The 129,321-nt window shown below is 39.5% G+C and overlaps 3 protein-coding genes across 9 annotated transcripts; 1 reads left to right on the top strand and 2 right to left on the bottom strand.

Annotated features, from left to right (window-relative positions):
- Window positions 1-11,905: 11,905 nt before the first annotated feature.
- Window positions 11,906-29,272, bottom strand: LOC121860878 (histidine ammonia-lyase-like). Its single transcript, XM_042358242.1, has 16 exons — window positions 28,808-29,272; window positions 24,770-24,955; window positions 24,415-24,481; window positions 23,944-24,046; window positions 22,773-22,867; window positions 20,948-21,093; window positions 19,999-20,138; window positions 17,823-18,018; window positions 16,673-16,768; window positions 16,285-16,424; window positions 15,928-16,072; window positions 15,190-15,276; window positions 14,539-14,651; window positions 13,218-13,348; window positions 12,899-13,016; window positions 11,906-12,577 (listed from the first exon to the last, which is right to left on the bottom strand). Exons 1-16 carry the CDS (start codon window positions 28,860-28,862, stop codon window positions 12,428-12,430), a joined length of 1,968 nt encoding a protein of 655 aa, XP_042214176.1. The 5' UTR covers window positions 28,863-29,272; the 3' UTR covers window positions 11,906-12,427.
- Window positions 27,032-120,248, top strand: LOC121861070 (inward rectifier potassium channel 2-like). Of its 7 annotated transcripts, none has more exons than XM_042358606.1 (8): window positions 89,894-89,941; window positions 95,083-95,385; window positions 111,019-111,193; window positions 112,350-112,508; window positions 114,944-115,190; window positions 115,298-115,479; window positions 116,661-116,841; window positions 118,389-120,248. In XM_042358606.1, the coding sequence occupies exons 2-8, from the start codon at window positions 95,253-95,255 to the stop codon at window positions 118,539-118,541; spliced, it is 1,230 nt and encodes a 409-aa protein (XP_042214540.1). In that variant the 5' UTR covers window positions 89,894-89,941; window positions 95,083-95,252; the 3' UTR covers window positions 118,542-120,248. The 7 variants fall into 7 exon arrangements, with proteins under 7 accessions (XP_042214546.1, XP_042214543.1, XP_042214547.1 ...); XM_042358607.1 differs by having other exon boundaries at window positions 89,903-89,956; XM_042358612.1 differs by lacking the exons at window positions 89,894-89,941; window positions 95,083-95,385 and adding an exon at window positions 27,032-27,135.
- On the bottom strand, window positions 34,001-57,542 carry LOC121861071. The gene is made up of 4 exons (XM_042358614.1): window positions 57,459-57,542; window positions 41,438-41,527; window positions 37,045-37,224; window positions 34,001-35,886 (listed from the first exon to the last, which is right to left on the bottom strand). The coding sequence occupies exons 2-4, from the start codon at window positions 41,525-41,527 to the stop codon at window positions 35,746-35,748; spliced, it is 411 nt and encodes a 136-aa protein (XP_042214548.1). The 5' UTR covers window positions 57,459-57,542; the 3' UTR covers window positions 34,001-35,745.
- Window positions 120,249-129,321: the final 9,073 nt, after the last annotated feature.

Raw genomic sequence — 129,321 nt, 5'->3', positions numbered from 1 at the left:
TCCAAGAGTATTTCCTTCAGGTTATTGCGTCAGAATTCAATCCTCCCCCCAACACACACACACACACACACACACACACACACACACACACACACACACACACACGCGCACACATACCGTCTAATTTATTCATATTTATTTATTGACATGTTGATATATTTCTCCATGTATTTATTTGTTTCGTCATTATTTATTCATTTTATTATTTACATTATTCATGCGGTTTAATTACATTGTATGAAGTTAACTTGACATACACGACTCCCCAACTTGTTAATGTCATTGTCTAGTCTATCTTTCATAAGTAGTTATCAACACGAGGGTGGGCAGAGGTGGGTTGGTGGTGTGGGTGAGAGTGGGTCAGGGTGGGCGGATAGAGGAGTTAGTGTTTGGTGGGTTATTGGTGTGGGTGAGAGTGGGTCTGGGTGGGCGGATAGAGGAGTTAGTGTTTGGTGGGTTATTGGTGTGGGTGAGAGTGGGTCAGGGTGGGCGGGTAGAGTTAGTGCTGGTGTCGAGATACCAGTGAGATAGTGTAAAGTAAGTAATACAGTATAGACCGGAGTGGGGTGAGAGGGAGGATGAGTGGGGGAAGGCGTTGAGTGTATGCAGGAAGACCCGACCAAGTGTTTGAGCTGTGTGTGCCAAGGATACTCTAACTGCGTAGCTTAAATAATTACTGAAGAAACAGGTGTTGATTTTAAAGGCCAGTCGCTCGATACATCTCAAACGAAAATAACAGATAACATGAAGATTAGACACCCAGCTTAATTTTTTTTTTCACCTGAAGATTTTACAACGCTAACGCAAACCTAATCTAACCTAACCTAACCTAACCTAACCTAACCTAACCTAACCTAACCTTCCCTAGTTAGCGTTACGTTGGTTAATATTAAGGTAAATTAAACAGTGTTGTCAAAAGTTTTACGTGATCAAAAATAACCAGAATTGTTTTTGTTTTCTGCTAGACAAAACAACACATTTGCTGTAATTACCTGATTGTATCGCACTCATTGTAGGAATTTATGGTGTCAAATATACATCACAAACATTAATAGACTTTTGTGTTAGTTTTACCTGTTAAATCTTACTTTTATCTTACCTGTTAAATGTTAAATCATACTTCTTTTGTTGTCGTTGTAAAGGTGTCCTGTGTGTTAATCCCATGTTAATCTTCGTTAAATTCCATTGTATTGGCTCTTGTTGTCTCTTGTGAGGTCCAGTGATTATATATTTAACCAACTCGACGGAATAAATATTGTTGTTGTTGTCTTCTTTTTGTTTTTATTCTTTGTTATCTTATTTTCCTTTCTTCTTCTTCTTTCTTCCCTTTCTTTCTTCTTCTTGTTCTTCTTCTTCATCATCATCATCATCATCATCATATTATTATTATTATTATTATTATTACATGTATAATAGAGTACTAAATACATAACCACTACAAATTAATACAGAAACTACATTATATAAGGTAATACAAAGTGAGGCAAATACAGTATACATACATACATACATACATACATACATACATACATACATACATACATACATACATACATACATACATACATGAAGACAAGAAGATAGTCATACTTAATGTGTGATATAATTTGAGTGAAAATATGTATTACAGTTAATTAATACATAAGAATATACATATGTGGATGAGGGAAAAGTATACATGAATACACATAGGTTAAGTGATGGTAAAATATGTACCTATAGAGTTCAATAGTAAATAAAAGTATACATTTTCATACAGATACGTGAAATTAACTAAATATATTATGTCGATACGATATTGTAATGTTAATGAATATAAATACAAACATGTATAAAGATTATTAGTGAAGGAAAAATATATTAGCTCTGTCTATAAAGTATAAGTAGGTTGGTGAAAGTATATCTTAACATACACCTGAGTTAATTATCTACGTATAACACAAATGTATATAAAGTATAACATTGTATTCTATTAACACAGTTCGCTGCCCTGTATTGTCAGTAAAGTGTATAAAATGTTAAGCCACGAATAACATTATACATTATGCGATTCAAAAATACCTGGGGATTGAAAAAAAAATATAGTGAAATACAAAAGTTAAATATATGTTGAGAATTAACTTAGGGAATTTATTAAACCAATTGATACCCCCTAAAAAATAGGGCGTATGTTCGTGAAGTGTATAGTGTGTGTAGTACAAGCTGGGAAGGAGAGAGAGTATGATAGAGAGAGAGAGAAAACCAAGATGGCGTCCCACGTGTGTGCCTCAGGGGTGAGTCATGGCGGGCGAAGCAACAGACAGGCAAGCAAGACAGAGTATCACAACTGACACGTGCAAGTAATTTGGTGTGTGTGTGGGGGAGGGGGCGGGCGGTAGAAGAGGGAGGGAGGAGCGAGTGTCTGGGAGGGAGGGGGAGGGAAGGAGGAGGGGGAATCGACACGTGTATCCCCCCTCCTCCCCTCTGCTGCTTCTAGTCGCTCCTCCCCCTCCCAGCCCACCACTACCGTCTGCCGCCCATGCGCTGTCTGAAAATCGGTAACCTTTGTGTGTTCCATTTTAGTCCTGCACTTGGCAACAGTGATACAACCTGAACCCCACCTGGCCGTGTCTACTGCTTCTTGTTGCTTCTGTAAGAGTCAGGAAGCAATGATAGTTTAATCTAAATCAAGTCAAGACGAAGGCATCTCATCCTGATGTCAACACCGATACTGAGAGAGGGACGAAAATGAATGACACCCCTCAAACATCATGCACACGAGGGGAGTGCATGCCGGGTGACTGAATGCTCGGTGCAGGGCCCGCCATGCACACGCCAGCTGCTGTGGTGCTTGGTGCGGGGCCCTCTCATGCACACACGGGGGACCACCTCCTCCTGCCTGACCCATTTCGCCGGGCCAGGAAGAGTAAGAGAGGGACAGAGAGAGAGAGAGAGAGAGAGAGAGAGAGAGAGAGAGGAGGTCGTGTTGCCGGGTGGACTATGGCTGTGCTTGGGTAAGGGAGAGTTGTGAGTGTATCAGATAGGCATGGGAAGCGGAGGTGGACGATGGTGTGGGTGTCTGCGAGGTCCGGGGCGTGTAGATACTGTTAAAGATTGGGTACCTGCGTCGGGGGCGTGTGGGTGTACGAGGGAAGTGGAGGTGTATCAGACAGGTATAATTTGTGTTGGCATATGAGGCAGCTGTAGGTGTATAAGTAAATGTGTAAGGAACTTTGGGTGTCTTTTTGAGTGTAGGTGTACGAGGGAGGTGTGTGTGTGTGAGAGGGGTGGGACGTGGGTGTAGCGAGGTGGGTTTGTAGGTCAGAGTTAGAGATGAATGAGTTATTAAGCTAAATAACAGCCAGAAATAAAACAATATGAGTGGATTGAACTAGCTGGTACTCTGTCAGTGTGTATGTTTGTGTATGCTAGTGTTTGTATTTTTCAGTGGATATGTTGTTTGTTTTTGTTGTGAGAGTATGGTATATCTGTCTGTAGGTTGAGCCAAATTTAAGAGTACAGTTTACTTAGAGCAATTAGACTCAGGCATTGAGACACATTTGTTTATTTTTACCTGACGGGGGATGTTGTTAGTCTTGTTGTGGTCTTTGGATTTAATTTGTCACTTGTTTTGTCTGTTTTAGCCTCGTGCTTTGTAAGTGCTTTAACTTCCAAACATCTTGAGCTGTTACCACTAGAGTTTGAAGATCAAATTAATTCCGTGGATATCGTTGTTATATTAACTCTATTTCTAGATATCCAATCATAGTTCTAGGATTAGTGTTTTACTAATACGTAACTCTTTTAGAAATTCAATCGTATTTCTAGGAACAGTCTAGTGTGCTATCTGTCATTCCTTGGAAATCGAATCTCAAGGAACAGGTTAAAGGTCAAGGTTTACAAGATTCGGTGTCACTCAAGGCAGATTCAAGTTTCAGCGTTAGTTTTCACCTACAGATGAAAGCTTCACCCGGATGATTGATCTCATGAATCACTAACGACATATTTCATCAAGTTTCTGTCCGGTGTTGACCTTTGATTTTGTTTTTAACTTTAGGAGATCATATTTAACACTGTGTTTATATTATTAACTATCTACTGTTAGTATTAATGTTATTACTCTTGTTATTATTATTATCATTATTGTCATTGCAGGATGTGGAGGAGAGGGGAATTTATATGTGAAAGGGGGTGATAAATATGGAGGAGGGGGGAGAGGGTGGGGGGAAGATGGAGTCACTGTAGGAGAGGTAGTAGGGTTAAATATGGAAGGGGTAAGTGGTGTATTAAATTTGTTGGTTAAGGCGGGATTAATGTAGAGTGGGGGGAAGAGGAGGTTAAAAGTGGAGGGAAGAGGAGGTTAAAAGTGGAGGGAAGGAAGGAGGGAAAATTGAATGTAGGAAAGACAGAATGCAATGTAATAAGGAATGCGAGGATCAAAGCGGAATAGAAGGAGAAAGAAAAGATAAAACGTGGGGTGAATTAAAGATAAGAGAGAGAGAGAGAGAGAGGTCATAGGTGGAGGATGAATGGAACATAATAATGAATTAAACATGGAATGGGAATGAAAAGGGAACACCACTACATCATCATCATCATCATCATCATCATCATCATCATCAAATAACCGATATACATAGGAAGAAAATATTAGCAATCCCCTAAAAAAAAATCTTATCTTGTTCTTAACTTTTATATCGTATTGAGAATCGAGTTTGTTTTATCGATATGGGGTCTCCGATCGTCTCTTATCTTCAGGAAAAACTTGGGAAAACTTGAGAAATATTTTGTTGTTGTTTGTCCTTGGTGCTTTGTAGTCTGTATATCTCTTTTATCTCTCTCTTTCTCTCTCAGGATTTTTTTATTTATTGTCGTCCTTGGGTGTATCTCTCTCTCTCTCTCTCTCTCTCTCTCTCTCTCTCTCTCTCTGATACATAAATGTCCATTGGGTCACGTTGATACAGACACATATATACATACGTGCTAGGCTGCATGTATACTTATTTGGTTACAATTATACACGTACATGTATACTTGATTAGTGATACGCACACATGTATGCTTCGTTACGGTTGTATGTACATATTTAGAGACACAGTAATGCTTTCAGACAGTCAGAAGTCTAGAGCCCCGGGTATAATTTTACTCCCACTAGTAATTTTAGAAGATTACGCTTATAATTTCATACCATCACACAGTAGTAATTTCAGACCCACCATACTTGCAGTTTTAACATGTGTACATCAATCCACAGACACAAAGATACGTACTCACACACAGACGTACATAGAACCAGACATGTACACACAAACGCATACAGTGTCACCCCCCCCACCCCCACACGATTGTAACACTTTCCAACAGTGTTATATTTTTCCTTATGTGTACGTAATAACAGACCACACACACACACACACACACACACACACACACACACACACAAGAGATAACATAACATACACAAAAACACTCCAGACAGTTAAGTCACACTAACAGTCAGAGCCAGACAGTCTACAGTCACTCACTGGCTGCATTATTAGGGGGGATAGGGAGGGGGGGGGGGTGGCAGTCACTCAGTCGTTTGCTGCAGGTAATCGATCGTCTGCTGTCTCCCCTCTCTCTTCCTCTTTCTCTTTCCAATTGTGTCTGTCTGCTTCTCTCTCTTTCTCTCTTTCCCCCCTTTCTTTTTATTCATCTTTTATCACCTCTCTGTCTGGTGAATGTCTCTCTCTCTCTCTCTTGTCTGACTCCCACCTCCCCCCCCCCCCTCCCCACCACCCTCTCCACCCCACACCTCTCCACCATCCCCACCTCTCCACCACCCACACCTCTCCACCACCCACACCTCCACACCCACCCACCACCCACACCTCTCCATCACCCACACCTCCTCCACACCCACACCCTCCGCCACACCCACACCCTCTCTCCACTGCCCACACCTCTCCACCATCCACACCTCTCCACCCACCCTCTCACCACACCTCTCCACCACCCATCCTCCACCACCCACACCTCCACCACCACCTCCACCACCTCTCCACCACCCACACCTCCACCACCCACCCTCCACCACCCACACCTCTCCCCACCCACACCTCTCCACCACCCACACCTCTCCATCACCACACCACCCCACACCTCCACCACCCACACCTCTCCACCACCCACACCTCTCCACCACCCACACCTCTCCACCACCCACACCTCTCCACCACCCACACCTCTCCACCACCCACACCTCTCACATCCCTCTCTCTCAGGTGTTTCTCACAGGATCATTACCAGGTATTCTCCTCAGTTTTGTCTTGTTCTTCTATCTTCACGTATTTCAATGTTTTATTTTATTATTGGACATTGTTTATCTTGATCTTTCTTTCTTTGTTACGTTTTCTTTTTTCATTTATCTAGTCCATTCTTTATTTTTCTTCCTCTTTATCTCTTCCTTCAGTCTCTCTCTCTTCCTCCCTGTTTCTTTATCTCTTCCTTTGGTACGTCCTTACTATCTTTCTTCCTTAGTCCTCCCTCCTATTTTCCTTCCCCAGTCCCTTCCTCCCTCCTATCTCTCTCCTTCTGTCCTACGCCCCTTCCTTTTTTCCTGCGTCTCTTCGTCTCTCCCACCTTCCCTTCCTCTTTCTCTCTCCGTGTCAATCTTTCCTCCCTTCCTTCAAGCTCTTTTTCCTTAGTTCCCTCTTCCTTAGCTCCTTCTCATCCTCCCCCCTTCCTCCCTCTAGCTCTTCCTCCTTCCCTCACCCCTTCCTCCCCCCAGTCCTTCCCTCACTCCTTCCTCCCCCCAGCCCTTCCTCCTTCCCTCACTCCTTCCTCCCCCCAGCCCTTCCTCCTTCCCTACCCCCTTCCTCCCCCAGCCCTTCCTCCTTCTCTCACTCCTTCCTCTCTCCAGTCCTTCCTCCTTCCCTCCGTCCTTCACAAAGAGGTGGTTCCCCTGGCAACACGTCCCGGCCCCAGTGTGACTCTTAACGCACGTGTGTGTGTGTGTGTGTGTGTGTGTGTGTGTGTGTGTGTGTGTGTGTGTGTGTGTGTGTGTGTGTGTGTGTGTGTGTGGCAGCCGGCTGAGCTCAGGTCAGACTGGGTGACAGGGTACAGGAGTAAGATGAAAGAGAGAGAGAGAGAGAGCTGATCATGCCATAACCACATCCAAGTTTACTACGTCGAAGTTATGTGACTGTACCAGAAGTTTGCACGGAGGGAAAATGGGGTAGACAGACATAGAGGAGAAGAGATTGATAGACAGAATCAGAGCAGACAGACAGCAGATAGAATAAACTAAAGAGACAGATAGAGTATAACATAGACAGGGAGGAGCCTGAACCTGAATTCACAATGATTCGTATGTTGAAATTTCCTTCGTAATTGGAGATTTGCGACCCGCTTGATTGGCTGACTTAAACTACAGCATAAACCTAACCCCCAAAATGCCATCCAAATTACAGTATTGTTGGACAGTGACTTAGCATTAGTTAGGACAGTATTATTGGACAGTGACTTAGCATTAGTTAGAACAGTATTATTGGACAGTGACTTAGCATTAGTTAGGACAGTATTATTGGACAGTGACTTAGCATTAGTTAGGACAGTATTATTGACAGTGACTTAGCATTAGTTAGACAGTATTAATGGACAGTGACTTAGCATTAGTAGGACAGTATATTGGACAGTGACTTAAATAGTTAGGACAGTATTAATGGACAGTGACTTAGCATTAGTTAGGACAGTAAATGGACAGTGATTAGTAAGTATTGTTAATGGACAGTAACTTAGCATTAGTTAGGACAGTATTATTGACAGTGACTTAGCATTAGTGACAGTATTATTGGACAGTGACTTAGCATTAGTTAGGACAGTATTATTGGACAGTGACTTAGCAATAGTTAGGACAGTATTAATGGACAGTGACTTAGCAATAAGTTAGGACAGTATAGGACAGTGACTTAGCATTAGTTAGAATAGTATTAATGGACAGTGACTTAGCATTAGTTAGACAGTATTATTGGACAGTGACTTAGCATTAGTTAGGACAGTATTATTGGACAGTGACTTAGCATTAATGGACAGTGACTAGCATTAGTGACAGTATTGACAGTGACTTAGCATTAGGGACAGTATTATTGGACAGTGACTCTAGGACAGTATTAATGGACGGTGACTTGGCATTAGTTAGGACGGTATTGTTGGACGGTGACTTGGCAATAGTTAGGACAGTATTAATGGACAGTGACAGCATTAGTTAGGACAGTATTAATGGACAGTGACTTGGCATTAGTTAGGACAGTATTAATGGCCGAGTGACAACATTAGTTAGGACAGTATTATTGGACAGTGAGCTTAGCATTAGTTAGGACAGTCATTATTGGACGGTGACTTGGCAATAGTTAGGACAGTATTATTGGACTGATTGACAGCAATAGTTAGGACAGTATTGGACGGTGACTTAGCATTAGTTAGGACAGTATTGGACAGTGACAGCAATGGATTAGGACAGTGATGTGGTTGACTTATAATTAGGACAGTATTAATGGACAGTGACTTAGCATTAGTTAGGACAGTATTATTGGACAGTGACTTAGCATTAGTTAGGACAGTATTATTGGACAGTGACTTAGCAATAGTTAGGACAGTATTATTGGACAGTGACTTAGCAATAGTTAGGACAGTATTATTGGACAGTGACTTAGCAATAGTTAGGACAGTATTATTGGACAGTGACTTAGCAATAGTTAGGACAGTATTAATGGACAGTGACTTAGCAATAGTTAGGACAGTATTAATGGACAGTGACTTGGCGATGGATTAGGACAGTGTTAATGGTTGATTGACTTAGCATTAGTTAGGACAGTATTAATGGACAGTGACTTAGCAATAGTTAGGACAGTATTAATGGACAGTAACTTAGCAATAGTTAGGACAGTATTAATGGACAGTAACTTAGCAATAGTTAGGACAGTATTATTGGACAGTGACTTAGCAATAGTTAGGACAGTATTAATGGACAGTGACTTAGCATTAGTTAGGACAGTATTAATGGACAGTGACTTAGCAATAGTTAGAACAGTATTATTGGACAGTGACTTAGCATTAGTTAGAACAGTATTATTGGACAGTGACTTAGCATTAGTTAGAACAGTATTATTGGACAGTAACTTAGCAATAGTTAGGACAGTATTAATGGACAGTGACTTAGCAATAGTTAGGACAGTATTAATGGACAGTGACTTAGCATTAGTTAGAACAGTATTATTGGACAGTAACTTAGCAATAGTTAGGACAGTATTAATGGACAGTAACTTAGCAATAGTTAGGACAGTATTATTGGACAGTGACTTAGCAATAGTTAGGACAGTATTAATGGACAGTGACTTAGCAATAGTTAGAACAGTATTATTGGACAGTGACTTAGCATTAGTTAGAACAGTATTATTGGACAGTAACTTAGCAATAGTTAGGACAGTATTAATGGACAGTAACTTAGCAATAGTTAGGACAGTATTAATGGACAGTGACTTAGCAATAGTTAGGACAGTATTATTGGACAGTAACTTAGCAATAGTTAGGACAGTATTAATGGACAGTAACTTAGCAATAGTTAGGACAGTATTATTGGACAGTAACTTAGCATAAGTTAGGACAGTATTATTGGACAGTAACTTAGCATTATTTAGGACAGTATTAATGGACAGTGACTTAGCATTAGTTAGGACAGTATTAATGGACAGTGACTTAGCATTAGTTAGGACAGTATTAATGGACAGTAACTTAGCATTAGTTAGGACAGTATTAATGGACAGTGACTTAGCATTAGTTAGGACAGTATTAATGGACAGTAACTTAGCATTAGTTAGAACAGTATTAATGGACAGTGACTTAGCATTAGTTAGAACAGTATTATTGGACAGTGACTTAGCATTAGTTAGAACAGTATTAATGGACAGTGACTTAGCATTAGTTAGGACAAGTTAAACACACATCCCTATATACAATATGTACTTCTTCTCACACCAATAACACTTATTTACTGTTATAAAAACCCCTTATATCACCCATCACATTAATTTGTACTGTGATAGATTCTGTAGTCTTATAATTACACTGTAGGATCTAATAATAGTAATGATGTACTTTATATTTCAGCAAGGGCGCGTCATACAGAGGCTACACATAAGAGCAATTCATTGTTATAGAGAAGCTTTATAAGTAACTGTTTTGGTTTATTGATACAATGAGTGGATTTGGAAGGGTGTTGTTGTAAGAATATTTAAATACACGTGGAAAAGGTACTGCCAATAGGCCCGCTGTAGTTTCCTTCACTCTTATGTTCTCTTAATTCTCGGTAATACACAGTTAAAGGGTTTTTATTAGTTGGTGCTCAAGATGGAGAAATATATTCATTTTCTTTGAAGTGTTTTCTGTTTTAGGGTAACTTGTTCATTCTGATCTGACGGCAATAGTGTTTTTTGAATAGATTGAATTGCACTTTTCACTCATTTTATCACTCATTGACTTCAATTGTGACCTTCTCTTCACGTGATCAGATATTATGGACTTACACAACACCTCAAGACAGCCTCCCATCTCTCTTAATGCAAGTATATGTCGTACCCTTTCGCCCTCAGTCACCTCTCTCATAGATGTGGTGTTAAATCATATTATTGATGGTTATGTTAGCTCTCAAAAATGTGTTGAGGGACATTCAAAAGTCCAAAATGGTATCAAACTAAAAAAAATATATAATTACTGTTTTAATTTGTCCAAAATTTAAGTGAATCCGGACTCAGATCTTTATTACACAGAAAATCTTATTTTTGGTGAAACACTTATGGCAACATCTCCACTTAGACGGAGAATAGAGACGGTAATATTTCTGAGAGATCTGTGTGGTGGTTGAAGTGATCCTTGTATTCAGCTTTATAACTTGTTCTTAATGTTCCCCACTAAGATTGTTCCTTTTCATTTTCTCTGAGTAACTATTTTCTGTGAGAGGTCTTCTGAGGTTTGCGAGGAGTAACTTGCTTTAATTTACCCACTTGTGCACTAGAGGGCTGGGTGTATGCTGCTGTTGGTTATTGTTGTTTGTATTGTATATCTGGAATAAATCTGTGTAAGAGGAGTGGTGTTATGGCGTCCTCTACTGCTGCCTTATGGTCAGTCATCATCAGCAACTATGGCAGTAAGAGGTCAGCCTTTGCCCGCTTCTTGTCCAATCAGCGAAGTTAAGCAGCGTTGGATTTGTCAGCTGTCCTTGGTGAAATTGACTGAATATCAATTATTATTAATAAGATTTATCCTCTTCGCCACTGATCGGCGAAGTTATGGGTAGAGGCAGGCTGAGATGAATTGGGCACGTGGAGAGAATAGATGAGACTAATTGGGTTAAGAGGAACATAATCCTAAGTGTGGAGGGTAGGAGAGCCAGGGGTCAGCCAAGAATGACACGGCGAGAGGTTATAAGAAATGACATTAGAGTAAATAACCTGACAAGAGAGAGACTGCAAGAGACCCAAACAAGCGTGGAAAATGGCCGTAAAACGTGGATGACATTTAATATAATATAGAAAACTAAGATGAGTTGTGGTCGATACTGTTTATCATCCAATAGAGGTTCCAACACTAGTATTTAGTCAGGACCACCGTCTGTTAATCAGTTCACTGTTCACAATGACAACACAGAATTGTATAGTGATCGTGCTTCAGAAACTGTTAGAGAGGAAAACTCGGTGTATGCTGGTAACTTTATTAAATCAACCTTTTTTAAAGCAGAAGGTTATGTTGTGTTGATACGGTAGCAGTCATTTCAAAACAATGTATATTTACTGTATGTGTCTATAATCTCAAGGTGATGCAGAAGCCTCAAAGAAGGGGAGAATATAGGGAGAGTAACGCAAGCCACGTTACAGGGAAGTGACACAACAAGTAGAAACATCCACATGTATTTGCCCATCTCCTCAACTTATATGTTGTACAGTACACATCGCGAATATCAACATATTCATTGATTTACATCAGTCGAGTATTCCATGTGTTACCAAAAACAATGGTGACCAAGATGTGTTATTGGTCCATGTAAGCCGTACAGTACTTTAAAAAGGAGGAAAGAAAAAGAAAACATTGCTTGACTTAACAAAGCCAGGCAATTTATTTTATATAAAAAAAAACTACTGTGGGTGTAAGCTTATAGATGTAACAATATTTTCAATTACATAGCGTGTGAGATTTATATAAGTTTCCTGTCTGGCGGCTTTTTTTTTACTACTATTTATCGTTCTTGTTTCTCCAACAAATTATTAATTATGGCATTGGTCTGTATTAATTGTCCAGGGCTGATGTTGTTACACTTGGTCTTGTCGTTCCTGTACTGCAGCTGACGCTCCTTCCCTCAGCATCGGTGTTTGGCGCTGGTACTTGTTGTCCATATTAGTTACAGGTTGGTGTCGGTCTAGGGGTTGTTCCTGCTGGAGGTGCGCTGCCTCTTTAGGTGTGCAGGGGAGCGTGGACCCCCACCGTTGTTGATCCCCCGCTTGAGGGGCCGAGGGGGACCACTGCCGATGAAACTCATGCTGGGGGAGAACACACGAGTCTCCACGTCCTGAGGGAGGAGACATTTGTTAGAGAAGTCTTGTAATGGAATCTTCTTATTTTGATGCATTTATTTTCATCCTGCTACTGTTAGGGGAAGTTCCGGGACATGTTATTAATTTGTTTTACTCCTTTTTCCCTACGTTTTATCTTTGTCTCTCTGTCGTGTTCTCTCTGTATGTCTGTCTATTTGTCTGTTTTTCTGTCTTTCACTTTCTGTCTCTGTCTCTCAGCCTGCTTGTCTCTGCCTCTCTCTTTCTGTCTCTGTCTCACGATCTCTTTCTGACACTATCTGTCTCACGGTCTTTCACACACTCTCTCTCTCACTCACCTGGACGTGGTGGTAGTGTTCTATGTGGTGTTTCACAGCATTCCAGATCTTGTTGTCCTTAATCAGCTCGGTGGTGATGTTGATCTCTGGGGCCATGAAGCGGTCTTTATCGAAGGCACTGCGGGAGACATACAGGTGACACTCATACAGACACAATTTACATTTTTATTGACGTTTTATACTCACGTACTCCCTCTTTCTCCCTCTTAATCCCTCTCTATCCCTCCCTCTCCCTCTCTATCCCTCCCCTTCCGTTCTTCCTTCCCTCTCCTTCCCTCCCTCCTTCCCTCCCTCTCTCTGCTCCCCTTCCCTCCCTCACCTGGAGACGGAGCGAACGACCCTGATGACCTCCTCCAGGGGGGTGGTGGTCTTGAGTGGTCGGAGGAACTCGATAGCCTGACAAGCGGCCAAGAGTTCTATGGCGATTACCCGCTCTACGTTTTCTACCACCTGTGAGGAAGAGGAATGGTGGTAGTGCTGGTTGGGATGGTGGTAGTGCTGGTTGGGATGGTGGTAGTGCTGGTTGGGATGGTGGTAATGCAGGTTGGAGATGGTGGTAGTGTTAGTTGGGATTGATTTATAGTGCTGGTTGGAAATCGTGGCAGGCTACAAGATTGCGGATTGTGGTGGTTGTTTGGGGAGCATCTGGTGATAGTAGTTGTAGTAGGTAATGGATCTTGTAGTCGCTTATGGTACACTTGGAGATTGAGTGATTAATGGTGCATTTGATGTATGGTGATTAATGTGGTCTTAATTATGCCTTGGTGATGGTGAACTAAGTCATATGGTGATAGTTGTGCTCTCTCTCTCTCTCTCTCTCTCTCTCTCTCTCTCTCTCTCTCTCTCTCTCTCTCTCTCTCTCTCTCTCTCTCTCTCTCTCTCTCTCTCTCTCTCTCTCTCTCTCTCTCTCTCTCTCCCCTCTCTCTCTCTCTCTCTCTCTCTCTCTCTCTTTCTCTCTCTCTCTCTCTCTCTCTCTCTCTCTCTCTCTCTCTCTCTCTCTCTCTCTCTCTCTCTCCTCTCTCTCTCTCTCTCTCTCTCCTCTCTCTCTCTCTCTCTCTCTCTCTCTCTCTCTCTCTCTCTCTCTCTCTCTCTCTCTCTCCTCTCTCTCTCTCTCTCCCTCTCTCTCTCTCTCTCTCTCTCTCTCTCTCTCTCTCTCTCTCTCTCTCTCTCTCTCTCTCTCTCTCCCCTCCTCTCTCTCTCTCTCTCTCTCTCTCTCTCTCTCTCTCTCTCTCTCTCTCTCTCTCTCCTCTCTCTCTCTCTCCTCTCTCTCTCTCTCTCTCTCTCTCTCTCTCTCTCTCTCTCTCTCTCTCTCTCTCTGTCTCTCTCTCTCTTCTCTCTCTCTCTCTCTCTCTCTCTCTCTCTCTCTCTCTCTCCTCTCTCTCTCTATCTCCTCTCTCTCTCTCTCTCTCTCTCTCTCTCTCTCTCTCTCTCTCTCTCTCCTCTCTCTCTCTCTCTCTCTCTCTCTCTCTCTCTCTCTCTCTCTCTCTCTCTCTCTCTCTCTCTCTCTCTCTCTCTCTCTCTCTCTCTCTCTCTCTCTCTCATATGGAAAACTACATCACAAGAATTTTCCCGCTAGCTTTTTACCTGTAGTGACACTCTTGTATTAGGAGGACTACTGGTGGAGTCTATTAGAGACTTACCATGAGAGCCTTACGTGCAGCGAACCCTCCCATAGATACGTGGTCCTCTGTGCCTGCCGAAGTGGTGAGGGAGTCTACGCTGGCCGGATGACACAACACCTTGTTCTCCGACACTGTACAGAACATCAACACCAGCAGGAGGATACGTCAGTAGTGGTTTATGTCGTATGGTAAATAGAGAATAAGTATGAGATTTTATTTTATCTAAGGTTATTGTAAAAAGTTAACGAAGGTGTGTGTGTGTGTGTGTGTGTGTGTGTGTGTGTGTGCGTGCGTGCGTGCGTGCGTGCGTGCGAACAAATATATGAGAGACCGTTACAAGTGGTAGAAATATACTTATTGTTTGTCTGAAAGAATTAAAATACTGATGTTAACTAGACATAGATTAAAGAAAGACAAAAAAAAAGATCCTAAAATCTCAAATATATATCATTATCTTTTTCCTTAATAGAAGATACAAAAGAACATCTAACATACATAAAATTAAGATACAAAATAAAGATATTACCTACAGTGACGCCAAACATAGACACTCTTGATCAGTAATTAAGATAAGTGTTCCCATCTCAAGAGTCACTGGGGAGAAAACTTACTAATGTCTTAAGAGGGAGGTTGAGGGTTGGGATATAGAACAGTGGGTGTATACAGTACCTAGAGAGGCAGCCGTACAGTGAGCCAACATAAAACCCGAGTTGAGACCTCCATCCTTCACTAAGAACGCTGGCAGCTCGCTCAAGGCTACAAGAAATAGGAACCAAACACACACACACAGATTAGGTCTATCATAAATTAATAAATTATGCTTTCACCTGACATACTATAGGAGCTCCAGGTATAACACAGGTATATTTGATAGTGATATATCCATGAATAATTTAAGATCAATATTAAATCTTAGGTGAGCGGACGTTTGCAATCAGGGTGTGAAGGTGAGAACTATCAAGCACTATCAAGAGACGCTGGTTAATACGAGGGATTTATTAAAAAACTATTTGTTGATATTGTAATTTAGTGAAGTATTAACAACATGTAGATACTGTTTATATAGTAGAGACCCCCCCCTCACCCACCCACCCACCCGACCCCTCCCACTCTCCTCACCCATCCACCCCCCCCCTCTCACCCATCCAACCCTCCCCCCTCACCCACTTCCCTCATCCCCTCATCCCCCACCACCAGGTACCTGTGTTAATAGTAATGGAAGCTTTGTTATATCCCTCAGTAGATGGTTAATTAACTTCCATTGTTTCCTGGATTAACATTTTATATTAAATCTCTTGCTATGTAATATGAGTAGACTCTTCTTTTGTACCTGGATTAACGAGTCTCCTCATTTACCTGGATTAACGAGTCTCCTTATTACCTGGATTAACGAGTCTTCTCATTTACCTGGATTAACGAGACGCTCAATCCTCCTCTCAGACATACTGGCTATTTCATGTATACCAATAGCGAGATAGTCGGCGGCTTTAGCTGGATACTCGCCGTGGAAATTCCCCGCACTGATGATCTCCTTCCTCTCCGACAGTACCAGCTGGTGGGGGATAAACAGCTGGTTATTTTATGGTGCAGGTGTCAAGGGATTTTTTGGGTGGGGGAAATTTCGTTAAAGATCATACCTATAAACTATTGATATTTCGTTATTATATACTGTAGTTTGTTTGGTACGAATATATGATGATTATTATTATTATTAGTAGTAGTAGTAGTAGTAGTAGTAGTAGTAGTAGCCTTTTAAAATCTTACGGGGTTGTCAGTAGCAGAGTTCATTTCGTCAGTAAGGATGCCACGGACAAAGTGAAGTGTGTCATGAACGATGCCGTGGACCTGGGGAGTGCAGCGGAGGGTGTAGGCATCTTGTACGCGATCGCAAAACCTGTGTGACTCTGTGAATGGTGAGGGAGAGAGAGATGGGGGCAAGGAAAGGTGTTTAGGTGTTTATTAAAGGTGATTGATCTTTGTTCACGAGATTGTTTTTTTATTTTTCTGGTTTAGACTGGTTGAGAGATAGAGAGAGAGAGAGTTAGGGGATGGAACTGATTAATCTCTCTCTTTTTCTTTCTATTGTAATATCTCTAACTCACTCGCTTTCTCTAACTCTCTCCATCCCTCCCTCCCTCCCTCACTCTGGTACCTGCAATCTCGGAGGAGTATGTGTCGTTGTGCAGCAGCGCCCTGATTCTCCTGGCAACCTCAATCTGGCCCTTGTGGTGACGCAGCTTGTGTACATCTGTAAAGATTGCATACCTGTTAATTACTGTCATTACTAGTCAACCTACCTGGCTTCTCACAGGTTGCAGTAATCAAATGCAACCTGACCTGACCTAACCTAACCTAATCTAACCTAACCTAATCCAGCCTAAACTAACCAAAGTCAACTCACACCAACCCTGCTTAAAGTAATCCAACCCAACCCAACCCAACCCAACCCAACCCTTATCAGCTCAACATAACCAAAACTAACTCAACCCAATTACATCAACTTACTATGATCTTTACATAATCATCTTCACTACATCACTAACATGCATTATGGATCCTTGCACTCCTCCCTCTCAATTATTTTTGTATTTATTTGTATTTACTTTTTTTATATTTCTACTTTTGTCAAATCTAAAAAGTAACAATGAGGTGTACTTCCCCAGGGACCCCTTAGTGTGTATGCAAAGTTGCAGGTGTTAAAGTTTCATGGTCTTGGAGGTACGGCACTGACTGACTGACTGACACACAGGCAGACACTTTTATTATTGTAGATAAAGGTAACCTACATAGTGTTTATTGACACACTAAAGGTAACTACATTCCTAATTTTTATTACAAAAGTCACTTATATGTTAATTATCATCATAAAAGTTACCCTGCATATAATCATAATAGTAATTACTGTACTTTATATTATTAGCATTGTTGTAAAGTTTAATTCATACCAAATATTATTATTATAAAGATCACATGCCTGGGAATTATTGTCTTTTCAAAGATATTCTGCCTTGTAAATATTATGGCAAAGGTCAGTTGGCTAGCAGTTAATGTCTTTGTAAGTTTCATTAACAATTATTTATAAATACAGCACCACTCCGTAGTGGGGGGAATTCATAATTACCTCTGTGAATTATTATTGTAGTTGTGGATTACACTTTGCGTTCCTCAGTATTTCATTAGGTGTAAGTTGCATGTTTAGCAAGTAAGCCAGAAAGAAATAATCGGGTGAGAGAGAGGGAAAAGACAGAGAGGGGGGGGCGGGAGAGAGAGGAAAGAAAGAAAAGATAGGGGGGGGGACTCACCACTGTCGAAGGCCCTGGAGGTGCCTTTCAGCACCTCCAACGTGAGGGCGGCCACCACGTCCGCCTGTTTGGCTACTATTTCAGCTCTCTCCAGGGCCTCGGCTCCGAGAGAGGTAATAAGCTGCGTCCCGTTGATGAGTGCAATACCTTCCTTGGCATTCAGCTTGACGGGCTTCAGGTTGTGAGCCTCCAATACCTGGTGGCCAAATGGGGAGAAGAACTTATTTGTTGAACTCAGAGTACGAGAACGACCCCATGAAGTACTGAGATCTCCCTCATGAGTGCGATGACTTAACCTCTTGAGCACTAGGATTTAGCAACGTTGGTTTAGTTCAGCCTTAAGTTTATAGTAAGTGAATCTGGTAGGCGGGTATGGGAGCCGATCACTGGAAAAAAATTTCCTACGAAAGATTGTTTTAGGAACACAGATAAATTCTACAACTAATATTGTGTTGTTTTACAGACGTGTTCACGACGCTCCAAGAAAGGGTTAAGGTAAGTGCAAGTTTACCAGTTTAAAAGCTTAACTATTTAATGTAACATTGCATTAGATTGATATGTCATTTAATTTGAATTTTAATACAGTATTGCAGATCCATAAATTACAGATTTGTGATTTGTTGACCCGCGAGCCTTGGTGTGTCAGGGGAGGATATTAGATGTTCTCTGTCTGCCATACTGTATTGTACTAACACCTGCCCCGCCAGTACTGGAAACGTATAACGGTGCCAACTTCAGGTAGTGAGACACATCGAGGCTTGTTAAATGTTCAGCTTTAGGGATCTGTTTTACTAACACACATTTACAGGGTAGATCCTAGTGTCTGTGTTGTGTTGTAGTCGACACAGATGAGTATCTTATTTATCCCATGTCACATATTAAGATTCAAAGAAGACAACATGAAGAAACAGTAAGAAAGTATGATGGCAGAAGTAAAGGGACTGAATCTGATGACGTCAACACCGCTGAGAATACAGGTATTACCATCTCTATCTGACACACACAAGGTAACTATGTTTTGTTTACATAACAGAAGGTTGAGGCATATGTTCACTTAATAACTTAACCCGGAACAGTTAAACGTGTCAACCACCTTCATGATTTCTACTTTAAATCTCATAATAATTCACGGTCCATTAAAATATCAACGGTTTCCAAGATTTTATTAAGTAGAACAATGTCACCAATCTCTCTGTAAAAATTTGGTAACAGTATTCCTAGTTATTTAATTGTCCTGCTTCAGTTCCAACAATATTTACTCGAGGAATATACACACCATTTATGCTGCACAGTCATAATCACATTAAGGGAATTTCTGTAAACTTTTGAGAATTATGCTTCTTGCTGTCACACACTCATACAGTCACGTAGAGCAGGTCACATATGACCAGAAAAAAAAATCGCTAAGTGTCGTCATCATACTGAAGTGCTTAGGGTAGAGAAAACTAAAGGTATTATCTTTACTGTAAACTGTAGAATTTCAATAAACATGAGAGTTTTGGCTGCACTAGCAAGTTCACATAGAACAGTGGTTCTCAACCTTGTTTGCCCCATGCACTCCTTTCACCATATGTCAGAATGTCATTCCTCCGTCCTTTCCAAGATTGTCTGCCTCAAAAAGTGCATTCCAAATAATATGCATATAATACTGAAAATCCTTTATTTTTTCCATATTAGTATCAGTTTCCTGAAAACCTGAGGGGGAAATTCCCCCCTGGTTGAGAACCCCTGACATAGAAGGTTTTAATCGATCTGGTCATAGAAAAGTCGTGAAATATAAAAGTCTGATTTTTGTGGGAACCCTGATTAAAGGATGATGACTTAATCCCATGACTATGGTGACGCCTTAAATAGTAAGATGCAATAACTGAACCCTGTGTGCGTGACAACTTTGACTCTTAATATGTTATCCCCTGAATACAATGTCTTTAGTTCTGCTCAGTATGAGGATTTAGTGCTACGAGTACGTTACTTAATCTCAAGAATAAGTCTGTTTATACACACGATTACAATTACTGATGCTTTGAGCACAATTATTTTTTTTAACCTCTTGTGCACGTTGACTCTACCTCTTGAAGATAATGAGCTCCTTGACTCGAAACCTTAGTCTTTTTCCTTCTACCCTCCTATTCTCCCCCTCTCTCCCCAACACACACACACACACATTAATACTTACATATTTAGCATTTCCCCAGCCAGTTTTTGGGCTCCACATCTTGCCCTCACCCATCATGCCTAGTGCTAAGTGAGACAAAGGTGCCAGATCTCCTGATGCCCCCACTGTCCCCTTCTCTGGTACCCACGGCAGACAAGACTCTTAAAGGGAACACACAAAAAATTGAAGTTAACAAACATCATTTATGCTTTTATATCGAAATAAGATAAACATTAGAGAATTATATAAGGCTGATCATATGATAACTAATGATAACTGTTAAGGCTAACTAGTTGTTAAAGGACTGTATGAGACTGATCATTAGGTAACTATTATGATGACTAAGATAACAATTAGATGACTATGAGATAACCGTTAGAGATTTATAATAACTATAAAGTTTAACTATTGACATAACCATTAGATATTTACGATAACAGTAAAGATTGATCACAGAGATACGTATTTAGAAACGATAACTATTAATGATTTACGATAACTATTAAGACTGACCATTACGATAACTATTAGAGATTTACGATAACTATTAAGACTGACCATTACGATAACTATTAGAGATTTACGATAACTATTAAGACTGACCATTACGATAACTATTGGAGATTTACGATAACTATTAAGACTGACCATTACGATAACTATTGGAGATTTACGATAACTATTAAGACTGACCATTACGATAACTATTGGAGATTTACGATAACTATTAAGACTGACCATTACGATAACTATTAAGACTGACCATTACGATAACTATTAAGACTGACCATTACGATAACTATTAAGACTGACCATTACGATAACTATTAAGACTGACCATTACGATAACTATTGGAGATTTACGATAACTATTAAGACTGACCATTACGATAACTATTAGTGATTTACGATAACTATTAAGACTGACCATGATAACTATTAGTGATTTACGATAACTATTAAGACTGACCATTGAAAGCCTCGATGTATTGTAAGATGACCTCGTGACTGATGCCTGAACACCCCTTGGCTAGTACGTTGATCCTGAGGGCCAGCAACATCCTGTCTCTTGAGTGGGTTGCCCACACCAGCAAAGTGGACTGGACTGTCAGCTCTCTGTAAGGGGGATAGAGAGGAGAAGAGGGTGAGAGAGAGAGAGGAGAGAGAGCATAATATAACAGCCCAGTACCAGGCAGGAAATAACACTTGGCAACTCTAATTGTTCCTTCCACACTCCAATGACACACTTCTGATTCCCACCCTACACACACACACACACACACACACACACACACACACACACACACACACACACACACACACACACACACACACACACACACACACACACACACACACCACAGGAATAAACAAACGGACATATATAACACCAAGACATCCAACACCTGTTTAACTCACTGCCTTAATTTACAGTAATATAGTGGGTGGGGGGGGGACGTCCAGGTGAGTAATCTTGACATTATTAATTATGTCATTTACTGTAGAACACCGGCTCTAGGATGATGTGGGAGACTGAGACTATGATTATTACAACAACACAATGATAACAAGTCTGGTGTGTTTTAGATTTGGTTAGGTTAGGTTAGTTAAGGTTAGATTAGAGTAGATTATGCTCGGTTAGGTTACGTTAGATTACATTAGTTAAGGTTAGATTAGAGTAGATTACGCTCTGTTAGGCTAGGTTAGATTAGGTTAGTTAAGGTTAGATTAGAGTAGATTACGCTTAGTTAGGTTAGGTTACGTTTGGGTTTACGTTCAATTAGGTTAGCGTTAGGTTTTGTTGCGTTCAGTTAGGTTAAGTTAGCATTAGGGTGTCTATTATACAGGTGATCCACAAACTGTAATCACACTATGGGAGGAAAATATAAACACCAAAAGCTTCAGATTAATCCAACGAATCCTGTGGTGGTTGATTACATAACAGATATACAGTACAGCTTAGGGGTTATGTGATAGCGTGTGGGATGCGGAGGAATTTTTTGCTCTGTTTGTCCTCAGAATGATCGTGCGGGCGAACTTGCCAAATCCGTCGTGATGCCACACCACTGTAACAAATAAACACATAAACTAGCAATCAGTCACTATATCTCCCCCACATAACATAATAGGGTCACAAAGCGCACCGAGGATTTTCCAGTTACATATTGTATGTTTTGAATTGTTTTTTGGGGGTCCATTCTATCTACCTACTGTAGTATATTAACCTAACCGAACCGAACCTAACCTAACCTAACCTAACCCAACCTAACCCAACATAACCTAACCTAACCTAACCGAACCTAACCTAACCCAACATAACCTAACCTAACCGAACCTAACCTAACCTAACCGAACCTAACCTAACATAACCTAACCAAATACATGGATTAATATATTCTTTGTTAATTAAGTATTTATGTTGATGGTACTAAGAATAACAATAATAATGAAGATATATGCTGTTGATAGTCATAATAATAATAATGGTGAATTAAATGCGGTATTTATAGTTGTAAAGTAATAATCCTACAATACTTATTTTATACCTATGGCCGGCGGTGGTCAGGGTTGGAATTTTTTTTATTTTTTTTATTATTTTTTATTTTATTTATTTATTTATTTATTTATTTATTTATATATTTATTTATTTATTTAACTAGACATTACTGACTAACTCTTCCTTTATATCTTTATATTTGGGTATTTTTTATTAGAAAACCTTTTTTTTTAAATAACTGAATTGTACGTCAATATAGAACAGTCTACAAACATGACATAACAAGACCCAGATTCACATTTGACCTCTCGTGACCTGACCTTTCTTCTCCTTGATGATCTCCTCTACCAACACACGAGCAGCTTTCACCGCCACCTCCGACTCCTGACTCAGCTGTGGGTGAAGGAGGGAAGGAAAGGTCATGATATGGTTTCAATTGATATGTAGTGGAACCTCCTCTCTATTTAACGGACTATATGGAGAGGGGAGTCCGTTATATTGAGGGTTTGTTAGATGTGAATCCTCTATTTAACGGACTGTGTGGAGAGGGAAGTCCGTTATATCGAGGGTCTGTTAGATGTGAATCCTCTATTTAACGGACTGTGTGGTGAGGAAAGTCCGTTATATCGAGGGTCTGTTAGATGTGGGAGAAAGAGAGGGGGGCGGGAGAGAGAGGGAGAGAAAGGAAAAGGAAAGGAAAGAGAGAGGGGGAGAGAGATGATTAAATGAATAACAAAATAGATGGACGATATGAAAGATAGAAAAACACACACACACACACACACACACACACACACACACACACACACACACACACACACACACACACACACTAGATTGGTATTACATAATCAACCATTGAATAAGAGTCAACGTTAAAACGCACACCTTTGTTTAATTAAAATATAATCTAAAGAGTGTCGATAATACAGTGCCCAGGTGTTGTGTCTTTAATTATAGGCAGGTACAGGTAAGCACAGGTAATTACGTCTCACAGTGATGTTTTGTCGTATTACCTGTCAGGTGTTACCATTAATTTGCTAATAATTATAATTATTAGTTGTATTATTATTATTGTTATTTTGTTGTCGTATTATTATTTTTTTTGTAAACTTGACGATACTACCATATATATATATATATATATATATATATATATATATATATATATATATATATATATATATATATACTATTAAACATAGCTAATCTATTCTGTATAATTATTGCTAGAGAATGCTATTAAATCATTGTCATCATAGTATACTTTGTGAGAGTATTGTTACCAGATTAGAGAAGGTTCTCAAGTCATAATCGGTAGTGTTGAAGTTCCTCAGATTTAACGTTTATTTCAGACACCCCAAGGTTCCCATAACAACGAAGAAACAGCCTGACTTTTTTTATTCAAGTATCTCAAGATTTCTGGTATGGGCACCCCGAAGGTTTCCGGCAGATGTATCGACACTCACCCTGATCTTATAGGCGCCCTTCCCCAGCGCTATGAGGTCCTCCGGCGTGAGGGTGGCGCCATCCAGCGTCAGGTACTCGTCCGGGGGTGTGTAGAGACCTGGCCTGAGACTTGTTAAGGAAATTACGGTTTTGTCTCTTTATATTATTATTATTTACTTTCCAATGTTTTTTTTAGTGTGTGTGTGTGTGTGTGTGTGTGTGTGTGTGTGTGTGTGTGTGTGTGTGTGACTGAAATACTAAAATTTTTATGAATTTTGGTGAAATACTGTCGAGTAATTAGTCTTATGATGTATTTTCGGCGAATGTTGCTTTGTAGGGATGAAAGAATAAGCAAGGATATTATGAGAGTTTTTTGTGATGTAGTGTTTGTTTTGGTCAGCTAGTGTCAGGAATAGAGTAACATCAAGGTGGTGGAAGAGACCTGGGGAAAGACTTGTCATAGTGTAGTGTAGTGGCCGAGGGAAGGATACACTTGCTCCGTCACGTACTTCACCTCCGCCTGCTCCGTTATAGGATTGGGTCGGTCGCTGTCCAGAACTAAGTCAGTAAATAAACAAAATAATAAGATGTAATAATTATAATGATATTGGTGATAAGAGAAGAAACTTGATGAAAGGTAACTTAATAACAGAAGAAGGAACTATTGATAAGTTGTTAGGTTCAGTTGATATTTCTTACAGTTAACTTAGTAAATACTGTATATCTTTATCATTTGATGTGAGAGAAAAATACAATGCTCACAGTATATTTTAATGGTCCTATACTGTAATTATGTTTCTCAATAAAGGTTTAATATACAACAACGACGATCATCAGTCGTCTCACCAACAGACACGAAGTCATTATCATCCAAGACGTCGCTGACATTATCTGAAGGATCCAAGATGGCACCGCCTCGAGTCTTGCGGACGCTGGCCACTGCTTCAGTCTTGTTGGGGACGTGGGTGGCGGGCTTGAGCTTCATGTATCTCCTCAGGGTCTCCTCCCCGAGCCATGACACTGTCTCCTTCCCTGTCACACACACGTATGAGAGTTAGTTAACAAGATCAATTTTAGATTAAATGTCGGCATTCCCTAGTTGAGATTTTGAAAGCTTGTTTCGTGCTGAGGAATACGTTTTTCGTAAAGCACTGAGACATGTTGTTTATAAATTATAATAATTGTAATTCAAGTACAGAGCAGTACAATACAGTCAGGGTACTAATTAAAAAAATGGTAGTTCTATCTTGTTAAGTCTTTAAAACTTATCTAAATGACACTCAGTAACTTTCTGATATTCTGTCCATAAGGATATTTTCCAGTATGACTGTGATATATTGCCTGACCTACGATCATTGTCCCGTTTGTGTGTTTAGTGAGGTGGGGGAGGGATGGACCCAGCCAAGTTGCTGGTTAGGAATTTCAAGGCCGCCAATCTGTGTGGCTCATAAGCGGCGTGGACTGTACTGCAACTATCAAGTTTTTTTAGCACTTCACTAAGTGTTAGTTTCAAGATTTATTAAGTAATGATCTTGTATAGACATAAACAAAATATGAAATAAAACCCTCTAAATACAGTATCTGTACTGTTGGTGATATAGAGAGGTAAACGAGCATAACATAACAATAATTGCCATCACAGCATGGTTGGTCGCCATCACAGGGAACGTGATCTGACCTGATTACCTGTGATGCCTCCCTATTGTTGCTTTGATGTTCAGTTAGAATATGTATCACTATGCTCGAGACAAAGTCATGTTATTTTTTTTCATAAACAGGTAAGTTTATTTTATAATTAGTTCATAAAGATATGAACATTAAGTAATAATATTCATGCTAGTGCTACTACTTTAAATTGTAATATTTTGAAAAATGCAAGATTCTTTATATCCAGCGTCTGTGTTAGTTCATCCTTCTACGTCTATGCTTGATACACCCGGACCTGTGAGCCTACTTACCGTCAGACTTAACAGGTCGGGTGTTGGTATATCACGTTAAACATGCATGTAATGTGTTGTTTGTGTCAGGTACCCTGTGGTTTAAGCTTCAGTGGTTTAATTTGTTGCAGACTATAAATTTTATCATCGATATTCAATTCGCTAGACAGTACATGTATTTACATTTCCTTATCAACCCCAAAGTCGATTTACATTTCAATGACAAAATCAGTTTGTTTACATGATTATGAAGACCAAGATTTTAGTTATATTTACATTCAGGAAGCATCACACACACACACACACACACACACACACATTGCTCAATCGACTTCAAGAGTTCTGGCATGGATACAAGTTAAGAAGAACTTGTTTGATAGGATTAAACTTCTTAAAACCACGTCCAAGCTGTAGCTGGGTAAGGGGGTGGGGGGGGGGGTATTGGATGGTCACTCAGCTTCCAGAGAGAAAGAGAGAGAGTACACACACCCTTGTTCCTTCTCCTCCACCCCCTTCCTCTCCTGTCCATCCATCATTTAATTGCACCTTCTACCTCACCCTTGCCCTCTACCATACCCTTGCCCTCTACCATACCCTTCCCTCTTTTTTTTTGTACTGCAGATAAATATCACACAAGAAAAACAATGAATTAATTTATATGTTGATACCAAACTGAGACAAAAAGTGTGTGTGTGTGTGTGTGTGTGTGTGTGTATTATTTTGAATAGTGATTAACTTTCCAGGGAACATAGGAGTCAGAATGAAAATCTGAATAATTTCTTTATAACCGATGTCATGAAATTCCAACACTGCCTCTGCAAATATTAATTATGTCCACTTCAGTAAAAGATTGCAGTAAATTCGAGAGTAACACGAAGGCTTGAATATGTATATGAAGTTAATAATAATAAGGAAAATCTTATCTTGAAATTTTAGATGTTGTTAATAATATTTGTTTTATGTTATTATTACTGTATTATTATTATTATTATTATTATTATTATTATTATTATTATTATTATTATTATTATCGTTGTTGTTGTTCATTATTAATATTAACGATGACAATATTTGTTTGCAGGTTTTTATACAATTATTATTACCATTATTTATTATCATTGAGACCGTGATTACAATTATTCTTGTTTATTGTTATCATTAATTAAATCCTTATATTGCAGACAGTAAGAAGAGTTTCACAATCAACACCTACAGTACACATCAGAAGACACAATGGGGCCTGTCTGTCATTTGTGGATTCAAGTCATCAACACAGTAAGAGGCTATCTTGTTTATCTACGTCATTAATGCATTTATTTATTATTTTTTATGAATATATGTAATTTGTGTTGAAATCCAGGAGAAGACAGGTATATTGAAGAGTTCAGGTGTGTTACGTGAGCCAACCTTGAGTACCTTTTGATTTAACTTAACATGTTTAGTTCTGGTTGGGTGAATTTTAGTTAATTTTTTGGACTACTTACTTTTACTTATTAACAGTTTGGGACGGAAATTAACGTGTAAAAGATCACATATTAACACTTAGGGACAATAATTAACGTATAGAATCTTTCTGAATCCGGATACCAGACTGGTGAACTGCCTTAACGTTTTTAAAAAGTCGTCGGATTTACTGAACCGATACTATAGACACTGTGTTTGTTTAATTGTGTAGTTGTGGTGCCTCTAAATCACAAGGGAGAATTTAATACAGATAAGAAGTTGGGTGTGAGAATTTTGTAAGTCAGATTAATTTAATGATCTTTATGTCGCAGAATTGTGTTGGGTGGTGTAGTTGTTGATGCTGTGATATTAAAAGCTTTTAGGAAATTATTCTTCGTTAGTTTTACTTTATTCTAGTTTTTATTCCATTTTTTATAAGTCTCTCTCTCTCTCTCTCTCTCTCTCTCTCTCTCTCTCTCTCTCTCTCTCTCTCTAACAACGTAATTGCCTGTCAAGTATCCACCATATCATGGTCGACTCAGCAGTGACGGGAGTTGGTCATAACTTGATGGAGATGGATCCGGCCCCTCTTAGACCTCCCTCGCTCTGCTGGTTTTAACGGGGCAGGATTTTCCGTCAGCTAAGAGGCGTCGTTTATGAACAGTGGCAGACGTTACGTGTTATGAGAATTTTTCAGCTAGGGATTTACTTTGAGTCCCTGCTGTTTTAGTTCCTAGTGTCAGCTTTGTGTTTGAGTGTTGTCGTTGGCAGCGTTTAGGGTTCATGTGAAGATTTAGTTACTGCCAGTTTTTTTCACCTGAAGGTTAATCACCCTATGCGCTACCTGGGGAGGGGCTAGGTTAATGTTAGGGTGGTTAATCTTAAGGTGAAATACGCTGGGGTGTTTGATTTTCACGTGAAATAAGCTGGGATGTCTAATCTCAAGGGGAAATAACCTGGGATGTCTGCTCTCCAGGGGAAATAAACTAGACTTTCTAATCCCCAGAGTTTCTAATCTTCAGGTGATCCATAACCAGTTCTCTAGGCCCCAGTCCTAACGGGCCCCAAACCCAATGGATACCAGTTTCCATGGTTAGCTTATAACGGTTTAGGTCAGTTAGGGCCCGTTAGGACTGGAACTTATTTAACCAACTTTCTTCGTACAGGGTATATACAGAATAACTTTACAGAGAGTTGCGACAGAAGGTAGAACGATATTGAATAAGTTAAAAAAAAAAGCAGAATCAGAGGAAACATTAGCACTAATGGTGAACTTTTATCTGTCATGTTTGATACAGGAATCTGATCTCTGTAGGTGTTCCATACGATCTTGGAATGCTGTAGGGGAAGGGGACGAACCAACGAATCCTAAGGCCACCAAAAGAATAAGCCAAGATCGTTTGGTCGTTTAGGTTAGGTTAGTTCACGTTATATTGTTTACAATTAAGCTTCCCCGGGATTTTATGATAGCTCTGATTCCTTGATAACACGAGGCATAACTCACCTGTTTTACACGGTACCTGCAGCCACTCCCCACGCAGGCGCACAGACACCTTCATCTTGGCTACGTTTCCTGGAAACTACTGCACCACCTGGGTTTGATAAGGTGTTTACGTTTGGGTGGAGCGGGTGAGGAACTGTAGGAGGGGCGGAGACAGTAGTCAGCCAAGCCACGGTAAGATCACTGGAAGCACTGAGTCGGTGTTGGCGATAGACCAGAGAGAGCACAGTCGCACTGACCTAATTGTGAAGGACTCTTACGTAACGGGGATGTGGCATGGACTATACGAGTACAATCCCCGAGGGACAATGACGACACCAATGCGACAGTCTATGGAAGATGAAGATTAAACGGACGCAACAGACACTCGTAAATGACAACGACTAGAAGACGGCGGTGACAATGAGAGAGTCGTCACTGGGCTGGGCCGGTCGATTTGGACCCTGATGGTGAACTGGGAGGGACCTGAGGCACCCAGCCACACTACACCTGACTATTGTGTAAAATGTTTTCATAAGTCTTCGACAGTGTCTGTAAATTAGATGTAACTTTGCCAAGTATAATGGCATATAATAACCTTCCATTTACATTTCCCAAACCTCTAGGAGTGTGATACGATATTAAGGTGGCCGTCTGCTTGATTGTACGTCAACATATCCTGTACAAATATCTCTATTTGCTGGTCGTAAGCATCTGAAAATTTGGTGTCTTTAGTTAATTAATGCACATGTACTGCATATTTTTGGTCAATCTAGTTAATATGTATTATTCATTTCTTATATAAGCTGAGGATCTGCTGTTAACAATCGGGCTATAATATTCTTTTGGTAAGTTCAGAAGAAAACGAAGAGCTCTTATTACCAAGGAGTTGTTGTTGTTGTTGTTGTTGTTGTAATCGTCTTCTGTCCAGTTTTTGCCTATAACTTACAATATCTTCAGCAGACAAGAGCTTTCATCCTGTCGCTGTGTTCCTGTTTAATCTGCCTTGGTTTTAACACAGTCATTATAGCTTCGTGATGTAAATTCTACGAGACCACATCATTCCAAGGAGTAAAGAACTAAGAGAACTGTAGTGTCTAGATATGGAAGGTAGAGGAGAGAGGTACAAAACGATGCGTCTCTTTTAAGTTGTGGTATTTGCCACGTGTCTTATTTGTAAAGGATAAAAACTGGGCTTAGTGGAACATGTAGCCTTATTCTCAGGACCAGGTTATGGCACAACACCAATAGACCAGTATGTTGCCAATACCTTCATTAACACGTTTACGAGTACAGGTGTATTGCACCTTAACACAGCTGACTGAGAAGGATGTGTATCTAGCGTGAAATTACTTTTCGAGAAAGATAACATATTGTTTATTAGCCGGTTGATATATTAATTTAGCCCTAAATAACTAACAACACAAACACGCTGTTTCTATATGACCTTCACTATCATTAATGTTACTTACTTTATGTCTGTTGTTTACGAAGGGACGACCAAATGAAAAAAAAACTACTTTAATATAAATAAAATCTTAGAAAATACATTAGAATGCCAATCCACCTCACGTATGTATTCTCTTGTCTCAGTACTTATATGCCAGATGCTTCCACGTGTCCAGAGAATTTTTTTCGTACACTCGCCAGCGATGAATATACCTAATTTTTAGTTTTCCTAATACGTAAGATCAGTTGAATCCCAGAAGAACAGGTTAACTGAATCAATATCCATTTTTAATGAGTGTGGCGCTGTTGGCAGGGGCTCAGGGAATCGTATTATAGATATCTTATTTATTAAGTACCATCTACAGTACCACTCAGAAATTATCACCTTCATCACTCAGTTACCATCACTACCAGTCAGAAACTATTATTTGGAAACTATTACAGAAAATACTCAGATATTATAATTCCTACTTAGAAACTTTGACCACCACTATCACAATCACCACCATTTAGAAACCATCCCCACCACAACCATCACTTAGAGAACATCCCCAACACTACTTAAAACCCATTCCCATCACCACCACCACTTAGACACTATCCTCCACCACCACAATCACCACTTAGAGACCATCCCCCACCAAAAATCACCACCACTTAGAAAACATCACCACCACTTAAATACCATCCCCACCACCACTTAGACACCATCCCCACCACCACTTAGACACCATCCCCACCACCACTTAGACACCATGCCCACCACTACAACCAACATCACCACCACACTTTGAAACTTCCAATGCTGTTATCATAATTCAGAGCCAGGGGGAAGGGAGGGAGGGAGGGAGGCAGAGAGGGACTCTAAGACGCAGAGGGTGACTTGTAAACACATTCAAGAAACCTGTTCTGTTCACCTAAGCCTTGTGACTATCTGACTGGCTGTGGCTGGCCGAGGTGCTGGACCCGCCAAGGTGCTTGAAGTTAAAATTAATTAATTTCTGAAACGGCGCCAAACATACGCAGTTCTGACTAAAAGGTCATTTTAAGGTTTTTAAGATGGCACAATCGTGTGTGTGTGTGTGTGTGTGTGTGTGTGTGTGTCCAAAAATCCGTGGCAAGACATCTTTGAGCGTTGGACTCCTAAAATAGTGTTGTGTACCCTCCTCCCCTCTCCTCTCCTCCCCTATCTGTCTCCAGGCAGTACTGTACTTTGTGGTTGTACCGTTTAGTTTGCTTTTGTTGCCTTCTTGCTTGTTTACCCGGGCGATATCCAAGACATGCTTTGAGTTAGCAAGTTTGGACGCAGTAGTTTAGTTACCAGGTGCTTTGGCAAGTTTATTTTACTGATATTCTATTCGTGGTATGGTGGAGTGGGGGAGGGTGGGTGGGCGATGTATATTGAATGTACCAATATTTCTTTTGGTTTTAATTTTTATTAGTGTTTAATTTATGAAGGTGTTGTTGGGTAGTAAAGGATAGATTTCACCATAACCGTCGTCACCATCACCACACCACGACCTTCACTACCTTCTTCGTCACCATCGTCTACAGTACACCATCGCCACCACTAGCACCTACATCACCACCACCATCATCCTACATCACCACCACCATCACCTACATCACCACCACCATCACCACCACCACCACCACCACCACCTGTACTACCTTGACCAACACTGCTCTCTCCATCTTCACCACTGATACAGAAACTACTGGATATAATTTTTTTTTCATGAATGTAAACAAGTTCCCGATGATTCTCTACCATCTGTCTCTTCTGGCCAAATCTCTACTGTGACTGAAAACTGGACAGAAAGGTCAAAAGGTAAAAAGGTCAAAATGTTTTAGTTGATTTTGTGAAATATTTGGAGGGATGTTTGTCCTGGGTGATGAGTAATTGACCGTGAGTAGTGTGGGTTGGGACATGAGCCCGAGGGAAGTTTGGGTGTTATATACTCAGGTGTTGTGAGAACAGGTTATGGGTGACTAGTCAGATCAGGGGTGTGTCGTCTCTTTCCACCAATCACTAAACTCCGCCATACTCACGTGATCTCTGGCAAAGTTGTCAGTAGCCTAAATCCAGAGGTGTGTATTACTCCTTGACCAATTAGGAAGATAATAAGTCTCACGTGGATAGAGGTGTGTCCTCTCTCCACCAATCAGAGACTATGCACGTGATCGCATGTTTGTCTTCTATTAACCAATCGTCCTTGTTGCGTAACCTTACCTTTAACCAATCACAAATAAGATAACATATTTTTCCGTTGTGATTCGTCAGTTATTAATGCGTCGTCCTCATTATAAGCGGTCCAGCGGGTACTCTTATAAGGTAATTGATCGGGATCGTAACTTCTGGTTTTTGTGGTCAGTATACCTAGGGACACGAGGCTGCTGGACAGACCCCACCAGAACTACTCCTTGTGTTGCCAACGGCCAGTTTCTCACTCTCACATAACCTACATGTTTTGGGCGAGTTTCTCCTCTCATCCCAATTTTTAAGATAATCGTAATCCATTTTCAGTCAATGTTTACATCTTTCAAATACCTTTCGTGTTGAAAATGTTGGATAGTTTCCCAATTCTGGACTACTGGTATTAAACTTTATCGTGAAATCGTCTGATAGGTTGTGTTAAGCTCACAATACTGGAGACAAGAGAGGTGATCTAAGATAACAGTTTAGCTTTCACATTTTTTCATTCACTGCTTCTCTATTTAGGCGTCAGATGCATTTTACTTGTATATGTAAAGTTGTTTAATAGTGCTCAGAGTCATTGCTGGAGATATAATATCTCTCTCTCTCTCTCTCTCTCTCTCTCTCTCTCTCTCTCTCACACACACACACACACACACACACACACACACACACACACACACACACACACACACGCAAAAGCCAAATTTAATGAAAACTCGATTTAAATACATTCATGAATATTAATCGTCCTGTTTTCATTATTTATTAGACATGAACATTTAATCAGGTTTGCGACTCATTAAAAAGTGGTAACAGCTTTGACCTGACTGGGATTTGACTGCAGCTTTGGCTATAGATGGAGTTGACAGTGTGGGTGTCACAGGGAGTTGACAGCTGTGGCTTGAAGGAATTAACAGCTGTGGTTAAACAGGGAATTAACTCTTAGCATAACAGGATGTTGTCAGCTCCAGCATGACAAGGGTGATAGCGGTAGCATGACAGTTGACAGCTCTTGACCTCACAGGGAGTTGACAGAATTGTGATGTAGTAATGTTATGTTGATTTGTATTTTCTTTTGCCTTTAATCACCCCAGTGCCAACCCGCCTTCCTTGACCTGCGGGATATTTTCACAAGTACAGCTTAAGGCAACCAGTGATCAATTCTCAGCCATCTTTGTCATTCATAATTAAGGTTAAATACAAGTTGACGTTAATTTATTCTTAGGTAAATTATTCCGAGGAAGGCGTTTGGTGAAAGTGAGAGTGAGTCCTGTAGGCCTTGTCAACCCACTAGGGACAGCTTGGCTACAACATACCGAGTATACTTAGTCTTTGGTGCATAAGGAGGCAGTATGGCTGGTTCTGTGTACTCGATCGCATTCATTTCTATAACTCATACTCATTTACACCTGGGGGGACTAGATTAGGGGTGCTCTAGGATCGAACCAACGATCTTTAGGAGAGGAGGAGACTGCTGTATCCACTCTGCCTCAGCATCCGTAAGTTCTTGGGTAAATTATCTCACTAAAGGAAGGAAAAAGATTTGAAGGGTAAGTAAAACACCAGACTTAACACTCTTGCTTTTATTATTAATATTGTTCCCAGGCAGCCCAGGTTATACATACATAGCTCCACATTCCGTACTGCATCCAACCTCAGACCAATGCAGTATGAAATGTCCAACGCTTACGTCTTCAGCATCATCTGGACCTCGGCTCCTGTCTTGAGATATTGTCGAATTAACTCTTTGTTGTGCCAGTTATTATTTCGTTAACTGTCGGTGTGTTTTGAGATATTTTAGTCAAATATTGTAGTGTTTTAATGACATTTCCGTTAACTTGCTGTGCTTATGACTGCACGCTGAGACATATTATTTCTGTACCTTCAAGACATTATTTACTGACGTTGCTTTTTCTTAAGACACTGATTAACCTGTTCCTTAGACATGGTTTAGTTCGGTATTACGTTCGCTGTCACCTTTCCTAGAACAATAAAGTGTATGTGAGACGATAATTTAGTGTATAAAATATTTCTTTATACTGTGTGAGGCAAAAATTCGGCTTGAAAACGATAATTTAATTTCGTTTCTATATTTTAATATTAAAAATACTGAAGTCACTTTCTGAAGGATATAATTATTTAGTACAAGTGATAGTGATTGACGGTGTTAGGTGATTGGTGTGTGTAATATGTGTTGTCAAGTGTTTATAGTCGTGACAGATAAGCTTGAGGAGTGTTATTTTAATCCCTTGAGTACGGTGATTTAATCCTTTGAGTAAGGTGACTTAATCCCTTGAGTACGATGTGTTATCCCTTTGAATACCATGGGTAAATCTCTTTAGTATAATAACACTGTACTCATGAGATCAAACCATCGTACTCAAGGGGTTAAGTACTCCTGGGCTTACCTACGATGATTATAGTAGATTATACAGTTGAGATAATTATACTAAGTGTAGGAATAAATATGTGGTGTATGACATTATATGCATTAACGTAACGCTCTAGGTCAAATAAGTGCTTTGGTAGCGGGAATTCTGTTTCGTTTGTGTGCTTCTGAGACAGTGTCATTCGTTCTTCAGTTTGTGAGACAGTTACTTTGGTACAGTATTGAGAACAAATATATTTTCAGTTTGTGAGTCTGACTTAGATTATAAGAGAAAATAATTTGTCTTGGGATGAAAGTGTTTTATATATGAGAGAATTATGTCTTGCTCGAGTTACAGTAATACTCTTATGGTTGTAATATTAGTCTTGTAAAATATCTTGGTTAAATGATACCGAAGTCTTTATTTCCATCAAATCATCAAAGACACAGTTTATTCATGTACTCATTTGAATAACATTAACATGAATACCCTTTGAATCTCACAAAATCCTTCAGACACATATGAAAATGAATTCCCCAAGTTTTCAACAGCAGAGTTCAGCCACTCCAACGTTGAATCTGAGATACAGTTGCACTCTGGAGTTTGATCCTCTTCATTCTCGCGTGTTACTCTATTTATACTGTTTCACTGAAACAAGAGGGACTAATAGACTCGTTTGTTTACTCGTAGTGGAGCGGCTGTACCTGCGGGCTTAGCGACGGGAGGAGACAGGAGCCTTTCACTACCCTTCGTGAATACACTTAAAACACAAATGCCAAAAGTGGTATATCACAATGTGCGGAGGTTATCGGTTGCCCTAAGTGGTAATAGTAAATAGTAGTGACAGCGGAGACCTGAGACACGTAGCGTGGCAGAGGAGTCTTGAAGGAGGGGCGTGTGGGAAAGTAAAGAGAGATCGAGGGTCTTGGTGCGTGTTGTGGGCATTACTGGTCGGTAGTGGGCGCCTTCCTCATCGCCATCCAAAAGGGGTAGCGCGCAAGCTGGTCTTGCTCTCCAGTCATCATCGTCGACGACCCCACCGACCGACCCCGCACCTCACACGTCGCCATCCTCGACACTTCACTCTGCCGGGGCAAAGTGTGGATTAGTGTGGTCAAAAAAGTACAATAGCGTCCCAGAAAAATGTCCCCGCCTGCTCCCTGAGACACTGTGAGTTGGAGGAAGGGAGGCAGGGACATTTTCCTGGGACACCCTATATATTCTGGTCAATGGGTTAGGACTGCCACGAGAATATTGTTGCTTGCTTTGGGAAAAAATGGTTTTTAACATGAGATATTATTGACGGAGTTACTGAGGCCAGGAATCAAGATGGGTCAAGTTAGGGTCTGTAAGATGAATATTGACATAATAGGGTTAAGAAATGTGAGGAGAGGATTTATGACGTTATGTTGGGAGTGAGATATATTTACTTAGTTATTTTCACATCAGGAACACGAGTACTAAACACATCATAATGTGCTTTACAATTACTACAAATCTCCCTCTATGATCATTTAAATATACCCATATGACACCGTAGAAAAATTAACATAAAATAAATTACTACCATGGTACAAAAATCATTGAAGATACAGTATAGTGAAAATTTAGAAAGTTAACCTGTGTATCCAGCCATAGTGACTCAGTATTGGGTAGTCTCCTCACCAGCCAGGGTACTAATGAAGATGTTCTGACAAACACCCGATCGATATACATCATAAAGTAACACCCAGGTATGTGCCTCTCACCTGAAACCTGACACATGTATCGCCACTCAGAATGTCAGAGATAATAATGTAATAAATGATAAGTGAAGTGTTGTATACGTGGAAATGTTAATGAATATAAAGTAATTAGTGAGGAAAGTTTCAGTAGAGGTAGAAGGTGGAGATAAAGGGGGAGGATCTAGTTGCTGGGGCCTCAGGCTGGTAACACGGCTACTTGACTCCTTGGGTCTCTATTCTCAAAGGTTCGTACAATCCTCCTCCTCCTCCTCCTCCTCCTCCTCCTCCTCCTCCTCCTCCTCCTCCCTCCTCCCTAAACTAAGTGCAATAGACGGCACTTAATTATGTTAGTCTCATTGCGACTCTGGTGTTATTTTGACTGTTGTCTCTGCATCATAGCTTAAGTGAGCTGGTCAGATACGGTTTATTATGACTAAGTTCAGTTTAAATACACATGTTAGGTCCCAAGGATAATGGTTAGGTTAGGTTAGGGTCTATTAGAACTTGCTAGTGATGTACCTCGATGATCTTAGCGAGGAGGCTGGAGATGTAGGTCAGGTCGAGGCTACATTCAGGACTGAGAACCACCTCGTTGTCCCCTGCTGGACCTCCCTCTATGGGCGATGTCGAAGATGCTGCTGCTGACGACGACCTCTTGCCCATGGAGCCTCCTGCCCCCCACCCGCGGTTCCAGTGAATCTGTAGGAGGAGGAGTGAGACATAAGAACTAGAGAGAAACAAGTATAGGCAGAAAAAGATACAGAGATACGAGAGATTACCAAAATATTCTTAGAGAGAGAGAGGAGAGAGAGAGAGAGAAAGGACTGAGAAGTAGTAACGAGATAGAAAGCTGAGGGGATGAGAATTAAAGAGAAAGAAGAATAACAACACAGAAAACGTTAAGTAGGTCACACGAAGACTAAAACAATACCTCAAAATATCAGTGTACTAATATCACCTCGAGCAGCAGACGGTAAATGACAACCTGATACTCGTGTGTTGACAGAGACATATGTGAGCCCTAGACTTGATTATGTAGTGTTTTTTGTTACTGGTTTGTGGAGATTGGAAATATAATTACCCCCAGGAGGCTTTGTTGGAAATGTTATTGTTTTAATGGATATGTAAAACTACGTATATGTATAAGTGTGTGTGTTATTAAGTTCCCACGAGGAAATGTATATTGATGTTAATATTAAGTGGCCACGATCACCATATCCTCAGTCACACCTTCCGTCCTTACTGACATAATTCCATCATTTTCATACATCACTTGTGTCGCCTGTAATCTCACCTCCTCCTCCTCCTCCTCCTCCTCCTCCTCCTCCTCCTCCTCCTCCTCCTCCTCCTACACACGTTTCCCCCAGTTACCTCCCTCTATTACCCCCTACACACAAACACCCCCTTTCTATTTTCTTCGTTTTCTCTCTCTCTCAGCCTCCTCCTCCCTAAGCATCCTTCCCCATAAGCCTCCTACCTTCTCTAAGATCTCCCTTTCACCCATTTCATAAGCCTCCTATACCCTCACCATGCACCCCTCTCTTATCCCCTGTCCATCCATACACACCTTCCCCTTACCCTCCTAAAATAACCCCTTTCACCTTCTGCTTCACCTCTCCCTCCCCCCCTCCTACCTAACCCCTTCACCCCCCTCCTAACCCCCATCCCCCTCCTTCATGGTGTTGACACTGAGAGGCTGAGACATCCATCCCCGGAGCGATAACTTTAATATTTTCATGGAAGTCGTTGATGCATCTCCCCCGGAAAGTCTTATATATGGTATTATTTTTATCCCCCCCTACATATAGTCTGATTATATTATACTCCACCACAACACACGCGGGAGGTGCTTCACTTTTCTTGGTATATTAGAAAACGACTGTAGGTGCTTCATTCTTGTTGTTTTTAAGAGAAATGTAGATACTAGTGTTATTAAGGAATCTCTCACAGTATTAGTCTCTGTTGGTAGGAATGCTTCTTTAGTCTGTCTGTCAGTTTTTTTGGGGGGGGGTTGTATTTCAGATTGTTTGAGGCGAAAAGATAGAATATTAATTTGTAAATAATAATACAAAAATCTTATTGGAACTGATTTAGGAATTTAAATAACACAAAGTTGGATTAAATTTTCGAAAAGATTTCAAAGTGAATTTGGAAAAGGTTAGGACCACTTTAGTACTAAACCTTCACTTATCTCTAATGTCTCACGTCATAACCCACACCTGGCACCACAGTATCACGCCATAACCCACACCTGGCACCACAGCATCACGTCATAACCCACACCTGGCATCACAGTATCACGTCATAACCCACACCTGGCACCACAGTATCACGCCATAACCCACACCTGGCACCACAGTATCACATCATAACCCACACCTGGCACCACAGTATCACATCATAACCCACACCTGGCATCACAGTATCGTCACCACCCACACCTGGCACCACAGTATCACGCCATAGCCCACTGGCACCACAGTATCATCCGTAACCCGCACCTGGCACCACAGTATCACATCACCAACCCACCTGGCACCACAGTATCATCATAACCCACACCTGGCATCACAGTATCGCAACACAACCCACACCTGGCATCACAGTATCCATCACCAACCCACCTGGCACCACAGTATCACGTCGCAACCCACACCTGGCACCACAGTGTCCTCATAACCCACACCTGGCACCACAGTATCACGCCACCAACCCACCTGGCACCACAGTATCACATCATAACCCACACCTGGCACCACAGTATCACGCTAACCCACCTGGCACCACGGTATCACATCATAACCCACACCTGGCACCACAGTATCACGCCATAACCCACCTGGCACCACAGTGTCACGTCATAACCACACCTGGCACCACGGTATCACATCGCCAACCCACACCTGGCACCACAGTATCACGCCACCCTGGCACCACAGTATCCACCACAGTATCACGCCATAACCCACACCTGACACCACAGTATCACATCATAACCCACACCTGACACCACAGTATCACGCCATAACCCACACCTGGCACCACAGTATCACATCATAACCCACACCTGGCACCACAGTATCACATCATAACCCACACCTGACACCACAGTATCACCTCATCATTCTGTTAATATTTACACCTGCGGCCAAATCATATTCCTCAACTTACCTGCGAAAACATCATACAGGTATATAGCTCATTAACTCGCTAAAAAGGGAATTACTGTTTACACGTCATATATAACATTAAGTGACTCTTGAGACGTATAACATGCCTTTGAGAGTATACATCAAAGGTCGTATGTTTTGTAAGAGTTGCTGAAGCTATTTTCTCTTGGTATAGAGATGGTGAAACTTGACTCCCTAGTGTTTTTTCACCCTGACGTCAAGCCTTTACTCTCTCTTGGTGAGATTACGTTTTGTTGACTTGTTTTGATTTTCACCATTTTTTGTTTGTTTCATGGACTTGGTGGTTTTTATTGGGTATTTTATTTGTTTGTTTTGATGTTTATATTTGTTTTCGTTTTTCTGTTTTTTATGTAACTGTGATTGTCTGTGATATTTTGTCGTTATATTGACGTTTACCAATATTTTATTTTTATTTTTATTCATTATTGTCTCCTTAATTTGACTTATACTGGAGTTTATTTATTTTATTCTTTTACGAGTGTTCTAGTTCCCAGTTTTCTTTCTTTCTTTATAGTCATTTGTGTTTAATAGAAAAAAGTAATTAAAAATCTTGGCATTATAGACTTGTGACTAATATACTCATGTGGAGGAGGTACTCACAAGTCTTATTACCTACTCGTGGGTTTTTATTGTACTCGACTTATCGCCATCTCATTAACTTAATCTTATTGAACTATTTTGGTGTATCTGAATGATGGAATTTATTTTACATACTGCCTATCACGTAACAATTGTACATATTCTTTGACTTATTCATAACCCCTTTTTTTTTTAGAGTAAATATGTGTTGACATTTCTTCATGTTGTTTTCACCCTTTCCTCTCACGTTCGTAGTAAATATGAGGTGATGAGATCGTGTTTCAGTATACTGCTTACGTGTTTTCCTGTCACATTATTTTTCTAGAGGAAAATTCAAAACTTCGATCCAGGAAGTTATTTTACTGTTAAAGCTTACGTATTTATTTTAGTTCGTCAGGTCGACAAGGTAAAGGCGTTTAAATTTACAGTAAAATGAGGGAAGATCAACATGATTTACTGACAGTTCAATCCTCTACTCCTGTCGCTCAAACAGGGTAATGCGTAAACACTCAGGGGACTAGATTTTCAAAGGTTCGTTCGATAAAATATCCTGGTAACTGGAGACATCAGAACACGTCTCACTGGTTTATTTAAGCTACTGCTCTAAATACTATCTGGAGTGACACTGATATTAGATAAAGACTTTACTTAGCGTCTTCTGTTTAGAGGGTTGGACTTTACCTTACGACGGCGTATTCTGTCTACCTTAGTTTTATCGTAAGTTCATAAGCTTCTGTGATTTTAAGTTTAACTGAATTACCAGAGGGTAGGATTAAGGATCACTGTAATGCTATGTATATCAGAATATTAGAATTATGTAATCTGTCCTCGACTTAGAGTAATAATTGAGTTTATATAACGGTGTCCATGATTACTGTTGCTATCAGAGTACAGGGTATTAGGATTAATGTAACGCCGGTAGAGTAGTAGAAATATTTTGATTATTTAGGAGAGAGTAATCAAGAAGGGCCGTGGATGTGTGGGCTAACATCTGCAATTTTACTCAGCCGCTGCTAGTTACAAGATAAGTGGGTAGAGGCGCAGGATACTGATTAATTCTGATTACGTTTTTTATCTTGTTTTCCAACGCATTTTCAGTAGTTATTAAGTGATAATGTTACTCATGATAAGATGGCACTGACCTGGGAGGTGGCTGGGGTGATGCAGGCAGTGAGGGTCACCAGAGCGAGGAGGAGCGCCTTAACGCAGGTGGCATCCACGCGGCACGGCATCTGCGGGTGAAGACGCCTCCAGTTACTCACTTGTGGTGTTGGAGCGCTGGTTAATGTGTCACTTACAGTAATATCCATTTAACTTCAGATTTTTAATTCATAAAAAGAGCGTAGCTTGAAAAATATACAAATACAGATACGAATATCACATCATTATAATAGTAGGTTGAGAAAAATCTTCAATTCAGAAACAATTGTACAGGTGCATGAGATGATTCACATAATGTACAGGTAGAAAACTTTCATCATGGTAAAGTAGGAAGACATCATAATACCCGATGTTCTAAGTCACATAATTTCTTACAGTTTGATAGAAGAGGAAAATTACATTTCTGGAAGCAATTACTTTGTATCCAATGACAGAGTGGAGGATCTGTCAGTGAACAGGGAAGCAACACGGGGTCACACGCGCGGAAGGATGAGCAGTGAGGCGGCATCATAAGCATCACAAAGATCAATATCTCGGGATGAAAAGACGACATCCCGGGGAATGGAACGTCAGCACCTATCTCCAAGGGTCAGCTGCGCTCACCAGGTTAATAACGATAGATCATAGGTATTTTCGGCCGCGTGAACTGTGAAGAATTCCGAGGGTCGAGTTTATATAGTGCATGTGTATGAATGCCAGGTCTCCACTGGCTCTATACAATGTTTCTAAATACGAAGGCCACCTCACAGTGAGCGGCATTGTGGGTCGTCACGAGCACTCAGGGGGGTGTAAACCACGATCCAGGGGAGGTATGGGGTGAGTGTACCTACCTGGGGTGTGGGAAGAATTGTCACTCTCAACACCGACAAATATTGAACGTGAGGAGTCGGATACACTGCAGGGAGCATGGAATGACTACTCTTGCTGTTTACCTTCTTGTACAAAGCCTCATTTCTTCCTTTATTCCTCCCTTCTATTCTCCACAGCCTTACCTTCCTCTCCTCGACTTCTCTAACCCACAGCCTGGACCACAACACCCAGTGTACCAACATTGTGCCAATGCTTGAGAGTGAAATAGCAGCTAAAAATAGAAGCCACATGTCTCAAGAAAGGTTCCATATTGGATGTCTAGAAGGCCTAGAGGTTTTCATCAGAGAAAAATTGAGAAGTTCACAAAAAGAGTTCCGATATTAAAAGCTCAGACATAGGTTCACAAATTGTTTTTAAAAAATCAGACAAAGGTTCACGAAGGGTTCAGAGATAGGTTGAAATAGTGTCCCTTATTACACCATCATGGCATCACCGTGGCGAGGAAACCAAGATTTACGGCCCCTTGGTGAAGCAAAATTCCACATGAGAGGTGTCAGGGCAACAAAGCCACGGTACGTAGCATAGCTTAAAACAAGGAAATCGTACGTGTGCAATAGAGAAAGAAAATATGATAAAGGTGGATGTGGAAATGTACAAAAGAGATACTTTAGAGGAGACTCAAGTAGTTCTGAGAAAAGTAGAGAGGGGGAAGAAGGAGGAGGAGGGTATACTTATTGGCAACACTCGGGGGATATACTGTGAGATATGCACTAGAAAATATACTTACGATATCGAAACCCCGTATGATTTATGTCCAGCTTGTATATTGCTCACAGGACTCATACTGTCACCTCAAAGGTTCAGTACCTTGATGTTTGTCATCACCCTGGGATATGTGATTACAAGGCTAATACTTCTGATCTGATCCTCTTAACATTTCCAGCAGTACCGTGGCTACTGACCCGCCACTGAGGACCAGGTAAAGGAATTGCGAGTGACCCTAAGAGGCTTAGATAAGGATGAAGAGAAAATTCCAGGGGTTATTTCTCCTTCCAATAAGGGAAAGTTACACCTTGCTGTGTGCGGCGACAACACTATCTGCCCTGCTGCCTCACCTAGCAACTTTGACGTGAGAAGAAAAGGATTGATGGATAGAATAACATGAATGATCAATTGGTCATTGTTCCCATTAAGGTGCACTTGAAAGCGAATCTCTTGCGATAATAATTTTTAGTCATGTCAGGAAAGGTAGACGTGATAGCACACCTAAACCTGCCACAATAGACAGGGAATACACACACACACGGCTGTAAGTTATCTCATGTCAAGACGTTCCACCATAAACAAACTTGGAGGAGCATGAAGATTGGCCAGACACGTCTTATGATTGTATTATACGTGAGATTTGCACCAAAGGACGACCTCTCCAGCCTCTTCAACAACCTTACCAAAGGCCGTACTGGTGATGATGGGAGTTGACACACACACACACACACACACACACACACACACAAACAAACACACACACACACACTACCTCAGAACCCGATCCCTTACGTTTCCCCCTCAGCGCTCAGGCCCTCGCGTTTCCCACTGGAGACTTCAACCAGGAATGTGGTTAAAGGGCAAATTTCTTCTATTTCGCGGAAGAGCGGAGGGAGAAAACGAGGGGGTGGGTGAAGTGAACTTACAGCTGAGAGGGTTCTTCGATATAGGCATCATGGGAATGGTTTAAATTGGTAGTATTACACGCTTGAGTTTGATGTTTTTCAAAGTGTGTTTACGACTGTGTAACCTAGTGGGGTGGTGGTGGTGGTGGGTGTAAGGAGTCGACGGAAGGCAAGGTGGATTAAGGGGTGAACACAGGGACGATATCTGAGAGGTGGAAGTAGACTGATACTTCGTTCGTTGTTAGTGAGGGAGACGCTCGTATACACAGAGACACACATGGAGACTCACCTGTTAAACACCTCCTTCCCTCCTCCCACTCGTTAACCACACCCACTTCCCTCTCCTATAACCACACCCACTTCCCTCTCCTATAACCACACCCACTTCCCTCTCCTATAACCACACCCACTTCCCTCTCCTATAAACCACACCCACTTCCCTCTCCTATAACCACACCCACTTCCCTCTCCTATAACCACACCCACTTCCCTCTTCTTCTTCTGGTGAGAAATTATCTTGTGAAATTTTATCCTGTTAAAAAACGGATCTTGGGATTTTATCTCATGAGAAATGCGCTGCCGTGATTTTGTCCCACGGGAGATGTGTCTTACCAGGAAGAAATTTTCCGTCGTAAATATGTCCAGGGAAAGTTGTCCCCGGCACCGAGCCACACACACTCATCCCTAAGCAAGCCCAGCGTGATCCCGGGGCTCAAGTGGGACCCGATTTTTCGTCCCTTAACCAAAATTACTCTGACAGTGTTGTAATTAGCCTGAACCTGACTAAACCAACCCTAACTGAACCTAACTACCACGGATTTAACCTAATTGACACTTTATTAATCTACCAAAAGTACCATCCTTATATCTGATAGTTGGCGAACACAGTCCTCCACTCTAAATATTTTCCGGATTGGTTTGGTTATGTTAGGTCAGTAGGTAATATAATCTGATCATTGCAAAGAACATATATTTTTTGCTTGTTTATTCCACATCCTAAAATATAGTCATCATTTAAGGTTCCCGATTAACAAAAGAATTGATCATATATTTACATTATACAGCATCTTTGTTAAACTTTGCAGCGGTCTGTTGATACTCACTGACCTGAAGTCAAGGCAAGCAGTCAGGCAGTCAGTCTACAACCTCCTTGACGAGTTGTGACAAATGTAATAAACACTTATTAACGGCTTCAAACCTCGTTCACTTGAAGTCTAATTAGTGGGACTTGGATTTTTTTTATAAACAGTAATTAGTTTCCGATTCAGTGCGGGGATGAAACGAGCCGAGTTATTAAGGTATTTCAGATGATGTACCTCAGCATGTCTAGAGTGACTCGCGGCCGGCCTGGTGACACCCACACATTGACATAATGATGATATTGCTTACTGTGTCAACTAGGAGAGGCGGAGTGGAGCGTATACACTAAATAGAGGAATGGTAGGTCAGCGTGGCGGGGAGTAGGTCAGAGGAGCGAAGGGTAGGTCATAGGAGCGAGAAGTAGGTCACAGTTGCCAGGGGTAGGTTTTAAATATAACCTAAGATTTTCGTACCTGCATTTCTACCTCCTTCTACTGTTTCATTATCTTTCTTCTTGTCTCTACTTAATTCTACGAGAGAGAGAGAGAGAGAGAGAGAGAGAGAGAGACTAACCAAAACTTAAACAAAAAAGACAACAAAGAAGCAATTTTTACCTGCGTGTGTGTGTGTGTGTGTGTGTGTGTGTATATAGCAGAGGGTTAAGAGCGTGTACGAACAACATGTTGACACCACCACCCAATATACAAACTGACTGACTGACTTCCTCCCACAAACACCTTTATATCACACTCACGTAAGATCCATCACGACGACCGACCACTCCCTCCCTCTACCCTTCCTTCTTCTCCTTCCACCCCCCCCCCTCCCCCCTCCCCCCCGAAACCCTGAAAATAAATTGCGAAGATGAAACCAAGCGTCAAGAATCTTAGAACGATGAGGGGGGGGGCGGGAAGGGTAGGTAGGGAGAGGAGAGAGGAGGGAGAAGTTTTGAGTAGGAAACCAGTGTGGAAAATGTCATGTTTACAAGGGAAGAGAAGGATATGTATCGATATATATGTGTAATTGGATATGTCGTTTGTTTACTGTACTGTATTTGTAAGAGCTATGTGTATGGGATTATGAGAAGCTGTGTGTTGCTAGTTGAGGGATTATGATATGTGTTGCAAGAGGTGGTGTGTGTGTGTGTGTTGTATGTTGGGAAGTATGAGGAAGTGTGTGTTGCAAGTTGAGGGTAAGAAATAATTTGTTTGAGATTTGAGACTGAGAAAGAAGAATGTGTGTGTGTGTGTGTGTGTGTGTGTGTGTGTGTGTGTGTGTGTGTGTGTGTGTGTTTCTTCTTAGTTGCTCTACCCCCTTACATGATACTTACACAACGGGTAAATCTTAAAACAATAATAATAATAATAATAATAATAATAATAATGATAATACAGTAATAATAAAAAAGGTACATAATAATAAAAGGAAAAATAATAAAACTAATAAGATTTTATAGTAATGTAACAGCTCCCGTTAATAATAAACTGTAGAGGTTAAAAAGGATTATTTTAATGTTGGAACTATATTAATTACAAGAGTAGTCGCCAGAGGGCTTCGTACTCGCCTTAGGTGGGAAGACGGACGGTCAGACAAACCAACTTAGGGATTCAGTTAACAGTACCTCATATTACTATACTATATACTGCAGTTGTCTTACTTATATATACTTACAGTACATACATACTTACTTTGGTCTATTCTCGACGGTCAAGTGTATTTGTAAACATCTTGATCTCCTTAGTGTTTATCCAGTCGTATTGCTCCCAGACAGTTCGCTATCGCTAATGTAACACACACACACACACACGCCATGTAACTTGGTAACTGAGAACCCAAAAGTTTTATCAAATCGTAACTTGAAGGAGAAGAGTGAGGGGGAGGAGGAGGACGAGGGAGCCGACAAGTGTAAAGATGATATATGTTTGAGGTGGTGAGGGTAAAGAGGGTATCAGAGCCCCAGAAGCCAGCAGGAGTGGGGCGGCTCCCTGGGGGCTGCACTCAACCTTTGAACTGCACTCCCTCTCCCTCTCCCTCTCCCTCTCCCTCCCCCTCCCCCACCACCCCTCTCACCCCCCCTACTGCTGTAATAGTTGCCTGGCTAGTCATTACCCTCACATTTTCCTTCATTTGTTCCTTCTACTGATTTTTTTGTCTTTTTTCCTTGTACCTGTTTATATTTTTCCTCGTGTGTTTGTTTTATTTTCTCAGGTTTTTGTTTTCGATGATTATTTATTTACTTGTGTGTGTGTGTGTGTGTGTGTGTGTGTGTGTGTGTGTGTGTGTGTGTGTGTGTGTGTTAAAGGAACGAGTTACACAATTCTTACAACAATATAGATCTAAAAGGCAACACCATAACGTGGTCATAAATACTATTAAATTTATAGAAGTGTCGAGCTTAACTCGTCTAAAAACCAACTTTAATCTCACCTCATAACTTTATTTTCCTCCCTCAGTATTTTGCCTCACCGACTGGGGTTCGTATTGTTGTCGAGAAACTGTTTATCACGGGAGAGTTAAGAAGAGGAGTCGATATTATGATAATTTTATCTATTAGATTTACATGTTGACGGTTTTATAAGAGTGGAGGAGGTGATTTTTTGGTGTAATAAGTCATATATAGAATAAAATTAAGTAAAAACCATCTGCAGTATCTGAAATAAACAGAGTATTAACCTTAGATTATTCTGATAAAAAAAATAACTATGAATAACACCAGTAATAACAATGTCTGCAGGCTGTGTATCGTACTTGTTACCTGTATGTTATGAATCGAGCGTAACCCTGCGAGTTTTTTTTACACACACACACCATTATCAAGTCATTCAACACCTCCTCTACCTGGCTCGCTTTAATGAGTGAACCAATTTACATACATACAATACACATGTAATCTACTCCCTCAAAATAACCAGATGCGACTATCAACAGATAAAGCGACTATGGCTGTGAGTTTGACCCAGGTCTTAACTATACTCCCATACGACCTGTAAAAATAGATCTTTTATTGTTATTTTATTTTCACATTCTCTGCACTTTATATTGCAGGTAAAATTGAGAGGAAAATTACCTGAGTGGTTAAAGAAAGTTGTGTGTGGGGAGGGGGTAGGGTCTTTTTTCTTGGATCGTGTTGATGGAAATATATTTTTGGGGGGGAGATAGAAATGAAGAAGGGTATTGTTGACACACTGTATGCGTAGGTGTGTGTGTGTTTGTGTGTGTGTGTTTGTGTGTGTGTGTGTGTGTGTGTGTGTGTGTGTGTGTGTGTGTGTGACAAAAGAGTTATATAAATGAGCCCTATAAATTCCTAGGAGATTTGTATAGTGTATATGACTAACAAAGATGATTTATCCATTCTTAAAGGTCATAAATAATATAATAAATTGAGGTTTTGCCTCATAAAATTTTGAAGAATTGTATATTGTAAAAAATTAAGACTCAAACTCGGTGTTAAAAATAGACATAAATAACAATAACAACCAATAACAATGTACGTATTTTATGGTCATTAATGTTTACGTGGCATTTTTATTGTTTATTTGCAGCCAGTAATTAAAATATTAAGGAATTAGCTTTGTCTCATAAATACATCAACACAGATTTTTACCATTGTATTTGTGCCGTGTAAATGGTACCGTTATCTCAGCAACTCTTTAATTTTTTTACTGAAATTTCACGTATCTATTTTTTCTCTCTCTTCTGGGTACTGGATAATCATGTATTTCGAGTCCCAGAAGATGAGTTTCGATGGTCAGGAATCATCTTGTATTCATACTCTATTCTCGACCTTTGGCACCTGAAGCTTGTGGTCACGTGTCGTCAAGTGAACTAACATACAAACACTCACATTAAGCAAGAACGTTATCAGAATCCTTTGTCAACAACTCGCCACCCGTAAGTTTCCCGCCTAAGAAATATCGAGGACAAACAGAGAGCCTAACGAGAGATGGTGACTGGCGGGGGTTGTGGGCTGGGGAGGAGGAAGGAGCAGGGAGGGTGGGGGTATCATCGTGGCCTGTTGAACACCGATTATTGGGAAAACTTGCTGTCAAACACCTCTCCCACTACCTATGTTGACTGCAGGATATCACTGGGAGAAAGCGAAGGGGTACTGATTGACTCTCACAGGGCTTGGCTATATTTGACGGGGTATGGGCTAACTCTGACAGGGCTTGGCTATATTTGACGGGGTATGGGCTAACTCTGACAGGGTTTGGCTATATTTGACGGGGTATGGGCTAACTCTGACAGGGTTTGGCTATATTTGACGGGGTATGGGCTAACTCTGACAGGGTTTGGCTATATTTGACGGGGTATGGGCTAACTCTGACAGGGTTTGGTTATATTTGACGGGGTATGGGCTAACTCTGACAGGGTTTGGCTATAACTAAACGCTCGCTTACTATAATTAAGAGGCTGTAATCATGCTCACTGAGGGACCTAATATTAGACTTGTCTCTGGCAGTCTTGTGTTGTGATGTCTGTCTGCTTTTTGTATGTCACTTTATCTACCTATCTGTCTATCTGCATGTGTCAGTCTGTCTGTCTATCTGTCTATCTATCTATCTATCTATCTATCTATCTATCTATCTAAAAAGAAAAGGACAAGTTAACGGTCAAGTAAAATCCCCTAGTGGGCGTTTTCTATATCACCAATAATATTAGAAAATGAGATACAGGAATTAGGATTTGTGCCTCAACTTAACCAAACCCTCGCTGACGACATTGCCCTCCACCGTTTAAAAAAATACATAGGGGAAAAAAAAAGACCTCAAATCACAAAAACAATTCGACGATATCTTGTTAAATCTTTCAACCAGGGCAGAAGATCGCTATTATATCAGTCAGAGATCTAGATATTTTATCTTCTGCATTTCACACACACACACACACACACACACACACACACACACACACACACACACACACACACACACACACACACACACACACACACACACACACACACACACACACACACACACACACACACACACACACACACACAACCTCCGGGATGAGTATCTGGTTTAATTAAAACTGAAAATAAATTAAAATAAAGAGTAAAAGCATTAGCTGTGTATGAGAAAAAAAATACAGTGAAAACAAGATGTTATTTGGCTCCCTACAGCCCGTCCTATGCCGAACTAGGAATGTGTTGAGTTATATAGATGGTGTGTGTGTGTGTGTGTGTGTGTGTGTGTGTGTGTGTGTGTGTGTGTGTGTGTGTGTGTGTGTGTGTGTGTGTGGAAGGAGAGAAAGGTTCGTGCGTTCTAGTTCAATGAGGTTCTAGAGAAAGACGATAATTTTGCCTCCTAACTATTATTATTTCAGTTAAATTCTGTTTAATTTAGCGCACTAACTACAGCTAAATGGACATTTCTAGTTAAGTTAAACGTATTGAATAATTTATCTCCTACTAGATGCTAAGTGAATATGTGTTCAGTTAATGTTTATCGATGAAATTTTGTCTCACTAGATAGGGCTGGGAAAAAAGTAATTTACTTCAGAGGTACAGTTGCCGATTCACTGTCACTGATGCCCTTCACTTGGCTGGGAATCTCTTACACCGTTGCCGTCACATTGCTCGGGAAGACCAGGTTCACTGTTAAAGGCGGAAATGGATGCAACTATACATTAAACCCTGCTCATTTGGTCGTGTTTATTGTATCGTTATATAACAGACGTTTACTCGCTATTGTCTTCGTTTTGTCAGTCCAATTATGCCTTTCCTGACCCAAGTGATAGAATTTTTAGCATTGGAGGAATATCTTTTCAATTGTGGTCAAGATATCGTCACCTTTCTTGTGTTACTGTTTCTGATAATCATAACATTATTCACTACATTGGCAACATACGATAGATGTAGTCAGTGTGATTAGATGTATAATGAGGAGACTTTCTGCCCGTTTGCATAGATCAGTAAACAACAGAATTTATATTACTTATTTAGAGATCCATTAGCATAGCGTGGTAAAACATCCAACATTATAATTCTAAATTGACTGGATGTAGTCCTCTTTACTTCAGGAAATTGCCAAAACAAACAAAAATAATTTATTTTATTTTATTTTTAATTTTTGCATTGCTCATTCAGTATTCCATTGTGATGTTGGTAGATATTACACACACATTAAATTGTCACAAACACCTGACACACTTTTTAAACTCCGGGCTTAGTTTAATAGGTCAGTGTTTAAAATTAGGAAGAGGAGGAGATGTGAGGGGTTGGTGACCTCGAGTATGGGTAGAGAACTGTTTACTACCTTGGGAAGACTGTACTGGTGACGCCCCACGAACTAAAGGAGGGACATTTAGCAGAAGTCACTGAAGAAAGACTATTAACTGGAAGAAAGCCTCTCTCCAGGTTATGGCAACGAACTGGAAGGAGGGTCCTGTTAAATGGGGGAAGGACATGTACTATTTAAAGGCTGTGTTATAGAGTAAGGTAATTTCTACCCCCAGGGGAACACCATACTAATCTTTCTTACCACTTATGTCTTCCGATTACCACCACTAGTCACCATCCCAAGCGCTCCATCACAGTCCACCTACAAATACTATACCACTATCACCACCACCTCCACCATCACCATACCACCCAACCACAGTCTAGACACCAAAAATATCTTCTCTTACCACAATGAAGAGAGAAAAAAATTTAGATGTACTTGCTAACCTTTGATAATAGCCGTAATTATGAAGTCAGTGACAAAAATGATACTGGATAATGAAACGTCTTAATGTAACTTAATGTAAAAGTTCACCTGTCTCCATCTCCTTAATGAGTTAGTCTTTGTACAGGTGTTGTCTGTCTGTGATGACGTGTTATTCACCTTATAATCTGATCTCTTGATTAAAGTCTTCTTCGCTACGTAAGGGGGGGGGGTTAGGTTTGGTTAGGTTAGGTTAGGTTATGGTTATGGTTAGGTAGTGATAAATTGGGTTTCATTAGGTTAGGTTAGAATAGGTTGGATTAGGTTATGTTAGGTTTGGATTAGGTTGTGGCGAGGTTAGATAATGTGAGTGTAGGTTAGGTTAGTGCTAGGTTAGATTAGGTTAGTGTCAGGGTGGCTTAATCGTAAAGCGAAATAAACTGGGATTTTCAACACTTTTCTTTAAGATATGATAAAGGTTATGAAAATTTGATGATATTAGGAAATGAAAAGAATATCAAAAACAAAATAAAAAAATAACTCGGAAGGTTCCATGGTGGATAAAGATTACGGTTCTATAAAACGAAAGATTACGGTTCAACACAGGACGAAAAGAGTATAGATGGTTCTCTGAAGGAAAGGCAACGGTTCCACGGTTCACAGGAGAAATGTTGCTATACGGAGGTTCTGGCTCGATGGTTGAGGTGTTAAATTATCGAGGCACGTGATCTCAGCCGTGGTTTAAAAAAAAAGTTATTAACTCGTTTGAGGTTCATGATTTATTTACCTGCCTATAAATCAGGTCAGTGCTGTGTTGTCCGGAAGTTAAATTTACTTTTTTTATAAATTTATTCATATTTGAGTTTGTTTATTTTACTTTGGTGTTTAATTATCTATCTATTTAAAAGTTTTGTTTATTATATATACCAATTCAAGTAAGTCTTATGGAAGGAATTTTAATTATTTTTATTAAGTTATATTTCCGTTCTTAATGTCTTTGTAGTGCTCGGGCATTTAAGAATAGTGGTACACTACTCTCTCTCTCTCTCTCTCTCCATTTATTTTGTACCACTAAGTCTTACCTCAAGTGATAAAAACAAAAGACACCTTTCCCAAAACTTGACAAACTTTTACACAATTACGAAAGGAAATTGTCGACTCTTCACAGTAAAAAAAATAACAATATATATCTCTGAAAAGTATTTATGCTGTGAATTATATAACCAAACATATTATTCCCAGTAAAAATAACGTTTATAGTGTGTGTGTGTTTTAGTAATAATATACAGTACTATATACAGTACTCGGTAAACAATATTTTATGTCGTATGTTTTATTATTTTCTAATATGATAATTCTGGTGGAAAAATAGATGTCGTAATGTTTATTTCATAATGTAGTTGGTGATAAAGGTTTTATACAGTTAAATTTATTTCCTAATATATGTTACCCCATGATATATATTTTATGCCGTTATGTATTAGTATTATCAGCTAAAATTTCAACATTGTCTTAATCATAGATTGTAATAGATCTATTTCACAATACTGTATAGATTATGTAAATGTTTAAATCTTACGGAGTTTTTAATGGTTAAATCTCAGAGTTCTTCTTGGTTAAATTTCACTGAGTTGTCATTGGTTAAATCTCTCAGAGTTCTTAAATGGTCAGTATACTAGGTAATGTGGTCACGTTATTATTTCCTTGTGTTGTTTACTGTATATGTGACAATGACGAGAATTGGAAGGTTTTATCGAGAGCCAAGTTCTTTATTTCGTGATTTTTTTTGTATCCAGTCGTATTAATGGGATTTTGCTTTGCTAAGACGTTTATCCAGTTATGTTAATGTGACCATTATCCAGTTTTATAAAGGATATGTTATTTATTTTATTATTATCTAGTTATATTTGTATTTTTCTTCACTAGTAAGGTATGTATGTATGTATATCAGCCAATTCGATACGTTCTTATATTTTTTAAGTTACAAGAAGGAAAATTCAACATACGATCCTTGGAAAACTTGAGAAATTTTAAAACCATTCGTCATTAACTAAAGGATAAAATAATAAAAATACAGTTGCGACTTTGGTGGATACAGTTACAGAGAAGAGAAGAAAAATCATCCACATTTTATCTCTGGCACAGTTCACTATTTTCGTTAAACAAATTCTTCGAGGGAGTCAAAATAATAATCTCTCTAGCTATCTCTGAGCTGTGTTCGTTTTTTTTTTTTTATCTCGAGTCAAGTTTCAAAGTCTACCTCGCTGGGCTTTTATTAAACTTAGTTACGTTTTTCTTCTTATGTTCAGTGTATGAGTGTTTGTCCAGTCTGTCATTGAGTACCTTACAGCACTGGCCTAAAACTGTGCAGAATGAAGGTGTTTTGTTAATTTATTTTATTTATTTAAGTTTTTTTTACCCTAGACAGTTGGAACTACATCAATATTTGGTTCTGTGAAAACGTTGACTGTTGGGTGAAATTTAATTGAATATTTTGACTATAAGATGAAATTTATATGAAAAATGTAGATTGGGACTAAAAAAGTTATGAAAACGCTGAATATCGGACAAAATTTATATGAAAACGCTGACTATAATTATCAAAACAATTACTCTAACCAAATTATGCTTAAAAATGTATATAAAAAAAATTCCCCCCCCAAGACAATTGCTTATATGTACAGTATATATGCATTTCAATGAATAAAAATATACTTAACAGTTACCTTGATTGCAATATACCGTGATAATGACAGGATAAAAATAAGGGCAGTAACAAATAATGATTAATTTGGGGTGAATTACTTGATAAAACTGACAGACAAAATAGATGGCGATACAGTATGATGATGAGAATGATGATGATGATGAAGATAAGAGATAGAATAGTGAGTGAATAATGACTAAATACACACTGAACAATTACATAAACTGTATCTTCCTTTTTTTGGGTCAATACTCAATGATCTGATACACAAAATAAACAAAATCACAAAATACATCTTTTTTAGCGAATACTGTAAGAGAACCTGGATAGAAATGGGAAAATGTTTACAAGCACGTGTCACATTACTGAGCCAGATAATAGAGCAGTGTTGATCTGTACACATCTGCATGACAAAGGCGAATACTGACAAAGACTCGGGGAGATATGTCAGTGCTGTGTTAATATATTTCAATAACCAAGGCAGATTATCGAAGGTTCCTACTCTGAATATTCCTTCCTCACATAACTAAAGATGAAAGAGATTGAATCACGCTAAAACACAAAGGTAAACATAGGTAAAAACAGCATTTTTTTTTTTTTGGTCTTAGCTAAAATAGGTTCGCTTAACACCATATAAAATTAGAACGCAGAAACTCCTCAAAGGTTTCTTTCATAAATGCCTTTCCGGAATTTCAGCTAAGTGAACGCACCAAATTAAGAGACTGAGTAAATTTGAAACTATTTTTTAGGGGAAGTATCATTATTATCTTAAATTAACCAGGTAGGTTCATTCTTACATCATAAATTACGTTTCATTCCAACATCTTCAGATAAACTTATAATGTGACCTTGTTTCTTAATGGGATCTTAACTAAATGTAACTTGAGTTCTGCATTTGGTTCCTGTTTTGTTACCACTGTTATTATTATTATCTCTCTCTCTCTCTCTCTCTCTCTCTCTCTCTCTCTCTCTCTCTCTCTCTCTCTCTCTCTCTCTCTCGTGTACGGTGTGTCAGTTTAAAGGGTAAATTAATGATAGGACATTTGAGGTAAATGTCATGACAAATATTGGCAGGTGTGAGGCAGAGATTGAGGCAAATGATGTGGTGTTTAGTTAAAGCCTCACATAGATGTTGGGATAGTGTTATTATTATTATTATTATTATTATTATTATTATTATTATTATTATTATTATTAGTGTTATTATTATTATTATTATTAGTGTTATTATTATTATTAGTATTAGTAGTAATAGTAGTAGTGTTTTTATTATTATTATTATTATTATTATTATTATTATTATTATTATTATATTCCTGCAATCTCGACGTCATTTTGGCCTGTGTCTTTTGAGTCGTAGCCTTAAGTGAGCCAGTAAGTACATACGATTTCACACCACCAGTTAAAAGCTGGAGTTTTATGTTCAAACATATGACTCGAGACGCTGCAGGGTGTGGGAGAACTTCACCCTTCAGCAGGCGGTCCTTGAAGCTGCTGGGGAGGTACACTAAATTACTAATGGTCGGCGTCCGGATTCTCAATGAGTCTTACGTGAATTTTTTCTATCTCTGATTGGGAGCAAGAATACCCATGTACTTATAATATAGTAGTTTCGAGGCTATTTTGGCCACACCTGATGAAGTTAAATGCAGTTCCTTAAGTCACAAGTTTGGTGATGAGTGTAACGTGTGGGCTTTTAAGTAGCAGATGCCCTTCCTCTTATCGTGGTTCCTCGTAATTGTTAATTTGGCGATGGACAGTTCTTATGTCAGTCGCTTTGTTTACTGTGTGTGTGTGTGTGACTGCTGAATGACTATTTAACCACTGCCTCGACTGAACCACTTAAAGACACTATTGAACCACTGCTAATGACCCACTTAATGACTCGACTTAACTACTGAAGAGGTTGTTATTCCTGACATCAAAACAAACTAACATTAACCTGACATAAAAATTCTTTCAAATTCTCAAGAGTCTCATACGTTAAAAAATTTCCCCTTAAAAAAACCCAAGATATATATGAGAACACCTTTAACTTACTACTTAAAATGGCGATGGAAAAACAGAAAAGGTCAAAATGTCGTCGAAATTACACTAAAACTACTGTAACCATATATGCGTTGTCTTGTCATAAACGTGAAAAAACTAAGGCTTGTGACTCTTAAATACACGGGAAATAATTATCCTTCAGTACTACCACCAGAGAATCTACTATATCCTTGGTTAGGTTAGGTTAGGGTAGTGACGAGTACTTGGTTAGGTAGGACGAGCTGGGTTGGATGGGGTCTGTCTACTATATCCTTGGTTAGGTTAGGTAGTGACGAGTACTTGGTTAGGTAGGACGAGCTGGGTTGGATGGAGTCTGGTGCCAGTTGGGTGAGGTGAGGGGGGCGTGGCGTGATGGAGTGGGGTATAGGGGAAGGATTCTATCAGTTAATCAGTCGGGAAAGTTATTCACTGATTTGTTTACTGTAGTTAAATGTTTAAGCAAGATGATGACGATGTTGTTGTTGTTGATGATTACAGTAATACAGTTTCTTCTCATAAATTGTCTGTTTACTAATTAGTACAGTACCATGTGATGGTTTTTAAAGTATAACTGTTATTGATAAGTACCATTTAGCAAGAATTTGTTTAAGGTAACGTGAACTGTAACGTTGTGGAAGTAAATGACTTGTAACGTTGTACACAAATAATATGACTTATAACGTTATATGAAAGACACACTATAGTGACGTTATATACAGTATACAAAGAACTATTTGTAACCTTACGTACAATTTATATTAGACCAGTACTGTAACACGATCTGTAGCGTTATATACAAGAAATGTGGTTTCTGATATACGGGAAACACAATCTGTAACAAAACAAGTAAATGAGACGCTTTGTAACTTAGAAACAATGAGTAGGGGCGTGATATCCGGCCAGAACCACGCGGTACATTGACTTGGTCTGACGATCACATGGAACGACAGCAACAAGTAAGGTCGTTTATTACAGAGGTAAGGCACTCCAACAAGTGGTTAGGGACAGAGGGCCCCTGAGTGGTAGATGCAGGACGCGAGGCGACGTGTCTCACCTGGGGAGGTGTGTGGAGGTGTTGGTCCGGCGGCGTAACGAGAGGTGTATGTGCAGGTGTGGAGGATGCCAGGTGGTCAGTGCTCCTCACACCTTCCAACACACGCTTATATACACCTAGGGCGACATATCTACCCGCCCCCTCGACACTCCCCTCTCTCCTTCTCCCTTCCTTCCTCCCCCCCTCTCTCTCTCCCCCAAGCATAGCCACGCCCACATCCCCCGCGCCACCGTTCGCCACGCCCCTCGTCCCACGCCTTGCGCTGAAGTCGTCCGGCGCCACCACTACTTCCTTGATCTCCTCAGCCTCAAAGCTCACAGGGCATGTCCTCAAGGGTGGGTCCAACACATCGATCTCATTTTCCTCTCTTGCGTGATGGTCAAAGAAATATATGCATTTCATTAGTACCTGTATCGTCCTCCTTAGACAGAAATAAGTCTGTGATGTAATCTATGTCCAGTGACACCTCAAGAACGACGCGTGTTCCTGTACTGTCACACTGGAGCCCTGGTCACTCTCCTCTCCCATAATGAGGTGTTGAGACTTTTAGAAGTTGTGTGTCTTATGAAGCCAAAGTTGTATCTCTCCACTAAATAATCCTGGCAGATGTATCACATAATATCAAAATCACTGTTAACAGGTCATACCACAGCCCATGTCAGTGTGTAGTTGCTGGTGGCAGATCTGTACAGTGGTCTATGGTGGTGTAGAAGTAACAAGTGTCTCGCTTTGTCATTAGACCCGTTTATTTCTCCAGGTGTAAGACGAACTTATTACAAAATTAATTGCCCAGGAAACAGAGTACCTCAACCATACAATATGAATTCAAAATTTATCCAAAAAAGAATTTCCTAGAATTAGAGAACAAACCGAGTCAATAATTTATCAAAAAAGCCACATTCAGTTTTTTCAATTCAAAGTTGATTTACTAGAATAATGAAAAGTGTTCTAAGCTAAAGCCGGAGATATATTTCGACATGTTATAGAGAGTCATCCAGAGATAATCCTACCATATGATTACATACCATTTACATAACAGACGTAAGGCATAATTCCCCATACTGAAGCCTGACACAGAAACAACGGAAGAGTGAGTTACGTGGGACCATTGACTCCTGTACGTGTGTTCGTTATCATACGTCCAGAATAATTATGACTTGTTAATTTTTTTACCTTAATGTTTGTTGTAATAAGAATCTGTAGTCAGTCTCTCTTGTACTTGTGTAAGATTACGATATTATACATCTTACCATTAGAAAATAAAGTGTATTAGTGTATACTGTATATTTAAAGAAATGTGTGTGTGTGTGTGTGTGTGTGTGTGTGTGTGTGTGTGTGTGTGTGTGTGTGTGTGTGTGTGTGTGTGTGTGTGTGTGATATTAACGGAAAGTAACAGACAGATAGACCGAAGAAAACAGGACAGACAGACACGTATACACATAAGACAAACAAAACACACCAACAGCCTCGCACACAAATAACCTAACCTGACACAAAACAAAAATTAAAACATGCAAGTAAAGATTTATAATCCCTTCCCTCTCCCCTCTCTCCCTCCCCTCACCCCTACCCCCTCCCCTATCCCATCCCTCCCCTCCCCACCCCTCCCTTACCTTGTTTACCTGGCAGAAAAGAAGAGTTACATTATGACGCCTCCACCCTTCCCAGAATCCTCCAGGGGGGGGGTTAGATCAACAGCTTCGCCATCCTGACACTCTGCCCTCAACACACCGCCGTTATCTATTTATTTTAGATTATATATGATATTAATTTATATTTATTTATTTTTTTAGATAGAAATGCACTTATCAATATGCTCAAGGTAGTGATCGTTGTCTTGTGTGTGTGTGTGTGTAATTAATGCTTTTTCGGCTCTTCAGTATAATTTAGCTTATGCTTTCGTTTTCATGGTAGCTTCAATAACACTACCGCACACTTGGGTTGTCATGGTAAGGCCTGAGGTGGGGAAGGGATGTGAAGATTAGACACCCCAATTTATTTCACCTGAAGATTAGCCACCCTATCACTACAGTAACCTAACCTAACCTAACCATTCTAACTTAACCTAACTCCTTAACCTAACTTAACCATTCTAACTTAACCTAACTCCCTAACCTGACCTAATCCCCCACTCCCATGTGTTTTGTCCGGGTGATAAAATAGGGTGTCTAATCTTCAGGTGATCCTTGGCGCAAATATTTCCCAATTTAAATATTTTTTCATCTAGATTATCGATAGTCTTGATATACAGAAGTGGAATAATTTTTATAACAACACAGTATCACCAGAGTTAAAACGCCAGCAAAGGTCAATGGTCAGAGGTCATGTAATGTTAAGTTTAAGACCTCAATATGAGATTCTAAGAGAAGAAAAGGAAAATTCGTTTTATTTAATTTTCCAAAGGTGCTCAGGTACAGATAAGGGAACAGCTGGAGAAAGAATTAATAAAGGAAAACACGATTAAGAAGGTCCCACTAAACGACAACAGATAGAGAAAAAATGAAGGAAAACAAACATATACTGTAAAGGTTGTCCCTCCTACTCGAGGATGGCCGGCACGAGGGCCACCTAGGCGTGAATTTGTTTCAAATGTAGAAGCTGTCGCCAACGCAACAACCGCTCCTTAAGTTAACGAGTTGCATGACCGACTGTCAAGGAACACGATCCACAAATCGATTAACATCCCAGGTCCCCAATTACTGCTGGTTAGACAGAGGCAAATGGCGTATCAATTTGCCCATAGTTTCACCCTGCCCAGGAATCGAACGTACATACATACATACATACATACATACATGCATACATACATACATACATACATACATACATACATACATACATACATACATACATACATACATACATACATACATACATACGCCCAACATTATTTTATGAGGAGTTCCCCTAAACACAGAGATAATGAAAAAAAACAACAACATATTTTTACATCAAAGTTGCCAATATTGTACTGAAATAACATAAAGATCAAGGGGTATTGTTTTTTGATAAGGGTGGAGGAGGGTGGAGAGTGACTGCCGTATACATAAACAGTATATGGGTTACACACACAATAATGTTTTTTTGTTTTTTTATGAAAGGTGAGGCTTGTGACGTCAGTTCATATTGATACAGCAATGGTAAACAGTAAATTGATTCACGCAAGGAAAGACCACTGTAGATGGATAGATAGATAGATAGATAAATAGTGGTCCATAGAGTCATATAAAAGTTTGTCAATAATAACAGTGACACTTTTACTGAATATCTATGTAATTATCTCTCTGTCTGTCTATGACTATTTTATTGAACTAATAGCTATCAATCGAATCCAAGACGCAGGTCGTATTCGGATGAAGGAGTCGAAACATACGAAGCATTTAGTGTTGTGTTCGGGCCAGTGGTGTGTGTGTGTGTACGTCGTGGCCTCTCAACGCCTCACTTTGCTTCCTTTAATTTTATTTTTTCCTTTTTGTGATCATTTATCTCTGTTTTCCTTCCTCGCCATTTCCCCTCACATGATTCACTAGTTAGCAATAAATAAGGTCCTATGCTTTTCTTCAGCACTTCTGGAAACATGATATAGTATTGTGTTCTGAGGAGATAACAGGATAACTTTTATTCTTTTAATCAATAAACTGTACTAGGAGGAAACATAGGAAGTTAATATTTAATAGTGTGAGTTTATGGTAGATTTCACTAGTAGGTAAATTTGTATACTTTATTAATAAGAAAAAAGTCGTACTCGAATTATTATTTTTTTTTTAAATATATTTACCGTATTACGTGTCAAAATTGTTTACTAATTGAGGTACACACACACACACACACACACACACACACACACACTGACACACTGTACAGATATAGCTTGAGTCATATTTCAGTTACAAGTTGACGTCGAGAGTTGTCTTTTTTTCAGATGAAGTTGTCTCATTAGTATTATCTCTCTGAGGTACAAATGGCGTCTTTAACTTAATCGTAAGCTAAAAATTCTGTGTTGTTTGGTATCCACGGAATAACACACACACACTTCTGAAGCCCCAGGCGATCACATGTAACTCATAAGATACCTGTCCCTCACATATAACTCATAAGACACCTGTCCCTCACAAACAACTCATAAAACACCTGTCCCTCACCTGTAACTCATAAGACACCTGTCCCTCACTTGTAACTCAAAACACCTGTCCCTCACCTGGAACTCATAAAACACCTATCCCTCCCAAACAACTCATAAAACACCTGTCCCTCACCTGTAACTCATTACACACCTGCCCCATACATTTCACCATGTTTTGCCGTCCAAGAAACAGGTGTATCCTCCCTGCTAGTACCTTTTCTCTGCACCTTAGCTCTAATATCACCCAGGGAACGTGATCTTAACTCCTTTACATTTGGCCACGTCCCTTCACCCTCACTATCTCATATTCACTTCGTAAACAACACATCAAGCTTGTCTGCATTGTCCTCGGTGCCTGGGGTGTATTTCGCTCGCATATTGTACTCTCTTCTGTCGTGGGGGATGAGTGTAGGCTACTGGATACACAGTGTAGAGAAGGAGTGTAGTGTGAGGAAGACTGTTGTGTGGAGTGGAGTGTAGATACATAGTGTGGACGATGATTGCAGAATACATAGTGTGGATGAACCAGTATCATTAAAAGAATCCTTGACTTCAGCAATATGAAGACGTTGGTAAATATAGAAAAGTTTTATATATATATATATATATATATATATATATATATATATATATATACTGTATATACTGTATATATATATATATATATATATATATATATATATATATATATATATATATATATATATATATATATATATATATATATATATATATATATATATATATATATATATATATATATATATATATATATATATATATAGATAGATAGAGAGAGAGAGAGAGAGAGAGAGAGAGAGAGTAGAAGGAAGGAATAAAAGATATGATCAAGATGGACATAAGAGAGAGAAAGAATAATAACAATAATAAGGGAAGAAAAACCACCTCATCTTTCTTCAACATACACGAGATTAATATTGCATTAGTGAGGAGGTAGAAGACATTGTCAGACAGTGTACAGAAGTAATCAGGGTGATATACGGAACTGTACAGAGAGAGAGAGAGAAGTCAGTGATATCGCTAAGTGGTGACTGTGAGGCAGGAGAACTTGTATAGGTAGACAGTGTGTTATATAGCGTCTTGAGAAAACAGCAAGGTAAAGCAAGAATGTTATTGATCATGATGTTGCATGTTTGAGTGCAAATCATTAACGAAATGATTTTTTTTGTCAGCCTACTCTTTAGCTCATTAGCAGAATTTGATATTGTGGGGGAGGTAAATTTTCGCTTTCTTAGAGGGGAAATGTATTTGTACCTCAGTTAGTTGCTAGTCTTGGATTTCTAAATAAAATGAAATGCTGAAAGTTCACTCTTCAACATAACGAGACAGTGACTACCTGGAGCTTCACTGTGGGTGTTGTGTTGTTCAAGAGGCCAATTTTATTTAGTCATTGACAAGTGTAATCTCAACTTCACCGCCAAAATTGCTCTTCGCCTGTATGTCCCTCGTATTTGTACCTTATCACCTTTTATTTAGAGAATAGACTCACAAAATCAATTTCACTGACAATATACAAGATAACAAATATCATACCTCTAGAAGTTGCTTTCAGCGTATTATCTAAAACTCCCATTCACAAAAATTTTCAGGAAAGACAGACTGACAACCACGACAGATATTACAGAGCTTCATACCTTCCAGTTTAAAGTTGATTCGCCGATGTATCAAGGAAGGGAAGATATGTCGCTGTCAGTCTCACCAATGAGAATTTAAAGTAAAGCATCTTGTGAGGATTTTGAGGGAACTCCAATTTTCAGGTCTTGAAATAGAAATAAACACAATATTATATAGGATGTGCACGCTGTAGGTGTTGCTACAAATAGTGCACCAGATAAGCTCATTTAAATACCAGATACTGATGAGCTTGTGTTTTGTCTTCATCTCTGTCAGGAGGTGTCGCGCCTAGAATCTGTGAGTGGGAGTGGGAAGCTTGACGAGGCGGGCTAGGGATAGTAATTTCAATGGGCTCTGTCTGGTCTCACTGGAGTTTTCAAGGTATTAAACTCTCTTGTTTCGTCCTTAATCTAACCAAAATTAGATTCATTTCTTATTTTTAGTAATTGTCTGTCGGAGGAATTAAGAATATTAAACGATGCTCGATAAACCTTGCAGTTGAAATACCTCGGAAGAAATCTAAACAAAGTTTAACAACTTAGAGGAGAGAGACTGGTACAGTATTTGCAATGGAAATATTTGTTTACAAATTCCTCTTGGCCCGCTAACCAGGGTAGACCATAGTGTGGGGTGGCCGGACAGGCCTGCATTACTGGTGGTGTGTAATCAAGGCCGGGGTAGTGGCCTACATATTCTTACCGCTGTGTTTACTGATACCTGCACCGGGGTGTAGAAGTGTGTACTGTGCTGTACAGCTACACCTGTATACCAAAGTACCAGTGTGTACTGTTAGCAGGATGTTGACATGGGTAATGAAGAATTAGATTAAAGGTGTACACATTGTAACTACTGGTGTCGGGTATAGATACGTAAAGGAGGTACACTACACTGACCTGCAGCTCCTCACACCAAGTTACTAGTGCCCTGTGTCGAATGAGCCTCCCTAGAAAAATAGATTTATGAAAATATTTTGGAATTCTTAGGAGTACCTCTACTATATTATCGTTCAGCGTTTTCTTGGATATTTAATTCAAAGCTAAAGTATCAACATGAAACTCACTACTGTATACTGTAGTGTTAGCGGACTTCTCAAATGAACAGTTACGTTTACAGAATCATAAGTCATTCCTCCCCACTCTACTTGGAGAACATTTTGTAGTATTCGCGTGCTACAATTGACCTATCGTGTAGTACTCACCTCTATCGGCTTCCTCCACAACCATCATAAAGGTTGACTGGTTGCTGTCGGTGAATTCGCCGATGTGTCAGCGCTGTAAACGCTTTTGTGCTTTGCCTTGCACAGGATGCAAGGGGGTGCCCAATAAACTAAAGCCTCCTCGCGGGGTAAATCTGAAATCTGAATCTAATGTGTGAGCGCGACTCATAGCATTCTAGCAACCAGTCAAATTCTAAGAATTGTGACGGTTGCTGATGTTGCCAAAAGTGGGCAGAGCTTACCTTAGAATTAGACGAAAGCACAGTAGTAAGTAACATCGGTCTAGATTTTAGTTTCTAGTCACTGGGTTTGTCATTGTCTTTGTAAATAATAATGTTTCTTTATCAATTATGCGTTTGAAAATTAGTAAGTACTAGAATCAAATTAACATGAACACATTAATTATTATCATCTCTGAATTTATTACGTTCTTGTATTCTTAAGTCATGAGCTTTTTATTTGATAAAGGACCATTATTCTCACTCACACATACGGCCACTACCTGCACCACCAACACTCCGCCTCACCGGTAACAACAGTTTCAGAATTAGTGGCGTCAGCATCGCCACCGAGGACCTGAATAGAAAAGCAACGTTGCTAACACCGGTAGGATGACTGCTGACTATTTGTCAGCCAGCACCACCACCAGTGTCAACACCACCACCACCAATGTTATCGCCATCATCAGTGTCAGCACCATCACAGTACTCTTCCATCAGAAGGGTGACTTACCAACGGTGTAAACGTCAACATTACCAGATATCTCACCACCAGCACAAAAGTCATATAAGCCACAAAATATGACCACTGTCGTCATCACTGGGTGGGGACGGGTCGGGTGAGACGTCATAACACAGGTGGACGGGGCGCTGTTGGTCACGTCCTGGGAGGGATCACTCGAGCGTGGTTGTTTTTCCTTTTCTCTTTTGTTATGTTATAAAAATTGAAGGAATATGGCTCACTGTATATCTGTATATTGAATCACTATGATATTTCAGTGATGTTTGTGTCCGTTTGGTGTGTGTGAGTATGTGTTTGTGTGTGTGTGTATCGTAGAGGCAAGTGACTGTGTATAAGGACAAGTTTTAGATGATTTCCTGGAGTCAAGTTGTAGAAATTTTAATCCCTTGCAACGGTTAAGCATTTGGAAGTAAGTGTGCCAGTCCGAGGTGTCAGTTAGATGTTTGACTGTAGCTCAGATCCTCTTAAAACAGTCACAGTTAGATGTAACTCTCATATTTAGAGTACAGTCAGGCGCATCATCGGAAATACTTGTAAACGAAATTTCTGGGTTTATCCGACAGGTTGATGTTCAGTAAATCCGGAGTGTATAAATTTTGATCCCCGCGGACAGGTGAGAGCAAAGAACAAGTTGGCCAGAACTTTGACTCTCTGTAAACCGTGTGTGTGTGTGTGTGTAATAATAATAATAATAATAATAATAATATTAATAATAATAAAAATAATAATAATAATAAACAATTTATTAATAGAGTTGCAGCCGGTGGCTGAAAATATACAGACTTACATTAGATTTAGACATAATGATATAATATGCATTGAATACATTTACAGGGCTGTACAGTACATAAATCAGGAGTTGTTTATTATTTTAACAATAGATGAGATGGTGCTGTTCTTCTATCTATCGGTGCGGGCTCTTATGGGCTGAATTTTGTTGTAGTGGCTGACTGTGCGAGTTGGGTGGTGGGCTGCCGGTGGCAGGAGGTGGCGATGGCGAGGGTGGTGCAGTAGTCCACGGCCAAACCTTTCCAGTGCTTGGTGGTGGAGGTCACTGAGGGATGACATTTCCAGGGTGGAGAGAGCGTTGGTGTAGCCAGAGTATTCTGCGCCGAGCATGATTCTGCAGGCCCTTTTCTGTGTGTGTGTGTGTTTCTAAATTAAACATATCTAATTTTCTCAACAAGTCATATAATTAACAGTGGAATAAGCCTGGTGAGCAGAGTGAACCTTCAAACAGCTGAGAGATAGGAGGCTAGAGGCGGTTCTCAGGCCTTCAGATTTCATTCAGATCATTAACTGTCTTGGATATATATGATTATAACCCAGATACTTATGGTCCAGAGGCTGTAGATCAACACCACCACCCGTCACGGCGACATTCTGCTCCCTCTCTTACTCTACTGCTTATCGAATTTTGAATCATTGTGGGAAGGTTACCTGTGAAGTATGATGAACTAAGAAAGGCGTTTACTTTACACTTATTCCTCCCATTTAAGAAGCATTTTTAAGATTTTATAAATATTAAAAAAAAAATAAAATAAAAGCATTCCAGGGTGTTTATTTTTTACAGGTTCATGACAATAGGCTACCTCGTATCTTGTTCTTCTCTGCTGTTGTCGTCACTCGGCTTAAGGTTGGATACTTAAATCATTTACCCTTATTTTTTTTATATAAATTACCACGAATATAGATCAGACATATAGTGATGTACTGTATAGGAGTGGGGTTATAGGAGATGTGGGAGGCTGTGGTGTGGTGTAGCGGGAAGAGAGTGCTGTTTAGAAAAGTGCTGTTATTACTATTATATATTTTCATGTTTCATTCGTACAGTTTGTGGGGAACATACACGTTTATTCAGCTGTAGATTGATATATCGTTTAAATGTTGATGTGTGTGTGTGTGTAAATAATAAATAATAATAATAATTAACGGTGTGTGTGTGTGTGAGCACAGATGAAGAGACCACAGTCTCCAGGATCGTTAAATAGTAAAAGGATGTTAAACTGTTGTGGATAGTAAACGTTTGATATATAATATATATATATATATATATATATATATATATATATATATATATATATATATATATATATATATATATATAGTGAACGTTTCTCTGGCGGCTCCTCGCTGATGATATCACACGTTCACACACCTCACTAAACTCACCCTAAATTGTAAAATAATTAAGATAACTGGTAATTACACTGACGACGGCAGAGGATTTGTTTTAATAATCATCAGCAGTGCCAGTTAGCCTGTTCTTGGGACATTTTTAAAGATTCTGATGTGTCCTCTTGGCAAAAACTTATCTTAAGTAAGTATCTTAATATTTTAACTTCGAATTGTTGGAAATTAAATCTCGTTATCACGTTGATGGTCGTCAGAGGGTAAATCATCACTACCAGACATTATTGCTTTAATAATATTTGATGTTTTTGTCAGAAGATGAGGAGACCTGAGTGATTAAACCATGGTGGGCGGTGCGTTAGCTGTCATTTTTATATCGTTGAGCCACAGTCGGGTATCTGTAAAATTACATCAGGGGAGCAGAATAATTTAAAAATTTTTAACTTGAAGTTTTCATTATGTCCCCAACGCCATAAATAGAAGGTAGCGGAGTTAAAAACTGATCTAATGAAAAAGAACACGTTAGTATGGACAGGTGGAGCAGACAACAGTACCCAGATTTAACTACAAATTATCTATTCAGAACAGCACAGGTACAGGGATTTCTTTATTACAATACTTATTTATAAACAAAAAAAAATTGTTCCATATAACAGATACGAATATGAAAGCATATGAAAAAAACTACAATACATAAGAACTCGTCTCAGTAATCAAAGTTCTTACAGAGCTGAATCAACTTCCCTCAAAAGTATAGCTGCTCATTTGTAGACCATCTCTCTGTGACAGTACTTAACAAGATTGGTTCGATAAGTTATTCCTGTGTCTCCATTTCCCCCTAAAACTAAGTAGTCTCCCCTTACCAAACTTGATCTATAGGCGTGTACCCTATGCATAGCTGTGTTTCACCCCTTCCCTACGATGCCAAGCTCCTGAGTACAGTAAATTAGCCCTTTGATTATAATTCCATAACTCATTAAGTACGATTATAACCCTTTGACTACAGGTACTCTGTCGTTGGTACTCTGCCTTAACCCTTTGAGTACGATGATATTCCCTTGAGTACTATGATACCGTCTTCAGAAGTTGGAGCAAAGGACACACACCTTAATGTCTTGTGGGAGTTACTGTACGTGTGGTGACTTGTCTGAGAGAGAGACAGACAGACAAACAGACAAAAGACAGAAAGAGAGAAGGGGGGAGACTGTATAGAGATGTAAATGAGTAAAAATTCAAATTATAAGAAATAGCTAAAAAGTTGAATGGACAGATGGAAAAAAAAGGAACTTGATTAAAGGAAATAAAATATCTACCATGACGTCCACAGGTTTATAAGGACTAATTTCCATGCCCAGGTGTGTAAAAAAAGATATACAAACTAATGAGATATATTGAAACCATATGATAAAAAAAAATACGATGAATAGCTATCGTAAATTCCTATGTAGTAGTTTGTTATTACGTTACCTGAGAAAAAATATGAATACCTGTAAACTAATTGCCTTAGATGAGTTGGGGGATATTGATTTTAATTGAGTCAACAGTGCTAAAGGTGTTCACGGGTTTATTTTTTATAGTGTGAAGGATTATATATTACAGAGTGAGAGTTATTAATGATGATATAAGAGGTTTGGAAATGGTCGTTGTATTTTTAGTTAGTGGACAGGAGAGAGAGAGAGAGATGGAAGAGAGAGAAAGAAAAGAGATGGAAGAGAGAGAGAGAAAAAAGGAAATAGAGAGAGGGAAAGAGAAAGAAAGAGATAGAAAAGAAAGGAAATAGACATAGAGAGAGAGTCCTTCCCTGGCTATACTGTTGACAAAAGAAACCGTGGTGATATGTGCCGACTTGTACAACTTAAAAGAAAGAGGCAAGACTGTGAGGAATGAATTAGGTGGTGGCAGTTAAACTTGTAGGCGAGTTTATCAACTTGGTGGTATCGGTGTGTGAAGGTGCTCAGCGGACAAGGCTTCTCCCTCCTCAACCATGGACTTGCAGGGTCTCAGGCTGCCGGGAATCCCACTCAAGAAAGTGTTAGCCGCAACTTTCCAAACTTTCACCTCTTGATTAACATTATTGCATCGTGGTAAATATAATTTTTTTTTTACTTTTTAATAATTACTACTTTCATGACCTTTTTTTTGTTTATTTAGATTGTTCGTTTTATTTGTATTCATTGTTATTACATTTTAATTCATTACTTGATGGAATATGTATTAATGATTTAAATTGTGGGAATGAAGTTGTATCTTCGTGAATTTTGGTCAGTTAGTTTTTTATTAACAGGTAACTAATAATAATAATAATAAAATACTACAATAATAAATAAAGATGTATTACTTAGAATTTGGGTATACAGATCGTTGAATGTCCGACTAACGTGTACTGTACATAGAAGACAGGTCGGTATACAGCACACACAGACCCTCATATACTTTTCCTTGCTTTAGTGTACTCGCTGCCTTTCTGATTAACGTCTCATACCTCACAATGCTCCTCTAACCTGGTGTGTCGGTGGGTGGTGTTGTAGGTCACATGGCAATATATGATGTGAGTTCATATCCCTCTACATTTGTTGTGTTCTTGAATACCATGGATGAAGTCTTCTCAGTTAGAATCAGGAATTGTATGTGTTATCATGGTGGGTACGTAGAGTAACACACACACACACTTTACATGTCGTCCTCCAACCTTGTGACACGATCCGACGTACTGGAAGCAAAAGAACCTGGTGGGTGGAAGAGTCAGAGGGACACATTTACTTCACTCTGCCTGTACCGTAACTACACCCCCCAAGAGTTTGGTTATCAAAATTGGATGGTGTGAGTGTGGTCAATGGTCAGAGTACAATGCGTGTTGTCGAAGGTCTTTTAGTCTACTGTAGGTAGCGTGGGAGGATGGGCACGGTGGGGCAGGAGTGAGCCACATTAACTTTGGCAGTATTAAGGTTCATGACTAACACATTCTTAACACTAGGTTGGAAGTTTGTCTGATATAGCTTATAGCTACTAATCTTTTCATTTTATTTAAAGATAAATCATTTCCTTGACATATTTTGAGGCGTCTCAAAGGCATGCAGGTGTGGGATGATGTGCTCCTGCCCCGGCTACACAGGGAGTCACCACCTCTCCTCTATATCACATTTTACTGCCTGTTGGACGGTTCTGGTCTGGTGGGGATACTAGGAATTTTCTACAATACTACAATGGATGCACAGCATTTTTCAACACAAGATTTTGTAAAGGAACTATGTTTTGTGATTGGACACTAAGATATATATATATATATATATATATATATATATATATATATATATATATATATATATATATATATATTACATATATAAATATATATATATATATATATGCAGGTATAGGTATGGTTGTCTTGATAAAACCTTGAGAAAAATCACATCGGAGTTAGAGTAGCTAACGGAGCACCGTAGCTTTTTTGCTGGGTCTCAGTATTCAAGAGACATCTTCAGAGGCACCGGATTACACAGAGAGAATTTTAAACATACAGGGAGAACTTATTAAACGTAGAGGTCAACATAATTACAAGACATCCACGAATCTCTCTTGAATCTTCAATGGGTTTCAACAGCTCAGGAGAGGAGCTACAGGGGGGGTGACGTGACTAGTCAGGTCAGGTAAAAAATAAGGGACCCACTAAATAACTATCATACATCTAGATCAAAGGTTTTTAAAGCATTTTTAAACTTGGGCCACTGACAAATAAATTTCTGTAACATATTATCAGTTTTGAAGTGACCATACTAAGGTTTATTGATTTTAATTTAATACCTGTAGGAAGTATATATATATATATATATATATATATATATATATATATATATATATATATATATATATATATATATATATATATATAGTATGTTGTTGGTACATATATATATATATATATATATATATATATATATATATATATATATATATATATATATATATATATATATATATATATATATATATATATATATATATATATATATATATATATATATATATATATATATATATATGGCAGCAAGAGTTCTTAGCTAAGTCGGATAACATTAGGATATTTAAACATTAGGTAAAACAAACTTGAGTGCCTAATCTTCACGTGATCCTGTGGTAAAGCTGACATCTTCACTATATCATGGGTCTTGACGTTCTAATCAGCATAAATCCCTAGTCAGCTGATGGTTGTGCTGACGTGATTGATTGGTATTGCTGCAGAACAAAATGTGTGTTCGTAGATGTGTGGTCAGGGTAGTGTGATCCGTCTATAAGGAGGTGTATTAGTGTGTGTGATGACAGCAAAGTGAATCAGCTTTTATAATGATAGCCAAGTGGACCCATTCTAGCGGTCAAGTGATAAGTGGGTAACCTGGCCTTATGACCTGTTGTGAGGACGGGTCACTCTACCCAGCGTGTCACTCTCATCAGACACAACTTGGGCTGAAGAAAAGGTCAGCTCAGACTAATAGCTCTTTCAAGGTGACTTGGAGGTCAGGTGTGAAACAATTGATAGCCAAACTCTCGGTAATTAAAAGGAATTGTGTGTGTGTGTTTTTTGTTGTAGTGTGTGTGTGTTTTTGTTGTGGTGTGTGTGTGTGTGTGTTTTTGTTGTGGTGTGCGTGTGTGTGTGTGTGTGTGTGTGTGTGTGTGTGTGTGTGTGTGTGTGTGTGTGTTTTGTTGTGGTGTGCGTGTGTTGTGTTGTGTGGGTATCAGGACAATTGCCCCCCATTGCCAGTGAACAAAACATGGAACTAACTGAATAGAGGGGAGAAAATAACACTACGAATTAAAGCTTTATTTTCATGTTTTATTTGTAGTAATAATTATATACACAAAATGCACAACAAAAATTTTTTTTATACTACAAATCTGTAATTAAAAAACAGTGATAAAAAATTGTGATTAAGTGAAAGAATTTGTGGATCAGTCATATTTAATATTTAAAAATTGGTTAGGTTAGATTAAGTTAAAGTTAGGTTAGGTCAGGTTAGGTAATGTTAAAGTTAGGTTAAGTTAGGTAAGGTCTTTGGTCAGCTGTACATAAGATTTACTCGGGCAATGGTGGGGGGTAATTGTCCCATGGGGGAAGTTGTCCTGGTGGCAGTTGTCGGAGGGCAATTGTCCGGGGGGGAGGCAATTGTCCTAGAACCGTTTGTGTGTTGTGTTGTGTATGTCTGGAATCACGTTAAATTTTGTTGGCAATAAGAGAAGCAACATAACTCCTTACTAACCCATGTGAACAGTGACACAAGGATGATTTTAAATAACTTCACAATCACAGAGAGACAACCATAACTATCGAAGGAAAGACGGATAGAAGGAAGTGTTGGGAAGGAAGAAGCGGGAAGAGTAACCTTCAGATAAACACGCGACTGAGGAGGTGAGCTCGAGTAAATGACTGTGTGAGGTAGATAAGGGAATTTTTATTGTGGTCTCTATCACTGACGGGTTATGTTAATTTTTATTGTGGGTGAGAGATGTGTCGTCCTGGCTGGTGAGGAGTGTTCCCTGTAGTGCAGTATTTATGTTGATTCTCGTAAATTTTAACTTCTAGTCAAGCATGAAGAGGCGTGTTTTGTGCATTAATGTTTTATAGATGGTAAAATATAACCATTAATGTTTATAGATGGGCGCCAATAATTTGTTTTCTCTTTTCTGTATGTTACTAGTGAGCCGGAGATTAAATTAAAACCGGGGAAAAAAATCGATTACAATATTTTGCTAGTTGGTAACCCGCAGTGTGGATGCAGTTGGCCTCTAGAGTTACGAGTTGGAAACTACGTCACCGTCATGCCCGGCGCACGGGGATAGTTACCTTATGACAGAAATAAACAAGTGTTATATTCTCTTTGTAGTTTTGCCTATTATTGTTTCAACATAGAGTCGTGCCACTTTAAATTACCCGTTAATTCTTCCTTCCCACTCAAACTTTCTCAAGTTATAACACGAGTAATCATTTAATTTCTATCACTAATATTTTTATTGTTATTTTTAGTCTTCGAACAAGTTTGAGAATGAGATATTAATTAACGTCAGTAAAAGACACATTGTCAACTCAGAAATCACAGTGTAGGTAGGGACTAGGGAGCCTGGTTCGTGTGGGATTAGTGACAGTCAGACGCTACAGCTTAGTGTTGTGGGGTGGTGAGGAGCACGAGGCTTAACAGTACAGCACCGTAAACACACAAGGAAGTGACTATCGGTTTTATTGACTGGTGGTGTGTCAATTGCTGTGTGTGTGTGTGTGTGGTGACGATTGAAGATGCCTCATGATTTAGAACCCCAAAGCTGCAAACACACTTACTGGGTAGGCGATAGAAGTAAGTAGCTTGTCTTTATCATCTAACCTTGTCCTGTGTCGGTCCGTGTATGGTATGTTGTCACACTCCGCGGGTCAGTCTTTACTCTACGCTGTTGAACTTTGTAAACATTTAAGTCAAGTGTGGCGTTCTTTAAGATGATTCTATTCGATAAGGTGTTTGTTTATTTTGTGTCGATATATCAGTCAAGGTTAAGGAAGGTTAAGTTAGGTTAAACTCCGCTTCACTAAGGTTAACTTCGCTTCACATAGGTTAGTAAGGAAGAATCATGATGGAATCTGGGGCAGCCATGCCCTGCCCAACTTAGGAGGAAATTTTTGTGCAAGAAAGTTTTTTTGGGGGAAATATCTAGAATGACTTTGTGACTTGTTACTGTAATGGTTTGTCCTTGGTGATTTTCTCTGAAGCTTTAATACACAAAATTTAAAACTGGTGTAAGAACAAGGAAAAAAAAATTGGAAATGACTTACGAAATACAAGTTGGCCGTGACCTTTGACCCTCCTTACCTCTGCACTTCAGCTAAATAATTTCATCTCTGTCTGTAGGTTGAATGAACTCGTGAGGATCTGTACTGTCAACTTGATTATATACACTATCGATATGTGTGTTTAAACAACTTTACCAACAGCAGTAGAGTAAATAGATCAATGAGGCGTCATGTAAATCTAACCCAGATGTTAATATATTGTAAATCAAGTGTTTCTTTTAGTTCCAGTGTCTTATTTCTTCATTTTTTTTTACTAGTTTATCAATCCTTTTGTGATATGATTTAGAGTGGTGGGAAAAACGAGCTTAAAGGATAGAAAATCAGGTGAAATTCCTCACACAAAGTTCCTATACCAACTGTACTCTTGTGCCACTGTCATGATGCTGGTGTTGGAGGAGCGAGGGTGGTGGTAAGAGGCAGTGTGTGGCGGGAAGAAGACCATCAGTCACACACGGGGGAGGTGCAAGGCCGGGCAGGAAGGGGAGGGGAGGAGCGTACCATGCCTTCCGGCGGCATCAGTCTAGGTCCCAGGTCAAGGACCGTTTTACACCCTTCCACTACTGATTAACACAGGAAAATAATACATATTTGTTCGTTCGTGGCCCCGCCTAAACTTTGGGTACGCGCGCGTTATCCTGTGTGTGAGTGTGTAAGAGACATTATTGTGACTATGGGCCAAAATGTAATTGCTATGACACCTCCGAATATGTAAAGTGAACTACAAACAATCATCTTACAGGTCCAAAGTTCGAAATACACTTATTGTTGGACCCTTTAAAACGATAGTAGCATCCCTCATACACTCAGACCCTGTTGACACACACACACACACACACACACACACACACACACACACGAGACCCAACAACAACCAGCGATGTGTTAATCCGTCTACGATAGGAAGGCCTAAGACCAAACCTCACTCATATAACACCATCTGTGAGGGAATTACTACACCACGTCAAGTCCCTCATCACACCATCTGTGAGGGAATTACTACACCACGCCAGGTCCCTCATAACACCATCTGAGGGAACTACTACACCACGTGAGTTCCTCCGAACACCATCTGGGAGGGAGTTACTACACTACGAGTTTGCTGTTAACACCTACATTAATCTGTATGTTCACTGTATGTTCCTTTACCTTTCTCTAATGAAGGCTTTTGTTAAACCACCAATGTATGTAATAAGTCATTTATGTCCAATGTATATTTTCAGCCTTCGGGCTGCAGAATTTTTTCAATAAACCGTTAATTATTATTATTATTATTATTATTATTATTATTATTATTATTATTATTATTACACACACACTCTCTCTCTCTCTCTCTCTCTCTCTCTCTCTCTCTCTCTCTCTCTCTCTCTCGGAAACAGCATCTTGCCAACCTTGAACTAATAAACTGCCTCCACCTGAAATTATTTTAGAAATTGAAGTTTGGTTCCGCCATGAAGGTCCAGAAGTAATATCACACAGAGGACAAATCTCAGTTTTAATGCTACGAATAACTAGGTAAGCGGAACAATAAGCCAGCATCGTAAAGTTTAAAGGTCAAAACATCTCAAATTAGGTTGTGTTGTTTGTGTAGGTGGTGTTGTAAGTCGTTATCAAAGTCGCCTCTGTGTTTGGTAGTAAGAGTCCGTCCCAGTTTAAGATTTTCCTTGTTGTTTTTAAGTGATTTATTATTATTATTTTTATTATTATTATTATTAGATGCTGAAATTTTTTAAAGATAAGGACAATGTCACCACCATTTCCTTATATTTTTGTTTATTGAAATATTACGAGTGTGGTTGTTTTGATTATAGATTGTAAATTATGGTATGCGAAGCAGGAACAAACGAGTATAAATTTACGATAAAGTTTAATATATTGTCCCTATATACGAAGCATTATAATCTTGTAAGTAAAGATTCCCCTGACGATTTGGAGAAACACTTTATACACTACTACAATATTTAAGTAAGTTAAGTACTATTTTATACCATGTCACAGTGCTTATATATTCATTCCTTCTCTCCGTTAAGAACCCGTAGAAATATCATTAGGTGACGACTCTCTCCTTAACCTTTCTCTGTACTGTGCTTGACAGAGGTCGGCGTAAGGTACTGTACTACACGAGAGCTGGTAGTACAGTACAGTTTATCTGCCTGTAGCTTCACTGTACCGGTTGCGACGACAGGAAGAATGTGCACCGGAAATGTAGCGTGGTTATAGTTGTCTCTCCTGATTTAGTTATCAATACCAAGTCATCATCATCCTCATCATCATCATCGTCTTCATCATCATCACCATCATCATCATCGTCTTCATCATATCATCGTCACCATCATCTACAGATTGTTTGGTAGTCTTAGTAGTAACAGTTTTGATCACAGACTTAACCACCTGAAGACTCACCATCCCAGCTTACTTCACCTAAAGATTAACCACCCTGTAATTGGCCTGTACGAGTTTATTTAACCCTTTGAGGACGATGTTTTAAATTGATATTGAATTGATGCTTTTAGGATGATAGTGTTGTTTCTCAAGGTGTGGTGGTTTAACCTGTGAATGATAGAGGTTTAATTCATTCAGGATGATGGTTTAACCTTTTATGAGGGGGTTAAACTCTTTTAGGATGATGGTTTAAATCTTTCAGGATTATAGTTTAAACAAGGAAGATGGTTTAACCTTTAAGAGGATGATGTTTTAACCCTTTGAATATAAGAGTTTAAACCATCATCCTCAAAGGTTTAACTCTGAACTTGTATATGTGCCTCTCAATAGACTTCCTGAATAAAAAATTTGAAGCAATTGTTTTTGCGACACCTCTCGTGGGCAGGTGAAGAGACAAAATTGAATCCATTCGTGCATGTCATCCTGCCAGGTGTGGGTGTGTGTGTGTGTGTGTGTGTGAAATAGGTCAAATTTCGGAGTACAAACATTATAGATATAGGTATTTAGAATTTTACTCACACCTTCACAGCGCTCGAGGTAGTGTTTTTCCACTCCTAGTTACTGCTACTCTAACCTTTGACATTTACTTTCGACTAAATATCTCCCTGAAGGTGTGTGTGAGGTAGGGGAAAGGGTGAAGCTGTCAAGGTCAGCTAATGTGTGTCAAGATTGAACTTGATAAAAATCTATAGTTGTCGTGACCTACTTACACACAGACACAGTAACCCCCGTGCTCTTGAGTTCACGGTGGTAAGTTGTCTCAAGGCTAACAAGTTTTAGACAGAATCCTTGAATAAAAGTATAGTACTAGCATTATTGACGGTAATACTAGCGCCTTATGTTGGTTAAAAAGTATATATCAATGATCTGTTTTTATGACGTGGTTAAAAAAATTACAAAAATATTAAATAGTGGCGCTCTTGTCACAGCGTCTGCTCAGTGTGTAGTGATTTTATCTGCCTAGTTGCAGCTCAGGATTTAACCGACACTCTGTACTTATCTCTTAGAATATGAAAACTATAATATGACCTTATGCTATTTAACTAATGGGAGTTTTCATATTGGGTATTGCTTATTTATTAAAATTTATACGGAAAATTTGTGTTTTGAGTGTAAATTTTAGAAGATTATAAAGACACAACTGTACTTCACACACACACACACACACACACCACACACACACACGCGCGCGCGGACACAGTATACAGTAAATATAAATAGGTGTTAGTAGAAGCCATGGGAAGGGAAAATGCACACAGACTGACCTGAAGTATCGTGTAATTTTACCAACTCTAATAAACTAGTTTACATACAATGATTTAACACGTAATAATAACATCAATTAAAATCACAGAAGTTAGGACCCACCACTTTAACACACACTACCACAACTCGGGTATGATATTTAGTTTCATATATATATATTTATTAAAAAGTTAAAAGAAAGATGTGAGTTTGGGTGATGCTTTTGATGATACGACTAATAATGATTTCAGATATTGGTAACAGAGCGGGTACTGGTGTGCGTGGGGCTTATCCTGACGAACGAACACCTACACTGACGAACAACTCTGATCAACATTACACTGACAAATATCACTGATCAACATTACACTGACAAATATCACTGATCAACATTACACTGAAGAACATCTTTGATCAACATTGCACTGAAGAACATCACTGATTAACATTGCACTGACTAAACTTTACTTCTCTTCACTGCAATGTCATCTTTTACTAATCTCAGAATTCACCTAAATAAAGAGAATCATAATTAATTAAGGGTGAAATTTAGCTAGATTAATTAGACAAGGCTAAAATGCATAGACATTAACTAAACATATCAATCACAATAACTTAACCTAACTAATTTCAGGGCTAAAATGATAATCAAATTATAAAGTCCTTTCGCCTCTGACCCTGAACAGCGAACCCCGAGATTCTGACTCGTGAATCCGAAGCATTAGCCAGAATAATGTATCCGTCTACTGCTTCGGGTTCACAAGTTTGAATCTCGAGGTTCGTGGTTCTAGGAGAGAGGAGAATGGACTTTGGTAGATGCCTGTACATTAACCAGATCTAATTAAATCCAAGGGTGAAAGGTCGTATGGTGAAACGTGCGCTCAGCCTCGCGTCGTCATTGGTTTTGGTTTTAAATTGTTGCTTCGGGGGTGGTCAGTGACCCCCACACGTCAATACGACCACGTGTTTACAATAAAAGTTATTTATTTATTACTATTGTTATTAATAGTAGTAGTAATAATAATAATATCAGTAGTAGTTGTAATAGTAGTAGCAGCAGGAAAAAGGCATTGAATTTATAATATGCTGGAATCCGGAAATGAAATGGTGATAACTTGCAGTAGCGACCATCAAAAGGTTTGCTGATTAACCTTACTGTCGCATTAGAACCTGAGGACATTGTAATATGACTGTAATTTCGTTTCTGTGTGTGTCGAAGGTACAGCAGCGAGTCATGTAATCTGTCAATATCTGTACCCACGTTTGGTAATATACTGCCTTGAAAGGATATGATATTCAGCTTCAGATAATTTAATAATGTTATCATAAGTTTCAGGATATTTTATGCTCCCACCGTTGAGTTACCCAGGCTGACACATCACACACGGGGCGAGGGAGGGAGCGAAGGAGGTCCTCTATATCGGAATTAAACTGAAGAGAATCGTGATAGACATAGGAAACTACAAGGGCACGGGTGGGAGGAGGTACTTGAAGGGTTTTTTTGTTGTTGAGGGAAGGTACTGAAGTAGTGGTGATAAGGGAGGTGGGGGTGGGTGTAGTTGACACAGTACACCCATGCTACTCTGGGACTGGTACACCTTGCTGGGTGTTGAGTGAGAAGGGGGAGGGGGGCAGCTGGCTCACTATAAGGAGCTCCGCAATGAAGTCAGGGTGTAGTGACAGGTGTGTGTGTGTTAGGCACGTTCTCCCACACTGAGGTGACGTGCTGAGCATAAACAAGGCAAAATTCGAAGCTAGCCACGCAAGTGTATCATTAATTAAAAGCTGTTACGTGTTTATATGAAGATGATAAAGGCTGTGACAAAATTACAGAATTAATGGACACAAACTTCCAAATATGTCAGCAAGATGTGTGAAATATTGTGATGGTAAATACTGTACCAAACCTTAGTGAAGCATTAAAGATTGCTGTAAGGTTCTTTCGTGGTTGTAGAATTTATAGCATTGTAATGTCCGACTGAAATTTTGTTTGTAAATATCAAGTAAAATAAGCAGTATTGACGTAACATAATGGCTGTGAGGGAAAGATGTCGTAGGGTCTCTTTTGTCATGCCTTTTAATATATTTTACGATAGTGGAAGGGATTCAATCTTAAGCAGGCAGATAAACCAGAGTTGGGCGATGTACAGTGTATGTTACCCGGTGATTCACAGGTACTGCCACCACCCAAAATATAAATGTGCATTGTGACGTCATTGTATATCTAAACACCACACGCCCTATACATTCACTCACTGTCTTAGGTGTGGGGTGAGGGAGGGGGAGGGTACAGGTGGATCACTGCCCACTATTCTGAGGTTAAAACACATAATAATAATAATAATAATAATAATAATAATAATAATAATAATAATAATGCTAAATGATAATAATACTTTAAAGTTCATTGGAAAAAATACTAGTCAAAAGTTGAACACTGTGCAATATATATCGAGATAATCACTACATACAGTGACATGGGGAAGTGGGTCGTGTAACTCATACTTGTAGTCCCCCAAAAGATTGATGATGCAGTGATCAGGAAGAGTTTTGTGAGAATGAGAAGTACAAGGTAAGACGCAAAGAGCAGACTGGCCCAGGTGTGTTGACCTTGTGGCTCAGAGTCGCTGGGGGAGACCACGTGCAGGGAGTATGTAAACACTGGCCCACGTTTTCGCCACTATAGTGAACTGTGTGTGGCAAGGACGCTCTTAACTGAGAGTACTATCATGGCATACATTTTCGAGGGAGCCAGACCTGTAGTATATTCTTTGGTATGAACACACAGTCATACACACAAATTGTAGCCAAAAATTTATCCTAAGTTACTTGTGAGGAGCATTTAGAGTGAACCAGTCGAGTGCATGGGAAAAACTCCTCCTTGGTATAACCTTTAAGGCATGCAAGACATTCTTAACGTTGACTAACGTGGCTAAAATATTTATGCTTGGTTCAACCCATTTAACGGAGGACTTCCTTTTAAGACTAGCTGACGTCGCCGACTAAGTGGTGAATGAAACTTTTAGCATCTGGTGTTGGTAATAAGTTATTGGGGTTTGTGATGAAACAAGTTTTTGCATTGTACGATCCTGGCAGCGTGTGTGCTGTACTAGTTATCAAGTTGGCCGCGTCTTTTGTTTAATATTACATGTCTCTCTGCCTGGCCTGTGGTAACAGACATCTCTATTATGCTTAATTATAGACTATTTTATATGCTGTGTGTGACCAAAGGAGGCGTCTTATTTATTCTGAGAACAAGAAGTAAACGATCAGAGTCATAATTTACTCGTGAGCATGCAGGGTATTTACAGTGTTTGTCGGTGTTAGCATCGACATAGTCCCCCGAGGAGGTTTCACATTCATAACACGGCTATGTACGGCGTCATTTCCCACATGTACCTCAATTCTTCTTTTTGACGTTTTCCTTATATCTGCAGGAGGGTTGTAAAACACGGACGACCCTGGTGCGGTCTTTACAATGCTGCCTGTGGTAAGTCACAGCAAACATGGTGATGAATACAGTTATGTGCAGACAGTGATGGAATACATACCCATTGTTTTGTATGTGTAACTTCCTCAAGGTACTTTGTCGATCCAAACACCAAGAGACGTCTAAACAACCTCTGTTTTTGTGGTGGAGGACGAGCTACATACGTCACCTGACTCCCGAGGTCAGTCAACACATTGAAACTTGTTGTTCGGGATGGAGGTCTTGGGGCGAGAGGTCTGCAATATTGCCTTCAGCGTGTATACAGTAGTTTAATTTATCTATCTCACTTCTAAGATTGGAATATATTTTCAGTCTGTCTTTGGGAATATATTTGTAGTTTCTTAAATAAAAGAATGAGTAAGTGAATTTTAACATAAATACGAGTTAAAGAAATATACCAAGGAAATATATTTTTATCTTGTGATTGTCCGGAATCATCAACCACAGAAAATAATTGCAGGTTCTTGCTAAGTCGAGGTACTGTACGTCATTAAAGGCGAAGAGTCGTAAGGTCTTGAATATTAAATTATGATTCATTACTTGATGTAAGGCAAAGTCACTTCGTAGGTATTGTGTTTTTCTTGTCATGTAATCCTGAAGAAACTGGGGCGCTTTTTAGGGACAGTTTTATAGAGAAAGTTCTGGGATAAAGGTCTTACTCATTTGACGGTAGAAGGGTCACATCTGTCCATCCCAATTGACAGTAGAGGAAACAGGACCTACTGTACACTCCCTAAATGACGGCAGAATAGAAGGGTGACTCAGGTCCTGCAATCTTAACTGGCTGTAGAGAAGTCAAAGATTCATCAGGTGTGAACGAGGCAAAGGTTGTACCCCCCCAAAACGTAAAGAGAGGAACTTAACCACAGGACAAATGGCACGTGTGGCGGTGGTGGGGTGACGGAAGAGGTTGAGTGGGAAGGCTCTAATAGCGAGTGGGAGGTTATGGTGGTGGTGCACGTGGTTGAGGGATGGAGATTGAAGTGAGTGGGAAGGAGTGTGGATGATGACATATATGGAAGTGTACTGGCAGGAGGAGGAGGAGAGGAGAGAGAGAATAAGAGGAAAATAAGGAGGTCACTAGTCCAAGGTGTTGAGTAAGGTTGTTGGTGCTGGTGAAGGATTATTTCTGTACACAGCACTACCGCCCGCAAAACAACATGTCCTCCACAACCACCACCACTACTTTCCCTCTCTTCCTCCTCCTTCTCCTCCTCCGTCTCTTCCTTCTTCTTGATTTCCTCCTCTTACTCCTCCTGTGTTCCTCCCTTCCTGGAATGATGTATCGTAGTGCATTATAATTATCCCACTGTAGTGTAATGATCAACGCTTCTGTATTTTACTGTATTGTAATTATCCAGTTTTATTTGAAGTCTTATAATAGTTTTTCATTATACTTTTGACTCTTGTTTTTATTTTTTTATTTTTATTTATTCCTTTTTTATTTTTATTTTTTTTTTCAGTAAGACAACTAGTACGGTGCGTCTTTTTACACCTTCAGTTACGAGGAAGATATTTTATTGTAAGAACCCTTGTGAATGTGGGCACAGGTTCAGGGATTTTCCCCTCCGTGTGATTTAACCTTCAGTGAATGTCTTTGGGTCCAGGTAGCTTTATTAGTTTCTCTCTCTCTCTCTCTCTCTCTCTCTCTCTCTCTCTCTCATTTTTATACCTTCCCACTAACTTTCATTATTTTTTCTCTCTCCCTTTAATCCTTCTCTGCCCTCTTCTGTTACCTCTCACCCTCCTTTCTTTATACCATCATTCCACTCCCTGCACTTCGTCTCTTTTATTCCTCCTTCTCCCTCTCCTCCCAACCTCCCCTCACTCCAAATCTTGTTAAAAAGAGCGAAACGAAATCGCTTTTTTGTTTCGGTGGAGCTTCTATACTATCGCCCCTGAGGTGGTGGGTGAGGGTAGTGCAAGCTGTGTGTGGACGTAACGCTCTTTGTTTTGTTTTGTTTTTGACATTTTCATTCGCAGCTGTGTAGGAGACGTAGGAAAACCTGAAGATTAGACACTCCAGTTTAGTAACTCACCTAATGATTAACTTAACGCTAACTTAACCTAACCCTGCAGGTAACGTTAATGGTGTTCAATCTCTCTCTCTCTCTCTCTCTCTCTCTCTCTCTCTCTCTCTCTCTAAATAAGTGAATGATGTGAAAACGACTTATCAGTTCTCGCCTGGCAACTATCCAGGATCCTCAAGGGCATCACACTGTCATATTAGAGTCACGTTAAACCCACATCAAGAATATCAAGGCTCAGACATTATTTTATCTCATAACTTTATTGATCTTTAGTTACACATTATATTTTAACTTTATTGTACTTCTATACCCCATAGATGGCGTCATATTATTAATGAATTGATAACTAGTAATTCTTATGCAACTATATCTGCTTTTAAATATTGAATAGTTAAGGATAGTGAATTTGTTATTGTTACACACACACACACACACACACACGGGCTGACATAATGGGAATCAATGGCCACAAATGATGTCCAAACAGTCGTGTGGCCCCAAATCTCATGATCATTGTATCCCTCCTGTAGGTTTAGGAGGATTACACATATAAACATAAAACTTTCTAAACAGATTTCTAATGTCAGTTCTCCACACACTCTATATATCTTATTATCACACCCGGATTTATTTGAGAACACATCATGGTCATTATCCTCAGTGCTGGGGTTAGTTTTCTCAATCATCGCTACAGCATCCCGTTCTAATAATAGTTCTAAGTTTATAGTTATTATTTATAGCATCAGGACGGTCATGTGGGGTCATTCATTAGTCAAATACAGTACACCCAAAGACAGGCTGAGTGTGGGATGCCTGGTGGCCTACATAACGTCACACCTCGAGCTGGACACTGGCTGACCTTCCATATATTAGTATACTTTTACATGATTACTCGTCCAGGTAGGATTATACACACAGCGAACAACACACTTTCGTGGCCTTACACAGCTATTCAGGCTTATACAGTTGTGGTAGCATCTACACGACGTGGCTCGGTAACGTACTGGGTAGAGTGTGTGTGTGTGGGTGTGTTGTGTGGGTAGAGTGGGTGTGTGTGTGTGTGTGTGTGTGTGTGTGTGTGTGTATTTTCATGACTAGGGAGTAAGATTGTTGTGTGTGTTTGCCTTACATTGCAGTTGTCAGATGTGTTATACAAGCACTGTGGCAGGAAGTGTATTCATGTAGTGTTTATTGTAGAGTTGAGATGACTTGTTAATACATCCCGGAGGCACCTTAACCACGCTGACTTCAGATTTTAAACTGTTTTGGTAATTACTGAGTACGTTGCACCTCAGCCTTCTTGTCTTTCCTGATAAAATATTTACACCCGCGGTCCCCCACCTCTGACCCAGCACTCTTTCCTGTGTACATTATAAACTAATTCACGTATCCTGTGACGTATGGCTGTGTTGAAGATTTATTTGTCTTTGTTTTGTTATCTTGGGTTAAGGAGGAAATTTGAGATAAGCTTTGCCGACCAAGATTACATTAATCTCTTTTAGATAATTCCCTGTTAAGTTTCCTGTCAACATGCTTAGCGTGTTTGTTGTTCAAGCGGGATCGAGGGAGGAGTGACCCGCTGAAGGCACGCGGAGGAAACCCCCTGACTGTAGAAAAACGCGTCGAGTTTTTCATTTAATGATCTTGGAGACGTTTCGGCCGTAACTCTGATCCTTACTGTTATCATGAAAATATTTAACATTTTTGGTTTTAAATGATACAAAGAGTCATCAAAGTTATGGAGTGAGCGACAGGAGTTTTTTTTTTTTTTTACAGGACCTTGACGTTATATTAGATGAAGGTCACAGTTTTGAGTTGTTCAAGGCGTGTCCTCACACCGAGCTGAGACACAGTAGCACCTCTTCGCATTATGGTCGTATGAAGCAGCTGACGTAAACATAATTAACTACCTCCAGACTTTTGACATTATAGAAAGACTGGACAAGCACCGTATAGATCAGTATTTCTTGTACGACTTGACCTCTGAATATATGTTGTAAAGTCGCTAGCCCGCAACTTCCGCAAGTAAAGTCACTAACCTGTAAGTAAAGCCGCAAGTCCGCAACCTACAGCTTTCGTCCAAAATATTACTAAGTAAATTAAGTACTAAGTAGATACCACTGGGAGACTGTGCACAGAGGCGTGTTTTGTGTGGGTGGTGGTGTGTGATAAACGTCAAGGTGACAGCCCTAACGTCAAAGTTCAAAACATTGTCTGGAATATGAATCTTATATCAGTACAAGTAGTTGAACAAGACTCCACAAGAATCTCTCCTCAATAGACAAAGTTCTCATGTCTCTGTCAAAAGTCAAGGTCACTGTTTGAGGTGAAAGGTCAAAATATTGTCCAAATCATAACTCATATCAAGACCAACACTAATAATCTTAGTATTTATAATCACGAGAGACAGTAACGTGTCCACAAAGTCTCACGGGTTTAGGTCAATGGAAGGACATAACATTTCAGGCATAATTTTGTGTTTTTTCTTTTAACTTTCGATTTTTCAGAATATGCGATTATGTGGAAGACCTTTCTCATTATAGACACATCGTTTTTCAGGTGTTTTTAGGCTAACTTTTTTTAATCTATTATCCATTGGTAAAACCCGTTTCTCTGCGACGAACAGTTCTTTAGGAAAACACGATTTTTGGGAGAAGACTGGTATAACTGATGCACACACGCGCTTATTGTCTGGGTGTTACGGTTCGATGGTTCTGAATGCAGTTACGGCTCTTTGACAGTTACACACACACACACACATTTCTAATCTTTGTTTGTTTCTTATGGGAAAGAGGAAGAAAAACATTGACGCATAGAGAGATGGAACAGGGGTCATCTTTTTGCTGTTACTCGGCTCAAACAAACACACTAACAATAAGTGTATCATTGTTATTTCATCCCTGTGACGTCCTCTTGCCCGTGACGCTAGGTTTAGGTACGAGGGTTAACCACTTATTAAACTGGTCCTTAACTGACGACTGAATAATGTTACAAGAACCGATTTGGAAGGATAAGTTAGAGAATGTGTTATCACTAAGTGTTTTATTGGGTCATTTAGTTCTCAGTAAAACAGTAACAGAAACTGACCACACCACCCAGAGGCGTGTCTCGAGATGAGTTTTTGGATGGTGCTAAAAAACTTCATCCGGACACAATGGATTTGAAGATGAGTCGAAGAAAGGCAGGGTTTTCTTTGACCTCAAACCGGAAGTGAGAGTTCAAGCTGACGTATAAATGTGAATGTCGCCGTCGAACAATTACAGTCGTTGCTGAAAGTTTGGGAATGTGTGTGAGGCCCGTTCATACATTATTCGCGGATTCCCTTACTGAACGGTTGCAGCTCTTTAGGTTCCACCAGAAAAACTTCAATACACGGCGGTGCTGTGTACGTGATGCATATCATCTTTTATGACTACTGCGTATCCGGGGAAATACATTCTTACCAAAAACTATTACAGTATTGCCTGGGGCTGAAATGCCAGCTGTATTGAAAACACTAAGAAACAACTCTCAGAGTTCATTGACGGTGGACGGATCTCCACCAGCCGTGTTTGTCCAGAGTTATCGGGTAGTGGTGGTGGTCAGTACACCGAACCCTACTAAATTGGCTCCCTGTGACTCTCCTTTATTTCCTAAAACTAAAATAATTGCTTCGAGGTCGTCAGTTTGACTCCAACAAACACCTTCACAACACCTTGATGGGTATCTCAGCACAGTACCACAGAACGGTCCTGCTCAGTGTTTCAAGGCTCGGTGATGTGGTGAAACCGAGGCAATGACACAATAGAATAGTACATGGCGGGCTGTAAATAAAGTATTAACCTGTCACTTAACTTTTCTATCTACACATTGTCATATTACACTTATCGTCCCTATCCAGGTCATGTCGGTGTGTGTGATAGGTGTGATTTAATAATTATTTTAGATTTCGACCATCAGTCTTGCCCTTGTTTGACCTGGTGGTGGGGAGGGTCAGACAGGCTGGAGGGGTGTTCTCAGAAAAGGTGGTGCGGGGTGCCTGGTAGATCCTGGTACTCGGCTCTGGTGATGCTGCTGAAATTTAACTTGGTCTTTATTCCCACCAAAACAAACGTACATATATCAGAGTACATTTAAATACACATGTGGCCACATTTACAATAAAGGAAAATGAATTACAGTGATTGTTTGGATAGTATGATAAGAACAGCGTTTGTAAGTCATTGTTATTGACATTTGTTGGTGCCAGTTGATTATGACAAGAATGGTTGTTATTATTCTTCGCCGCTTACCATCGCTACGTTATGCAGTCACCTCCTGGTGTAGAAATCTGGAATTAATGCCAAGATAATCATTAACCTTGGCCAATGACGAGTACACACACAGTGAAGGTGGGTAGGGCATGGCAGCAGTGAAGGGTGACCAAGCAACTCTGTGTGTGTTCGCTCCACCAGCCGTGATGTGCGTGTTTGGCTGAAACTCTTACCACTTGTGTCATGCCATCAGGTTGATCTTGAGAAAGAAATGCACAGCTGAAAGTAAGAAAAAATGAGATGCTAAAGAGAGAGAGAGAGAGAGAGAGAGAGAGAGAGAGATATCTCCTAACCAAACATTCCAATATTCATAGATTTCCAGAGTTTACAGAGTCATTAATAGTCAAGCCTGAAAGTTATATATATATATATATATATAATATATATATATATATATATATATATATATATATATATATATATATATATATATATATATATATATATATATATATATATATATATATATACAGTATAATTTTTTATTTGTTTTTATTTAAGTAAATGAGTGATGGAGGTGTCTTAAGATAACTAATTAATAAGGACATTTTGGTCCCAGAATGGAAGTGTTAGAAAAATGTCATAAAAAAGATCGGTTGTAACCCAAGATAGTTGTGAGTGATCGAGTGGTGTGTAAAGAGTGTTAGGTTTCAGATGACAAGTTATATCTTTCTTTCTTTTTCTTTCTTTCTCTCTTCTCTCACTTTCTGTTTCTCTGTTTCACACACCCACACACACACACACACACACACACACACACACACACACACACACACACACACACACACACACACACACTCACTTTAGACTCAGGGAGTTCCTCAGGCTATTGTCAGCTAAAAACAGTGAAGTGAACGTCCATGAAAATGAATAAGTTAGCAGATGGTTGTTTCTTGCCAGTGTTGGAGGGAACCTAACCTAACCTAACCTATCAACTCAAGAGCTTCGAGTATAATTGAAATATCTTTTTTTAAATTACAAATATACTAAAATGTTATGAAAAGATTAATTTTACTTTTTTCATATAATCAGTCAATTAGTGATAGACATATAAACAACAATTATGATTTACACTTGATTCATAATGGACGCAATCCTCTCTTGATTCACTAGTACTTGCTTCATAATGGTTGGAATCCTGGAATCCTCCCGTGATTCACTAGTACCTGCTTCATAAGGGTTGGAATCCTCTCTTGATTCACTAGTACTTGCTTCATAAGGGTTGGAATCCTCTCTTGATTCACTAGTACTTGCTTCATAAGGGTTGGAATCCTCTCTTGATTCACTAGTACTTGCTTCATAAGGGTTGGAATCCTCTCTTGATTCACTAGTACTTGCTTCATAAGGGTTGGAATCCTTTGCTAGAACGCATTGGTGATTTCACATTCCCGCCTCATGTTTTGCCTTAGGTTCATAAAGTCTGGGAATCAACTGGTTGAAACTGGTCTCGTATCTGGTTACAGCTGGTCTCGTATCTGGTTACAGCTGGTCTCGTGTCTGGTTACAGCTGGTCTCGTGTCTGGTTACAGCTGGTCTCGTGTCTGGTTACAGCTGGTCTCGTATCTGGTTACAGCTGGTCTCGTATCTGGTTACAGCTGTAGGCCGACACAATTACCGTACGTATCAAGTGAATATATTGCACCGAATAAAAATTGGTTGGCTGGTGTAGCGTGGTGATCACCTGGAGGGGCTGGCGTGTGGTCGGGCCTACGTGGAGTTCCCTAGAGCCACACGCTTGGTCTCTCTATATTTAGCTTTCTCCCTCCCTCTTTGTAACATATCTTCCTCCACAAGTCAACGTGTCCCTTACGTTTTACAACCACAAAAGAATCACCATACACCATATTTTTCAGGGTAACGTTGTGTGATTCACGAACTCGAACACTTGGTCCCCGTCGTTATGAAGTGGTGGAGGAAGCTGTGAGTGTCATATTTACTGGTGTACACTGTTACCCCTCGTTGTTTAGTCTTTATTCCGGACATTGCATAGCAAACGGCGCTCGATAATTGCAAGACACTGCCATACTCGGCGCAGTGGGAAAAACTTTCATAAGTTTAACGAAGATAAGTAAACGTTTTCTAGACCTTTATAATGAATGAGAAGTTTATATCATTTATTAATCATCACTTCAATGCTGCATATTATTTATAAGGGATAAAAGGTGCATCAGGATGGTGTGTTTGGGCACCACTGACAGAATGCCTCGTCCGACACAGTTCGACCCTGCATGTGAGCGTCACTATGTACAGGCTTGACTAAGTCGACTCAGTGTTTATCAAACTGCGGGAGTGCGCAGACGTACTGTGGTGTGTGTGTGTTATGTGTGTGAACCGAGGCGCTCTTTATTGTTCTTTAGTTACTTGTGGCCACTATTTCTTATATGAGCTGTCGTTGTTTGGGTAGACAGTTTATCATGCAGCGATTGTACTCTTTGTGTGAAAACTTTAGAGTGCCACGGGGCATTAGTGATGACATAACATTTCTATAGTTATGGTCTCTTGTAACTAATGTGTCATACCTGCTACACCTTGTGATTGCTTCCATCGAGTAATGTTTATACCAGCACCACGCTAACGAGTGCAGATTTACCTTGTATATTGATTATGCAGTTTAAGGTTAAATTATCTAGATACGAAATACAGACGTAAAAAATGGCAACCCAATGTTAGTTAGCCTTGAGGAAATACTAAAACATTGTCTAGCTTTCAGTTAGTGTGTAATTGAACAGTGTTGCACAATATCAGACCTTTTCATGACTTAACATATAAAATATACTATTGTGCAGAGTTTGAGAAAGTTGAGTGTTTGTAGTGGTGAGGAGGAGTGGACAGCTCGGGTAACTAACATATCTTGTCACAAGTTAAAGCGTAGTAGTGAAGAGTTTGTATTCATTTCTCTACTGGTTATATTACCGGTAGAGTTATTTTGTAGTGTTGTTGGTGACGGGTGTAAAGTTCACTTCTACCCCGACACCGGAACTCCCAGTGTAGAAAATATCATAGGCACATTGTATTGAAACCTGAATTGTTTAGTACATTTTAACGTTTAAATCTGTTATCACCATTGTAACCTACATAGAATAATACATAAAGTTCAACTGCAATGCCCTATAAACCAGTCCACTAACCCACTTTCTTGATTTGGTTATACGTGAACATATCCCTTTAAGATACCACTTTGATATTTTCGATCACCAGAAGATTAGCCCCAAACTTATGTCACCTTAAGATTAATCACCCTAACACTAACTTAACCCAGGTAGCGTTACGTTAGGTTATGGTAACTTACACCTCAACAACTGCCCCACACCTTAACGAGATAGAGCCTCAGGTGACCAACATAAGGTGCCATTATGGACCTTATGCCTTATGCCAATTTGTGGTCTTCGTGTAACATTAGTATTTTAATATGAACATTTGTGTCATTTTGAATATTTGTTTACATGTAATAGTGTACTGTAATTTTTATAGTATTAGTTTGAGTGTATTAATTACTATAAGTTATATATAAGATGTAAATATAATACAGATGAGGTGGGTGACGTATATCTGTACCTCACCGCACCTTACCTCACCTCACCGCCCCTTACTTCACCTCACCGCTCCTTACTTTACCTCACCGCTCCTTACTTCACCTCACCGCTCCTTACTTTACCGCTCCTTACCTTACCTCACCGCTCCTTACCTTACCTTACCGCTCCTCACCTCACCTCACCGGCCGGCGCTCCAAACATGACGTCATAAAAATGTTTTCCTACAATGTCGAGTTTTGTTAAATTTTTCTCTTCTCGTTAAGATATATAAATATTTTTCTCGAAGCAATATGAATGTCATTGTTTCCTTGGTCCTATATAATATCTGGTAGAATACGTTAGAAGCTAGAGATTAAGTATTTGCCGCACTGTTTCTGTTGTAAATACATTCATTGTCATTCTTAGAAAACGTCATTTATTGTTAGAGTGAATGTTTGAATGTGTGTGTGCGCTGACAACTCTTTGTGTGTATACAAATGTGCATCAATGCTTCCGTGTATACATTTATGTGTGTTTGTACGGGAGAAAGACTTGATCACCTGCCAGACCAAACGGAAAGTTCTGAGTGTTGTTAAGTGTTTCACAAGGTCACGAACCAACCAAGGAGCTTCAGTGTTGACTCCATGACTCAACCTTTCTCGTCTCTCATCCACTTCTTCACTTGTGTTCTGCGTTTATATTGAAATTTCTCCTGTCATTCATCCCTTTCGATTTTCCTTTACATTATTATCTTCACTTTTTACCTTATTTCAGTCATATCAACCGGTTGTGGGTGTCATCCATCCTCTTTACTCCAGCCACATCTAATATCCGCTAGACTAGAGGACTTGGTAAAGAAACATGGGAGTACAATATTAACCCAAATATTTCCCTGATATATGAGATAAACACAGCAAATACATTCCAAGGTTCAAGCTGTCATGGTAGGTAGTTATTCACAGCTTATCTCAATCATTCTCTGATATAAATTACTCACTTAAGGGTAATATTAAGGTGTAATGACCAGTGGGTATCTCCCCCCACCCTCCATCAATGGTGTTAGGATGATGAGGCAGTATTTCAGATTTAGGACACGTTCTGCTCTAGTATCTTGTTGGTTAGGTTAATTATAGGATTGTTATATATCAGCTCCAATTGACATAAAACTAACCTAACCTCTGATTGTAAGGTTTCCGTGTGAGGGAGTCTAAACTTTGAGTAATAATTTCAGCCAGTGGTGTTGTCTGACCGTGTGAGTGGGTGAGTCAAGTAGAAAGAATAAAAGTAATTGTATTGAAAAGTCAGATTAGGAGTTAAAACACAGAATATCATGAATGAAAACTATGCCTTCAGATAGTAGACTTTGCAAACCCCTAAAATTTCATAGTTCATTTGAATCTGAAATCGGGAAGGCAGATTTAATAAGAAGGATTACGGATGAGGTCGTTTCTGTAACTGTTTTAACCCCTTCATTACGAGGACGCTAATTTTAATATTTTATTTTATTAACACCAGACTATTTTATTTAGCTCACAGGGGAGATCATACACAAGGGATAAACCTCTCATTAATTATCTACCATTTTATATCCCTATAACAAATGCCTTTATAAACAAAAAAATTCATTTCTTTGTATTGTTTTGGCAGATGACACAACACCCGCCAGATTTGATAGTAACCTCGTTCATATTTTCGTCCCTTACATAAACTCTCATTATCACAGATTAGATACAGGTTATATCCCGCTCTCGTCCCTGTCTCCTATATCTCGTGTCATTGAGTTGCGATTTCTCTCCCACCTCCTCTCGATCTTTCTGTCTTGGGGAAATTTTCAAATACAGAAACCGTCTCAGTTATATACTCACGATCTCTAGCATTTCTTTCTCTGGGGTTATCGTTCATCATGTCACCAGGATAGTCCCTTCTCCTGTTCTTTGATCTAATAAACATATCAGAGAATGAATCCTTGGCCCGTTCATGCCACGGGTTCCTTACTGCAGCTCCGACTTTCATCTCATATATCTTATACTCTCAGATCTTCCATACCACCCCGATCTCTCTCTCTCTCTCTCTCTCTCTCTCTCTCTCTCTCTCTCTCTCTTCGCCATTTTATTCTTGTTTTTAATACCACCGTTTTATCATCTCTTGTTCTCTCAGTTGTTCACATTTTCTTGTTCTTACCTGCTTGAAGGTGTGTGTGTGTGTGTGTGTGTGTGTGTGTGTGTGTGTGTGTGTGTGTGTGTGTCCTCCCGTTCACATATCTTGGGATGTATATATAATTGTGAAAGATGGTTGTAGGAAAATTCTCACCACGTATGACTTCTGACATCATCACTACTGACAGACGTTTACTCCACCTAAGTCGTGTTCTTGGAAAAATTAACATCATTTCCCTACCGAATACTTATCTAAGTTGTATAAACAGAATTTTTCAGATAAATCATAACTGGATTTGTGGCGTAGAAATAACGACAATTTTCAACATTTTCGAAAAGATTGTAGGTGTGCATCCAGGGGTGACGATGTATGATAATACTAAAAACAAGGATAAAAAAGACTGGGATGTTTCTGTATGGAGATTAGCTTCTAAAAATGTTAATTGGTTTCAGGTAAATAAAAAAAAACCACGATTAGTCCCCTCCCCCCCCACGCCCCAAAGTCACTCCTGTGGGATATGATTCTTGCTATGGCTCCTCTGACTCCTAACTGGGCCTCTCGTCTCACTTGGAATCCATGAGAGGGTCTGATGGTCTAACTGGTTACAACTGGTGGAGTTAGCTGGTCACATGTCTTGGTTACAGGACTGCATACTTACCAGCATTTGGGAGACACTAGGTAGCTAGGTCACCCCTCTTACAGGAGATAATCTAAGGGGGGGGGGGGTTTGGATGGGTCAGTGTGAAGATAAGACATTGAAAAGTTTGTCTTAGAGAATTAATGCATCGCAACTGTCGATTTTATTTAAAGTATTTATAAGGGAAATGTCCTATTTTGATGAGTCACTGATCTGTAGGTTAGGTTAGACCAATTTACCGACCTATCAATGACCCGTCGAAATATTGAGCCTTAATTTGTTTATAAAAGATTCTAGTAACATAACTTAGACTGCTATAAAACGAGAAACCCGGGAGTGACAATGATGTTTGTCTTACCGAGGATATCAATTTTCAGCTTGGAATGCAGGAAAAAAATGCAGAAGGGAAGAGCTTAGGGGGTGTTTTGATTAGTGATGTGATATTAATTTTCTAAACACAACTGGCATAGAAGGTCATGAAGTGAATCGCCTGCTTGTTGATTCCAAAAGTGTTGGAGTACACACACACAGTCATAAAGTGTGTTCCTGGAAATACTTATACAGACTTGTTCCACCTGCAGAAAGAAAGTAATAAAACATTTTTGTTGTGTAAACATAGTTATTGATATACTGTACTGTGTGCAGTGTTTCAGGTTAAGGTATCTATGTGGGGATTCCTCCCTTGTTACGAGTATTTTCATAATGTTATTGAGTGATGGGTGGGCCAGAGGCTGCTGTATTTTCTGAAGGTGAAAATGTGTCCCATAAACCTGACGGCCCGTATAAAGCAGTGTGGGTACAGCACATTGCAGTACACGAAAAGCCATTGTGACCGACCACAACTGTAAAGTTAGGTGCCTAATTTACTACTGGGTGAACTGGGGGTGCCCTGGGTGTGAGTCAGGGATCTTAGGATAGGAGGCTAGTTATGTATCTCGGCCACCACACCTCTCCATTTTCTAAATAAAAAATGTTTCGCTTGGAAGCCGGTGGTTACCTGCTGGTGGTGGTGGTGTTAGGCACCTGGAGCTAAGCGATAATTCTCCTTTTTAACACCGAACTGCTGTAGTGAACCAGAGATGTCGTGTGAATATCATACATAGTGTATTGTATTGTCTAGGACTCACCAAGAAAATCTTTAGAGGTGATAAGGTTGTGTGTGTTGAGGGATGATGCTCGTGGTGGTCACGTGACAAGACACGTTTATCACCTGGAAGAAGTAAAGGACTGGTGCTCGCCTGTGTTGTGGAGTGTGGTGTACCGTACAGGAGGTGGCACCTTGGACTGAGACACCCAACGTAAGCAAGTGAGAATGACAGAAATGGCAAACGGTGAAGAATTACGCCTTCAGCAGCTGGTGAACGGCGACCTGCCTCTCATGGAGGTCACGCCTACCGTCACCATCGAGCCCAACAATATTCCGAAGTACATTGCTAAAAGATCCAGTAAGTGGCACCTTGTCTAGTGTTCTCTCTCATTCTTGCTTTTTGCTTCTTTCATCACCTTCCATGTTTGCCACTTATGTTTATTTTTCCACTTGTGTCTGTTAGTATCTCTGCGCCAACTTTTCCTACATCATTTATACACAGCCTAGTTGTTACCCTACTTACCAAGTCTCTCCACCACTATTTCTAAAAACATCACCGTCAACATTTAGCTTGTGCAAACACGGCACCTCCCATTGTGGCAAACGAGCGGGTGTTAGAGGCGATTGTTATGTTGGTTCCAGAGTTGGTGGTTCAGCAGTAACGTACCTAACTCTCACTTTTAATGTCCTGGGTTCAATCCCCGGCCTGGGTCAGATGTGAGAAGGGTGTTATTCTCTGGGTACTGCGGATTCTTCTTGTACTAACGTAGGGCAATGAAGGTCGATTTAACGTATAGACCAACCACCCGGCTGATATTGGTGATAGGATAAATTATTTAAATTAAGGGAGGTTGTTTTCCCCCTCCCATTCTCCCCCATAAGTATCGCGTCTACCTGATTTTGATGCCCTACCCACATGCCGGTGGCCCGTTAGGAGACGTTGGCTGCATCTTGAGGACACATTGTACTTAAAGTTAGACAATCGCACTCGGAGGGGGCCAGCGTTTTAAAGTCAAATAAGCTCGTTATGACCAGTTGTGCCCCCCAAACTGGACGTGTTACATCATTGTTCTCCTTCCCTAACCAGGGCGAGGGCAGTGTAATCGTTCTGTAACCTCTTTGTCAGTCCACACAGAAAGTTAAGGCTGTCTGCAGAGTTTGGTAGAAGTACTGGTAGTGGTCAGCATGATGGAACACAGTCGGGGATCAAGAGTAAGCAGTGTAGTGCAGTGTTCCATTCATCATATATGAATTGTTTAACCAGATTTACTGTTATTATTACTGAAACTTTTTATGAATAAATTATAAACACATTGTCTCAGATATTAAAGCTGGTCAAATACTTATTTGTCAAGTCTGAAGCAGATGATGTCCTCACTTCTCTTCCTATATAACATTCCCTCATCTGTATTCTTCAGCACTATTGCCACTGTTTTGCTACTGTCGGGGAGCTGCCGCAGGGAGTCTTAGGTCACAGTATGTCACCACTTGCTTGTACCTGATAATATAGATGTGCTTCTTGTCTAATTAACCCATTGAGTTGTATTTGACAGCGTGCTTTATATAATGGGTTGAGGGATAAGGTGGCCACTTTTTCTAACCCATGACATTTTTAATATAAGGACAACTTAATCTACACCAATTAACTAAGCTTGCATATTATTGAAAACAAATCACAAAAATAGATTATTGTCTTATCACTACACCCTAACAAGTTATCTACGGTGGCCGAGGTCAGTTACATAATCCTGGAAGTGACATGATCAGTTGTTTGTTTTCCCTAAGTCTTTGCCGTGTTGGTCATGTGAGTTTTACCCGGGAAATTTAGTTTATCGTTTGGCATATTGCTTGACCATTTAGTTTATAGTTTGACATATTGCTTGACCATTTAGTTTATAGTTTGACACGTTGCTTGACCATTTAGTTTATAGTGTGACATATTGCTTGGCCATTTAGTTTATAGTTTGACACGTTGCTTGACCATTTAGTTTATAGTGTGACATATTGCTTGGCCATTTAGTTTATAGTTTGAAACGTTGCTTGACCATTTAGTTTATACTTTGAAACGTTGCTTGACCATTTAGTTTATAGTTTGACGTATTTAGCGTTGCTTGACCATTTAGTTTATAGTGTGACATATTGCTTGGCCATTTAGTTTATAGTTTGACACGTTGCTTGACCATTTAGTTTATAGTTTGACGTATTGCTTGACCATTTAGTTTATAGTTTGACATATTGCTTGACCATTTAGTTTATAGTTTGACACGTTGCTTGACCATTTAGTTTATAGTTTGACATATTGCTTGACCATTTAGTTTATAGTTTGACGTTGCTTGACCATTTAGTTTATAGTTTGACGTTGCTTGACCATTTAGTTTATAGTTTGAAACGTTGCTTGGCCATTTAGTTTATAGTTTGAAACGTTGCTTGGCCATTTAGTTTATAGTTTGAAACGTTGCTTGGCCATTTTTAATACGTTGCCTGACCATTTAGTTTATAGTTTGAAACGTTGCTTGGCCATTTAGTTTATAGTTTGAAACGTTGCTTGGCCATTTAGTTTATAGTTTGAAACGTTGCTTGGCCATTTAGTTAATAGTTTGACACGTTGCTTGGCCATTTAGTTTATAGTTTGAAACGTTGCTTGGCCATTTAGTTAAAAGTTTGAAACGTTGCTTGGCCATTTAGTTTATAGTTTGAAACGTTGCTTGGCCATTTAGTTTATAGTTTGAAACGTTGCTTGGCCATTTAGTTTATAGTTTGAAACGTTGCTTGGCCATTTAGTTTATAGTTTGACACGTTGCCTGACCATTTAGTTTATAGTTTGAAACGTTGCTTGGCCATTTAATTTAGAGTTTAATACGTTGCTTGGCCATTTAGTTTATAGTTTGAAACGTTGCTTGGCCATTTAATTTAGAGCTTAATACGTTGCTTGGCCATTTAGTTAAAAGTTTGACACGTTGCTTGGCCATTTAATTTAGAGCTTAATACGTTGCTTGGCCATTTAGTTAAAAGTTTGACACGTTGCTTGGCCATTTAGTTTATAGTTTGACATATTGCTTGGCCATTTAGTTTATTAAGTTGTACAGTATATAACTTTATAATCTATTGAGTGACGTAAAAAGACAACAACTGTGAAACGCAGAAGGAGTTAACAGTAAGTCTTATACATTGTGCCAATTATAAGGAGTTAATTTGGGCGACTTTTAATTGAGATATTTACCCACCTTGTTAAGCATTGTTTGTTTTTAGTCTTTTAAGTCTTTATATTAGTTCGGCGACATATGACCTAAGCTGTTGCATCGCCTGGGATGTAATTATCACAATCAATCAATCAACCAATCAACCTAACCCAACCTAACCACCCAAGTAGAGGTGGCTGTTGCAAAATAGAAGTAAACGAGACTGGGAGAACAGAACCTGAACGTGATACACAACATATCTGCCTGAAGTTTACCAATCAGAAGTAGCAAGATTCACCTGATGAATGACTATAATGGTGTTGCGTGTTGTCCCCATCAGGTATTTCTCATTATCCATCTACCTCGTGTTGTCTTAATCTAGATACTTTGGGTCACTGAACTACTTATCTTTTGTTGCCATGTATTTCTAAGAATCTTTTATTCTTATTAAACTTCGAGGATTTCAATATATAAGACAAAGAAGCTTGAGGAACTTTAAAACTTCTCTGCTGTACTAAACCTTTCTTTGTGAGTAATCTGGGGAGCTTATTTTTCATTGCGTAACCCAACCTAATCCATCCCATCTCATCTCAAATCATCCCATCCCATCCCAACCCAAAAATGTTTTTACTTATCCTATTTGTAAGTAACCCTTGGAACTTTCCCCATTGCCACTGTGTTATTGATGATAATTCTCACCACGCTGATATTTGATAAGATAACCGTTTTATGTGTCACTCGGACGGTAAAATGTTTTTTAAAACAGTTGTTACTTAAATTATACTGTGACTATTTTTTTTAGTTCGAGATTTTGTGTTTCTTGGTATCAGTTTAAAGTAACTTGTTAAGAAATCATTTTGTTAAGTAGTATATTCCTCTGGGAGTAAAAATTCGCGTTTATTTCCACAGCTAAAGGTGATATGAAATTGCCTAACTCGTCACCATTATCTCTCTCTCTCTCTCTCCACAAAGGTATCTGTGGCGCCGTGACCAAGTTAAGGATAAATTTAATTACTAGTTTATTGACCACACTAGAAGGAAGAGGGAGGGGGTGGGGGTCATCTCCACACCATGTCAAGAGATGTGGTCAACTATATTAATGAGGTGATAATACAGCGGTTAATTTCTCCCTCCATGATCTAGAGTTACCTAATGCTTGATACAAATCTTGGGAAGCGATATGTGAAGTCTGTTTCCTAAGTGGTTGTGTCTCTAGTTTGACTCATGTAGGCTGGCTGGGTTATCTTATTGCTATCTTATTTACCGATAATGATGTTATTGTCAAGTATTTATAAAATATGTCATTATTGGTATAGAACGAACGCTATACATTATTTGGCTAATTTAGGTCTCTCTCTCTCTCTCTCTCTCTCTCTCTCTCTCTCTCTCTCTCTCTCTCTCTCTCTTCTTAAAAATCAATTTAGTATATAAGTCTTTGCAGTGTTGAAATTCTACATACCATTTATCAACAGTCATCACATATTATGGGCAGTTAACATAAATTCTTGTAATGTGTAAATTATGCTTAGCTCACACGACAGGTTGAATACAGCGGAACTACATTACACTGCTTTTTGAAATCATTAGCATTATTGAGGTTTGGGGAAGAATTATCTGATTTGTGCTGGTGAGTTGGTCTTGTTGTGTGTGTGTGTGTGTGGTTGGGTGAGCAAGGAGAGCACCTGGTTACATTAGCTATCACACAAGTGGCGGCGATTCCTCAAACATCACAAGAACCGAAGCTGTGTAGATTATTCTTGTTGATTATCTTTAGTAGACCGTCTTGTAACTCGTCGGCATTGCTTTAAGTTTGTGACTATTTTAAAAGACGCACACACACACACACACACACACACACACACACACACACACACACACACACACACACACACAGCCCAGATGCTACGACGTGTGACTTTGTACCCACATAAAGTTTAGTCTCATAGTAAGTGGAGTGTCGGGAGGTGGAGGAGACCTGGTAGAAGTATTCCACCATTGTTTAAGTAATCATAAACCACACTCCACCACCCCTTCCACCTAATGAGTTATGGTAGTGGTGTGTTGATATTCCACCTGTCTCTATATTTATCGTTGTATTGCATGTAAATAGCCTTTCACTTCCTCAGCCTTGGGAATAATAGCCTCGCCGTTCACTTTACCTGTATCCAAACTTGTCGAGGAGTGTAGCTTATCTAGTACACTGTTTGGTTACAACTTACCTTCACATTGTAACACTAAAATATTCCCTTATAACCCTGTACCGTTGACTATTAACAACCTGGTTTACTGTTTATTGTCGCACAAAAATTTTCACTCATCGTCCTCTTTTTTTACACGGTGAGATCTGACTATCGTGGATTATTTGGTGTGTGATTATACAGATGCAGCTTTGTTGATGTATAGTACTGGTTGATCACCTAAAGATCCGCCCTACCAGCTTATTTCACCTAAATATTAACCACTCTAGCACCAACCTAACCAAACCTATTCTTACTAAACCTAATCTAATTTCACATAACATAACCTAACCTAACGTAGTTCCTCCAGGCAGCGTTAGGGGGTTAATGTTTAGATGAAATAAGGTGGGGGAGCGAATATACACAAATGCGACACGACAGCGCCACATATCACCTGACATGTAAACAAAGTAAAAATGTAAGTAACAACACCTGGCAAATGTAAACAGTGTAATTAACAACACCTGACATGTAAACGGTGTAATTAACAACACCTGACATGTAAACGGTGTAATTAACAACACCTGACATGTAAACGGTGTAAACGCCCTCTACTGATCTTAGGCACACAGAGAATGTCCTCCTCACAAGACCGCCTGAGTGATAGGGTTGGATGTTAACGCTTTATCTCAACTCTCAAGTGGTAGTATTAACATAGACACACATATGCCATCTTGCTATACGGTCGTGTTTCCTGTTAAGTAATGCTTGATATTGATCCTTTTGGCGACGGTCTTATGGCACTGTTTACCTCCTTGAAGCGTTGCCCATGATGGTCACTCGCAGCTGGGGGTAATATGAGGGCGGCCCGCGCCTCCTTGAGTGTGTGAAGGCTCAAACAAGGGTTTATACTGGATACCGTTGACTAATCATATTGAATCATGTGAGTAAAGGGATCACCTGATTAGCCCTTTAGATTATTTTACATGGAGATTAAATAACCCTAATGCTAACCTAATGTAATCAAACGTAACTTAACCTAGTCTAACTAAACCTTACCTTACCTTGTTCAATAATTACACATGTTGTAATAAGATTGACTCGTGTAATTTTTTATTTTTACTACATATTTGAAGATGAACAAATAACATCAAGATTCTCAAAAGGATGTGCACTAAAAGTTTCCATCATGGGAGAGTCTGTAAGTTAATACGTGGCTGGGACGACCCGAAACCAGGAAAAGTTCTATCCCTTCATGCTGAAAATATAGCATCAGAGAAGCAGCTTTAGATACTTGTGTTAATACTTAATCTGTACGACCCTTGACTCCTTATCAGTTTCTACGTTTGTGTGAAGACATCATCCATCCATTAGTTACTGTTGACGTTTTCTGGCAGTACAGGAAAGGTGGAATATCAAAGACACAAAATCCAGGATTATTAACGTTAGTCATTCTCTTTATGTTCAACAACTGGTATCGTGAAAATTCCCGTTAATTCAACTTTAAAAACTTATCTACGATATGTTGATGAAATTGTACCTAAAATTGCGTAGTTTATCACCAAAGGATCTAAATACAGTACAGTATCTTATGAAAAGTTTAACATATGAAATCAATTCTAAACTCATTATTTGAGGTGTATGATAATGGGGACCTGTGTGTGTGAATGTTAGTGCGAAGAGCTTTTCAGTCCTGTCTTTCTGCAGGGTTTTGAGTCGTCCACACACCAGGTTTTTTAACACAGGGTAAACTGGCTTGAAGTTGACCCTGAGAGTAACCGGAGTTTGTTGTCGCGTGCAGCTTGTCATGGATTGTTGTATACAGTGACGTGGAAATTATTCATGATATAATTAAGAAAGAAATAACTCTTACAGTGCCTAATATACTCTTAGGCTAATGTGATTACCCTCAAGTAAGTCTTTCCGGAAGTGAATGCTCGTACAACCGACAGTGTCCATTATGGTAGGGAGACTAGAGTACATCCTTCTTGGGTAAAGTGATTATCAGTTCGTCAGGTATGAAAGGCTGGTTAGATATCCGTGTTTTATATATTATAGGGAGTACAAAAGTGCATGATGTGTGGGGCGGAGAAGAACAAGGAAATTGAACAAGTTATGAGCGTGATGTAAGGTGATAACACGTCAGATCAGTACCCTAGTTGCGATAAAGTTATCTACAGAAATTGTATATGGTCAGAGACAAAAAGAGCGACGCTTCTTAGAACACGACTCTTATGTGAGGGCGAAGTAAAGGTCTGCCTCCCACACCACCAGCACGAGGACGAACGATAATGTATCTTTTACACGCATTCTTTCTTCTGGTGATAACAGCTCCTTTACTTAATGACTTATAAGGGTTTGTATGTCGGCATATTGAGTGGATAATTCGTCCTAAGAACATCTATGAACCTGTATATATGTAAGTGTGTGTGTGTGTGTGTGTGTGTGTGTGTGTGTGTGTGTGTGTGTGATTTGTCACAACTTATGAAAGGGAGACGTAGATTGGGACAGTAAGATCTTTGAGTGTGAGTGAATAGGTACTTGTTACTGGTGGTTAACAGGAGGTTTAAGTTCCTTGTAAACAAGCAGCTGGAAGCCGCAGCTGATCAACAGGGTGGGTACGAGTGCTTCAGTTTAGCGATCGTGTACATCAGCTGTTGTATTGAGTCCATCCTCGTTAAAGAGGCTGAAGCGTGAAGGGGCAAGAATTCGTAAGTTTAGACGTCTCTGACTAAGCAGTCTTCCAAGCAGACCGGCAGGTATTTTTTTTTTAAAGGAATGGGACTTTGTCGGTAAGGGGATAATGTAGGTGAGACTGAAGGTATCTGGTTGTTGCAGACAGTTAGAGATAGCCGTTATCAGTGGTTGTTCAGATAGTGAAGTGAGCAAGACTTGTGGTGGGAGGGCTGGTAGCTCTGTTTTGACGCTCTCTTCCCCGTTACTGATAAAATCGACTTCCATGCAGGTTCAAGTTCTCTGACGACCACCTGTTGCTGTCCCTCATACTGAATGTTGAATGGCAAGGCAACACAGTATTATACTGCGTTTTACACCATCTTTTACAGGTATGGTGAGGTCTTGTTCCTATTGTAATTCACTGAACTTATCAGAAAATATTTATTTGGCATTTACAAGCCCAGACTTATCTCAAATTTGTTCGGTAAAGGTAATGTTAACAAGGGTTCCTAGAGGAGTACAATGACAGGTAGAAGGTAAATGTTCACCACGTTATACTTGTGGCGTGGTATACTACAGGTCGGTGCCGTCCATCACTGACAACAGCCGAGTAGACTGACTCTCATAATGCAGGATGATGGTCACTTAGTATGGCTACACTGACACCGGTGTTACGCCCCGCCGTTCCCCACTGACTTCATTGTACACCCGCTGTGCAGCCCACCTCTAGCCGGGTGGCTCCTTACATACATGCTGGGAATTGTTATTCGACCCCCTGGGCCACCCGGAGTTTCCCTTAGAAAGCACAGTAAAAGCTCCCTCTCCCGCCCTTTTATTATTTTTAACAGACTTATTGTTAAAGATGAGAGCCTTGTGCCACACTATCGTCACTGGTCAAGTAACCTGTATAGATATATCTTTTCTCCTGTTGAAAATACAATACTTTTAAAATGAAATGATAAGACTAAATCTTGACTGCCCTAAAGCACTCCACTAACTAGTGTTCGGTATGTTTAACAAAGTTCACAGAGATCGCAACAGTCAGTTAACACATACACACAGGCACCCACACAGACACGGGGGTGAATGTCAATATGGTGTAGCGTAACATTGAACGTTAAGCAGCAAAATTGTAGTATCATTCCACAAGTGTTTCTTCTCGGTGAGGCAACAACTTGTTTATGGATAGGCTGAGTTTTTTATATATACGAGTAGTCATCTATACACACACCTGCTGTAACATTTGCATGGTAGTACAAGACCGAGATGTATTGCTCGCGTTGGATCCACGGTTTTCAGGTTTTTGTCTACCACGTTCCCTTATATATGATCGCCGCTACCCACCGACCCCTTGAAAGAGTAATTTTATAGAAAATGCCAGAAGGACATTCATTGATTGAGCCCCCTTTCCCCCATCCTTTATTCCACCTCCAGGTACCGCTTACAGCACGTGCGAAAGAGAGATGCTGCTTGGCTGCCCCGTTTGTTTTCTTGCTTGTCCGGGTCACACCTCGGGCATTTATTTTTTTTTAACTATGAAGTTGAGATTTGTGCACCCCGTCTCCTCGCTTTGTTTGATTGGTAAAGACTTCCTAACTGGTTCCATCTAGCCTTTCATGCCAGTTTCTCATACCTGAAGTATAGTATAATCCACGCCTTTGCTTTTTATCTTTTGGCGACTCCCGGGCAACTGGCAAGTATTATGCACTGCACCTTCTTTCAAAGTTCCTCACGTCCACTGAACGTGTTATGAATAATTTCCTCAGGCGTTCACACAAACTTTTTATCTTTTATCTGTTTGAATTTATTTTGTGTTATCCTCGCCTGTGTAGGGGGGCGGTGTTTACTATGTGTATACAACTGAATATTTATGATTGTTGTTTTCATTTCAAGGTGGGAACTGAAGGCCGCGACCCCCAGAGTAATAAACATCCTGAAACATTAACTTGTCGTATAGTGTGAATTAAGCAAAATAAAGCTGTAGATGCACCATTCTTTATCACCATTATCAGTACAACAACTATTAAGTTTAAACTAACAATTAATTACAATAAAAAGTAAAAGCTAATACAAGAATAAAATTTTCTACGCGATATAATTGTCAAGAAATATTTTGTTCACACGTAAAAGTCAGTTATTTTTACCAGCACTTATTTAAGGTTTAATAGGGAGGTCCATTGGAAGCACTCCTTTATTATATGTAGTTGCCTTCGAGCACAGCTAAAAAGAAAGTGTGTGTGTGTGTATTCTGTGACAATGCAGGTTGAATCCGTGTTGATCAGTGTATCATCATAGTGTTGGTAATGTTGTGATCTGAGAATGTCTATAAAATGTGGTAACTTTTGCCTTCCGGGTCATTAGCCTTGTGTGTGACCAAGGATAAGATGTAAGGACAGTTTACCAGTACTTCACATGATGCCTAACGTATTTTATGTCTGTTAATATTGGACTATCTAAAGCTTCAGATAATTAACTGTGTAAATGAAAGCTATAATATAACAAACCCTTCAGGTGTTTAATGTAAATAAATTGAAACTCCTGATGTTGATATGTTTCGTACGGGATTTGAGTTGTGGTGAACTAGGGAGTGACTCACACACTGCATTAAATGAGATACTTTCATTATGCTGGGGCAAAGATGTGATTAATAAGCTACCGTTGTTTTATATATAAATTAATTGAAAACGAAGATAATTAAAGAAAATGAAATGAAAGTCTCCAGAATAAACAATACCTCACCACATACACACAAACAGGTGGACACATCACTCACACCAGTCGAGAAATTCTCCATTGAGCTCAAAAACAAGTAATTCCAGTTAGTGAGGTTGATGTTGACGACACCATGAGTGTTGCACCACCGACCAGCTGAGGTTCCTGCCCCTGCCAACTCTCCATTGCCGGCTTATGACTGTAGTAGTGGCTGGGAGGGCTGGGCTCCTCTTGGAATAAATTTTTATGACGGTGGGGCTCTATTGGTATTAAATGATCTGTGTAAACTAATTTATTCTGAGCTATAGTGGATATGGATAACTGGTTTTTGCTTTAAGTTGGAATTTTTCCTCACTTTGTTTTTGAAGAGGATATGTCAGGTTATTTTTCTATCTGTGCGTAAGCTACATAGGAAGCTGACTTCACGAGCCTCTGATTTTGTATTAGCTTTATGCCCGGGGCTGCCACCAGTCTACTGGTTAGTGTACTGTAGTTCTAAGTCGGGTTGCGTCGTCACCTGGAGCAAGTAAACAGCCATTAGGCTCTACGTGATGTATATTAAGCTATGTTTAGGTCAAGTGTCCTTCTCGGGTGCATGTTGATGTAGGTGTTCTCGACCAGCATCTGAATGTAGAATGACTCATTGTCTCCGATCCCCCAGGCGAGCTTGGCCAACACACGCGAGCTTGGCCAACACACGCGAAATTTTAAACCCATATAAGGATTGGTCATGTGAAGTACCTAACTCTCCGTTGATATACGTGTTAGTAGAGTAAATGTAACCTAGACATAGACTCTCCTATTGTAATGGTGTAGAAATAAGAAAATAAGCGTGAGGTTGACCTACTCTCATCAGTGATTATTTCCCTTTCATGAAACATTTGTGTGGATTTAATATTGTATTTATTGGAATATAACGATACGTCTTGGAGTAGCAGAGTGTTTCAAGTTGTTTAATACCAGTTTCTTAATGGGAATAATGTGTTTGAAGATGATGATGATGGCAGTTTTGTATATATTAGTTGGTTATTCATCTGTGTATGGAACGTTAGTAATTGTGGACTTATGTCTTCTATAAAAATATTAAAGAAACTGTGTATACCTGTAAAATAACATACACTCACCAGAATAACATAACTTAATACATGAGTTTCATACTGTGCTCAAGGTCGGGTCTAAACTTCTATCAAGCGAAAAGTAACTGCAAAAAGTCCTCGTCCTCGACAAGTTTACACAAATATGAACAATGGTTTTATTAGAGGTGGCTCGTGGCCCGGCACCTGTGAAGCAAGTTTTTAACGCGGATAAAATTCAGACTATTATCTGAGTACTGATTTAAAGACCAGATAGATTATTAAGGGCTGGTAAAATAACCCCGAGCATCCTTACTTATAGAGTGCCACCTTATATTACAAAGAGTTGTTACATTTAGATTTTTTAAACAGATTAAACATAAAATGACAACTAGTGTTCAAGTTTGGTTCCTCGGAGAAGATAATACAATATAATACACCTACTGTAACTGTGTTTAATTATAAAAACTAACTTCTTGTATTGTGCTGTAATTTACTCTCCTAACTGGTGCGAGATTAACTTACAGACTTAGGTTATCAATTTAAATCTAAGTGCAGGTGTACAGTATATATTTGTGCTTTTGTGCTTCAGCGTAAGTCAGTTTGTTTGGTCTATTATCTTTGTTTACGAGAAATATTCATCATAAGACTCTTTCAGAATCCGGACCCACTTACTTTATTCTTTGATATCGCGACAAGAAAAGTTAAGTACTGTATAGTTTAGGTACTGAAAATACCTTATAGTAACATTATCAACCATTGTGTGCGTCACTTGTTGGTGTAGTGTTTGTGTGTGGGAAATAGCAGGTTGTTGTGTACCGAGCGGCGCCACAAACTCAAGAGACCACCTGACAATAATTGGAAATGACTTGAGAGTGTTGGGTGTAGGTTGGCGACATTGTGAGTGTATGTGGACGACAGGTGGCTGGTGATTGTCTCCCACACCTGCGGCTACATTACACTCTAAGGACTCTAGCTAAATCTTCCCTTGGGTAGATTTTATGTTGTGTGGTGTTTCTCATATGTCCTCCCCGCAGGGTATGGGAGAGGGAGGCTAACAGTACAGTATTGTCTTCCCCCGTACGAAAGTCGTCACCGATTCGAAATGAAATTAGCAGGCAGTTTCTTATCGAGAATAACAAGGGCAAGTTGATAAGGAGAGTTTACAAAGTTGATTTACTAGTGTTACGGTCCCTCATCGTCTTGGAAATTTTGGCTGGAACACTCGGTACATTAACTTCAATGACAACTTTTTTCTTTATACTTAATAAAATTGTAAAGATATATTTTATTTTATGTAGTCGTATTTTTTGTCCATATAAATATATTTTAATGTGATCAATTTTGACAAATTCCATTTATGATTATGGACCTCACATAATGTGTGAGGTTGGGCGTAGATGAGATATTACACAAAAATGTAATGGTGGTTTTACTGTAGCGGGTTTGATCAGTTTAGCCGCTGCTCATCAAAGACTTATCAGTTATCACATATAACATAAGTTTCAATATTCTGCATATTCTAAACGTGAAAAATTATTGATACGGGGTTGGTGTTCCACAGGAAAGACTCATTAAACATATAACAAATGTTTGTGTGTTTGTACAGCATTTCTGTGGTTCTATTTACTTATTCCAGTAATGACGTTCTCAAATTTATAGCGTAAAGGAAGTGTATAGTTACGGTTGGGTTTTTTTAATTGGGCATTATATTTGTTTTTTTTGTATTGTTGTTCCTGAACCTCTGTAAATACGACCGTGCTGCGCTTATATTCCAGCCTCGGGCTCCAAACTCCCTAATCACTAGTTACCCAAGAAAGGTGGAGTATCACTTGGCTGGAGATCATATGTTTAAGTATTGGCGTTTCTTATATGGCGTGGAGATATTAATAATTGGTGGTCTAGCATTAATATTTATTTATAGAGTGGTGAGGACGCCGGTGCAAAATCTCCTGTGATCCTTTGGCCGTGTAATTAATGTTTTCTGGACCAACAGGCTACGTCACCACACACACACGCACATTAACACACCCAATATATATGTCCATTATCTATGTCCTGTTTCATTTATATAGATGGTATAAACTAAACAAAAACCTCATGGCGAGAGATGGGATTGCAGGAATAAGCTAACACACACACACATTTCGTCATATCATCATATTACATACAAAGTTTACAAAGTGAATCCTAACTTCTGCATTCATATAACATTTATTACAGTGGGTCCAGTACATTAAATCACTGTATTATCCATTGTTAATGTAAATATGAATAAGGTACGGTATATCTATGACTCATAGACTATGAGACTATTGGTATTCATAGTTGAATGTAATTATGTATAGTATTCCAGTGAAACCTGATCATAAATCATATTGACATTTTTTAGACGTAGTTCAACCCATAAAGATGAGGCGTAGTGAGTTTTGTATCCATCATGGCTATGCCACTTCTTTCATCATGGGTATGCCTCTTATTTCATCATGGCTATGCCTCTTATTTCATCATGGGTATACCTCTTCTTTCATCATGGCTATGCCTCTTATTTCATCATGGGTATACCTCTTCTTTCATCATGGCTATGCCTCTTATTTCATCATGGGTATGCCTCTTATTTCATCATGGGTATGCCTCTTATTTCATCATGGCTATGCCTCTTATTTCATCATGGGTATGCCTCTTATTTCATCATGGGTATGCCTCTTATTTCATCATGGGTATGCCTCTTATTTCATCATGGGTATACCTCTTATTTCATCATGGCTATGCCTCTTATTTCATCATGGGTATGCCTCTTATTTCATCATGGGTATGCCTCTTATTTCATCATGGGTATGCCTCTTATTTCATCATGGCTATGCCTCTTATTTCATCATGGGTATGCCTCTTATCATCATGGGTATGCCTCTTATTTCATCATGGCCTCTTATTTCATCATGGGTATGCCTCTTATTTCATCATGGCTATGCCTCTTATTTCATCAAGGGTATGCCTCTTATTTCATCATGGGTATGCCTCTTATTTCATCATGGGTATGCCTCTTCTTTCATCATGGGTATGCCTCTTCTTTCATCATGGCTATGCCTCTTATTTCATCATGGCTATGCCTCTTATTTCATCATGGGTATGCCTCTTATTTCATCATGGGTATGCCTCTTATTTCATCATGGGTATACCTCTTCTTTCATCATGGGTATGCCTCTTATTTCATCATGGGTATACCTCTTCTTTCATCATGGGTATGCCTCTTCTCTCATCATGGCTATGCCTCTTATTTCATCATGGCTATGCCTCTTATTTCATCATGGCTATGCCTCTTATTTCATCATGGCTATGCCTCTTATTTCATCATGGGTATGCCTCTTATTTCATCATGGGTATACCTCTTCTTTCATCATGGGTATGCCTCTTATTTCATCATGGGTATACCTCTTCTTTCATCATGGGTATACCTCTTATTTCATCATGGGTATACCTCTTATTTCATCATGGGTATGCCTCTTATTTCATCATGGCTATGCCTCTTATTTCATCATGGGTATACCTCTTATTTCATCATGGGTATGCCTCATTTCATCATGGGTATACCTCTTATTTCATCATGGGTATGCCTCTTATTTCATCATGGGTATACCTCTTATTTCATCATGGGTATACCTCTTATTTCATCATGGGTATGCCTCTTATTTCATCATGGCTATACCTCTTCTTTCATCATGGGTATGCCACTTATTCCATTATGTGTATGCCACTTATACTAATAATAATAATAATAATAATAATAATTAACGGTTTAGTGAAAGAACTTGGCAGCCAGAAGGCTGAAAATATACAGTTGCATATTTGGGGAATGGGTTTCGAATTACAAATAATATACAAGTAACATAATTGATACAAATAAGATATATAATAACTAGATGGGGAAAAGCTCAAACTACAGTTCATTTCAACATAGTGACAGTGCAAGGAGTAGTGTTTACTGGGAGTGAATACACTGGTTTATTACAAGTTATTGATAATTTTTACAATGGTTGGGACTTATTTCATTATGTGTATGCCACGTATTTCATAATGGGTATGCCACTTTTTATTCATGGGTATACCACTTTTTTCACCATAAGCATACCACTTTTCACCAAGTGTGTATAACTTTTTTCGTCTTTTTCTTTAGGGCTTATGAGTCCTGTGGCACGGCAGGCAGTCATCAGGAAAAATGGCGATTGTAACATGACATACTCAAACCTGAAGAAGCGTCGCTCTCGCTATCTCCAGGACCTCTACACCACCCTCGTTGATGTTCAGTGGCGCTGGACACTTCTTGTCTTCTTCCTCGGTTTTATTATCAGGTGGGTACTGTGTGTCCAGTCAGTTCAGGTGGGCCAGGGGAGGGGATGTCTGGATCAGTTAGAGGTTAAGGCAGGGAATTGTGAACCAGCATCAATACTGCAAAGCTTAATAATGCAAATATTGTCAAGTCTCATGTGCTTATACATACTGTACTGTAATCATAATCAAAGGATTCATGATTACTTGGTTAGTAAGAAGTTCAGTGTATGATACATTCATTGTCACTAATTTAATTGTATTAGGAATCCATTTGAATTATTATTACTGTACTTAATTTATGAGATCCTTCACAGTGACTCTTTCTTACTCCATGCACAGCACAGTACAGTATATACAGTATTTCTACTGTAAATGTGTCACTGTGCAATAATGTTTTGTGAAATCTTAGTTGCTTGTAATGTAATTTTCTACATCAGATACATTAAAAGTAAACTGAATAAGTGCAGGAAAATTTTTACAGTATTAGACCTATAGAAATAACCAGAGAGTGTTGTGACAGCACCGAGTGTGAGCTCTTTCAAGACAAGACTTGACCAACACTGGAGCGGGTTCAGGTACATTCAGGAGCCGGTGCATGCCCAGTATTTGCCAACAGTGCGTGACAGAGACGTGACCGATCGCCCGGGCGGCTAGCGAGCCGATCTTTTGATGAAAAAGATAAATGAAAAGGAAAAGTAATCAGAGACGTGACCGAGTGCCCAAGCGGCTAACAAGCCGATCAGCGGCGAAGAGGATAAAAGTAAAGTAACTGCTTAGGTAGATCAGAAATGACCAAAGGCAGGTTAAGACAGTCAGGGTAGTATACGGAAGGACAGTACTGTATCCAGGTGGGCAAAGAAGAGACAAAAAAAGTCTTCCAGACCAAAATACATCAGAATTGTATCCTACCAAGGCAATGGTGTATGAAAGTGGTCTATAGAAAAACTTGGATTAGACACCAGGATACAGTATAGAAAGCTGAGGTAGGACTGGATGGTTAGGAGGTCTCTAGGTTAGGACTGGAGGTAAAGGAGATTCAAGGTTGGGATTGGTTGATCATAACTGGTTTACACTTTTGTGGTGGATATTGTTAATACTTTGAAAAACAGTACTGTATTGATGTTCTATTCTTTACTAACTTATAGATCCTCTAACATTATTTGTTTCCTTTTGCAGTTGGCTATGTTTTGCTTTTGTCTGGTTCATGATCATCAAGGTACATGGAGATGACCACGACCTGGTGGGTCACACGCCTTGTGTGCACAATGTCCAAACCTTCACTGCAAGCTTCCTTTTCTCAATTGAGACTCAGCACACAATAGGCTATGGTTCCAGGTAGTATGTCACAAATGAAAACTTTTATTTCACTGAATTAAATTAGGTTAATACTGTAGAAGCATCAATACTGCAAAGCTTAACAATGCAAATATTGTCAAGTCTCATGTGCTTATACATACTGTACTGTAATCATAATCAAAGGATTCATGATTACTTGGTTAGTAAGAAGTTCAGTGTATGATACATTCATTGTCACTAATTTAATTGTATTAGGAATCCATTTGAATTATTATTACTGTACTTAATTTATGAGATCCTTCACAGTGACTCTTTCTTACTCTATGCACAGCACAGTACAGTATATACAGTATATCTACTGTAAATGTGTCACTGTGCAATAATGTTTTGTGAAATCTTAGTTGCTTGTAATGTAATTTTCTACATCAGATACATTAAAAGTAAACTGAGTAAGTGCAGGAAAATTTTTACAGTATTAGACCTATAGAAATAACCTGAATTAAAAGAAAAGATGAATTTTAATGCAGAAACCATGATATCTTATTAACTTAAAATTTTGTGTTTATGGAGGAGAAATCTATCAGTGTAATTATTTAAGTTTTTAGAATTAAAAGAAAATTTACCATTGAGAAAATTAATTTGAATGCTTTTGTGAAATTTGGGTTGTTTTGTATTCAAATTTTCTTTCATCATTATGTTTAGATCAACTGCGGCTCTTCAGGTGAGAACAATAGAAGTAACAAACTAGCCTGAGATGTTTTTATTACACCATTATTATCTTAAAGCTTCCCTCTTTTGACCAGAATACAGATTCATCTCAAGCCACTTGGTCACTTGTCTTGTTCTCAGCCAGAGTGCCTGAATTGATTGTTTATTTCTTTACTTTTCTTCATTTCTTCATGGCATGAAATATATTCAAACAAAGTTTTGACCATTTGAAGTCAACTTTGAAATATGATATAGGTCTGGAATAAGTTTTTTCAAGTTATTAATTGTATGGTACTTTAGACATAAGAAAACTGCCAACAAAGCGGTACAGTACTATACAGTAGCATTATCCCAGAGTATTAGCATAAGAAATCATAACCTGTGCTCAAAAGCTTATCCAGAGGTGTTAGGATTTTCTATCTTCTGACCAAAGGGCATTGTATCATTCTGCAGGGGCAGATAAAGATTTTTCCAAGGGAAGGGTCTATGTGCACAAAAGGACATCTAATGTAGGACTGAAACAGCTCTTCAGTACAGTACTGTATATGTACAATTGCAACATTTTTGTAGCTTTTTATCCAAAAAAATATGAGAATTCACAGTACATACATATTTCTAAATCAAAGATGCCCTATACATGGTGCTACTTTGGACTTAATGAGCCTGGGGAGAAGTAGGCAGTGAAGGTGGTGGAAAGAATAGGGCAGTGATGGGTGGTGGGTAGGGCAGAGGTGAGAAGTAAGGGTTAGTAGAAGGGCAAACTAGACATAAACCCCTCTCCTCTTCCCAAAGTTAACTCTGCTATATACTGTAGAACATCCAACTATATTTTATAGTGACAGGAGCAAAAAAATTTTTTAACTGCTTGAGGTTCGAACCCAAGATCTTGCATCTTGCTGGGTGGAGCCCTTACCAATTACACCACAGTTCATCCCTCTTACTGGGTCACTGAGCAGCAATTGTCCCTTAAGTTGGAGAGTTTGAACCTCTCTTTTACCATACTTCTAATACTGTACATATAAACTGATAGCGTAGTATTCCTGAAGTGAGAACCACTGTAATAGGAACTTAGGTGAGGTCACAATGAAGTACAGTATTGATCTAGAAGTGATGACCATGGTATGTTAGGTCATGTAGCAAGCATTGGGGTTTTCACATTCTCCAGACTGTCGGAGACAGGTCAAACAAAGTCAGTCAACAGCGGGATTAGCATCTTGACAAGGGGCACTTTGGGGCCATCATAAAGACCAAGGAGACTTTTGGAGGCCATTTTTATTATGGTAAAAAATTACATTAATTGGGAGACAAAAAAGATGCTTATGTTCCTGCCTCATCAGAGGGTACACCAAATCCTTGCCTAAAGAGGCACCTTTTCACCTTAGAGAGTAACACACACACACTGAAAACAAGGCCCCCCCCCAGCTCTTAGATCATTACAGCAAATTATTTATATCCAGGTGTGTATTGTACAGGGACATAGGAAGGTAAGTATTCTTTTGATCTGTTAAAGCCAGGCTGAATTGACATTTTGAATTTCTGTTTGGCTTCCACCTCTGCAAACTGATGATTAGTTCATATTATGAGATGTCATTGGCAGGTGGCTACAAAGGAAGGGGTTTGAAATAAACATGCTGTATGAAAAGTGTACCATCTGTATTTAGACTTTATTGACTGACTGATTTGGGGTGGGGTTCACAAACCCCACCTTAAATATGCCGCTGTTTGCCGACTGTTTTAAATTAATGCAAAGTTTTTTCTTATTTCAGATTCACCACTGAGGAATGTCCAGAGGCAGTATTTTTAATGTGCATTCAAAGCATCACTGGTGTCATATTGCAGGCCTTCATGGTGGGTGTAGTCTTTGCCAAACTGACACGTCCCAAACAACGGACCAACACCATCTTGTTTTCCCGCAATGCATGTATCTGTCTGCGTGATAGTAAACTGTGTGTCATGTTCCGTGTGGGGGACATGAGGAAATCTTTCATCATCGGAGCCAGCGTCAGAGCACAAGTTAGTTTTGATATGCTCTTCACAGGTTTTCTGGTTACGTAGATATAATGTTGCTGCAGTTTCATTTTGCTTATAACCATAAATCTTGCATTAATTTTTTTTTTTAGGTTTTACGCAAGAGAACAACAGAAGAGGGAGAAGAGATCCCATATCACCAGTATGATGTGAAAGTGGGTAATGATGACGAGTCAGAAAATCTCTTCTTCATTTGGCCAATGACCATCGTTCATGCTATTGGTGAAAATTCACCTTTTTTTAATATGTCTGCTGTGGATCTCATGAATGAAAAGTAAGAAATCATTTCTATCGCATGTAAACCATTTTTGATGGGAGGGTGGCAAATGCAGACTTTTCATCCATCTGTCTTTGCTAATGTGTCAGTCTGTTTGTCAATTTGTCTCCTTTACTCCATTCTAAGGGCCGGCTCACATCAAGGCTGGACTGGACATATTCTGACGCAAATTATCCAAACGAGTGAATCAAGTTAACAACTCGTATCTCACACTGTATTCAAATCACATCTAACTCCAATCTTTCAAATTTTATCCGAGAGGGAAAACAATTTACCTCTCCCTAGAAAGACAGCGAGTCAGGTATTAGCTAAATTGAGAAAATTATAATACCCACCGCGGCAACACATATCTTCTGTCTCCAGACAATTTGCTTCAGAATATGTACGTTCTGGCCTCAGTGTGAGCGTGCTCTTAAGTGAGTGAAATAAGAGTATTAGACCTCACACAATATAATTCCTCTTTGCAGTTTGAATGTATTTAGGAGCTGATTTTAACTACAGATTATTTTCTCTTGTATATTTTGCTGTTGAATTAGCTATAGCCTGTACAGTACAGTACAACACAGTACAGTACAGTACAGTAATGCAAATAATGATAATTGTGGTTAACTGGTGACAAGTACCTGTGTAATTATGTGTAATTCAGTCCATACTTAGTTTGTATTATCCCATAAATTGGCTGACTGTGTTTAAGGACCTTTTTTTTCAGTTATGGCTATCAAGTTCAGTCCTAGAAAGAAAAAAAGTTTATTGATTAACTTAATCACTTTATATTTATATTTAATTTAAAAAAAATTCTAAATGTAGGTTAACTTAACTTGGTAGGATTCACAAATTAACTTAAGTCATTTTGAAAGTTAATTGACTCAATCCTATAAATCAAGGTCACTTACCATGATTTTAGTTTTTTATGATATCTGAGTTATCTACCACTTAATTTACACACACACAAAAAAAAATGTGGTATCTCACTTTTTAGTGTACAGTGCCATGCATCCATTAGCAGAGTAGCTTTATTTATACTGTATTTAATACTGTACTGACAAGCTCCATTTACTATCAGTAATATTTATTCAATACACTGTCGTTTGAGACCAAAATAATAAACTTAAATTTAACCATGTTTTATTTTCAGTATTGTACAGTGTTCTAATGTTTTTTGTTTCTCTTCTTTTAAGATTTGAACTAGTAGTTTACCTGGAGGGTACAACAGAGTCTACAGGCAACACCATGCAGGCTCGTTACTCATACCAGCCGTCTGATATATTGTGGGGACATAGATTTGAAAATTTGATATATTTTGATAAGGCTTCGGACAACTATATTGTTGATTTCAGGGAGTTTAACAAAACAAGAGAGGTAAATTAACCAGAGTTTACAGTGTTCTCCTAATTTTCTCTCTTCATACAATAGTACAAATTAATTTTAGTCAAAAGAGTTCAAGGCCAGCAGTAAAACACCATTTTATAAAAAATCAGTTACAGTGCTGATACTTTTGTTTAGTCTGGAGTAATGTTTGCCCTTGAGCTGAAAACTGGTGAATAACCTTTGATCAACATGTTAGCCACTTGGACGGTTGGTCACGTCACTGTCATGCACTGTTGACAAGTACTAGACATGTACTGACTATAGAAAGTAACTGAACCTGCACCAGTGTTGGTCAAGTCTGGTCTTAAATGAGTTACACAGGGTGCCATTGCAACATAAAGCTCACTCCAAAAATGTTAGCTTGGACAATTTTCTGAAATTGTGGCTTCTTTAACCTGAGGCAAGCATCTGCTAATTCCAGGTTATGAACACTCGACAGAATAATATCCTCTGAGGTGCTTATTTATTTCTATTAAATCGCCCCTTGCCTGACAATAGTATAAGCGAGGCAACTGAGTCATTCTAATCTCTGGGTAACTGAGGTGCTGGAGTGCAGGCACTAGTCTGGTAACCCTGTTTTGGGCATTCTCAATCAACTGACAGGCTCTTGCATATCTTGAAGACCAGGCAGGATGACAGTATACTCCAAACAGGGAAGCACTTCACTTTTAAAGAGCGTTATGAGGGACAGGCCATCTATATATGTGAATTATCTTTTTATAAGTCCTCATAGTTTATTTGTTTGATTTATCTTTGTCTTACAGTGGTCCAAGAACTTCAGTTTGTTGCCAACATACACACCCAGATCCTTTCCACGTTTGGGTTCAGTTATTGAGGTTTCTTTATCACATTGTGACATGCCTCCTTATTATTAGTACAGTACCACTATGATGCATCCTTTTGCATTTGTAATGTGGGATCATAACAGCCACTACTCTGACCACTCCTGTAATGCTTCACAGTCCATTTGGTTCTTAATTTCCCCCAAATAACTTAGTGTCATCCACAAACATTTATGTAGAAAGAATGAATAGCATATGGCATATCATTATGAAGTAAACAAACAACAACAGTCTCAGTACACTGCCCTGTAACTCTTCATGCTTAAGATTTTTTTTTTATATATCACAGTCAAGTATAAGCAAACTGTCTTCACTTTCATTGTTATTTTGTTCAATTGTGACCCAGTTTCAATAAATACTTTTGTGTTGAAATACACTTAATAAGCAGTGCATATAATTAGTTATGGTACAATAATAATTACTTTTTCTCACCACACTTTTGATCCTCCTATGAATGGTGGATCACACACACAGTCAGTCATTAAATAAGTCTTTATTTATACCTATAGTGTCACCAGTTTTGTTTGCCGTTATACCCAAGCACTCCTCTGCCTGTGTTGCTTCCTTTATGGTCTTGTTTAAACTCTTTTCATATTTTTTTCTCTTAAATATAAAATACTATACAGTAGACAAATTACAGTACTTAATTTGTTCTTCAGTAAAGCTAAAATTAAATAGAAATATATTAATTTTCAGATTCCAACCCCTCTCTGTAGTGCTAGAGACCTAGAGGAATTTAAACGACAGAGCACTGATCCTCTCCTGTGCTACACACCATCCAACTCTGATCAGATTGTGTGCTTGGAACCTGAGATGCTTTCTACCCAGGAAACCCAGGCAGGAAACTGAAGATATGCACATGATGAAGTTTATGCAAGTTTAGGAAGAAGGTTGTGCATTTATTTCTCATGATAATTAAAGTGGAATTTATGGAAAATTTTGTAAAGGTCTGCATTGTGCAGTCTCCAGTCTGTGATAATACCTTATGCTTGAATATAAATCATAAAGAATTATTAATGCTAAAAGCTATACCATACTCAAACATGTGTTAGCTCCAGATACAAAATTTAAAACTTATTTTAAGGCTTAAAGTTTGTCCTTAGTGATTTACAAATTATCCCATTGTACTTTACTGTACTATACTGTACTGTACTGTACTGTATAAACTTTTTATTAGCAGTAATTAAAATATAATGTTTTTATTCTGGCTAGTAAATTATAAAAGCCAAATTCTCCTCAGGGGTAAATTTAGATGTTGGAGCACTTTCTAAGTTGGCTCTTGGTAATGAAAATCCGATAATTATTCTGGATTCTACAGATTTCATTTTTAGTGATTCTAATGGTTTATGGATCATAATTAAAATTTTAAAATAAGTATGAAGCAGTGTAAAATGCAGTTTTGTAAAGCCCTCACTGTATTCCTCAACAGAAATATCATCATTTCAGTCAAGTTAAGGTGTACATGTAAGACTTATGGTCAGTCACTTAGGTAATCATGATCATCAACACTACAGCCCAGGATGCAACAGGAATATCAGAAACATTTGTTAACTTTTGCATGCTAGTTTAGATGTTACATAAGTAAACATTTGTAAGCTGTATTTATACTGTATGGGGTATGATAATCACGACAGGAGGTGGTTGTCACTAGTGGGGATATATATGATTGCATATGTGGAAGAGAAAAGCAGAGTAATAAAGAAAAATAGATGGATGAAAAATATTTATCTATTAAGAATGAAGTGATGTTGAATTTACAGTGTGGCCAACTACCAAATGAATCTGCAGTTTGAGTGTAGCCAAAGAGCTATGAGTGGCACAGAGGTTTCCAACCAGAGAACCATCTAGTATAGGGTGTGAAATAAAAGGTGTCATGTCACATTTTTTGGCAGAAGACCCACCTAGTGTAAATAAAATGCTAAACTGTAGTATATAGCAGCATACTGTAATTATTTGACCATCACTGCTCATCACTGCATATATTTTGTTGGTGTTCATTGTTCTCTGCCATTTTTAGCTCCAATAAGCACAAAAGTGATTTACCAATATCCTTCTTTTTTGCCCAATGTTTAGTAAACCATGTGTCTGTTCTGCGAGTGATTACTCTTGTTTTATTTGTATTTCTGTCTTATTTTTTTTTGTGTGTTAGAGATTGTTCACTATTGTTTTTGTGGTGTTATGTTTTTATTGTACTTGTGGTCTTGGTATGTCATTCAGGTCCGGTGTGCTCTAAAAACCTTTTATTTATTTATCCTCTTTGCCATTTGTTAGCTTACTAGCCAGGCTGTTCTCTGTTATCCACTGTGGTCAAGTACTGGGCATGTACTGACTCTTGAATATATCTGAACATGTGGCAGTGTTGGTCAAGTCTGGTCTTAAATGACCCCACACTCAGTGCTATCTCAACATTCTCTAGGCATTTGTTTCAAGAGTTCACAATTCTTAAACTTAAAGTTAGGTCTTGGCAGTTTTTTGTATTACATGTGGCTTCTTTAATTTGAGGCTGTGACCCCTGGTGGGGTGGCCATCTGCTATCTCATAAACAAAATTAAAAGACTAGTTCTCCTTCTTTATCTTCTCTCTCTTCTTTTTCTCTTTTTTTTCATAAATGCTGAAAGCATCAGATGAGCTAGGTATCTCACTGGTGACTAAATTGACTTGTGCGATCATGATGGAATGTACTGTTTCAGACAACTGACAGAAGAGTACTGTATTATCATCATTATTTACAAGATGCACTTGAACACAGGACCTACAGTAGCCTGAAGCTGTTTAGATCTGATCTTGAAAGTTATGGAAAGAATGATCAAGAAATTGATAAGGGAGAGAATGGACATTAATGAAATGCAGTTTCGGTTTATGCCAGGTAGGGGCACTACAAAGGGAAGATTTACGGCAAATAAGGAAGGTGAGGGCATTGCACGTTGTATTTGTAGACTTAAGAGAAGGTATTTGACAGTAAAGTGGGTCAAGAAGCATCTTGTTTGAGGGGTTATGTCATTATATCAGGGCTCAAAAACTACTTTGAGAGTAAATATTAAGGAATTGGAGGTGAAAATAGGGGTTCATCGGGGATCTGTCTTGAGCCTGCTTCTGTTTATCATGGTGCTGGAGACAATATCACAGGACTTTAGTACTGATCTGCCCTGGGAGTAGTTGTTTGCTAATGACTTAGTGCTTTGAGCAGATTGCACTAAAGAGGGAGCAGAGAAATTTAAGAAATGGAAGGATGAAATGGTCAAAGTGGTGTGAGACCCTTGGTAGACAGTGGAATAATGGCCATGTACTATCTATTAGAAATGTGTTTGTAACAAATCAGTAATGTGCATTGAGTGTAGAAGGTATGTACGCAATAGGTGCGGTGGTGTAAAAAGCTGACTATAGGATAGGGTCTGTATGTGTAGGCAATCATGTGGCCTTAGCAAGGCTGGAAAAAGTTCAGCATTGGGGATATGTTCCTGGACTGTGTCAATGATTTCTATTACTTGGGTGACATGATCAGTGCTGGAGGGGTTGCTGAGGCTAGCTCAGTTGTAAGAGTCAAAGTGGATGGGTGAAGTTTAGAAAGCTGTTGCTTTTATTGATAATAAGAGGGCCTCCCCTCTGTGTGAACAAAAGGATGTATGCAGCTGGTGTGAGAAGTATGATGAGGTACGACAGTCAAACACATTTGGTAAAACTTTCCCTGGAGGGAAGATTTGTATGGGTAAAGGTCTTTGATTGCTAATATCCTTGTGAGTGAGTGCAATGCAGTACAGTACAGTATATTATTTGTAAAATTAACCTGCTGATACAAACTCAAATCAGATAATGTACATGTATGTGACCCCATTCTTGATTTTGTTCTGGATGCTGTATGGTGTCACTTTAAATATACTCTTGAAGAAAGAATGAATTTATATTGCAATAGATTTGGAGTACAGTGGTCCCTCGGTTAACGAGCGCCTCGGTTAACGAGATTTCGGTTAACGATTTACCTTCCATAAGATTCTTAACTTCGGTTAACGAGCAATCCCTCGATTAACGAGTTTTTTACAAGCCGACCTCAACATGTTTTCGCTTGCATTTGGCAGTCCACCAGCTGTAGTATTAGTCCGCCAATACAGTTATCGGTTTTAGGGCTTAAATTCCTTACTATGTTAGTAAATATCAAGAAGTTTATACTATTCAATAATTTTAAAAGTTTAATATTAAATTTTTTAGTCATTTTAACAATTATTGAACATAATTGAAGGTAAGGAAACTAGTTTCATGCATGCCATCCAGCCCGGCAACACACCAAACAGGCGCCAGTCTCTGTCTTTTCAGTGGAGGTAACATCTTGCTTGAGACTCTCTTCAACTAAATGCTTTTTTTCTGTATTTGCAAGCAAATTATTGTCATTTTGAAATTTATTTTACATATTGACAATATATAATGCAGTGCAGTGTTGATTTAAAGAGAATAATCTTGAATTACACCAAGAGAACTAAAATTTTATGGGTGAAATGGCGCCATGGGGCGACTTCTCTTCCACCCCAATGCCTCTCTTCTCCCTTCTTCTCCACCCCCATTCTAATTCCCATCATCATCATCGTCATCCAGGAGCCTTCTACATACACATCTCAAAGTAAGTGTACTTTTCTACCTTTTTTGTTGAATTTAGGCAATTTTCAGTGAGCTGGAACCAATTACCCAAAAACCCACTGAAACAATGGTTTCGGTTAACGAGTTTTTCGGTTAACGAGCAACCTGCTGGGACGGATTGTGCTCGTTAACCGAGGGACCACTGTACATATATAGTTATTGATATTTGCATCCAAGATATTGGTTCATTACAGATTCTCATAAAAATATTAGATCACCAAATATTACCTGGAAATATTCATCTCCTCATTAACTCGCTTGTTCGAGAACACTTGAAAATCACATGCAGTGACTTGAACTGGGGAGCTCTCACACCTGATGTTTTCTAAAAATTTTCCTTCCTGGTATAATGATGAATAATTGTAAATCTAATGCCATTTTGTGGTCTCCATAAAATTGGTACTGTACTGTAGTTACTCTTATGTGTAGAATCATTGTAAGATATAATCATATAATTATATCAAGCACTTTAAATACATAATTTATTTTTAGTCTTAATAAAGAGTGCAGACAATGAAAATTGGTTTATAAAAGATAATCATAAAGTAACTTCAAATATACAAACTCTTGGTATTCTCATGACGTGAATACTTTGTTCAAATTTTTTTAAATTTGTTAGTGTCCTCATTTATAATTTCATGTTGTCACTGAAGTTTTAATAGAACTGTGTGTTGTGTTTACCCTTTGACTTGCCTCTACACGCAAATGTGTCTAGTGTGTTTTGATAAATTCTTATGTTTTATTTTCTGAATTGTTAAGTATCTTATCTGAAATGTTATGTTTTATCACTTCCCTAAAGATGGGAAATAAGTACCGTATGCAAAGTCAAAATGTATATTTTTCTTAATAGAGAGTTATGTTAATGTTTCATATCTTCCTTGTTGTATTGAAGGGAACAGTACAGAGAATGCTTGCTTATTTATTTTATCATATAAGTAAATGATTTTAAACTTAATATGTTTTTGAGTTCCTTGTACTTTACACTTTCTTTTAAAAGAATGTTGTAATATTGGATCACTACTTGAGAATTAGGAATTACAAGTAACTTTCCTGTATTCTCTTCACCCTTGATTGGTCTGTTAGCTGCTTGTACGGTCGGTCACGTCTCTGTTATACACTCTTGGCAAGTGCTGGGCATGTATTGGCTCCAGAATGTATCTGTACCTGCCCCAGTGTTGGTCAAGTTGGTCATAAATGAGCTCACACTCTATGGCAGATTGTTCCAAGCATTCAGAACTCTTATCCTAAAAAGTATGCCCTGACAATTTTTTTAATGTGACCACTAGATCCAGGCATTAACACTTAACTGAGTAGTGTCTTCTGAGGTGCTTATTGACTTCTATTATGTTACCTTTTGCCTGCCTATAGTATAAGTTAGGCAACTGCATGTGTACTTTTAGTCTCTCTGGGTACCTGAAGTGCTCTAGTCCTGGTGGCCCTTCCTTAGATATTCTCAGATAACTAACAGTAACGGTCACTAGCCTTAACCTTTAATGGGGCAGGCAACTGCTAGTTCCTCTTGAACTAATCGTATTCCTAATACGTACCTTCTTTGTATGAGGCGGCAATTCTCAGACTATGGATAGGGCTTTGCAATGTGTATAAGGAGCAACCTTCCTTATCCTACCATAAACACCCTGAAAAGAAGATGACATTGAAGAGGCTCTGGCATACCCTTGGCCAGTTTTCTAGCACCGAGAAATTGCATCTTTTAGAAATACTATACAATATAGACAAGCAAAATTCAGGCAAATGGTAAAGTGTTATGATCAGCAAGCAACCTAGAATTCAATTTGCACTCTGATGACAATGCCCTAGATTCGATGATGAAATGTTGCTAAACCTCCATAGAACACGTTGAAATAGATTCAGAATATTTCTGGATTATCAAAGTCAATAATGTTGAACAAAATTGCCTAATTTATACTACAAAAAGGTCTGTGAGCGATTTAATAGAGGTTTATAAGCACAACCACCAGTTAAATACACTATTAGTACAGAAAACTCAAGACTAACAAAAATATATTTAAATAAATACAAGCAATAGCTCGAGCATGCCCAGCACTTGGTAACAGTTACCAAATTGGCTAACTAGCTTGTGTTTGGTCATTATGAACAAGTATGAGAGAGAGGTTAAGCGCACTAAATTGACAGACACGAGAGGCAGTCATTACTCCAGCGATACACACGCGGCAACTGAGACAGACAAGGGTGGGATGGCGGGTTGGTGCATTTGGCTGGCTTGCAGCCCTTGAAAGTTTACTGTAAGGTAGCGGGTGGGTCGTGTTGCGTCTCTGTAACAAAGCATGTTTGGCATTCGGGCCTTCGATGTAGAGCGGCAGAAATTGGACAGTGATTACATAAGATCGTCAAGATCGTCTTAGTGATGTGAAAGTATAAATCGATGTAGGACTTTTAATGCTAGACGCGATTGTATTTTTGAAAACTCAATTTCCACCGAGTTGGAGGTACAGCCAAGGTCAGAGGCCTATAACCACAAAATCACTGCCACATGACAAAGCTTTTATTTTTTTTTTTTTAAGGAGTAGTGGTCACGGCTGTGATAAAGGCCAACCAGGGAGTGTAGTACTGTGATTTTAGGTAAACCAGTTCATAGTGTCATCAGTGACCGCAGAAAAGTGAATACATATTGGCAATCAAGCTGGTAAGGACAACTGCCAGCCTATTCGTGTCATAGGTGCCACAGAGACTTTAAATTTTATTTTGTTTGTGTGCTTTCTCAAGGACTGAAACTGTGTTTATAATACACCACTCACAGGGAGATACAGTGTACACAGTGATAGTTCATAGTGTCATCAGTGACCGCTGAAGTTGTAAATAACTTAAAGTGAGCGCTCACTAGCAAGCAAGCTGGAAAGGCACCGTGCCAGCTGAAACCAAGTCGTGTTATAGGTGCCACAGAGACTTTAAATTTTATTTTGTTTGTGTGCTTTCTCAAGGACTGAAACTGTGCCTACAATACACCATTCACAGGGAGATACAGTGTACGCAGTCGCAGACGACAACTCTACAGGCAACAGAGAGTAGCTACGGTAAGTACTTTTTCTCTCTTTGCTTTTTTAAATAGGTGTAGATCTATACACAGTCTGCACCCCCCTCCCCCCACAACAACAACAACCATGAGTTTGGTATGTGATTACTGCAGGGAGACGTCGGATATGGAGGATATAGGCCTGACGAATGCAACGTTTAGGAAGTTACTAACTGCCATAAAGCATGATGGCTGTTGCTGGTATTGCTCTGGCTGCATAGTCAAGGTGAATGAAGCGATTGCAAGCCATAAGGGAACGAGTTCTCTAGAGACGAAAATAGATGAAGCTGGAGCCCTGCTGGTTGACAAACTGGAGCAAGTTGGGAAAGAGATCCTTGCCAAGACTGAGGAAGTAGCTGATAGAATGGAGGTGGTTGCTAAGAGGAGTTATGCTGACGTATTAGGAGGGCCACGGGAGGGGGCGGAGAGTAATGCAGGATCAGAACAGGTTCTACAACAGCTTGGGACTCTGAAGAAGTGTGTCGAAGAAATGAAAATTAACGGACCTACTGTTAGGGGAGAGGAGGAACACCAGGAACGTCTCCAGCGCAGGAACAATGTAATAGTTTTTGGAGTCCCAGAGAGCCAGGCGGAGGGAACTGTGAGTAAGGAAACACACGATAAGGTGCTGTTTCAAAATATTTGTACAGAGGTTCTGAAGATTCCATCAACCCCTCAGGATGTGAGGAGGCTGGGACAAAAGCAGGGGGCTAAGCCTCGCCCCCTCAGGATCACACTAGTGAGTGAGGAGGAGAAATGACAGGTTATTCGGCAGGCAAAAAACTTAGCAAGGAGCGAGGCATTTCGGGATGTATTCATTCACCCAGATCGCACGGTAATGCAGAGGGAACAGCACAAGAAGCTCCTGCAGGACTTGAAGCAGAAGAGGGAGGAGTCGAGGAGGAACGGGGACAGGTGTACATGGGTTATACTCAGGGGGAGGGTAGTGGAAACAAGTGTGCCGACACAGGGCCAGGGGGCAGCAGTGCACCCTCCACCCACTCAACCCCCCACCCGGGAGGCGGCACCAGCTCAGCCTACCGGACAGGAGGGAACGAGCGCCGTGTAAACAATGACATTTCTAACCACACCCTGCAAAATACAGTGTACTTAGCAAATGCTGCAGCTTCTGAGAATGTGGGTGGAGCGGGTTTATTACTAAGAGCAGAGACGTTACCGAGAACAAATTCTGGCTTGAATGTCATGTACACTAATACTGACACGTTCCTTGATAAGAGAGAGGAGTTTGAAACACTACTAAGAGTACACCAACCAGATATTGTAGGTGTTGTAGAACTGTTGTACAAGAACAGGAGAATCGACCCAGAGGAATGTGAGTTCAGTATTGCTGGATATGACTCATTTACGAACCTTTCTCAAGAAACTTGCAGGAGGGGTGTGGTTATCTACGCTAGGCAAGACCTTAGAGCCAGCCAGGCGAGGGTACAGGGAGAGGATGTTTTTGAAGAGTCCAAGTGGTGTAAAATTAAATTAAAGGGAGGGGACTTACTTATCGTCGGGTGTATCTACAGATCCCCAAACTGTGGCCCACTAAATCAAAGGAACTTAAGAGCCTTAATAGACAACGCGGCGATGCTCAACCCTAGCCACCTCCTTATCATGGGGGACTTTAACTATGGCGACATCGACTGGAGAAACGAGTCCACCCCGAATGACTTGAATAACCCTGCTACTCTTTTTGTAGAAACTCTGAGAGATAATTTTCTGTTCCAACATGTTAGAGACCCGACACATTACAGAGGGGAGCAAACACCCAAGCCACTTGACCTCATCATAACAAACGAGGAGGGTATGGTGGCCAAACTGGAATACCTTGACCCAGTTGGCACCAGTCACCATATAGTGTTGTCATTCAGATTTAACTGTTACCTAGTTCAGGATAAGGCCAGGCCAAGGTGCAAATATTACAAGGGAAATTACAATGGGATGAGGGAAGAGATGAGGGGTATCAACTGGCCTGACTTATTAAGGTACAAGAACGCAGACACTACGCTGAATATCATAACTAGTAAAGTGACCCATTTGATCGATAAATATATACCCAAGACCAAACCAAGTGCTTCTAGGAATACGAGGGGATCCCTACACATGAACCATGCGGCGGTCGACAAAATTAAGAAGAAAACCCAGAAGTTCAAGACGTGGGTTGGGTCAAATGCTGAGCAAGACAGGAGGATGTATGCAAGAGCCAGAAACCAAGCAAAGATAAAGTGTAGGAGGGCTCAAGTGGAGTTCCAGAGGTTGGTTGCAAGCGAGGTCAAGTCAAACCCAAAGGCGTAGGCGAGTAGGAGTATCAGACCTGAGGTTGGTGGATGGTAGTTACGCAGATTCTGACCAGGATAAAGCTGAGGCATTGAACTGCTTCTTTTCCTTGGTGTTCACAAGAGAGGATGCAACTAACCTTCCTGCGTTTGAGGACAGACGGTTCGACACAGCACTGACCCACATTGTGTTCACAGAAATAAACTGTCCAGGCTAAAGGTCCATAAGAGTCCCGGACCTGACATGGTGCATTCTAGAGTGCTAAGAGAGTTGTGCAACGAGCTTGCAGAGCCCCTGAAGATCCTGTTTTGTAAATGCCTGGATGAACAAATGGTCCCCAGTGAATGGAAAGTGGCTTATGTGAGTCCTATCTTCAAGAAGGGCGATCGTCACTCCACGAACAACTATAGACCGGTGAGCCTGACCAGCATAATATGTAAAGTGCTTGAGAGTATTATCAGAGATGCCGCAATGGAACATATAATACGAAACAACCTTGTAAAAGATTGCCAACACGGTTTTATGCCGGAGCGCTCCTGCTTAACACAATTGCTCAAGGTATTGGATATTTGGACCCATATTCTGGAACGGGGTGGTAATATCGACAATATTTACCTAGATTTTGCCAAGGCTTTCCACAGTGTACCCCACGAAAGGATGAAAATCAAACTGGAAGGGTACGGAATTCGGGGAAATGTCCTAGCATGGATAGAAGACTTTCTACATGACCGCAAGCAGTGTGTGGTGATTAATGGCACGAAATCGTCATCTGTACCTGTCACAAGTGGGGTACCACAGGGCAATGTATTGGGCCCGCTGTTGTTTGTTTGTTTCATAAATGACATGCCTGACGTTGTACACTCCTCCATACAAATGTTTGCCGATGACGCCAAGTTATTTCGGGAAATTAAGAACCAAGCGGACTGTGAAGAACTGCAGAAGGACCTTTGTGGGCTCCAGGAATGGTCGAAGAAATGGCTGCTGAGATTCAATGTCACGAAGTGTAAGAGGATGCACCTGGGGCGTACCAACGGTAAGGAGGCGTATCATATGTCCCAACGGGATGAAGAAACTGCACTATAGTTGAGACTGTGTGTGAGAAGGACCTAGGTGTGTATGTTGACAATGAGCTGAAGTTCTCGGGCCATTGCGAGAAGAAGGTAAATCAGGCAAATAAATTATTGGGTCTTATAAGAAGGTCGTTCAGATATCTAGACGGTCCGTCCCTCGTAACGATCTTCAGGAGTGAAGTGCTTCCCCATCTGGAGTACTGTTACCATCTGGTCCCCGAGATATGCTAGGGACTGTCAGTTGGTTGAAAATGTTCAAAGGAGGGCCACCAGATTGGTGCCTGCACTTCGGCACCTCAGCTACCCTGAGAGATTGGAGTGCCTGAACTTGCCTAGCTTATACTTCAGACGGGCAAGGGGGGACCTAGTTGAGGTGTAAAGCATCTCAGGGGGCACTACTCAGTTGAGTGTCCTTACTTGGAGCTGGCGGACGCTCGCCCCACAAGGGGTCACAGCTCAAGATTGAAGAAGCCGCAAGTCCAGAAAACCGTGAGGGCAAACTTTTTCGGAGTGAGGGTTGTAAACTCTTGGAACAATCTACCAGAAAGTGTTGTGACGGCACCGAGTGTGAGCTCTTTCAAGACAAGACTTGACCAAC

Source organism: Homarus americanus, unplaced genomic scaffold (genome assembly GCF_018991925.1).
Source record: "Homarus americanus isolate GMGI-L3 unplaced genomic scaffold, GMGI_Hamer_2.0 scaffold52806, whole genome shotgun sequence".
NCBI classification, from domain to species: domain Eukaryota; kingdom Metazoa; phylum Arthropoda; class Malacostraca; order Decapoda; family Nephropidae; genus Homarus; species Homarus americanus.
Note: the sequence above shows the minus strand (reverse complement) of the source record. Positions and strands in the feature narration are given on the sequence as shown.

Coding starts and splice junctions, on each gene's coding strand:
- LOC121860878 (XM_042358242.1), bottom strand. CDS start 28,862: ATGAAGGTGTCTGTGCGCCTGCGTGGGGAGTGGCTGCAGGTACCGTGT. Junction 18,019..19,998: donor GCTGGGGAAATGCTAAATAT/GTAAGTATTAAT, acceptor TTTGGCCACCAG/GTATTGGAGGCTCACAACCT. Junction 16,073..16,284: donor ACTCTGCTACTGACAACCCC/GTAAGATTTTAA, acceptor ATCCCCCACCAG/CTGGTACTGTCGGAGAGGAA.
- LOC121861071 (XM_042358614.1), bottom strand. CDS start 41,527: ATGCCGTGCCGCGTGGATGCCACCTGCGTTAAGGCGCTCCTCCTCGCT. Junction 37,225..41,437: donor TCACCCCAGCCACCTCCCAG/GTCAGTGCCATC, acceptor CTCCTCCTACAG/ATTCACTGGAACCGCGGGTG. Junction 35,887..37,044: donor TCCTCGCTAAGATCATCGAG/GTACATCACTAG, acceptor TTGCCCCGGCAG/AGTGAAGTGTCGAGGATGGC.
- LOC121861070 (XM_042358606.1), top strand. CDS start 95,253: ATGACAGAAATGGCAAACGGTGAAGAATTACGCCTTCAGCAGCTGGTG. Junction 112,509..114,943: donor ACAATAGGCTATGGTTCCAG/GTAGTATGTCAC, acceptor TTCTTATTTCAG/ATTCACCACTGAGGAATGTC. Junction 116,842..118,388: donor AGTTTAACAAAACAAGAGAG/GTAAATTAACCA, acceptor ATTAATTTTCAG/ATTCCAACCCCTCTCTGTAG.